At 43.6% G+C, this 143448-nt stretch overlaps 2 protein-coding genes and 2 long non-coding RNA genes across 5 annotated transcripts; 3 read left to right on the forward strand and 1 right to left on the reverse strand.

Annotated features, from left to right (window-relative positions):
• The first annotated feature begins 1226 nt into the window (after positions 1-1226).
• PPP1CB (protein phosphatase 1 catalytic subunit beta) lies at positions 1227-30432 on the forward strand. Its single transcript, XM_083832102.1, has 8 exons — positions 1227-1582; positions 13646-13777; positions 17157-17387; positions 17741-17845; positions 22823-22894; positions 26264-26415; positions 27936-28070; positions 28700-30432. The coding sequence occupies exons 1-8, from the start codon at positions 1531-1533 to the stop codon at positions 28802-28804; spliced, it is 984 nt and encodes a 327-aa protein (XP_083688228.1). The 5' UTR covers positions 1227-1530; the 3' UTR covers positions 28805-30432.
• LOC310897937 lies at positions 28691-77381 on the reverse strand. The gene is made up of 2 exons (XR_014582810.1): positions 76974-77381; positions 28691-75868 (listed from the first exon to the last, which is right to left on the reverse strand). It is a non-coding gene; the product is annotated as an uncharacterized lncRNA (long non-coding RNA).
• Positions 77382-77411: 30 nt separating this feature from the next.
• LOC310897933 lies at positions 77412-89768 on the forward strand. The gene is made up of 2 exons (XR_014582807.1): positions 77412-78335; positions 82331-89768. It is a non-coding gene; the product is annotated as an uncharacterized lncRNA (long non-coding RNA).
• Positions 89769-98479: 8711 nt separating this feature from the next.
• On the forward strand, positions 98480-111246 carry CALM2 (calmodulin 2). Of its 2 annotated transcripts, XM_083832107.1 has the most exons (7): positions 98558-98663; positions 102839-102869; positions 103507-103591; positions 107803-107946; positions 108039-108145; positions 108988-109123; positions 110362-111246. In XM_083832107.1, the coding sequence occupies exons 4-7, from the start codon at positions 107877-107879 to the stop codon at positions 110388-110390; spliced, it is 342 nt and encodes a 113-aa protein (XP_083688233.1). In that variant the 5' UTR covers positions 98558-98663; positions 102839-102869; positions 103507-103591; positions 107803-107876; the 3' UTR covers positions 110391-111246. The 2 variants fall into 2 exon arrangements, with proteins under 2 accessions (XP_083688232.1, XP_083688233.1); XM_083832106.1 differs by lacking the exon at positions 103507-103591 and having other exon boundaries at positions 98480-98663.
• The last annotated feature ends 32202 nt before the right edge of the window (positions 111247-143448 follow it).

Here is a 143448-nt window from a genome sequence, read left to right on the forward strand (position 1 = left end):
GCTTAAAATAACCTTCACAGCACTTCAGTAGTGTGAAATGAAACTGGGACGATTCCTAAAAGCTCAGGAGAGTGTATCTATTAGTTTTGGCAGGAATGAAGTAGTTAGGATAAGGAAGATCCTTTTAAGAGCTGAATAATTGCTTTTCCTAGTTTAACAAAAAAAAGGAAAGACAAAGCTTTGATGTGCTATTGAGATTTTCACCACTGTCAGAAATTGGAAAATAAGGATATGTGTATGATATGTGTATGCTTTCAGCAGACGAGTCGGAATTGCATTTCCATGTACGCTGCCAACAAAAGGAGATACAAAATAAATTTTCTTCTCTGGAGTTTCTTCCTCTTCCTTCAGTGAATCCAAGTGAAACTTTATTATCATTGCCTACGTATTTCAAAAGAGTGCTCTTTTACCTGGCTGTCTGGACACCTACCAGTGTCTGACGCCTAATCACTGCCCCGCCTTGTCCTAATTGCTTTTGTTTTTCTCATCCTCATTTTCTCCTAATCAAAAGATAAAAACTAGGTTTTGAAACTACTACAGGTGACAGGATTTTGCTGACTTGTACAGATGGATGAAGAAAATCACATTTGAGCTCACCGAGATAAGTTTCTACATCGACACCTGTATTTAGACATATAAATAAGTGGCCTGTTTTTTTCTAGAACGTCTGCAGGTTGTTTGGTGTGAGGGATGAGCCAGTCACCGTATGTATTTTGTCAGTATGTATGTAGTTGCGTGCTGTCCTGCTTCGCTACAAGTTCTCACCTACATTTTAAAACATTTTTCTGTCCACGCAAGGCAAGCAATGGTTGACACAAGTATGTAAATTAACGTGCTTTTAGAGCATTCATCTTAAATGTATACATATATGTATACATGAAATCACCAAAAAAGTACGTTAGCAGGTCTGTCCACAGTGAAACAAACACATTAGTTATGAGGTTCTTGACAACTGCGTTAAAGGCAGGGCTACGAAGAGCACAGTTCCAGTTCTGAGAGATTATAATTATTTTTAATAAATATTTTTAATAATTTAAATTTCAATTATTTTTAATAAACTGGGCTTCCACGGGCGGTCCCAGCAGCGGAGCGGAACACCCTCACGGCCCGGCCGGGGGCCGATATCAGACCCCACAGGGGAGCGGCGGCGGCGCTGTGCGCATGCGCCTTGCAGCCCGCCAGCCCGCTCCGGAGCCTGCGCGGCGAGCGGTCGGGCGGAGGAGGGGGGTGCGCGGTGCGCATGCGCGGTGGCGGCGGCTGCTGAGGCGGGGGCTGGCGGGGCGGGCAGGAGGGGCGGCCGCTTCCCCCCGCTACGGCCGTGAGGGACCGGCGGCAGCGGCGGCGCTTGGGGCTGCCAGCGGAGGCGGCCGGCCCGAGGGGACCGGTGGTGGTGGTGGCCGCGGGGGGTGGGGGGAGCCGTCCGTGCTGCGGGCGCCGCTCCCCGCTCCTCCTCCTCCTCCTCCTCCTCCTCCGTGAGGCGCCCTCCAGCCCGCCCTCTCCCCGCCCGGGACCGAGCGCGGCGGCCACAAAATGGCGGACGGGGAGCTGAACGTGGACAGCCTCATCACACGGCTGCTGGAAGGTGAGCGGCCGCCGGGACGGAGGGTGTCCGGGCACCGACAGCCCGCCGGGGGATGGGGGAGCCTGCGGGGAGCCGGGGGGGGGGAGGCGGCGGGGAGCCGGTCCTCGCCCGGGGCACGGGGAGCCCGCCCGGCCCTGGGCGAAGTGCCTGTGCTCCTCTGAAAAATAAAAGAATAACGATAAAAGGGCCTTGGAGGAGACCTGCGGCTGGATAAGCCCCGTGTGGTGGGAGCATGGAGGGAGCCTGCCTGCCTGCCTGCGGGGCAGCCGCCCGGGCTCTCCTGGGGCCGTGAAGGGGCTTGGGGGGTTCCTGTGAAACGAGGAGACTGCCAGACCCCCTGCTGCTGGGGAGCCCAGGGCTTCCCTCTTCGCTTTTATTGAAGTCATGTCCTGAATATTTGGTTTTCCTAGGCCTGTGCTGGCATTAATCTCCCTCTCCACATTCAACAAATACCTGGTGCGCCGGGGATGCGAGTGCGCGCACAGACAGATGTGCTGGTCGCCTGCTTGCTTGCCACAAATGGAGATACCAACCTCACGCATTTGGGTCACTCTGCAGAGGGCTTATAGAAAGAAATTTACCTACAGTTTTGGAGGAGAAACATGTTTTATAAGTCTGAAAGTTTTATGTAGCTGAGTTATCGCAGAGCAGAATTTTTAAGGCGTTGAGGGTCTCTTTGTAATTGCTGTTCTTTTTAGAAGTGGAACTGTAATTTATAAACAGTAAAATCAATACTTTAAAATCCACAAAGGCTTTGGCAGCTGCGGTCATGTTTGTGTTTCAAGATACGTGCTGTAGTGTAGTATGGAAAGAACCATCGGGGATCGTCAGTCAAAGTTTATCTCTGATCACTATTACAGATAAACTTCCCATTTTCTGGATGTTGAAATCCAGATTAGTAGGTCAGTTTCAGACAAGCAAAACAGAACCTAGTAAATATTGACTTTTATTGCATGTATTTTTGGGGACTTCACAATGAATAAGTATGGTGTCATGGGGTTTTTTGGTTGTTTTTTTTGATTGTCTTTTTTTTTTTTTGTAGAGACACCTCAGTTGTCAAGAGGTACTGTTCCTCCTTGCTCTTCTGGTAGTTGCTTAAATATAGAATGGTTTAAGAGGAGGTGATGAAGACTTTTAAAATACTTCATACCTTTTGCACACACCATTAATACTTGTGTTGCAGCTCTCTAGTTTTTTGGGTTATGGTTGGTTGCACTGAGACTGAGCAACCTGATCTGTGCTTTCTATTTTTTCTTGTATTTTTGCAGCCGTTTCTCAGTCTTTCCTGCTCTGAGCAGATTAGGAAGACTCTTTAGGAAAACAGGGTGACTTTTTTTTCTGCTTTTTCTGCTTGTCGCCTACAAACAGTTGTAGGAGTGCCTTGTACAACATCTTGTATCTGAAAGGGAATAGATTCTTCCAAGGTGTATTTGGAGAAAAATAAACATAAAGTGTATTGTGTCTGGATTATTTTTGCTTCCATTTAACATCTTTTAGTTGTTTTACTGCTAATGTACAGTATTTTAAGCTGTGGTTGAATAGTAGTGTTCCACAATGAAACCTTTTTGTACAGTTGGCAGCTCATAAGCTGGAGCTTATGCTGTTGCTTAGCTGACCTGTTCTGGTAAAGTGAGTATGGATCCCTCCCCATGCTGCTTGCGCAGAAAAATTCCTATAGACTTTTATCTCTGGAGCAATTAATTAGTTAAAAGTATGTTGGCTCCATTATTCTCACTTCAGTTTGGACTAAAACAATGAGGAAATGTGGCTTTTGAGTGGTAAACAATGCACATTAAAAAAATCAAACGTAATTTTTATGAAATGTTAGCAGGCAGTTTGTGTATAGTCCTTTTGGTCACTTTAAGTGAAATGGATAGCTTTCAGTTTGAACAGCGATTGTCTCAGTGGCTGCTGCACATAAATTTTAAAGGTAGCAAATATGCAACAAAGCTGCAACAAGAAACTTTCCAGTTGTCATTGGGCTGCTGGTTCGTGACCCTGTTTCTGTGCTGTGGTACTAGCTCTCGTGTCTTCTTGCTCTTACTTAATTGGGTTGTTCTCGACTGTTTTTACTGTGTTTGCTCGAGACCACTTGCCTTTTGATTGGAGTTACCTACATAGATCATCTTACCCTCCATGTGGTTCTTTTTTTGAGACGTCAATATGAAGTGGCTTATAGCCAGGCTGCTTGGGAGAATTAATTGAGAACGCCCTACTAACCCTCAACAGATGTGCATGCGTGCTTATCCTGAACATATATTTATTTTAGAGATCTTTTGAGTGCTGGAAGCCAGACCGATTAGCTCTCGAGTTAAACTAGGGACAGTTTTTGGAGAGGCTTAGCTGAGCCTAATACGTGATGATAGTGTCCTAAGACTCTAGTTTTTTCATTTCCATGTTCTTGCAATTAGTGAGTTCTTTCCTAAATTCATACTGATTTAATGAATAAAAAGGTATGCTAAGAGCTTGTTATGCATTGACTTTCTTGTACAATATGTCTGGTGTTTGGTTACTAGTTAGTGGCACTGTATAAATAACTTTTATTTGGAAGAAAATAAAGCCGAAGTGTATAATGTATGCTTAAAGACTGAAGGTAGCAATGTCCTCTCTTTTTTTCTTCTATCTTCAGACTTCCCATTCCTGCTTATTTACTGGAAGAATGAGGGAGGTGCTGGTGCTTCTAGATGTGCGCCTGATCATGGAGATACTTTGGGCTTGTAATAAGATTTAGTTTGATAGAGAAATCATGTATAAATGGATCTGCAACCATTTACAGGTCATGTAACCACAAAATTCTGTAGCTTAGTGAAAACATTTAGGCTATGTGACCACAAAAGTGAATTAACTGAATTAGCCCTAGGACTGTTTTTCTTGTGCAAGTATTAAGAATTGGAGTCATGGGTTAGGCTTAGTTAAGCTACGGTATACAAAAAGATGATCGCCTCTTTTTAGCTTTAGTATGTTGTTTTGTTGTGTGTGTGTGTGTGTGTTTTTTCTTCCTACCTTCCCAGCTATGCCATCTGGTGGATGGATCTTCAGGTCATGCACAGGAGCACACACACGAGCGTCAGCAGCACAAAAGACGCGCAGCGTGCTGCATTGTGCCCCATCCAGGCACACCGTGTATCCCTTGGTGGGAAATGCCCTAATATTTGGAGAAATGCTGAGCTAAACTGGCACACCAGGCTTACGTTTAAGCCAGGCTCTAAGGTAGCTTAAGCTTTGGGTATGCGTGGAAAAGTTCCCTCTGTAGCAAAGCAAGAGTGCTGGAGTAGCTGTGCTGCCTCTTGTAAGGAGTGCTGTGGGTGGTGGTGAAGTTACACTGCTGTGTTCCTGTCTGGGTGCTGGGCTTCCTGTTTGTGCAATGAATGTCTCTTAAATACCTCCAGGTGGACCGGACTTTCTGTTCTTTCAGATATATAGGTATCTGTCTCGGTAAACACTAAGGAGGTTATCATGTGGAAGGGAGGACTTGGGGAAACACAGAGACACAGTAGCCTTAAAAACAAGCTGGATTTCTGTGAAGAAGGCTTATTTATATTGCTGTACAAGCTAATTTACCTTGGCTAGACAAAGCTAGACTCTAAGTCTGTCTAACCTATTAAATAATGATCTGAATTCAGTTAGTGGAACGTAATGTGGATTTGCTCTAAAACAAAATTATTTTTTGGTGAGGCTGGCAGGGCTGCTAGTTCTGATAGTACCGAACCCACCACGAAGGCTGGGAGATGCTCATCCAGTAAGAGGCTTGTCAAACTTGCGGCAGACGTGGAGAATGGATGTTGCTGCAGCGTTCAGCTAAAAGCGCGATTTTTGCAGCTGCCGTAATAAAGGCCGGTTGTGTAGTGCTCTTACTGTGTCATGTGATGTCTTTTAAGAAGGCTACAGCCCTTGGTTTCTTCTGAATGCAGAGGTCTTGCAGACAGTGACGAAGACTGAAATTTGAATATGACTCAGTTTTTCAGATGAAAGGTGAACTTTAAATGCTTATGAAATAATTGAGTTTTAAATGCTACAGAGCTGTTGGGCTCATGCATGATGGTCAGTAATATTTCAGATTCTGTTACTGCCGTAACAAATGAACGTGCCCAGCCAGCGTGATGGTCTGGTGTAATAGCGTAGTGGTGCTCGTGGTTCTGCAGGGTTCGTAACTGATCCTGACAGAGAGGCAGCTGCAGAGAAGAGTAGTCCATGTGGGCTAGCCCTGGCTGGCGGCTCAGCACCGCCCCGCTGCTTGCTCAGTCTCCCTGGGTGGGGTGGGGAGAGACCCATAAAGGTGAAGGTGTGAGAGACAACTCCTGGGCTGAGATAAAGACAGCTTACTGGGCAAAGCAAAAGAAACAGGCAGTCCATTTGCCACTTCCCATTGGCAGGCAGGTGTTCAGTCCCGTCCAGGACAGCAGTGCTCAGCACACGTCATGGTTTCTTGGGAAGACAACGCCATCGCTCCAAACGCCTCCCCTTTCCTCCTTCTTTCCCCCAGGTTTTATCGCTGAGTACAACTCCACGTGGTGTGGGACATCCCTTTGGTCAGTTGGGGCCAGCTGTCCCGGCTGTGTCCCCTCCCAGCTCTGGGTGCACCCCCAGCCTGCCGGCTGGCAGGGCAGCACGAGGAGCAGAGACATCCTTGGCTCTGTGCAGGCACCGCTCTACAACAGCTAAAACATCGGTGTGGTATCACCACTGTTCTCATCAAAAATCCAAAACACAGCATCATGTGAACCTCTGTGAGGAAAATTAACTCCATCCCAGCCAAAGCCGTGACAGTGATCCACTGCAGAATAACATGAACACACTATGGAGATGAGTGTTGAAAAACCACAATACTATAAAATAAAATACTATAAAATAAAAATACTACCTTGATATGGTGCGAAGTCATTCGATAACCCTTGTATTAGGAAAACAAACACGAACAACTCAACAAGGAGTTTTTAGCGAAGGAAAGATTTTCTTGAAATAGTCTCTTTGGAGAGAGAAGGAAAACTGTTGTTTTTAGCTGTCTGTTCCCTGGAGGGTATGTGCTGTATTAAACAGGGAGAAGGAGCAGAAGGAAGAATGGTGTTTGTTGCTGGGCTTGTACATCAGTGCAGATACAAGCCCGTTCATCCTTGGCTTTATAAGTGCAGGACGAACGGGAGAGCTAGCTTCAAAAATTATGCTGAAGGCCAAGAAGAGCCTGGTGTCAGAAAATGTCCACTGGTGTTCCTTTATTCTGTCCGCTTACTGTGCTGCTCTAGGCCTGCATGGTTCAGTTACTGTTTCACTCAAATATTCTGCAACAGTTTTGACTTGTCTCGGAGTCTTGCTTGGAGTACAGCAAAATCGCAGCGTAAAAGAAAAAACAACGCTGCTTTATTTAATGTAAATAGAAGGAGGATTTTTTACCCTTGATAGTTAAATGCTCGTGAGTGATCACTACAAAAGTAGGTACGTAACAATAAAAAAAAAAAAGGCAGTATGTGGTTTAGCAGGGTGAAGCCAAGCATACTATATTTGGCTGTAGCTCAGTGAGGTCAGATGCTGTACTCGGGAAGGGCTCTGCGCGTAGGGAAGGCTGCTGCGAGCTACAGCCCGAGGTGCTTCTCATGCTGTCTGTATCTGCCTCATCATTTTAGCATAGAAACGACCCTGTTTGCTGCCTTCTCATAGTGTTGGCATACAGTTTGTCTTACAGCATAGGCTACCTTGTCTTAGTTCTGCAGCACCATCTTCTGTGGTTTTGGGCAATTTAATATCAATCTCGATAGAAAGCCTTTATCTGTATATCTTACATAACCATATTTAGTACCTGAGGAGTTGGAGATGCCAATGTCATGTTAAACCCTGGCTTTTTTGTTACAACTTAAGCAATTTTCCTCCTTGCTATTTCTCATGAGTTACAAAGTAACTTTGTAATCAGCCCCCACCTTTCTCTAGTTTTAGGAATTTTTGTTACTGATGCTTTAGAGGAAAATTCAAGTCAAACTTTGAGAAAGAAGTTGAAATTCTGTGTTGTGTGAGACTTTAATGATAGGTTAACCTTGCAAGGGGACTGGAAAAGAATTTGCTACCACTTCGTACAGTACAGCGTAGTAAGAGGCTTCTACCTCATGCTTTGCTAGTTGCATGGATTTTTGGTTCAAGTGTAATTAACCAAACACAGTAAGTGCAGGCCAATAACAAGCATTAGGATGAAGTGTTTCACTTACAGAATGGAGTAACTGCTGTGATCTTGTCCTTCAGCCCTGGATCCAGCGTTTCTTGGGATGGTGTGTAGTTCAGGAGGTCTGGGACCATAAGCTGGTGCATGGAATCTCTCTCTGTGCAAGTAAGCAGCAGGCGGCCCATGAAAAGCAAATGCAGTGGGTGAAGCTTGACGTAGGTGCATTTGGTGTTGTTGTGGGCTGATTTGGGTTTCTTCTGAAGCAACTTGAGGTAGCTGCTGCTGCTTCTCCCTGAGCATTAGTTCTACTGGTAGTATGAATTTTAAGAATATAAATCCAACTTTTGGGGGAAGAGGAACACTTCTTTGTTTGGTTATTTCCCTGGTTAGAAATTAAAGGCTTGGGCAGTCTCTTATTCTGCGGTCATTTTGTTTAATGTTAAATAAGTCCTGTTAAAGTGAGCTTACAGCAATCGTGTTGTTCAGCAAAATACTTTATCTCAAGGGCATCCAGTAAAGACAAATTTATTAGTGTTTTTAGACCACTTAGATGGAAAAGTGCAGTCCTTCAGGAAAAAAGCTCCCAAGAAAGTTAATTCTTTGGGTTTTAGTGTGGAGTTCAGATGATGTACCCTACAAAAGGCACAGGGCTTTGCATGCATGTACAGACTGGCTGTGTGTTCAGCAGTATGCTGTGTACTGAATGGAGCAAAGTGTGGCAGGGCTTGAGTTACCTTACTGTTGTCCACAGGCTGCTGTGGGAATGAAAGCCACGTTAACCTTAGTTTTGTTGCAGCAATTCAGAAACTTTGTAAACTTGTATTGTTGGCATAGCTCTTGTCATTTTGGTGCAAAATACTTCTGGGTGACAGCTGTACAATTTAAATAACAAAATATTTTGAGGGAATAGAAGCTTTGCTTTTGAAAATGGAAGACGTTTTAAATCCAATCCAGGATACTTAACTTTAAAAACCATGGAAACCTATAACTTAGATTTTAAAAATTGAGCAGATAACTTGAGAATGTGTTTCCAAAACTGTCAGAACTGTTTTTTTTTTTTTCTCCCAAGTAGTGGGTAGTATCGCCTTTGGCTTCCAAATCCGTTCTACTCCTAGAGAGGCTGCTCCTGGAGAGGCTGTTCAGGATTCGTCAAATATTCCCAAATGCTTTGAGGTACAAGAGACAGCCAGCTAAATGCTGTAGCTGTTAGTTGCCAATCATCAAACATTCCAGAGAATGTTATGGGAGAATATCAACTTGGGGGATGTTGGTGGAATCGACTGCTTGCTTGCAGTCTTGTGGTGTGGTGTGGTTTTGTTTGCTTTTTGTTCAAGATATGCTCTGGCAAATAGAAATGAGAAATAGAATGAACATAGAATGTGAAAGCCACAATTCCAGAAATGCCTTGGCCGGGGATGCTGCCGAAAGAAGCAGAACCAGCTGCTTATTCCTTCACTAGACCTAGCCCAAGTTCACAGTGGATGTCTCCTCCAGCCTGGGGAGCTATCTAGATTAAGCCTCTTTGTTGCGTCTTTCTGCTAGACAGAAAAGATGAGCTCCCTGATGTGTTTTACTGTGCAGCCATACAAATGCGTCTGCCCACAAAGTAAGAGCTCAGAGGAAGAGGGAGCAATGCTGGCCTCGTTTTTTTGATCCTTAGAAGGGTATACAGGATCTAATGTTCTGCTAAAAGCATGAGCGTTGTCCAGAAAACAGGACGCACATGCTGTTGGAGAGCATGATGTAAATGCTTAGGACAGCTGAGTGCCCCACAGCTGATTTAGTAATTGAAGAAACTTCTATTAGTGATGCCACAAAATGAGGAGCTTAGTTACTTGAAGTGAGAGGCGCCCCAGAAACGGGATGACAGACTAGGTTAGTGGATTTCCTCCATTTCATGGAGGAGAATGGCAAAAGAAGCGATGCCCGTACAACTTGCAACAACCAGTTCTCAAACCGCGCTCCTGGGTGTCGTTTCCTTCCTGGCCACTATTGCCTTGTAGCCATACATAACGTTCTAGTCTCTGGAATGAGTTTGGAGGAATAAAAACAAACAAAAGTAAAGCAAACAAACACCTTGCAGAAGTTTTTCTTTCCTGGCACTGTGCAACCGTTCTCAAATGACCAGTTCCTATTGCTAGGCTTACTAAGGTTGCTTATCAAAGGTTGTGTAGATGCTGAGAACGCTGTAATAGTGATTAGAACATCTCTTGGATTGCTACAGGAAATAGTGTGCTAAAATAATAGCTTGACAGTACAATGCATGGAGTTGCTTTTAATTCTTTGTTCTCTACTGTATCACCATGGTTTAAGCTTCTTGCAGCACAGGCTTCTTCTGGCACAGCACTGCACACATGGGATTGTGAATTACAAGAGGAGTTGCTGTCCCTTCTGAAGGTATTCACATAAATCAAAGCTTGTTTGCGGTTTCTGCATCTTAGAGGACTAATTTATATCTAATGTCGAGGTGCTGTGCCTGCTCTGGGTCAATGGCAGCCATTGGCAATGGGTGGCTTTCCCGGTGCTGCTAGAGCCTTTTATGAGCTGCAAACCTCCCAGTGCGTGCAGCTCTGACTAGCGAGTTTTAGTAATGGCTGCCTGTAGCCATTTGCAAAGAAGTCTGAAAAACACCGCTTACACTCTAGATCTGATTCTCCTAACTTCCTCTTAAATCTGTTTTGAGGACTTGGCTTTTGCAAAACTAAATATGGTGAGAGATGCTCCTATTTACAATCCGAGCAGTGCCCAGCTGAGTCGAGGAGTCACAAACAAAACTCTAGCTGTAGTGTAAGTCAGTAAAAGATGTGCTTGGCCCTGCTTGTGTGCGTGTGGCCCAGCCCTTTCAGATGACTAGCTGGCTGACCTTTCAACACCTCCCAGTGTGAATCCAGCGACGTGCTGAGGCTTCCCGGGTCCCAGCACCTTCTCATGTTTCCATACATAAGTTGTTTATGGACGATCGGGGACCGTGGGAGAACTTCTTTGCTCTTTAGCATGTTATTGGTGGTTATTCTTCTTGAAATCCCAGACTCTGTGCTGAGCAGACCTGTTTGCGGGGAGCTGCTGCCTGCTGGCATGGGGAGGGCTTCATCATGGTGTGGTGCCCCAGGTTTCTTCCCGGGGCAGAAAGTAACTGTGATCATTGGGCGTGCTTTATCTCCTGTTCAAGAGTGATGTGCTTGATGTAGTTCTAGCAACTTGCTTACCTGGAGAATCCGACCATGGTGGCGGGTTGCCAGACTTTGCATTGGTTTGTCTGTTAGGGGCTGCAGTGTACAAGGCTCTACTGCAAAAAGTCAAGAGCTAACAGCATGGCGCTGGATGTACTGACTGTGGCAGGTAGCTAGATGTGAAGTCGGGCTGCGTGGTCTAGTGTAAAAATCCAGCAGCATTAAAAGCTCAGTCCTATAAAGCAATTGATGCAAGTTTAAACCTCCCGTCAAGTTTCAAAGGGAGTTAAAGCAAAAGTCTGGCGTCTTAAGAACTGCTGATTGGATCAGAGCTATTTGAAGTAGTACGAGTGCTCTTCTTGAACTGCACTCTCAGTTTGGGACTCTGGTTTGGGGCTACTGGTGGTAACATTAGGGGGTGTATATGGTGGGGTTTCCTGGGCTCAAGGTCCAAGACTAGATAGGATGTAAATTGCACAGTTAAGTTGCTTCTTGGTTTTAATTTGGTGTTGCAAAATGTTATGAAAGTAGTTAAACACAGAAGAAAACTTGATTGCTTATCAAAAGAGGTTAAAAGAATACATAGTTTGCGGAAGAAAAATGTGGCTGACAAGCAGTTAGTTGGGCTGCATGCTTCTTTGGCATGATCTTGTGTTATAAGCATCAGACAGCCAAGGGGTTAAAATGGAGCAGAATCGTTTCAATAAATGATAGCCATTGGAATGGTTGTTAGGACTGTGCTCTGTCAGGTGGGAGCTTTCTGTGTAGTGCTGGCTTATTGCATCTAGGCAGCGAGCTTCAGATCTGTGGAAGGAACCTGTTTAAGCTACCCAAACAAAGCACTAGAAAAGCGTGGAGATTGTTGGAGCGTTCTGGTACCCTCAAATCGAATAGTCAAGTCCTGCACAAAGCTGTCAAGGCCTGTTTTTTCTTTTGCCAATAATCTCTTCGGGGCTGAAGGGCTATCCATAAGTGCATCATCTAGTAGACATTTGAGATGTGGTGAAACTGAAGCCTGTACGCTTTTGCTCTCCCATCACGTTGACTGTTTGCCCTTGTATTCTCTTAATATGTTACCCCACATCTTAATGCGTGAGCAACATTCTACAACAAAAAAAGTTACTAAAAAGCTGTTTGCTGCCTCTAACATAGTTGTTAGCTAAAAGCATGTGACTTACCATATGGCAGGTGTCGCGTGGTACTGATGCGGAGCTTCCCTGAAAGGAGTCCTGAGCGCCACTTGTACCGGCCCTGTCCTGGTGGCATTCTGATGAGCAAGGCGTTTCCAAGGGAGCCCTGCTGCGGGTAAAGTGGCCCTCCAGCTGGCTGTCCCAAGATCTGCTTTCACATCTTCCATGCTTGAGATAATTCTTCACTTCTGCCTCCTCATCTCTTCCTGTGACTGCTTCCTAACCTCAGCTGAACAAGACATCTGGTGCTTATTAAAAAAAAAACAAAAATAAAAATCATAGCACAGTGTTGGGTTGGTCAGATGTGCATGTGATGAAAATCGGAGCAGAGCTTTTTGAGGTTAACAGTTCGGACTGCGGTACTGGCTGTCTTTAGAACAGGTTGTTTCTCCTTGTATCTTTTTTTTCCCCATTATAGAATGTAGATAATGATATTGATCTCCTTTGGAAAGTAAAAGGTGCAAGCTTAATATTGTTTTGAATATAGGGAAAACGGGCAACTGAGGAATTGATCTTAGCTGCGAAGAACTAGTTTTTGCACTTCTGTTAGCAAAATCCCATATTTGACTTCCTGAAGATTCAACTAATGTTTTCACCGAGCAATGTCTTAATATGTTTGAGTTTGAAAACATTTGGATTTGAACTGCTATGGGTTCGTTCCACCTTCTCTTGTAGCTACCCCTGTTGTTTAGTGCTGAATGTTGCTCTGTCTGAAGCAGATGGCAGAACAGGATGTTGACCTGTTGTAGACACTGGTATATGCTGGTTTATTAGTTTGGATCTGAAGCTTGGGTTGTGCTGAGATGCAAAACTGAACTGGATGGGCCAAAGTGCAGATATTTGTGGAAAGAAGCAGCTGCAGGTAGGCTTGTCAGAGGATGGTGGTTGAAGTGTAATGTGAATGCTCTTGAAAACTGAGCACTAAATATAGATCTGAAGACCTGACTTAGGAGTATAGGAATTCAATTTCATGCTAATTGGAATGTCTGTGTTTAGATGCAGAGGTTCCAGTAACTCAAGATCCTTTATATAGGAATAAAGATTCCATCAACACCAATGTAGTTTAGTTTGATATTCCTAATGTGACAATTTCAGCCACTGAAAGCTCAAACTGTTGTCTTTTCTTTGTATTTAGCTAACTGTTGAACTCAATGGTCCTAAATAAGTTCATTTTGTGTTAATGTGAGAGCGTTTTCAGAATTTCCATTTTTAGGATTTTTTTGCCTATTGTGAATACTCTAGCGTAAACCGATCGTTTATTTAAACACTTCAAGTTGCTATTTATCCACACAGAGGTGAAAGCAAAGCTTAAGTTGTTCTCTTCTGGGAACCTGACTTGCAGGCATGCACAGAGACCTTTAAGTGCTGGCTGTTACCACAGTATCAGAGTTTGGTTTCTAGAATTTTTTGGAATACATAATTCCAACACATTTGGTAGATACGGTGATGTGTGCTGACTTTTTTGTCAGATACAGACTTCAAGTGCAGGTCATCTGCACTTAGCTGTTGCTGTACTTTGGTGTACTAGCTGTCTTAATTGTTAAACATCTCATTTCAGTACGAGGATGTCGTCCTGGGAAGATCGTTCAGATGACCGAAGCAGAAGTTCGGGGCTTGTGCATAAAATCACGGGAAATATTTCTTAGCCAGCCTATTCTTCTGGAACTAGAGGCACCTCTGAAAATTTGTGGTATGTAAACTTCATATATCTGTATTCTATGTAAGTGTACACACCTACATAGGTTTAATATGCTAGTTGGAATGGAAAGAAAATCCAACGAAAAAGATACTGGGATAGGCAAATGACCTTGACTTGGGCAGTACGAATTAGTGACTGAGGTCTTTACAATCTTAAATGCCATTTTCAATGTAGATTGGATTAAGTCAAGAAAAGGCAGTTAACAGTTGTTCCTGGTACTGTTCAGGAGCAAGTTCTCTAGCCGATAAGAGCTGCCTGTGCTCTCTTCTGGTGCTAATTTTGCAACCTGTCACTTGTACTTCCCTAAGGACTGCTTGCGTGGAGCTGCTGCTACTCCTTAGATCGTTATTTCAAAAAGCAGGTAGTTCTTTAAAAACAGAGCAAATCTTTGCTGTTGTACTTGTTCCCTTCAAAGCATAAGCAAAACAAAGATCTTTATATGATATGAAATGGAATGCTTTCCTAGTCCTTGTTCAAAAATAGTGTTGAAGAAAGTGTCGATCTAAAAAAAAGATTCGTAAATTAATTTGTTAACATGTAAAAATCCCTTGAGCTTTATAGCAAGTATTATCAAACAACATTGTCATCAAATATGGGTGAAACTGTGCTTTACATCTCTAAGCTCTTATAATATGCTAGACATCTTCAGAAGTACACTGTTGTTAATAGGTATGCAGGCTTGTTTAAAACTGTTACTAAAGTATTGTAAATACAGACTTGTAATCATCCTTCAAGTTATTCACAGCAGACACAACCTTAGAAAGCAGTAAATTTCTAGAATTAGGCTGCTTAAAGTGTCAGAGTTAAAATTGAAACGGTCTTTGAGTTTGTTACTAACATGCCCAAAGATGGATTGTCCTCTTCCTAGGCTTCCTCCTGGCAGGCCTAATGTAGCAATCTTCCTTACATTAAGAGAGGATATTACTAATTATTAAAACATAAAAATAAAAGAATAGAAAAGTACTAAAGACAAAGTCACTTTTAAATGACTAATTGCTTGGTAGGGTGGGGAGACAAAAACCAGACCAGCTTGTTTAATAACACAAAATTGAAGGAAAAATCCAGCTTTAGCACATTGTCTTCATGCTAGGCTGAGGAAAAGACTACAGTAGTCTCTACATATTCTTAGATAAAGGAAAGGTGAAAACTCAAATATTGTGCATAAGTCAAAGTCTGCAAAGTATAATTAGCCTCCTTCAAAGTTAATTTCTCACTTCTTAAAATCTAGACGGCTGAAAGGACTCTTAGATGCACAATAAGGTAGCAAATGCACAGTTAGATAAGGCATTTGTTATTTTTAAATTAGATTGTAAACAAAGTGATAGCACATGGAAGCGTCAGGTGCATCTACATTTAGTATTAGAGCAATTGTCAAAGATGTATGTACTTCAAAGTGAAAGAGTGATGATGTCTTTCACCAAAGCAAATTAGGCAGCTGTACTACTTTGAACTACCATATAGTGTATTCAGGCAACGCTTGAGGGATCATTATAGGACTGTCTTTTCTTGTAATCAAGTCAGTTCAGAATAAGCTTTTACATCTTGAATGACTGCGTTCTAACGTAAGATGAAAGATAGTCTTATGTAAATGTCCATTTTAAAATAGTTGCAGCTTTTATCGGAAGGCTTCATATCTGATGGACTTCAACTTGTGCCCATATGAACCTGTATTTTAAATTATCAACTGCCTTCAATGGAACAGTGTTAAATGCTGTGGTCCCTTTACAAAATAGTTTCTACAAAATGTAGAAACTTTACCCTATAAGTCCTTTGGTCCTTCTGGCTCATGTGCATGACTGAAAGTAGTTCGAGACAATAAGCGTAATATTTATTTACTTGGTAGTTAATTCTGATGGTGAAGAAGTCTGGTGAGTACTAATAAAACAGTTTCAGAGCACTAGACTCAACATCATGGTGACTTGTTGACAAGTCTTCTATGTTTCCTTCTGATGACAACCTGGAGATTTCCAATATCAAGTAGACTAGAATTGTTCTTGTTGCAGCGCATGTGAAAATGATTTTAGCTGGTGGAACTACAGAGCACGTGCAATTGGGGAATGCATAATATTTATCATTATTAAAAGAAAATTAGGATATAATTCCCCTCCTGGAGTAAGGAATAGCTTTTTAAAAAAAAGATAGTGCCTGAAGAAGGAAGTATTGAATTTATTATGGAAAAAATAAAGAACAGAGCATCAACTAGTAGCTGGAGTACATAGTTATAAGACTTGAACTGGTGAGCATACAGGTCTGGGAATGCCTTTTCAAGATTATGGAAAAAGTTGTAGGTGTGGGGGTGTTGCTGCTTTTTTAGTTTTATGGTATGGTCATGGAAGCAAATTCTCTACTGGAGAATAACTGTGCTTAATAAAAACAGGTATTTTGTCACAGAACAAGTGACAAAAGTGAAAATACATTTGTGGCGTGCTTAGTGTAAAGGACCAGGAGGTAGTCAGTATTATCGGCATATAGCCTGTAATGAACATTTCTTAGGTGGATTTTTTGCATTCAGTCACTCCAGTAATGAATTCTACAGTCAGCTGGAATACATCACATGCATTGTATGAGTTCCTGTAGAGTGGCTTTGGTATTATCTTTGACCTTAGGGGCAGCTCAGATGGTTACTTTTGGCTAGTCTGATATGACATGGTGTTTTAATTTCTGCACAGAGCTATTTCATGGAAAGCCTGCTTAATTTTGAAGGTGGCAGTGTGATGAGTAAGTTATTTTTCCTAAAATACTTCTGCAGGGTTGAATATCTTACAAAGGTTGTCAGTCTTTGAGTCTCTGTACTGTTTTTGTATAAATAATTGCATCAAAGGAGTTACCCTGAATGCCAGGGAATGGGGATCTTAGTACAACAGTGTTATAGGAGGACAGGCAGTTGACCTTTGAAGTAAGTGCTCACTGCCAGCACAATGTTTGGTTTCTCTCCAGTCAATCTAGATCCTTTAGTGATCTGTTATTGCAATAAATAATGTGACTTGACTTTCTCTTAGTACATTGGCTTCCTGGCCAGGTAACTGTTCAATTAGACATTCTTTCAGACTTCGTTTTAATTTGAATAAATTAGAGCATGATTAGAAAGCTTAAGCTTAATTGTGAAGACTCCGTGTGTGGCTTTTGTTTTTCAGGTTTTCATAATTAGCATTTCCACGCAGATTGTAAGTTACTTGCTTTTAGTAAATACTTAAATTTGTAATGTTAGCATGGTTCTCACCTTTCTGATGCGTATTGCCAGTTTTTTTTTTTTTAAGGAAAGTATTTCTTTTAAGATCGGTTAATAAAAAGTGATTGGCTTACTTAAGTTCTTGATATGTCTGCTCTTTACACTGTTGCACTAATTCTTGGTAAATATTTTCTTATTCAGGTGATATTCATGGTCAGTATACAGACTTGCTTCGACTATTTGAATATGGAGGATTCCCGCCAGAAGCTAATTATCTTTTCCTTGGAGATTATGTAGACAGAGGCAAACAGTCTTTGGAAACAATTTGCCTACTCCTGGCATATAAAATCAAGTACCCAGAGAACTTCTTTCTCTTAAGAGGAAATCATGAGTGTGCTAGCATCAATCGGATCTATGGATTCTATGATGAATGTAAGCAAAGCCTGTTCCTTCTGAAAGCCTGTTATGTACTGTGTGTTTTGGAAGCATTTCTAGTAGTGACTCTTAAACTGCAAGGGTTTCATTATAATGTGAACCTTCTTTGAAATATTCTGTGAACCTTCTTTGAAACTTTCTGAAAGTACCTACCAAGATAAGGTTAAACTCAAATATTTCTTCTTCTGCTGTCCTTGAAATACTATTGCAGGAGATTGAAACCTAAATACTCTGGAATAGATCTCTGTAAAGATGCTTTGGTAATGTCCATGGTCAGGTTGTGATATGTATTGTAGGTTGGCTTGAAGAAAACAGCTGTCTCTTCCTAATGTCATGCACTGTTCTTGTAGGCAAGCGGAGGTTTAACATTAAGCTCTGGAAGACCTTCACAGACTGCTTTAACTGTCTGCCTATTGCAGCTATTGTGGATGAGAAGATCTTCTGCTGTCACGGAGGTAAGTTGGTGACTGCTTTTAAAGGCCGTGTCTAACCTGATCTTTGGGTTAATATTATATCAAATGGAGCATGCATTTGCATACCTGATATTTAGATGGAGAGGCTTATCTTTATATTGTCTGTAAAGGTCATCATTATGTCTTGTGCTTTTCTGTGCACCTGGCAGTGGGCAGGTGTTATCCTAACCAGATACACGTGGCTGCCTTTGCCAAAGGGGTGTGTCTAAGTATTTACATCAATATGTCCCTCTTTGAAGGACACTGAATACTAGAACTCATGCCTAATTTGCTTCATTTGCTGTAGCTAGGACTGCACGGACTGATAGCAAACACTGGGAGCTGTAGCAGTAAATTGAAAGAACAAGTTTCATGAGTAACCCCAGCTCTGTAGTCTTGGCCTCTTTAGCTGGTTTTGTAAGATGGTGGAAGAGAACTTTTTGCTCACATAATTAAACCTCTTGCTTGAAGTAAGACTAACATTAGATCAGGTCAACCATGGCTTGCCCTGACTCCATAGAACCTTCCCTGTTGGAAAACCTACATTCTGCCGCCTGTTCCAGTGCTGCCCGGTTCCGGTAGTGAACAAAGCGTTTGTTGTTGGTCTGCAAGAGGCTTGTGACTTCTGCCCACATCGGAACTTATTCAGGTGCTTTTCTTTGTAGAAGGAGACTCTGTATTTTTCTGGGCAGTGATGCTTCCAGGTCTTTGGGACCTGGCAGAGTCCTGTCACAATTCAAACAATTGACAACACTTTCCAAATACTGTTGTAGTAGAAAGAGCCGTCCCACCTTCTTGCAACTTGCAACTGCCTCCATTATTAAGCAGCTTGCTGCCTTGTATCAAGTGATCCAGAAATGACCTGGTAGGTGTCACAACGGCATTGTCAGTGAGGTGATTAGAGATTAGTGGAAGTAAGAGCCTTGCAGAAACTTCTAGTTTGACTGAACAGCTCTGTTGGGACGTAGACATAGCGTGCACACGAAATTCCTGAAGAGATTTCTTGAGACTGAGGTTGTATTGATGACTGCTACTCTGCCTTTATTCTTCATGAGTATCTTTACAAGGGCTCTGTCTGTATGGAATGTGCAATAAAAATGATCCTGCCTTCTCTTGCATCTTGTATTGGAAGCTTCAGCGTACAGTGCCTGCTAGTCTAAGCTTATCAGTTTTAAGCATAATATGCTCTGAGGTATTATCTTGTTTCTAAATGCAGAATTAATACAGACAGTTGTGTCTGTGCTGGTCTCCAGGTAGCACTGGCATGTTAGAGAAATGGTTGTTTTATCATAGGAGCATTTCTTGTTCTCATTCTCATCGTTGTGGTGTGGTGTCTATTTTTTTTTTAAGGGCCTGTTACCTGTATTATGAGCTAGATCTCAAAATTTTAAGAATGTAAGATACAAAATAACATGCACAGAGGAAGTCATCAGCAATGGCTAAAAAAAGTCATAACTTTCAGAAAAAGCTGGTAAAAGAAGTGTTCCTTTGCTATTCTTATACCACTTTGTATTTTGTTTTATTTGGGAAACAGAATGAATGTTGACAAAATACAGGGGCGTTCCAGGTAAATAATTAAGCTTAGGTGGTGGAAGGTCATCAAGGATGCTTAGCAGGTAGAGTAGAATGCTTCATTCTATGAAAAAAACAAATACCTTAATGTTTATGTGCACTTCAGACCTGAGTTACAAGCAAGAAGCCTAGAAAGTTATTTTCAAGAAAAATATGAAGCTTTGTTAACTTATTGGGGGGGAGGGAGGAGAGGGTTTAACCTCTTCAAGGAAGGAAGAAAACTTCTGTTATGCATAGTACACTTAGAGGATCCTCTTGTGAAGAAAAAAAAAAAAGCAGAACAGTATTTACTGTTTTATTGGTTATTCATTGTCCCTTAAACTTGTACAGGTTTCATCTGTAACTGAAATTACTGTCACTCACAAGCTGTAAAATAAAGTGAAACGCTTACTAAATGTGCTGTGTGCTCCTGCTAAATGAAAATGGCCCTTCAGCACTTAAGCTCTGCCCTTTTTCCACTCTTCTCCAATCCTGTCCAAAACTGCATTCCAGATCCCCTGAAGTCATGGATTGTCAACGCCTTTTCATGATGTTACTACTATAATAAACACTGAGGCAGCAGCACTAACCATACAACTCTGCTGGAGGTTGAAGCTAGCAGGTAGATATAAGGTAGGTGCCTTTTTTACTATATTGCGCATTTTTGCATAGTTTATTTTAAAAATATTGTCCTATGGGATATATAATAAAACTTTGCAAAACCGCATAACATAGTAAACAAAAGGCACCTAACTTACCCCAGTAGGCTACCTACAACAGCTTAAAATCCCAAATCAGCTTTTTTTTTTTTACTCAGACTTCGGCGTTCTGAATATCACAGTATTAGTCAAACCTCTCTTGCCATCCCTTTCTCCAAATGTTCGCTCTGCCAAAGGATCTTTCATTGTAGTCTTCTCGCTTGCCTCCTCCCCTCCTTATTAAATCTCTTCCCTGTCTTTCCATGCTGCGCATAGAAGTCATATTCTGGCTTTTTTCTCAAAGCTGTCCTCTCAGATAACTTCTTTGTTCTTTATCTCACTTCATTGAAGCTTATTCCATAACCATTCCCAGCTCTGCTTTGTATTCTGTATGTATTGTCGTCTTTGTGATGCCATGTGCTAGTTCTAATCTTTAGAGACTTTTTGTGATAACTTCCGAATTTCTACAAATTAAGCCCATGCTGTAGCATCATGTTGATGAAGCACATTGGTCTGACCACATTAAATCTAATCTCAGAAATGAGAACTGTGTTAGTTTAGTAGAATGCTAGAAAAACAGAATCCCAGAGCTTGAAAATCTTCTATCTTGTGACATTCCTGACATGGAATGTATGTTGAAGCTGGGGAGTCTTCTTGATATTCCTATGTCGTATCCCGAGAGATCATAGGAGCTTTCTGGATTACACTCTAAAAATATGTAACAATCACTTTACCAGCTCTGCATGATGAGAGTGGTTTCAAATCTAGTGCCTGGACTTGATGAGTCTGCCAGGAGTAATGACAATTCATTTTCAGTTTTCCATTAGGGAAGGTGTGCTCTTACGCTTCAAGAAGATAATGTGCTGAATGGTACTTTTTTGTGCTCGGCTGTCATTATGTGACAAGACAGCTTAATTCAATGGTGTACTTTTCAGTTTATTTTCAATACATGGGTTGCAGCAATCACTGTAGCGGGAGCAGCCTGACCGAGTTTTAGCAGCCTGTTTGCCTTAGCTCTTTGATTTGATGCTGATCGTGCATGGTTCTTGTCTGTAGATCCGAATTTCAGACGTTAGCTATTTCTGTTTGTGCAAGGGAAATTATGATACTTGGGGAAAGATGGCCTCTTGAATCATTACAGAGGTCTACAAACATGCAGGTAGTTTTGTGGGCGTTTGGTATTTTACAGCAGTGTAAAATAAAATTAATAGCTACAGCACTGAGACATGGTGTGTAATAACAGTTTTCTTTTAAAATACTTCATATTTTGGGTGTAACCCGAAATGTTGAGAGCTGTAAGCCCGCAGAAAGTCACAAACTGGTTGTGCTAACATCAGTGAGACTGCCCATTACTGTGTCAGGGTGTGGTGCTCCCTGGAACCTACACACCTTTGTGCTAATGTACTCTGCATGCAAATGGGTCAGGTTTGGGGAGGGAGAAGTGATAGGGTTGGTCGAAGCTTAAAAGCTGGTTATCTGTTTGAATTTATGTTACTCTCCCTGTATTGTTGTGCAAGTAGAACTGGCTTAAACTTCTTTGTTACAGTATTCATCAAAAGATTCACCTTTCACAACTCCAGGGTATTGTCATGAAGATACCTTCAACAAGCTGATGAGGACAGAAGGCTTTTATCATGAAACCACTCTAAGATTTCAGCTTTTTCTGTTAATACTTTTAGGAAAGTTCTTCAGGTCCTTCTTTACATCAAATGTGTTGGAGTCATTGTTGATCCAACATGTACGTTGCCACTGTCCAAACCTGGACGTTAGCTGAAGTTCCTTTATGTGGTGACTCCTCTCCAGTGACAGATTTCCTGTTACATTCAAAGTTCTGGACTGTGTAAAATGGATATGGCTTGCTAACACACAACATTTGATCACATTAGAACTACAGGCTCTCGTTCTTTATTTGGTGAACTTGTCGTAGGTCACTTAAGTATTCAGCTCACTTTCATACCTTTAGTTAAGGTCATGTTAAGATCCCAGAGCATCTAGTAGGCTTTTGTCATGCCTGTATGCCAAGTAAAACAGTTCTGGAGTGCATACCTAAGCACTTCAGAGTAGCTTTGGAACCCCATCCTTCGGCTGTAAGTACATGTTAATATGACAAAACTATGCAAAAAGAGGTGTGTTCTGTGTGATAAATGACTTGACTCATCAAGGTACTGTGGTTTTATAAATGACTAAGCAGCTGAGCTGTAGTAGATGACTTCTTGACTGACTACCTTTGTGCTCCTGATCTATTGCAGTTGCAAAGTCTAGTATTTGTTGACAGCATCCAGTGACTGCAGCTCAACTGATGGGTGGTAGCACATTGAAACTTGCTTACAATTTTAGTCATACCTGCAGGCTGCTTTGGCTTGTGGTCTTTTAAAGCTGGTAGGGTATTTTCCTGTAGCTTTTAGAAAGTAAGTTGCTTGCAAAGAAGGTAATCTGCATCCATTTTAATTGTACTGGCTTTCTCTCTAGTGCACTGTTAAAGAGAGCATACTTAACTGTAGAGTTCTGGGCTGTGTGGCTCGGTAGGAAAACAGTTAAAACTTCTTAGTAGTTTCAGTTATGTTATTCTGTGTCCTGTTCAGGAGCTTAATGGTCTTGCAGAAAACTGTTTTGTTTATATTACAGTGGAAACAATGGGTGCTGTATGACTTTGAACCTTTGTTTGTTCTCTGGAACCCTTTTTAACAGGTAAAATGTGTTTATAAAGCGCTTGGGTTTTTTGTACTTACAGGACTGTCTCCAGATCTTCAGTCAATGGAGCAGATCCGGAGAATTATGAGGCCTACAGATGTTCCTGACACAGGTGAGTGACATGGAATTTACTGTAAATTGGTGTTAGTGATGAAACAGGTTTAATCAGTTTCTGTACAGGCGATAGTGCAATGACTGAATTCATTAACTCAGTACAGTATTCGCTGACTTCCTTGCAGGACATGCGTCTTGTTCCTCATGATGGCTCATTTATCTGGTACTGCTAGAGGTTATTGCCCACATCATTATTGCTTGTTATAACAGACGAAGACATCCTATCCAAGCCTTCCTTAAACTCAGAAATCTAATGGAAGATCAAATGAAACTCAACAGCTTGTTATTTTTCTTGCTTTGACTAGGCTAGGCACACCCAAACATTATAGTCTGTCGAAGAAGATAACTGTTTAAAGGTTGCTGAGTATTGAAGTATTTGGGCTTCTCTTTATCTGGGGCCAGTAGTAATGTCTCCTTCCTCTTCAGATTTGTATAGTCACTTCAGAGTGATTGGAATTTCATTGCTTATATCAATATACCAGTCATGAAGTTTTCTTCTGCTAATTAGTTATACTTTGTGTACACGTATTGTGCGGAAAGCACTGGAAATTTGCATTCAATAATCTTTTGAATGGTATTAATTACCTTCTGTAGTGGCCTATTTATTCTAAACTTTGTTACTAGTGGATTGAAAAGACTGTCAGGCAGTACAATAGTATATTTTTTTTTAAGACTACCGTTGAAACTAATATTTTAAGTTAACTTTCAGAGGGCTTATCACATTTAAAGCTTTTGGAAACACAAATTATTACAATTAACCCTTGGAACAGAAGAATTTTACTTCCTGTAATGTGTTCAGTGTTAATGCTTAGGAGTAATTCAGGGTCTGATTTTAATATCCATCGTCCCTTAACTATACTTCAGTACAAGCTGGTATATGCACACTTGAAACTGAGATGCGTTACTAGATGAAGTAGTCATTTATAATACAGAAATACTCAAGTTCTTCCTCATGCTATTTATAATTCACTCCATATCAACATAAATGTCAGTACAAATGAGTCAAACTTTAAATTTATCAGATCTTTCAGAAAAGGTAGTTTTATTCAACAGGCTAATACTACTGCTTGGGCCACCCCCACTTCAGGAATGCCCTTGCAGAATGTAATTCCAGTTTCCATGGACACTCCACTGAAATCATGCATTCCTAGTACCTCCTAAAAATAAGCACAGATTTTTTTTAAAAAAGCTTTTGATCTACTGAGTGGATCAAAATTTGCTGTCTTCATTTTGCTTTCAGAAGCAATAGCCAGATGTTTACCAGCAGAGGTAAAAGTGACAGTGACATTGAAGGACTTTGGTTTTTTGGGCCTACTTAAGGCAACTGATATTATTGAATGGAAGTAAATATTGTGGAAAATAAACTGAAGCAGTCTTGCTGCTGTGAAAGTTATGAATTCTTAAAAGCTATCCATTCCTAGAGGGACGCTACTTCATGAACACTTGTGTTGATGTAGAAATTACTAGTAGATGTTCTTGTGGCTTGTGCTGGTAAGATTAGATCAATTAGACCATTACGATAGCTTCTTGTAGTCTGATGGAAAAAGCCTTTGCAACGTCAATTGCAGTTTCAAGACCTCTTATTTTGATGGCTTTTTCATGGGGTTTGGAAGCTGTTTGCTCAAATCTAAGTCTGTATTCCAACTTAAATCACTTGCTTTAGTAACACTTGTAGTTGCATTTTGTGCGGCCAAGGTATTCTGGTTGACATTGCTGACCATTCACTTATTAGGAAACTTTAGCTCCTTTTGTGCAATCTTGAATATCTCAAAGCTGTGTTCTGGTGTTCTTCCAGCCAGCCTAACCTATTGTCATGGTGGGTGTTTTATGTTAAAATAAACCTATTGGGGTGGCAAGGTTTAGTTTTAGTTGTGTAGATGGGACAAGCTTGTTGCAGGGTTCTGTTATACAACTGTTAAAAGATGATAGGACAAATTAGCTTACAACCATGTATGACCCGAAACATTATTTGATCTCTGGCAGAGAAGTACTTCCTAAGCAGTTGAGACAAGCAGCTTCTGCCACTAGTTGGAAATTCCTGCTAAGAAACCACTAGGGATTGCAGTGAAACTATTGTTTTGAAAAATGTTATATTCAGTATAGAACTGAATTTCAGTAAGTTTTCATCAAATGTCATCTGTATTCAGTAATTTATTTCTGGATAGATATTTAAAATGGAGTTCTACTTGCTCTGTTACATCTTTCAAAAGCAAATCAAATAAAGGCAAGCTTCTACAGAGGAACTGTAACTGTTGCCAAAAAACATTTGATAGCTGTGTATAAAGACAAAATACTCCAGTTGCACAACGAGTTTCTGACATTGATTTTGCTTGAATATAACTTGCAGGATCTTTTATTTTTAAAAGTGTCTTCATTATCTTGTGTAGCTAATAACGGCTTAACTGGAAATCAAACTTTGAGTGCCTATTGTGTCTCCTCTTGGTTGTGAAACAAAGTTCTTAAGTAGTTTAATACCTAAGGGTTAGTCATCATAGGTGAAGAAAGTACTGTTCAATACAAACTGAGATACAGTTTGAATGCTCTTTGGCTTGTTTGTATTGCAGCTGTATTGGCCTTAGGCATTGCAGTTGAACAAAAGGATCCTCTTCAGTACACAGTTTTAACTCAGTGTTAGCTGACCTTTCATTGGCAGCAGACAGTGCTGCCAACAGATCTGGATTTGATCTGTGCTTTACCAGTGCTAAAAATTACAAAGATTTTTTATTACTTGAATTTAGGTTCCAAACTGATTGGCATGAAGCTTTTTGAAAAGTCAGGGGTAGTCCAACCAAGCTGAAAGTGCTACTTGAAACCATTTACCAGAATTTTGTTAAATTTTGATTTAGTCACGGTTATTAAGGTATTGTAAGAAAGCTGTGACATTCAGAAGCTCGTGGTACAAATTTGTTTGTGGTATTTCTGACCGGTCCTGTGCAGGATTCTACAATTCGCTGTGACTTTCAGACTAAGCTTGCTTGGTGAGCTGTGAAATTGATGGTTGTCTTTTAAAGTGCACTCACTGCAGCATTTTTGAACTCCTCAAATGCTCACTGTAAATATGCTGAATATTGCAACTAAGTATTATTTCAGGGAGATGTTTGGCTCTACTTTGTTTCATCTGAAGGTACTGTCCTTTGTAAAGGGAAAAATCCTGCCGATTACTCAAGGATTTTGCAGACATCTTTTGTCTCAGACAAAATTCAAATATTGCTATATTTGTTACAAAGGTGGTTTTTGTTTGGTTGTGTGGTTTTGTGTTTTTTTTTTTTCCCCTAGGAGATCTGCTCTGGTAGTTATGGTAAAACTGGTTTACTTGTAGAACAATACTGCCTAAGACTAACATCTTCACTTGCATTATCTTTCAAAGGCTTGCTCTGTGACCTGCTGTGGTCTGACCCAGACAAAGATGTGCAAGGTTGGGGTGAAAATGATCGTGGGGTCTCTTTCACTTTTGGTGCTGATGTGGTCAGTAAATTTCTGAATCGTCATGATCTGGATTTGATCTGTCGAGCTCACCAGGTATGAATTATGCTGTTGTTGCTTAAAACTTTCCCTTCTACAATTTATGCATTTTTGATGTTGGTTATCCGTAGGATATATTTAAACTTAGTTGGTGTTGCTTTACTTTCAGAAAAAGAAAAATGTCCATAATAAAGGAAATATAAGGCTGCATCCTACTGTTGTCTCATATTGAACTGAGTTTCTGATATCAATGAAGTGAAATATTAACACTAGATTTCTCCAGTGATCGATCTCGTTTGTCTGTCAGACTATTTTATGTGAATATTAGAGATGAAATGTCTAGGCTTAAAGTGGCAAAGTAAACTCAGGAACCACACTGAAGTTGCAGAGTTGTTCCACTTCAATATTAGGTAGTTCTCAAGTAATTGCAGCTTAAATGGTCTCTACTTGACTTCATGGAAGTATTCAGTACATTTTTGAATGTTTCTCCAAACCTGTACATAAAATCTTGCACTGCTGCCTTTTAGTTCAGTAACCTAGAGTACTTTGGCGTAGGTTTGTTTGACTTGCTGAAATGTGGAGAAAGCAGGGTTATTTTTGGCGCTGTCTTTAAGTACACATTTTTGTTTGTAATTTTTATCAAGTTATTTTAAGCAAGTGTCCTGCGTAGATGGACATCAGGTTTCAGTTTCTTGTGTAACATTTCAGTTTCATTATTTAGTTGACTTAAAAAGCTCTGGCATGCTGTGAAGGAAAAGTAGATTTTTAATTGTGATATGGCTAAGACTGGGTACCCTATCAGAACACTTAAATACTTCTTACAATTTTATTGCAAAAATACTGATATGCAGGATAGATGTTAAGATTTCTCAACTGCAGATTAAGATTCCTTTCTGTGTTCATGTAGTTGCTTCAGCTCTATTAAAAGTGTAACATCTTTCAAAAGACCACAGCAATTGGACTAAACTGAGCAGTATTCTGATGTGCACTGATCTGTGTGTTATAATGCGAAGCTTCTGTTTTGGGGAAGGGGGAATATCCTTAGTTGATATGTTGTACTGCTTGTTCTATCTTAAAGGTGAATTGTGCTCTTAGAGGAAGCACAGCAGAACCACCTTGCTCTTAGATGTCAAAATTGACAAAAGCCTACACTTAAGATTTGTGCAGTCAACACTGGACTAAGTAAAACTTCATGGTTCAATTGCAACGAAGGTAGTATCGAGACCTTTTGTGCTCTGAACTAACAGGTCAAACGCATCCAAATTCAGTGTATAGCCAATAATATGCTGGGAATCTGTAAAGTGACAGTGCATAATCAGACTTACAAGTATAAAAATGCTAAACAGGGAAGCTGATGCATAGTTAACGTTGGAGTTGTCAGACAGTTGAAGCTATGTGATTTGGCATTCACTGTCCATATAGACAAAAATGACTGAACCTGTCCTGTTTGAAAGCTGAGACAAAATACTTTTTCGGTGAATTCTGTTCATAAAAGTCCTGTTTGCCTCAAGATTGGCCTTTTTCTTCAACATGTATCTTTTTGTTTGAGAGCTGAATAATTTCTCTGGTGTTGACAGGTGGTTGAAGATGGATATGAATTCTTTGCTAAACGACAGTTGGTCACCCTATTCTCAGCTCCAAATTATTGTGGAGAGTTTGACAATGCAGGGGGCATGATGAGTGTGGATGAAACTCTGATGTGTTCCTTTCAGGTATGATATATTTGTACACTAAGTATTCCTGTAAGTGTTGGACTGTATAGACTGAATTGATCTGCTTGTTGACACGCTTATGGTTAGACTGGGTTGATACATTTGAGGTACAGAAATGGTGTCACAGCAGGCTCATGTCTGTGGGCAGAGAAGTAGAATTGTAAAGCAACTATTCCCCAGACAACTGCGTGAGATTTGTTTTCCAAACTCCTAAGTATTAGTTACTACCTCTGTTTAGATCCTCATTTTAGTGTTACTTGGGTGATTCTTTAGTCATACCTAATGATCAGAGTACATAATTGTGCAGACTAATGGCACCCTTTCAGTGCGGTTATTCTGTTCAGGTTTTATTCTGTATTTCTCCTTGGATGTGATGTCTTCAGCTCCTTTTCTCTCCACTGTCTCCCCACCCCAGCGTAATGGCAAAACTAGAGGGATTTAGAAGTAGTAGAAGTAGATTTAGTTTTACATATTGCTGTTGTACATAGGATTCAGAAACTTGTAGGATCATGCTGTGATTTCCAGCTCCCCACCCTGTTCCTGCTGATTGAGATTTCATGTTGGCTTAATGGCATTTGAAATGTTCTCAGCTGTCAGTGACTCAAAAGAACTTCTTTATTTTCTCTAAGATATTGAAACCATCTGAAAAGAAAGCCAAGTACCAGTATGGCGGACTGAATTCTGGACGTCCGGTCACTCCACCTCGCACAGCTAATCCACCGAAGAAGAGGTGAAGAAAGGAATATTGTAGAAACACCATCAGATCTGTCAAGGACAAAACTCCATATTACAGTATATAATAAGTGTGCACTGTAAAACCATCCAGCCATTTGACACCCTTTATGATGTCACACGTTTAACTTAAAGAGACGGGTAAAGGATCTTTATTAATTTTTCTAGTAGAAAGATGTGCGACACTGTATTGTAACAAGTATAGCTCCAAGTTCTAATATCCAGCATAGTTTAAAAAAAAGTATTAAAAAAAACTATTGCAACTACATATTCACACTTACCACGGTTTTTAAAGTTGACCAACATCCCAGTTAAAACTTGATGTAATAGTTAAACCAGATGAGAGCATGATGTTCCATTTGTGTAATGTGGTCTTATTGTTGCTTGATTGCTTTTACTTTGGTTATTTTGTAGCTAGAATGATGCAAATATGGTATCTAGTCATACTCCTTGGCTCTCTTTGAATTTGAAATAAGAAAGGGGCTTTTTAGAACAGCCATTGATCTTTTATCCTCCCCCTAACTTCATGTTACTCATAATAATGCCGCGCAAATATGTGCCCCGTTATAATGCAAAGTTTATAGTACGGTAGTGATTAAAAGGCAAACTAATTCCAACATGCCTAGACTGGATAGCTTGACAGCCAACGTAAATTGGAACAGAAAACCCTGTCTTGACTTTTTAACTTAAACTGCCACACAATGAATTTGTGCACTACACTATTTTAAATTATTGACATTACACTGTGCTATGGCACTTCATTTAACTTACGACAAAAATGGTATTGCCTATGAGTTGGTAACTTGATTATGTGGTACCTTGGCTTTAGTTTTATTAGCATGAAACACCTTTTGGCATGCTTAGCTTCCAGGTAACTCCCTACCTGCATCAGAATTCATCTTGCATAGTTCCACAGAACATGAAGATCCTTATTTGCTAAGCCTTTGACAGCTGACATTCTTTTTCATAAGAGGGTGTATTTAAATGGATGTTCATCAGTGGACAGTGGGTTGGCTGACTAGTGGTGAGCTAAAACTGCTAAATGAATGTCCGACGATTATAAGGCTTATGTCACTAAAGATTATATCCTTTGGATTTTCATGATCAAATTTCATATACTATTGTATAGACTTCTGCTTTGTAGTGTACTATAGTAGCAATAATTTCTGTACATGATCAAGAGTTATGCAGTATTTCTTTTCAGTTCTCTCCTTTCTCAAAAGGTAAAGATTGGCAAGAGGGTGAGATACAGAGAAGTTTATAGTAGGATACATGAAAGGCACAGATTTGTGATGCTTTAGGATGCAATACAAAAGCTTTTACTGAATATTGTTGAATTTGTAAGATTATTTGGGGGAAGGCTGCAGATTTATACCATTCTAAATGTGCATCAGTAGATGTAAAACTCTTGACTTCAGTATCGTCTTTGAAAATGTTAAATTGAAGATTCTGATAACTTACATTTTATGAACTGGCACATTATATAATGCGAGAGTTATATTGATTTCTGACACAGTGAGCAAGTTCTTCAAAATGGATTTAAGTCTCTTTTCTAATTCCATTTTTGTTTTAAATGCATATTTTAAATGTAGTTTTTTTCATTTAGTAAAAGTTGTCTAATTCATTTGAATGAAGTCTGACTGGTTACTTTTTACTGCTGTTTACTGTTAGTCAACAAGTGTGGGCTTTTTTTTTTTAAAGTAGCATATATGTTAATATGTTACTGATTTATATTGGATTGGTCTGTGGTTTTGAACAGTGGTTTAATTTACCCCATCGTGAAGCAAGTTGACTCCATAGCATCAAATGTAGAGGTAGTTTTCATCTGGTACTGCTCAAAGATGCTTGTTCTTGCAAGTCAGTGATGACAGCAGTGTGAGTGAGAGTATTGTTGGTTCTTCACAAGGTTATTGATGAAATCTGTTACGTAGACCTTGATGAGGTAACTTCGTGCTCTTCAGTCATTGCTTACTTGAGGTTTGGTTTTACGAGTTTTGAAAATGATGTTTTTTTGCCAAGTGCCAGCCTCTGTTATAAGGAATGTTACCGAACAGCTGGATTAATGCTTTCTTATTTTTTCTTTAGTTTCTGGAACAGTGTCTTCTGTATGAAATGTCCAGGTGTAAAGCTGTGTTTGTGAGTACCTAATGTGCTCACTTTTACTACAGAAGCTGCTGCAAGGGGGAGAATCTTAAGGCATTCTTAAGTGTCCTAAAGAAATAGGATATTCTTGGTTTAATTTTATTACGCTATGAAGCCAGATGTAGTGGTGGTATCCTGAAGAAATTGCTGTTTTTGTATAGCAGCAATCACTGGCAAAGAGTGATTGCTTTTTTACCACTGGGTGACTGGGATGCCTGCCAACATCCTTCATCATCCCATACTAGGTTAAAAATACAGGGTTTAATAATCTTAACCTCTACAGATGTTTCTGGTATGGAATATCAAAACTAAGTCAGGAAGACAAAACTTACTGTACCAATTCAGCTTACATTTACAATGTTAATGTGGATCTATTGCCCAATCTGGAAAAAGGTAGAAATGAGAACCTGAGACTAATTATGCTCTGATAAAATTAATTCTTGTAAAGTAATTGAGATGGTCCAGAAATCAGTAGCTTTTTATAACTTTCATTTAATCATCTGTGAAGTCAACAACCGCAAGCAGCGTATGCAGTTCTTACTGGAGCGTTAAATATTTGAAAGATCTGATGGAAAAGTTTGGCTTCAAATACTATGCTTTGAGGTGTAGCAACAGACCTTGTGAGACAGTAGCTACGTTGGTTTCTGATCTTTTAAACTGTCAAAGGTTTGGGGGCTAGAGTTTCAAGCATAACATAGGGTAGGCTTTTTTTTATCTCATAGAGATACAGACATGGAAAAGACAGCATGGATTTTAATCACTTTTCAAGCTTAAATCTCTTTGAAAGTCCCCAAAAGTTGGAAAAAGTGATGAATGCCTTATTGATTCTACAAAACATTGACATGCTAATAGTGTAATTCTCCTTGTTTCAGGCAAGACTGCATAATGGAAAACATCTATGCTATGACAGTGTTAGTATGAATGACTAGCTGGGGGGGAGCAGGACAAGACTAAGGAGAAGAAAGGAAATGACCCTGCTGCCTGTAGTTTTTGGTTACTTCAGTCAATGTCCAGGAAATTCAGACTGGCCTAACAATGTGGGCTCAAAGTTTTCCATGGAAATTGCTGATGGACTGATTGTTGACAACTTTTTTTTCATGTAAGCATCTTGTCTGTACAAGGTTAAAATGCTGCCAAGTAGCACAGTGTTAGTGAACTGGGAAGTAACAGTATTCTGGAATGAGCTGTTAAGAGACGAAAAATATTACACCAGCTGAGGAGTATTTCTGCTTGTTCTCCCACACCCCTTTTTTATCTGACAGTAATATCCATTCTTGGTTTCATAGTAGAGTGCAACATGGCACACAACATCTTGTCCTTTTCCTTGTTGGTTGACAGGCTTTTTGTGATACCCAAGAGTTAGAGAAAAATCTGCTTTAATCTAATTTGAGGTGTTTCTGTAGGGAAGTTCTTCTTTGGTCTTCCACATTGATTGATCGTTGATCTGAGACTTTTTTTGTCAGAGTTACTCTGAATGCTTCTTAACGATGTTTTCTACGCATGGAATATTCATAATTGTTAGCTACTTTAAAGGAGGAAGAAATACACATTTAAATATAGTTGTGATCATTATGTTGCTCTAACACTGAGCACTGTCTCCGCATGGGTAGGCTTGTTTGTGCTGATCTGATCTATTTCCAGAAAATGTTGTAGGAAATAGACTCACTGAAAACATTCTAACTGGTCTTATATTAGTGGGCTGTATTGTTTGCCACATCTAGACACACAGAAGTACTTCTAGACACAAGTTTGAGATGGTCTCATTCATTGTTTCTGACTTTTTTTTTTTGCAGTGTGATTCTAACTAATTTGCAGCGTGACTACGCAAATGTTCTGTTCGGTGTCAACAAGCTTCATGTTCCTATTAGGAAGACAGTTTGTACCATCTTATCCATAAGAGGACTTAATAGCTATGTATGCTACTGCTTGTAGTATCCTGGTGCAGTGCATTGCTTTGTTCTTACTTTCCTGGGAAACTGTGGCTGGAAAGTCTTCAGACCTGTGGAAGGCCTTTTGTTATTTTTATTTCCTTTTTGTGGAAGGATTTTGTTGTTAGTATGCTACATCCCTATTTTAAGGTTCTTTTGAAGATAAATATCCTGCTTGCTTTTGTAGCTGTCTCCAAGAACTCCTAGGGCCTGTGCAGTCTTCTGCTGCGTTTCTGTCAAAAGATTATAGAAACAGGAGTTGATGAGCAGTAAGATATTCTTCATATGAAGAAGAGATCCCATCTGTGGCTTATCTTTCAAGTCCAAGAGGATATTGCTATCGTACTGTGGAAGCTGACAGCTGAAATTACTGCAGCAGTAGGTGGTTAGTTTAGGATGGATAAACACATTTTTCTCTCTCTAGTAATGGAAATATGACAGACATTGCTGCTACCAAATATGGTTTGAATTGAAAGTGACCCGAGTGGCTCGGTTTTGGGTAGCTGGAATTTTAAGATTATGTAGATTACAAACATGAGCATCCCAGGCTTGCCCTTTGTTGTAAAGCTCAAAAGGTTAACAAAAAAAAAAAAACCACGGTACCCTCTTTGTGGAGGCTTGCATAGCTAATAGTTGTGAAAACCTAGCTTTTAATCTGGTGTTTCATTTCTTCCTGGCAAACTGTCAGGGTCGTTTCCGTGGCTGGTGTATCTGGAACTTCCCTTGCTGTCAGGTTTGTGAGAGAGGAATGCATTTTACACAAACCCGACAGTTAGCATTACAGCTTAGCAAAGCACAGAAGCAAAGTGATACTGTCGATATTGTATTGCTCTTGAACTTGTTTGAATTGTAACATGGTTTATGATTGACACATCTTCTTTGTAATGTACATGAAGCTAAATGTGAATATTTGGCTTCAAATAGACTGGTGAAAACATCAAGAGCAAGAGAATGTCTCCTTACGTTGGAGCAGAGGTGACTACAGCACAACATGTTTTGGATGTCTGTCTCAGTCAACGTGGGCTAATCATGTGCATTAGAGAATAGTGTAATTTTTATGCAAAACAGAACTGAGCTGAAGTTCATGTTTCGGAGCATATTTACAATACCAGTTCTTTGTGCATCTGAAGAGGCCTGACTGTTAGAAGAACTCCATACTATGCATGTAGTCCTGCTTATCAATAGCAAAAAGCAATTCAGTGAATCAATGCCAGGCATGAAATATTTGGGCATAGCCCTGGATGGTTTTTTCTCTTCTGTAATCTGCTTGCGTCTGCTAATTAGCAGTAGCATTTTTCAAGGGCACACTTGGTGCATCTGTATGCTTCTTCAGAAACTGATTTTGCTTGCTTTATTCCAAAGGTTGACCAGGGTTTTGATGGCAGCATCTAACCAGGTGGCTGCACACAACTCATGGGCTTATAACCAAACATTCTTCTTACTGCTTTTATCAGATGATCAAAGCTGAAGGAACCTCAAACCGTGTTGGAGTGAACACTCGAAAACCACATGACAGTAAGTCAGTGTTGGGACAATAAATGAGTTACCAAGATAAGCTGCAAATCTGGTACTGTGTGTTGTTACAGGCCTGCCAGGTTCTCATCTTCCGGGGATTTCTAGAACTGGGACTGCCTTGAAGATCCCTCAAGTTGTTAAGAAACACTCAAAATTATCCAGTTATTTGTTCTGTATGTTCCTTGTTAAAATAATCTCAACGTGTTCATTGGTAATAAGGACAAAATTTCATTCTGTTCTCCACTGTTCTGTTTTAACTCCAGTTAATCCCTATACCTGTACGTTCAAAGACATGAGAATGAAAAAACAAAAGAAGCTTTCCACCCAACCGTTGCCAATATGTGGTTATAGTAATCTCTTCCAAGGAGAACTAGTTACTGTCTTGAAGCAGCCTGAACAGCTGGAGCTTTAGTCTGTGTGCACTAGATGAGGCCTGGCCCAGCCCCTTTCCTGGGTTCTGCTGCCTTGTTTAACTGTATCTGCAGATGAAGCTTCATGTTTAGCGTACTGCAAACTCAAATCTTTGGAGCAACCTTATCAGAAAGCAGGTGCTAACTAGATCCAGCTGCTAATAAAGATCAGAAAAGGCTATTCTGTATCTTCAGGTGGAGATAAAAGTTATATGGTAAGGTAAGATGAGAATAGCATAGTATTCCCTGGCAGAGCTCTACAAACAAGCAGCACACGAATGTCCTGTTGAAATATGATAGGCATGCCCAAATGGTAAGTTTCAGTGTTTGAACTTATTCTGAGTTCCTGTTGAATGCAGGAAGCAAAGCAAATAGGCAGGATTACAGTTTTCTAGTCTCTTACAGATAAATCATTTGAAAATACTGAATTACATTTGCAGAGAGCAGAATAACTTAGTGAAGTTTTTTCCCACCTTTGATAGAAAGTTCTGCCTGCTCATGTTGTTCTAAAGGGTTGAATCTTTAGGATGTGAGAGAATATTTTGGATGCATCTAATTATGTAAAAGGCTTAGCTAGGGGGGAAAAAAAGTATCTTGTGGACAAACTGTTGTAGCTTAACATGATGCAGAGGAACACACAATGTCGAGTTTTAAAAAAAGTGCAAAGGACGTTAGCCTTGGTGAGTAAATATTTTCCAGTGTAATGATTTTCCCCATTTTGCTTTGAAGTCCCAACCTACATATGGTGTAGTAGGTACAACTGTTTCACATTGCTGCCTCTGGATACTTTCTAGCAGCATTTCTGTGATTTTATTCATGTTGAATATCAGGGCTTATATAAATCAGCAATTTTCCTTTAGCTACCCCCTGAATATTTTATATTTACTTTTTGGGTTGCTATTCCTGAGCAGGTTTTTGCACCTTCCTCAAAGATAATGTGCAATTTCTGTGAAATGCTGGGAGAGGGAACATGTTACAAGAATTACATTTTAATGGGTATCTTAATTACATCTTTACCACATCTCTTGGAAACTAGATCTTATTAAGAGTGTGGGCTGTAAGGCTGAAGGCCCCAATCTGTTGAAGGATTGATAGTAAACACCTTTTCTTTTCTACTTAGGGCTCTTACCTAGAGGTACAACAACAAGCGACCAATATACTCGTCTTGTGGAGGCTTTTGTCTTGCCTTTACCACCTAGGATAAGAAGATGCATTCTGTTCCTTGAATCTCTTGTTTGTACTAATTCTATTTAAAGGCAGTTATGAAAAGTTCCTCATCCCGTTGTCGTTTTCTTCATAATTGCTCTAGCACGCAGATGCCATCTAGTGGTTGAATCTCAGCGGATTAAAAGCTATTGCTGCAGAACTGGCATTTTACTGCATGTTTATCCAGCACTCGTCTGATAGGTAGACCTTCTCTCTTGATCAGCACTGGAATATTTCCACAGTGCTTGGCTTCATAATAGCTCAGAGCTTGCTGCATTGAAACTAGGCTTCCCTTGGTAAGAAGTACAGATTTAATTTCTGTAAGTCTGATAGACCTCCAAGTCTGTTAAAATTATCTGTGGATTCTTAAGGGGAAAAAAAATCAAAGCTGCCATGGAAATCATAGAAAAGAATTACCTCCTGGGCTTTGTCATACTATATGAAGGATTCTATACGCAATCCTGACTGGTCCTCTGGTCTTCCTCAAAACTGTGTGTGTGATTCTTGCCCCTGTGGTTAGGCCACAGTGGTAAGTTGAGGTTTTAGCCCTTTGTGGGCCATGTTGAACTGCTAGAAGTTTGTATTGGCCCACTCATTCCTATCTTTATTCTCGCCCTAAAGTATTAGGCCCTGTTGGCTCCCCTAGGGGCCTGTCTCTGCTCATCCATGTATGGGCTGTGGGCCACTTCACAGGAAATAGTTCTGTTCGGACAGTTGCTGAGCCATTCCAGTTCAGGTGTTGTGATCACTCAGCATGTGGGGCTTCACTTGAAATTACATGGCCTCCCGACTTGTGCTTTTCTATGGTACAGACAATAAGGCATGTGTAAAGCTGGAAGGGTGTGATAACTCTGAAAAAGGTGTTTCAGCGAAGTCTAGGTTCAGAACAAGTAGATCCTTTCGGCCTTCTGCTGAAATAAACACCTGTAAGCATCTGCATGTCATGAGTAGTATGCATCTGTTTCAGTTGTAAAATGCGTTCAGCTTCTGTAGCTGTATCTGGTAGTTGCGATCAAATAATGGCTTGTCCCATTATCCCATTGTCCTCATTGTCAGGAGGAAATGAAGTTATGAGGCTCGTGGCCAGCTTGGGGAGACAGGATTGAGCGTACCTTGTTGGGCACTGCTGGGAATCATGCAGTCACTTGTCTGCCACATACTTATGCCTGTCAGGTGTGAGTATGTCCCCATGCAGGGCTGCATATTCTTTTTTTTAGCTGGGAATAGAGAAATTCTAACATAAGGATTAAAGTATTTAATCACGTAGATGAACTGCTCTCTCTAAGAAATATGCTCGCTCATTCAGTACCTGATACAGAAGTTTGTCTGAGGTATCAAAACGGCCAGGAGGTGGCATTTGTGTACCACAAATAAGAAAAGCAGTAGCACATCAGGCAGTACCACTGCAAGTAGGCAGGTTTGCTGTCAGCGCTTTTTCAGTGCTTGCTTAGTCACCCGTGTCTGTACAAGTAAGCTTCATTAGGTGAAGTGCAGTATTTTTATATTACTGGTCTAAATCAAGAGCTAATTATTTGCGAGAAGTGATGGTGAGATTTTTTTAAGGTGATTGGACACTTTATTTTCATACACAGTTATTCCAACTGTATTTGTGTGGTTATGATTTATGCACACAAGTTTTTTATAGGTCATTTACCTCCCTAGTCATTGTTTGACTAGTGTCCTTTTCTTCTAAAAAGAAAACTTGAGTGGCTGCAACTGATGATAGTAATGCTTTATGACTAAATGTTTGTTCTGTGCTGCAAATATAATATACTCCTACCCCCCTTTGCACATAGAAGTAGTCTGTAAGCGGCATTTACTTGAGCAGTAAGTAAAATCACAATCTTTTATGGTAAATAAGTGTCATGGTAGAAAACAAAAATAGCAAGGGACTTTGACAAAGTGCTTGTGAGGATTTGAGTGAACATGCAAATTTCCTGACTCAGGCCTGAAGTCAGGGTTAGTTGCCTACTTGATGTGTATTGTATACAATATGGACAGCAATGGCCAGCACTTCCTAATAAAGCTTTTTTTTTTTTGACTGAAACTCGTCCAAATCTTGGTTCTTGCTCAGTCTTTATCTGGTTTCTTTATTTCTTCCTTCATGTTAACCTTTTCAAAGAATGAGCAATAATAAATACGCTTTCTCTGCCAATATCACAGACGCTGCTTTGTTCTTGTGTGTTTGCTGACCCGTGGATATCACTCGGAAGCAGAAAACGTGCAGTCCCTCCTTCACAACAGTGTTGTCTCATTGACAGTAGCACTGACCTACTGCAGGGTTAATGTACAGTGTCCTAATTGACCTAGATTAGCTGCTCATCTTCCTACACTAACAGCTACTGGACATTAACCTCTTCTGTTTCTACTTGTAACTGATGCCTTCAATCCTTAGAGTCAGTTCAACAGAGAACAGTACTGTTGTGAGACAAGAAGAGCATGGTCCTTGCTCGGCTTTGTTACTAGCACCAGGGGATGACCTGTGCTATGCTAGGGTGTTTGTTTGGCATGCTGTAGTGATCTTGCACATAGCTGATAGATTATGAAGGCTGGGGATGAACACGCTGATGTGCATTCTTCTCGCTGGAGTCGCTTGATAATGTCCTGGTGCTCCTAGCAGCTGTGGAAGATCCCATGTCAACATGCCTGTGAGGTATGAGTTGGACTTCTGAAACTTCATGAGATGCTTTTTGCTATTCCTGTCAACAAACTTCACATGACTGTAATTCTCTGAAACCTAATTTTCCATTTGTTATGTGTATGTCCCCGTTCCTTAGAAAAGCAGCATACCTTTGATGTCAGTAACCCATGTTATGGGGTTATTGTACATCTTTCCATGTAGGAGATGGCACATAATGAGATGTCACATAATGCCTTGTGCAACTTAGGGGGAAAAAAAAAAAGGAGAGTGGAGAACATGGGAATGATACGTGTGTATTTTTGAAGCAGGCATCTCAGCCTACTGGAAAGTAGGCGTCTCATAGTTTTTACTCGAAAACACTCAAAACTCTTATTTTAAATAATATTTGAAAGTATTTTCATAAGTTTCCCTGTAGGGAAAGACAAAAGTGTTGTGATGCAGTTGGTGCTTACCTCTTGTTTGAGTAAGGCTGAATTTTTTTTCCTTGCAGAAAAATGACGTGTGACTTCAACCAGCTTTAGTATGTCTGTTTTGGGAGTGCTAAGTTTTGTAGGCCTGGTGGGAAATGAGCTGCTTGTGTAGTTCCTTACCCACTTAAAGCCTTGGTCTTTATTTTTATGAACACACTTCATCCTGAAAAGTTGCATTTATATTTCTATTATCTCTGCTCTGTATTTATTCATTTGTGGCTTCTGGTGACATCCTCCCTTTACATGCAGGTGTGAGTGTAGTTTGTCTGTGTGTGTACAGATACGGTTTCAGAATACGTATTCTGAATCTTTCCTTGGAGTGGAAATGAGGGTGGCAAGTCTGAGAACCAGTCACCCCGACACCCACTAGACACCCAAGCTTATTAAAAACAGATTTGTCATATACAGTCTAATTGCAGTAACATATGGCAAAGGTAACTTACCCTGACGTGATGTTTGCATGTTCTGTGGTGTGTTAGCAAGTGTTTTACTGGTATCCAGGCTACCTATTTTACAACTGTTCAATTAGAGGTGGTTATGATTGGTAGTATTGTTCTATAAACAATACAACAGCGTGAACAATGCCAAGAACATATGCGTCTGAAATGTGTGATGCCATGCATCCTGGCCAAAAAAGTAGATGGTGACCTTTAATATGAAGAGTTAAAAGGATATGCCTTAGCTTGTTTAAATTTGAGCTGCAGTAATTTAGGAAAATAGCATACAGAAACTTCTAGTGCTCCTTAAGGGGAAATATTTGCTTGAGCTCTGTAATCTGTACCAAAGATGTATTGCTACCTGAAACCATTTATATCAGGTCTCTTTTTTCCCTGCGTTCTCCACCACCAAAGACTTGTTCTGGCAAAATGGTGATATCTTCTATTAGCACTTAGTATTTCCCAGGAATTCAGTGTCCATCAGAAAGAGTCACTTGCATTGAAAACAAAACCACCTCTGGAAACCGGAAAAAAAACAGGGCTGTTTTCAGTGCCAGGTGGCTTGTGTACCAGGCACTCTTCATCACTGTCGGGTGATGTTCCTAAGAACTGCAGAGATGCTGTTAGTTAGAAAAAGAAGTTTAAACAAGTCTAAACACCTGAATAGTTCAGTCCGTGTACCCTGGTAGTAGCACTTTTCCAAACTTCCTTCACTTCCTCTTCCAAAGACTGTAGCTCTAATTTAAGATGTTATCTTCTCATGCTTCTGTTGTGACAGTGTGCACCCTATTTCTGATAAGGGTTAAGCAAGGTTTATTTTAGGAATATTAAGTGTAGACATGTACCATCTACCGTTGCTTCCTGGGCACACGAGCATGTTCTGTTTATCCTGTGTCAATATCTCATCTGTGGTGATAAATTTAACCATTAGTTGACAAGTATGAGTATCAATTTTTAAGCAAGTGATATCTTGCATTAGGTGATTGTCCTGTATCACATACTACTCTAATTCAAGCCATTTGCTTAACAGGTGTTTCAGAACAGGAATCTGGTAGCTTGTTGGGCATATTAAATGTTTGTCGACCTCAGTATAATGAAAAACTTTCATGTAGACACCAGACTATTCATTCTGGATACAGCTCTTTTTCTGTAGTTGTTAACTCTTTTGAAATACTATTTCACTAATAAATAACAAATGTTATTCCATAAAAAAGCAAGGGGCTTCTGTTGATTCCTGTAATTCTTAAGCAGATGAAACATACGTGCCCAGGTTTCATTTCAGAAACCCCATGCACAGCAATTTTGCATCTATGAGGAGGAGTCAGCCTCATTTCCATGCAGGTAATGGTAGTAAAGATTAAATTGTGAGCTCTTACTTCTTGATCCCTACCATGCAACATGTGTTGAATGGACATGGAAAGCCTTCAGGTAGTTAAGTAGATGCACAAAGTGTCCTGGGCACTGGAAAAATGTTCATTTTCAATGCTACCTATTCCAAGCCGTGAAGCTTTCAGTGCTGTGATGGTCACACTTTGAGGCAGGCCAGGCGACTGAGTCAGCATTCTGGCTGGAATACCCCATGGATCATTAACATAGTGGTATCCAAAAAAAACAGGAGGACAAAGCCATCTATTTGGCTCAGAGTTTATCCACAACTGCATGGAATCAACCTTTTATTGAACATAAAAGTCTCATTTAAAGCTTGTCTGATTAGTATCTGCGAACTCTTATTGGATCCCAACAAAAAGCATGTCAGAGTGTGTATTCATTGAAGCATGCCAAACAACTTTTTTCATGGATGATGGCAAAAGAGCAGCAAGTAAAAGGGCTATAGTTGCTCATTTGGAACAAAGCTAAAAGATAGGATCTGGATTTCTTTCTTTTGGCTTGTACTTTATCCTTGGGATTTCTGAAAGCAGCTGGAACTTCCGCTAAAGAGAAATAGGGTCTGCCTGACTTCGGCTGAGATGTGTGCTGTGCTGCCTGTGCCAGCTGAGCCCTCTTTCCCAGAGGAAGAGCCCACCCTGTGGGAGGTCAGTCAGCAGTAGCGATGCCTCCTGTCCTCGTTCTGCGCTCTGCCAGAGCAAAGCCCAGCTCTCCATGGGAGTCCAGGAGCCCTGGCAGGAGGTGGTGCCCAGAACCTTTGCACCCCTAACTGGCCCTGCCAACAGCATCTTCCTTCCTGAGCTGCTCCTCTGCCACAGGTACTGTTGCATACCCCACTGCTGCCTCTGTGCTCTGACACCTTTCTGTCTAGGTTTCCACTGGTGTAAACCAGGAGGAGGTTAGGCATAATCTTACTAGGGAAAGGTGAGTGTCTTCTCCTAGCTAAAAATCAATGGGATGCGTAAGAAGAACTGACACGTACTACGTGACGCTTCCTACGTAACCATGAAATGAGAAACTAACCTTAGTAGTTGATTGGTGTAATAGATATCCCTAGTTAATAGGTCTGTTAGCATCAAGCCCACACCTCAATCTGTTTCTGTTGTCCTAGGTGTTCTGTTGGTATTCACAAAAGTCTGCAGCAAGATGAATGAATTGCAGACAGCAGAAATCCTCTGCCTTCTCACTCTTGGCGTAACTTCTTGTGCACAGCAAGATCTCTTTTGTAGTATGGAAAAGATGCGTATAGACGTCTGGTAAATGGCTTTTTGACACAGGTGGAAGATGGTGTCAAAGTAAAAATCATATATCAAAGGCTAAAAATCAAATCTCACAGCAGCTGTATGGTAATGCTTGGCTCTGTTCTCTATCCATCTTGAGTTTACTTATGTGGACATGGCTGGGAATCCTGAAAGACTAGTAAATGCTTTCAGAAGGAGGCTGCTTAATGTGACCTATGCAACTTGCATAGTTATAAATTGCCCTTAAAGTTGCAACTTCTAGTCAAGCTCTTGACCAACAGCTCCTCACATTGTAGTCATTCTGTTCTGCATCTGATAGCTGTATGAGCTGAATTCTAGGAATGTTGCCCCAAAGTCTAATGCTATATTTAAGAAAGAAAGATGAGCTGGAAACCTCAGCAACCTGAAGATAAACCTAGGTTTATCTTGAGATGGTTACAAGGAAAGAGAACTGTCCTACAAGAGGCTGCCTCCTCCTGAAAGGCAGGGATTTCCTTTGAAGGGAAAGTGTCTTTTGGCAGGTGACATCCAGTAGAGCTGACCTGAGGTAGCAGAAGTAGGAACTGCATTTAGAGATCGTGCGTAGGGTATTTTGTAAACGTCCGCTGACATGGGAAGAGCAGTCTCTGCCTCCTCACCCCTCAGTAAAATGGCTTGGAAGCATCGGTGACGAGCTTTTCATGCTCCCAGGGACTGTATTTGTTGGAACCTCTGTAAGGTATATGAGGAAGGTTATGCCTGCGAGGGGCTAGTCCCAACACAACCTTGAGAAGTTAGAATTCTTACTCAAGCAGGCAGCTGGCTGTTCTCCTGTGAGACTATTCTATAAGGAAGGGGAAAAAACTGCAAGGTAAACCTGATTATCTTCAAGTTGCTGCATGCGCTGTCCCAGAAAGACACTCTCATTTCCTCTCTGAAGTGGAAATAAGATGATACTGCTCCCTTCCTCTCTATGATACTTCCAGTAGTGAGCAGAATCTGCTTCATCAGCCTTTCACCCATCACTATTTGGGGACTTTATAATTGTTGGTAAAATATTGTGGCCTTTTCCACATATGGACTTGGCTTTTGTAGAGTCCCCAGACAGTAGCAGCTATCAGTCTCAAAGAAGAATTTGTTTCAACAGTCAGACTGGCTTGTGAAAGGGAGGGGAAGATTACCTTCTGCTTAGGTAATCAACCTCTCTGACATCATTTGTGTGCTAATGGGATATAATTTAAGATCGGAGATGTTTTGCTGTATGTGTATTTTTTTTCTAGAGGGTAAAATCGTACAAAAGAGGAGGCTTTGTGCAGATGGGAGAACCAACTGGAGATGAAAGTGAAACCAGAAACGTTGTTTTGTGTGATGCTATCATCCTCTAATTTCAGTACTGCTTTTAAAGCCAATAGCTGTTAGTCGAGGTGGGGTTCGGACTGGTGTTGCATTAGCTTTTGATAGTTCTGCATTATTTAAAAGTGGTGTAGAAACAGCTGTATAAATCAGCCTTCCAGATCAATTTATTAGATTACATTCTTCAGGTAGTTAAGGTAGAAGGAAGCTTTTAAATGGATTAGCAGTCCTTAATCCTTTCAAACACTGATTCAGTGGAGCACCAAAATGTGTACTGAATTTTAAGCTCAGAAGTAGTTCCCTTTCAATCATTAGGACTATTTGCATACTGAATTTTAAGAAATTGTCCAAGCACTTACCCAAATCAGGATCATAAGTAGGGATTCTTTGATGTGTCAGCACAGTGCATGTATGCTGGTCCTAATCTTTACTGTTTCTCATCTTTATTCTTTTGTGCATGCTTTCTCTAGACGGTAACTTGAGCCCTTGCCTGTCTGATACTTTCTTGAAAAGCTGTTGGTCCCTTAGGGCTTAGCAAAGCAGTGTTTTGTCACACATTCCACCCATGCCTGTCTTTAAAATAAACTTTTTTTTTCTCCATTGTCCTTTGACCTCAGCAAAATTACATGGCTGCATCTGGAAGCAGCACTTGCATTTTGGCCTATTATTTCATCCCCCAAATTTGCCGTTGGTTTTAAGATCAGCTACATGCATATACACTTGGATGTAGCCATGGAAGGCTCTTCCATCATGTGCACCACTATTTAAGAGTAAATATCAAAGAAGAATCAGATGCTCTTCAAACGTTATGACTTCTGTGACTTCTGGGGACAAGTGTCCCCAGCCCTTTCCAATATATTCTTTATATTATTGATCTTACTAACACTTGTACAGTTGCCTGCAGACTCAGTTCTGCAGCCTGTTCTCAGGATTTCCCATAACTCAAATGCCTGATTAGCTATTGTTTGTCCTTTAAATGCAGCATTTAAAAAGAAGCATAAGCTTCAAACCATTGGAGAGTTGTAGTTGTCTTTTTCTGAAGGTGTAGCAGCTCACATGGGAAACGCGATCCCCAATTCAGGGAGGGTGATAGGCAAGGAATCTTGTTAGCCAGGTGTTAGGATGCAGATATGTGCAGGTGGGGATTTATCTTTGGGTCATCCCTTGGCTATGCAGTATCCATGTGTTGCAGCCTTGGCCATAGAATTCTTCTACTCCTTAAATACAGCTGCTTGTGGAAGTATTGGAAAGACTTGAGGAGTGAAATTACAAACGAGTAAAATGCTGGCATCCCGAACTTCACAGAGGACTTTCAAATCTGCTGAAATGTTTTGAGTGCCCAATTCCTCTTGTTCTAATGGTAAGTACTCATCTAATATATCCAAATGGCATTGAGAATCTCAGCCTCTGTGTATATTTACGTATTGTCTCTGTACGTGCGACTTATACGCGCGTTCTTTCACACATGCATGTTTCTAAGCTAAAATTTCCATGTTTTGGTAGTGCTCTCATCACTGTGATGTCTGTTTTATTTCAGGGAGGAAAAAAAAAATCAAGTAGCTGCATCTTGTTTATTACCACTAAATATAACTTCTCTTCTACAGCAAGTGATTTTGTTAGCATGAACCGTGAGCCAAGGGAAAAAACCACAATATATCTTAGCCAGCTTCGGCAATCTAGTCTTGGTAGTGTTTAAGTAGTAAAGGGAAAGAGCACAGAAGAAAATGGATGGAAGTAAATATTGTTTGAGTTTTGCTATATGAGTCTGTAACTCTAAAAATCTCCTTAAGTTACCAAGCTTTAAAGGAACACGAAATACTGGAAAAAAAGAGCAGAAAGAAATTGCTTATATAGGGGTGAACTTGCAAATAGACATCATTATTGCATCGTAACCAGCATCCGTCCTTATCTATAACCGAAGTAATATTGCTGTCGTATTTTAAGTAGTGAATTCTACTGTTAAGTTCTTGCGGCCAGGGTTTTTTCTTTTTATGTGTATAAACCACTTTACGTGAAGTTTTGTCTGGACAACGTAACTGCTGTGGAAGTATGGTATGGTTTTGGTGCTGTGGTGCACTTCACTGGTGCGCTTTGCTAGGGAGACTTGCTGGTAATTTGTTAGTCTGGGTCAACGTCTATTAAGTTGTTAAAGCAGAAGAAAACGTACGAAAGATGGAACAGTCAAGGCTGTGATGGTCTGTCCAACAGAACTGCAAACCATGGGTGTATGATAATCCAAAATACATAGCCTCAAAAGCAAAAATGTAGCAAGGGATCAGCGTATGGTCAGTTTTCTGTGTATGTACAAAATGTGTGCGGACTTCAAGAGTTAGAAGGAGAAGCAAGAAATCTAAGCCTACTGTTTCTAGCTGTCTTGTTCCAACTTAGACCAGTTTATGACATAGTCTGAATCTAATATGTAGTGTGCGTGTTAGTCCTATCTTGCTTGATACTTCCTTCTCAGAAGTTCTATAAACGTGTTACAGCAGAGGGCAGTAGGAACCTTCCTCTGCTTGGAGTTGTTTTGTATCACAAGCGTGTTAGTACGTGTTTTTCCCCTCCGCTCCTTGTCCCTGCTATGATGATATTCAAAGGCTAGATAAAGCTGATAGAGGGGAGCTGCCACGGACCTAGAGAGTGCAAGGTCTGTGCTTGTGGATTCATTTCTAGTCATCAAACTGATTTTGTAGATTTAAGGTATGCTCTGAGGGATTCGGGCCCAGGCTGATGGCTGTAACTGGGTAATTTCTACCTCCGTTCAGAATCCTGTAGCAGCAGAAGGGAAATGATGTGCCAAACTACACAGCTTATCCTGAAGCGTGTTTTCCTGCTAGTTGCTGAAGTCTCTCAATCCTCTGCTGAAATACTTGCTTCTAATTTCCCTGCATAATATCTAGGGTCAAAAACCAGGCTTCAAAAGCACATGCATTCAGAGAAGAAAAAGCCAATGCTGCAAGGCATCTTCAGCTGGGAACCGCTCAGATCCATACATCATGGTGATGTCAGCAGTGCCAGGATTACCTCCGCTCTGTGCATCTCCTCTCTTTATTCTCCGCTCACTCTCAGCGTCTTCTGTCAGTGCTCAGGAGCCACCGCAGTTCACTTGGGTTTGGCTGTCATTGCCTCCCGTCAGTTCAAATTAGTGTTCCAGTACTGCAAGCCATCTCAGTAGGTTTGGGGTTTCCCTCCTGTCCTGTTTTTATTTCCTGGTGGGGGATATGCACGTACGCCCTCTTCTCTGGCTCCGTGGGCTCGTATCTCGGCAGCGCACGCGTGCATGGCCGCCTCTGAGCATAGCGCCAGTTCACAGCTGAGATCAGCAGCGGCTTTAGAACTTGCTCCCTCTCCTTTGATTGGAAGTAGCCTGGGTCTGCTGAGCTTCCAGAGAACATTGCACAGCTCAGCTTTCCCCCGCCCCCGGCTCCTCCAGGCGTGCGAGAGTGTGCGCGTGGGAAGGAGGGAGTTGTCATTGTGAAGAATTGTTCAGAAGTGGGGGATTTACTCACTTCCTAGTTTGCTGGTGAGGATCTGTCTTATGCTTTGCTACACCTAGGTTGTATTTTTTCAACTTCTGTTTCTGATAACTGTAGTATGTGTACAGATGGACTTACTGAAAGATACTACCACTTGCACGGACCTCATAGGGGTGCTATGGACATGTCTGTCTATAGATATTCCTAGTGCTTGCAGTTACTCACGTTTGTTAAACTGAGATGCTACTGGGTAGGCTGGTTTCTTTTTTGTCCTTTTCCTTCGTTTGTGTTATACTTGTAAAAGAATCTTTGAATCTGGGACCCACATACCAGAATGATCCACAAAGCGGGTTGCTTCTGAGGCCAGACCCAGTCCCATCTGCAAAAGGATAAAGGCAGGCTGCTCTCTGTATGGTTGCTCAGAGCTATTCAAGGGTGGAAAATGTGAGAAGTAAGAAGTGAGCTGCAGCTTTAAAAAAAAAAAAAAAAAAAATCCAGCCAACGTTATATTTTGTTCTGGTGTTCTTCTTTCCCTGTTACTGAGATTAGGCACACACCAGATGAAGTCCCATTTTGGGTAGATGACTGTCTTGTGGGAAGAGCACCAAGAGGGGAGTCAGGGAAATAAATTTTTCAAGGCTTTTGGTTTGATAATGCCTGTAGCTTGTCATGTTGTAGCATTGTCCTAAGTCCAGCACTGCATAATTGCCACTCTATGTTCAGCGGACCCCTTTATGCCACGCTATTGTGCCACAGAGGCACCAGGGCATACTTGAAGGCCTGTCTGCCTGCTTCTCTGAGAGTTGTGCCAAGGACACCCTGATACAGGAACTACCCACTAGGGACTGTGCATGGAATATGCATCTCCCTAGTCTGTTTTCAAAGCTAAACATCCCTACAAAATTCCTTTTAGAAACCAGTTTCACTGTGCATAGCTATAAAGATTGATTTAACCAAACTATGCTAAAAAAGCCCCCAAATTGATTACTTGACCAACTAGTGACATGATTGCAAAATAGGAAGTAAGTGATTGTTCCCTTAAAACATAAAAATGTGGACAGACAAGTGTGTACTGAAGATATATTTAAGCCCAGATTTCATACTTGGACCTGAGGGAACAGCAAATGGCATAAAACAGACATGTACAATTTTAAGAATTCCTTAAAAATGCTTTGTTTGGTATGTTATCACAGTTTCACCATGAAACGTGAAGAATGCAAGTTGAAACGAACCTCTGTTCTCAGCCCAACCTGTTGGGCAGATGGGTATCAAAAAGCTGTTTTCTTCTTAGGGGCATCAGAAAACTGAATGATTCATCCTGTAAAACATACTGGGGCTGTGAAGACAAAAAGCACAGCTGATTAAAGGGAATTTTTGCATTTAAATCTGAACTTGCTGCTTTGTCAATGTAGGTTTTTTTGTGTGAATATTTGCACTGGCTCTGTTCCACTTTTTAAGGGGAGACAAGAATCACTAAGGCTGTGGGGGAGAAGCTAAACCACATTACTCTCATCTAATTCAGAGCACTGCACATGCTGTGTGGTACCCAGTAAGGTAATTCTTCTCTTATGAAGTCATGGTGCAGTGGTACCTTGCTTACCATGTTTAAGTAAGTGCCACTTACTAGCAGAAAATAGTAAAAATAATCAGCTGCTCAAAAGGCGAGAGCAAAATTACTAAATAAAGAACTGAAATTCTTTTAGGCACACAGGCTTGGTGCTGTAAATTGCTGATTGAGTGAAATGGAAGCATTTCATGTGAGCAGACACATTTTGTTTAAAACTTAAAGGAAAGCTTTTGAAGCTTTTTTTTAATTTGACAAGCCAAAAGCATTTCATTCCAATTATAACTGAACATGTTTTCATACAATGTAAGTCTTATCAAAGCACTTTGAAAGGTAATACCAGTATTTTGTTTTCTTTTTTTGTGTGTTTTTAGTTATAAAGCAAATTTGAACATTTTCTTCTAGAGAGGGCTGAAAGTCTATTTTGAAGTGAGTACCACTTGAAGTTGGTCAATATCTTATGCAGATGCAAGGTTAGCACCCTGCGTAGTTTGATGGAGGAATTAGATTGCAGGAGCAAGGAAAATACAGAAAAAACAATATTCACCCTGAGGTGTCACCCTGCACAGCCTGTCTAGTCTAACCTTGCTCAGATGTTTAACAGATAGGTGCTTTACTGTGCTTACCTGTAGCTGATTCGGAACCAGAAGCTTGTTAGAAATGTTGAAAATCCTAGCGTTGGGTCTTGGGACTCCATCATCGTTGGAATTCCCCACGTTATGGAAGTCTTGACTTTTGATAAGTTGTTATTGATACAGAAATTTGAGGAAAGAATCAACAAGGATTCAGGAAAGATGGGATTGATCCAAACGCGGGGAAAAACATAACAGTAGAGCACCTCACTGTTGAGGAACAGATAATATGATGATGTTAGCTTCATTATACATGCTTAGAATACAGTAACCTAGAGAAAATGATCCTATCCTTACAAAAGGAGAGAGGTGCTACATTACCTGGTAGTCTTCTGGTTTCCAGTGTCTGAGATCCATAGTCAGCCCTCTTCAGGCTGGTAGATGATGAAATAGGATGGGAAAAGCTGGAGCATTTACCTGTTTTTTCGTATTGGGTGGGGAATTAAGAGGAATTTGGGTTCTCTATCTGTCAGAGTCATTATTCACGGACTAAACTGCTAAGAAGTAAACTGTCTGTCCTAGTTCACTCTCTGGTCTGCTCTTGGCAGGGTGCTGAAATGTCACTGTAATGTTACTAGCAGGATTTGTGACAGCGTGATGGTAGCAGTGCCCACAAGAATAAGCATTCAGGCAGTATTTTGTCACACAGGTCACTTGAATGTCCCTAATAAGAAGCTTGTAGTACGTGATTAAGAAAGAAGAAAGTAGCAGTACACTTGTTTCTTTATATTCAACAGATGTTTCCCAAATTAAGTAGTAAACTCCGAAGATCCACACTGTGAACTATGTTCCCTGGAGTAACACCCTCTATCTCAGAATAGTTACGATTATTACTACTGTATAAATACCTGGGCACTCTGGGGATCGAGGGCTCATTGTTTCAGGGTGTGCAGAATATCGTACAAGAGGGAGCACCTGATGTGAAGAGATTCAAGCTTAGTGGAAAAGAGAGATGAAGGGAGCATTGCAATATGCTTAAGTGATGTATTATCTCACTGGACTTTGCTTAACAGGCCTTATTCTGAAACACAGCTTTCACTTTGCCCCGCTTTCAAATTCTTTAAAAAATCCTTTTAGAAGAAATTAGGCAGAGGTTAATAGTAGCTTTACTTTGAAATCTGCTTATGCTTTACATAACATAAAAGCCTGCCTGTCTAGGTTAGATGTCTGCTTAGTTCTGTGCCACCTTGTGTGAACATAGCAAGTAAGATTCGGTCTAAAACAACAGCAGGTCAACTGAATTCCAGTTAATCCGTGTCTTTCAATACACAAGAAGAAGGAAAAATAATCAGTGCAGAATAAGAATGATGCTCAAATGATCAACTTCTCATGTAATTTCACAGAGTTCAGACACACAGGTGAGCCTAGCCTGCTCACGTGGTGTGCACTTTGGGACGGAGTACAGATTTCCCCTATTCCAACTGAGAGTTCACCTCACTGGGGATGCTGCTCTAGCTAGCAGCCAGTGTTTGGGACGTCATCTAGCAGCTACAAGGAATGCTAGCTTTTCAAGTCAGTGCAGCCAGCCATTACAGGCTGTATAGATAGATGGTTCCAAGGTGATTTATTTATTTTTTTTTCAAGAGCTGGGAAAGGAAAGCATTCTTGGGTTTGAGACCTGCCTCTAGCTGGGAATTAGTCAGGGCTCTGCCGGCAGGCAGCTCTGCTGGCCCTGCTGGCGCGCTGCTGTTATGCTCCCTGCTGCTGAGCTCTGCATCCTCCCCCTCAGAGAGCGAGGGGGGTGCCCAGCCAGCATGGCCACAAGTTTTGGTCACACACATACCTCATTCAGAGCTGGCCTGGGTGTCGTGGCACAGCACCACATCGTGTGTGTGTGTGTTTGCAGTCAAAAATACATTATCTTGCTGAGCTGCATGGCGTATTCATGCCTAGCTAGCTCCCTGCTTTCACTTCTAGAATTTTCTACTACTTCTGTTGTTGTTGCTTTTCAGGTTTGCCTCTGGTCTTACAGGGATATCTGTGGTTTCATTTATTTCCTGCAGAAAAAAAAATGCTAGCTTGCATTCTCACTCAGGGAAAATCTAAAATATCACTGAGTCCAGGGTTTTTTGCCCTTCAATTGCCCAATTCAGTAGCTTTTGGGTGAGGTCCTAAACCTGCTTGTGCTGTATTTTCCTTCTGCTTTAACCGCACTTATTATATTTCTTCCCTTGTAATAATTCTCAGCCCTTGGTAGCGCTTGAGAAAAGATCCAGTTTAATACTGTACGTGGCTGCTGTTAATGTGCCAATTACTGTCTTCCATATCACTGAGGATGCTGAGAAAGAGATATCTGGAGACCTTCCCCTTTTTTCATATTTCAAATTCATATTTATTCTGACTCTGCAGTGTTTAGAGAGATCTTAGTTTGCATGACCTGGCTCATATCTGAGAAAATTTGAATCAATTTGAGAAGAAGCTGTGTGTAAATGATCTTCTATCATCTAACCCTATATCTGATGCTTCCTTTTAGTCTGGTGGTGGTATGTCTAAAATGAAACAAACAGCAGCAATATCAGCAACTGAAATTAACCAAAGATTTGTGCTTCAGAGACCCAAGCAACAGATTATTCTTACTTCACTTATTCTCTGTATGCCTATAGATTTTCCCCCCCCCCCCTCAGAATTTGTTCCTTTTCATTTTATTGGCAATAGATGCTGTCATTACTGTCACATAGCAGAACTCAGCAATTTTTCAAGGACGCTTTGCTATATTGTGTTTTCTGTCCCACGATGGAAGTCAAATGTGTTGGCAGAAACATAGCAGAGCCCAGGAGATACTTCCTCAAGAAATAAGATGCAGCCGGATGGGCTTGCAGAGCTGTTCTGGCTGAGTTCAGTGCTCAGTGGGCACCAGGAGCTGCTGTCTTTCATTGAGGTTTCCACGTGTGCTGTAGCTCCTGGTTCCCTGCACATGATTCACCGTTTGTCCACACGGTTTGGTGTCTAAGTGTGGTGGGATGGCCCCAGCTGGCATCCGAAATCCCAGCCAGCCGCTTGCTCACTCCCCACCGCTTCAGCAGGCCAGGGGAGAAAATAAGAAAAACAGGAGTGAGAAAGGTCGTGGGTTGAGATGAAGACAGAGATCAGTTGCCATTGTGGATGGAACAGACTCAACTTGGGGAAAGCAAAGTTGATAGACTGCCAATTAATACTATATATATTTAATCACAGATTTGGGTGTTGGGAAGCAAAAAGAAACACTAAAACATTGGGTAAAACACCTTTCTTCACGCCCCTTCCCCAGGCTTGGCTTTATTCCATCCCTTCCCTCACTGCCTGCCTTGTTTTCACCAGAGGTTGTGCTCAGTCCCTTCCACGGGGAGCGGGCTCACGGTCCCAGCATGGCAGTGCCTCTCTCCCGCTCCTATCCTGTCAGGCTTCTGCTCTGGTGCAGGCCCTCCGCGGCCTGCTGTGAATCTCTCTTTCCCAAACCATTAATTAAGACAGGATTCAGTACTCCGAGCACTGGTGGCCACCCCGGTGCCTGTTCCTGGGCCAGGTCCCCCACAAGTTGTGGAGCACCGGGAGCAGGCCCGTGAATGCCGGTGTCTGGGGAGCCTGCTCCAGCCGTCACCTCACTGGGCCTCCATGGTTGGAAGTGGAGGTGCTCAGCACTTTCCAGGATTAGGCTATCAATAGTAAACCATTTTAAATGTCTCAAAAGCAGTGCCGTGATGACAAGCCAAGTAATTAATTGCATTACTTTTAATAGACCCTTCAAATACTGCCAAGTCAGTGACATCTGCCACAGTGTGGTAATACCTTCAGGCAAGAACATTTTTAACGCAGCAATACCTCAAAAGGCAGTCTGCAGATAGGCTGGAAATGGCTGTGCAGGGGATAAAATGTTTTAACAGACTGTTAAGCTCTCCTGCTTATTGCACAATCAAAATAAAAAAAAAGTCCATCCATCCACTTACTGGTGGAAGATTTAATTAGGAGCTACTTCTAAAAATGCAAAACCTGTCTGTCTAGGCTGCACTCTGCATTTCTTGGAGAGGAGGGCCAAGTTTTCCTGCACCTTATTTGTGTTTGGTATCACTATTGCTCGTTTTAGCATAGTTATCTTTGATACCCAATGGTGAATCAAATCCAGGCGAGGCCTCATCCTCGGCTGATGCAGCCAGGCTTGCCCCAGAGCAATTAAGCACACTGATTAGCCGCATCACAGTAAGTGGAGCTGGAGTTTTCATACAAGCACATATTTACTTGCTGCTCTTGTTCTCTTGGGGAAAAAAAATCAGATGATGTTACTAAAATAGTTTGTTTATTGACCTTTTCTAATTTCTGTGTTCATAAAATAGTCTTGTTTATTAACAAGTCATCTTTAGCTGAGATGTACTGTGTTCCCTGAAACACTTTGTGCAGAATTCGTGAATTGAAGCTGGACAAACAGAGTATCAGGGAATTCATTTCAGAGGATATGATCTCATTACCACACTTACTATTCATCTCTTGAGATGGATAGATTTTGGCTGGCAGCTGCAACCTCAGAGATAAGTACATCTATATATTTGAAGGAAATGGAACCTTTTAAAAACGGTATTTACTATTTCATTTTCATGCTTGTGTCAAGCCTCAGGGTTTAGATTAAAGGCCAGGTTTTATTCCTGTGTTAGTCCTTGTGCCTGGCCCACTCCAATTCAGTAGAGTTAATGTGGAAATAAAGTGACCTAACTTGCAATCCTGCTCCAGTATATCTCAGGAGGGCAGGCAGAAATGCAGCTTTCTACAGTCTCTCTTCAGGTCTTCGTGACTCTCCTGCTCTAAGAACTGTGTGCCGCAGTGGCAGTGCAGAGATGGGGGAGTTGGCTTTACATCTCAGAGGAGTGCCTAGGTTATTTTTTGGAGCTGCTCTGCATCCCTGTTGAGCGCTGTGCATGTGGCAATGGCAAATCACAGATCCTGTGGTGCTTCAGAAATGGAAAGGAGGAGAGGGACAGAGTGCCATGCCAGATGGAATTTTCTTATTTAAAAATGTCAACACTTTGAAAATAGTGGAAAAGATGCCTACAACCAGTGTGGAAGATGGGAGGGTTGTTCAGTGGGTCTTTGGCATCTTAGTGGCATGGAAATAGCTGGTGATAGTGCTTCAGTGACTGGAAATCCCCATGGTCATTTCCAAGAGTCATTGATAGCTTACATGGAAATTGGGCAAGTAATTTTACAAAGGAGCACTTCCCAGTTGATTCCTCCTCTCTGTATGCTATTTTCTCAGTAAACGACTGTTTTGTTGCCAAAACTTACTTATTTGACTGCATTGTTTGTACAATCTTCCTTTGCACATGATGTGCCCACACTTCAGAGACTTCCAGAGGACTCATGATTTCCCCTGACATTAGCTAACCCTTCTGGAGTTCAGTATCTGAAAAAGAAGGCTTGCTATGTTCCTTTGAAGCAGCAAGTGAAAAACCCAGCCTCCAGAGTTCAAAATCCAGAGCCAAAGCTAGGTCACAGCAACTCTGATGCAGTGAAGCATTTAGGTGGGTGAGTAGGCAATGTCAGTAACTCAGTTCCTTGGGGCTGTTCTGTATCAAGTTAAAAACGTCTGTCTGTTTTGCTGAGCTCCAGTTCGTGCCCCAGAAGCTCAGGTGAAATGAGAGATTGATGCCGAGGGGCCAAATCGCCCTGTGCACAGATCTGCATTCAGTCACGTCATAGGGTGAGTCTGACCCTTCAGGGTATGGGGATTGAACCTACTGTAGTATTTACTTTAGATGAGGGGAGCCAACAAACTCACATGAGAAGGGGAGTGGGCTTGCTAGGAGATACAGGACATCCATACAAATTAGGAGATCTGGCAGCAAGTGCTCTGTTAAGGAGGCAAGGCCATTTTGTAAAAGGACCCCAAAGCAGAAGCTCTGGGAAGAGGCTTTGGGCTCAGCTTGAAGTCAGGGGTGGTGAGCCTGCTGCTTTCGAAGCTGGCTCCTGGGGGCTGTGTAATGCTGCCTCCAAAGAATCCGAGGCTGTTTTTCTTGCCAGGAGGGAGCAAAAAGGGATCAAGGAGGGAAAATTAGGTTAGTGACATCTTTTTTTTTTTTTCTTTTGCTTGGATTTTGGTTCTGGAAGCTGTAGACCTACAGTTAAGTCACGTTAGTTGGGTCATGACCTTATTGTAAAAGGATGTGGTAAGAATAAATCTGAATAATCCTCTGCTCGAGGAAAACTTATCTCTATTTGGTGTAGTAGTAGTAGGTTATGTGTTACCAACTCCAGCAGGTGTAGTCCCCTCACTCTGTGCTCGCTGCTATGTGATATATCCAAAGTTATGGTAAGATCAGTAGGCACAAAAGTGCTTTTATGATGTAATGTGTAAGTTGCTTTGAAAAACAAGAAGTGACTTACCTTGAAATGCTGATCCTCTGCTGAGGTATTTTGTATGTTGCAAATAGCAACTTGATTTTGAGGGAGAAGGAAGAGCAGTGCCGTAAGAACATTCACAAGCAGGGCTGTGCAGGAGCTGGATGTTAGTGGTCTCATCTCACAGGCACACAATGAGATTACAGGATTAAATTCCATATGTTTTAAAGAAAAAAAGAGCCTCTTCCAGGAGCTTTCATCTGATACAAACCTCACGTGAACCTCATACTTCTGGAACATAGCTGAAATGCTGTGATTGTCCTTAGAACAGATTAACAGGTGAATAAGAACAAACTTGAGCCATCACTTAACTCTGGAGGGCTGTTGGTGCATCTGTCAGAGGTTAGCAAGGACCAGAGCCTACAACAGCCTGTGCTACAAGGAGTAGACTGGTAGGACTGTCTTCTCCTTTGCCTCCTGACTGGCCACCCACCAGGTTAGTTGAATGTCTTAAAGACTTTTGGTGGTGGTCACTAGTTTGCTGAAGCTGGCAAACACTTTCCCATCCCGGTTGTAGAAGACGGGATGAAATAGAGCTCTCATGTGAGATGCGTGTGTGATATCAATAAATGTTTCCATTTATTTTCACTGTGGCAGCTGTGGGCCTACGGGTTGCTCTGTAACCTAGATAGTAGATCTGAATATTAAAACCTTTCCTCAAAAAGATCTCCGAATATAAAGTACAGATTTTAGTAAAACTACACAAGTTGGTTTTTGTAAGGGCTTATTTCAATGCCTGTTGGAATCCATAGAATTGTTTCAACTGACTTCGGTGACTAGTGATGAGATGAAGTGTGCTATTTCATCAAAAAGCCAGAGGAGAATAGTGATGTTGCTATATAAAGACTATGAACAAAAGCCATTACTCTCACTAGCATCAGTAAATGGGGGGAAAGATTTTTTTCGTAGTCTTTCTTAAAGAGAGAGAATATAAAGGTTAGGAAGAAAGAAAAGCCCTAGAGCAAAAAAGAAATATGAGAATGAGTCAGAGCTTTCAGCAGGACCTGACTCTGGCTGGGGTTTTCATCTTTGAGCACAAAATGAATACAGAATACTGAACAACCAGTGAAATCAAGACTTACATGCAAAGTAACTGAAGTGGATGAGTTTGGTATGCATGATGGCTTTAAATCTGCAGAATAAAATGTGACAAACTTGCAAAAAAAAATTCAGTCATCTTTGTTTCAGAACTAAGCACTCTGTGGGAGTTGCGGCACTGATTAACTTATAGCCTGTGGATTTCAAGGGCCCTTTTTTGAGAGTGACAATGAGAGCGGTTGATAATGAGGTTAAACTTCACATGGAAACCAGGTGATTCAAGAAAGCTGAACTATGGTGCTGCTTTCTGCACTATGATCTGCCCTGCTCAAGGTCAATGGGAACAGGTAGACCTGAGAGAAGAGCAGCAAGTGAAAGCCTGTTTTTCCTTGCCCTGATAGGGAGCAGGAAAGCAAACTTTGCCCTGTGCATTTCAGTTTTTCTGCACTGGCATTGCTTAGGCAAGGAAGGCACATAGAAATCTGTTGTTTATTGGTAGCCTGCAAACTTTTATTGATGTGTTTTGCTGATGTGGCCCCTGTGTGCAGTGAGCTCCACATCTCTGCAGAGCCTCAGTGAAGTCAGGAAGTTCTGCACAAGTGTGGAAGTGCCCTGTGCAGAGATCTGTCATTGTAGGGTCTTAGATACTGCATGAAGTAAGGATTATTTGCTGCATAACAAGCAATTTTGTGTTTGAACATGTTTTGGCGATACGACAAAGCCTCAAAAAAAAAATTTTGCTCCCAACTGAAAGAGGTAATTGCTAAGAAGAAAAGAATGGGGCTACTGACTTTCTTGTATGTGTTACCTACTTACTTGGCACATATCCAAAATCAGCTGATATAGAGACAAATCTGCATTTTTGGAGAAAGCCGCAGGTAATCCAAATCATATACTTAGCTGTGCACTCCCACTCTGCTCTCAAATTCCTTTCTGAAGCGATGAGGATACAAGGAACTTGAATACACTGTGGAGGAATAAATGCTGCAATAATTTAAAAGGGGGAAGAAAACCCACAAAGCATGCTGAGCTGCTGTTTTCCAACTTTAGATTTATTTATTTTTTCTGAAGCTGTTGCGTTGGTTTCCTCTGTTCCCTTCCATTCCTTTCTTTGCCAGTTGAAGGACAGAATGAGCCCTGGTGAAGAGAGAAGTCTATGGCTTAAAGCCTACTTTATGGATTGAAGTGGATCTTTATTTCTGCTTAGACTTTGTGCCAACCCTCTCCCAAGTTAATTTCATTCATTGAAAAAATACAGCTTCATTTCTCAGTTTGACACTTAAGTTTGGTTAATGTTCACTCCCCACTACTGTTTAGCTCAATGAAGAAAAGTTTAGTTTTTCATTAACAGTCATTAACTGATTGTTTTCATTAACAATCAGTGTTTGGATATATCATCTTTCATTTCCCCTTCAGCTTCGTTTTAGCCCACCTGTATTAGATGTATGATTTTGCCACTTTCCTTGCTAAGTTCTTGTAATTTTTCTACCAAGCGCAGTGGTGTGTACATGTGACACAGCAGCATGGAGTTGCCAGGCATAGTATCAGGGGCCAAAAAAAATATCCAATTCCCTGCCTTTCTCTTAACCAGTATGGTGCCTTTTAGGCAGACTTTTAAGTATTTCTTCTAATTCTTTCCTTAAGTAACTTTGACAAGCAGTGAAGAAAGTCCTTGTTCCTAGCAAGGCAGCAAGCTTTTAATAGAAGCAGAAAATCCCCCATGGGCACTGGGGGCTTTCTTTTATCAGTGGGGCTAGGACCTTCTCCTCAAAAGCACACAGCACACGCATACTCAAATACTGAGCTTCTTCCTTATTGTCTAGTCCAGACACTACTTCCTGGCAGCTCAAGGTCAAAAACTGGAATGCAGTTTGTAGCCAAGATCCAAACTGAGAAAAACCAAAGGGTCTTTTGTGCAGGAAATGTGAAGTGCTGCGTGTTTCCTTCCCAAAGTATAAATAATTATTTCTGTGACCCCAGTTGCATGATCTTTAAGTGCTACAAATAATAGTTTTCAGCGCAAGGAGATACTAACTTTGTGGGGAGGGTAGCTAGGCAGGCCTCTAAGACTGGCAGGAGGGGCACTTGAGTAAGGCTGGTAAAAGTTACCCTTCAAAGCTCACGGTAGCAGCCTTTTCACCTGCAGAAGCTCGTGTTTTTCCAAAGCAAGTCTGGAAACATGTTATTACAGTAAATACAGGGCTCTGATAGTGGTGCCGAGCTGATAATCCTGGAAGCGAACGCTCTCGGCCTACCCCAAAAGCCTAGCACTGCCCGTGGCAGAAGTGCTCGCGTCCCTGCCCTGGCCCCCTCGCCGTGCGGGAAGGCAGCGCGAGGTTTCCCTGCTCCCAGCGGTGCCCGCGGCCGAGCTGCCAGGAGCGGGGTATTGACGGGCTGCCACTCGGAATAGCTGGCATACTGATGCTGCCCAGAACCCGGCGTGTATTGCCTCCGCGCTAACTGAAGCGGAGCTTTCAGCAACCCCTACAAACGTGCGCAACTGTCGTGCGAAAGCATTTGTTTCCAGCCGGGATCCTGGTAAGCAGTGAGGCTTGGGAGCGGGGCCTGACCTTCGATCATCGGCTCTCGGCTTGGCCTGCTGCCTCGCCGGGGGGAGGAAGGGAAAGTTCTTCCTCGTGAGCGCCAACTTCGTGTCAGTGCCTTCTGTTAACATTTAGTTTGTTTAGCTAAAAACACGCAGCTTCGAAGCTCCCTTTGGCTCCGTTCCCCAATGACACTCATAGCTCAGAAGGTCCGATTTAGCCCGCATCCAATCTGCACGTGGCTTCCATTCCGATGGATAACGCGGCTGCCGCGGTTCTGAGATTGCCCGACTCCTCGCTTTCCCCTCGTTCCACCTCAGGACTGCCTTGGGATTTCCCTCAAGACTGCCCAAGTCAAATTCTCCTCTTCGGATCTTCCTCGGCTCCCCTGTTTAGGGATAAATCTCTTCTGGGATGCTGCCCGAGTGCCCCGGCTGTGCTCCCCAGGGGCTGGAGAGGTAAGAGCGAGCGGCCCCGCTCCTTGCTGCATCCTTCTGCGCTCTGTGGGCAGCCAGCAGTGCCACGGCCCTCGCGCTTGCAGCTCGTCCCAGACACGTTCCAGTCCATCCTCCCCGGGTGCTGCTTCTGATCACTTTTCGTGGCAGGAGGGTCAACTGACACCTGTTCAAATCTGGGTTTTAGATTGCTGTCTGCTATATGACCTGGTTCCTCTGGTGACTTTGGAGTAACTCATGCAACCTGAGCTGGACTATATGCTTTCCCCTGAAATTTCTCTGATTATCTGAAGCCCCTTCAGCCCGTGTTATGGTAAGGAGTTCATTATTACTGGGAACAATAGCAGATAAGTATCTTTGGCTTCCACCACACCCCAAAACAAAACAGAAACTTCACTAACACTTGGTAAGGCAAGGTTAAAAAAGGAAATTCAGAAAGAAGAGCAAAGAGGTCACAGAGTTTAAAGGAAATAGATGTAAACTCAACACAAAAAATGAACGCATCTGAGGAGGAAACCTAAATCCACGGTTGCAGCTGCCCACTTTGAACTGCATTTTTTCATGGTGTGCTGCACCATTACACAGTAGGTTAAATATCCACAATATAAGGACAATGGCCCATTCAGGCGTGTGCTAATTTCACACTATTCCATTGTTAATAGCCAAGATTTAATGGAAATAACACTTGCTGGTATCTAGTCCCTTAAACAGTTTTTTAGATCACTTTGATCTGCGTTGTTAGATGATCTATTGATTCTGGTGACTTTCTTGTTGGAAAATTAGTCTCATCTTTATATACTATGAGTTGCATGCTGCTGTTTCTGAAACTGAAGCAGAGGAGGAGAACACCAACATTTTCTGGTGTTTGACAAGGTCCATGCAAGTAGATGTGCAAAAAGGGGGGAAGAAATAAATCTGTGTGGGGGTTGAACTCAGTTCTGGGATGAGTTTAAAAATGTAAATGTCTTGCTTTTTTTTTGTTGTTGTCACTCTTAATGCTCTGCATTGAATCTGCTTTGTTGTAACAGGTCAAGAGTCACCATGTGTTTTGCCTGAGCTATGGCTTCTTTGGAACCCCATACTGGTGTTTTCAGTTCATGTATCACTGCTATATGGCTTCCTAGAGAAGGTCAAAAAGAAGCACTGCTGCTTGTTTTTTTTTTGTTTTGTTTTTGAGTATACCTAAAGGATAATTTGTATTGTAGGTGCGAGTAGAAACTTGTAAAGGACACCTGCCTGGGAATCTCACTGCCTTTGTGGTCCTCTGGATTTCACAACTTGCCTTGTTTGGGAGTGTTCCCAATAACAATCAACATGAATATGCTCTAGGAAACATTAGGACAAGCACCTTTGCCACACACCCATTGCTAGCTCTGGAGATTTGGTGTGCCACAGCAACTACGCCGTGAGGGTAGGAAATCCTGATACTGAAAAGAAGAAAATTGAAGGAGGACATTCAAACTCTGGATTTAGAAACATGTAAGTAGTAGGCCAGTGTACCTGTTGGTATCTGAGTGACAGATTTCTGTACTCTGATGAATTCACATTTCAAATCTGAGCTCACATTGATATTGCTCAGTAGCCTGTGAGGTTTCTTTATGGGGCCAAATCTCAGCCATATGCCACCCTTGCTTAAGTGGAGTTTCTGATTGGAGGCTGGGGTCTGGCCTGGGTTTTGATGGCTTACATTATGGTGAGGTTCTGGACTGAGAACCTCTTCTTTTTCAGCAGTAAAGTATATTAATATATTAATATACTGATATTAATATCAGCAATATTAATAGTATTATTAAATATATTAATATATAATTATATATTAAATATTGTTAATATTAATATTAATATATTAATATATTAAGTATATTTTGAAGGCCTCCAGCAAGCATTTAACAAGCCTCTTCTAGAATGAGCACCAACAGATTGTAAACTGCAAAATGCAAGGTAATTGAATCTGGTCTCTGGCTTTTACCCAGTATAGTAATTGGAAATTGCCTCTCTTTTAACTATATGCCATTCCTAGGATGGTTCCTTCTTGAAACTCTGATCTGATTGTTTTAACAACAGAATAACGTGAGGTAAGAAGTGGTTTACAGTCCCCTTGGTACTGGTGGAGAACAGCAAAGTGGAGGCTCTGGTATACTTCCTGCTGTGTCATTGGTATTACACTAAGTCCTGGACAGTAATTAACAGCTTAGCAAACATGAACTCAGTCCTTTGAATAGCCACGGCCTGAAGCCCAAATATCAGTGCTCTGTTCCAGGTCAAAACAGATGACCTACGGAAGGGCTGGGTGGAAGCGGTCCCAGTTTGCTCTTGGCAGCGGGACGCAGAGTGCTGCCACAGCCACCCCTCCAGCCAGGTCGACGCTGGCCTGGCTGTACTCCCTGCGCTGCTTCGCTCACGGACGTAGACTGAGCGCTGTCCCGTGAAGTGGCTGAGCAGTCCTGTGTACAGTGCGAGGGGTCTAAAAGCTTTGTTCAGCCTCAGAAATGCTATTTCCCTAATTTTTCATTCAAACGATGCTAGGAGGTACGGTTTGAACTTAAGGAAACAAGTCTAGACCTGAATGCTGTCTTTCGTTATGTTGCAGACTTGCTGATTTGGGCACGCACTTTTTTCCTCCTATCTTCCTTTTCTATTTCAATTTCTTTTTTTTTTTTTTTTTGTACTTACTGTGTTGAATGTTTATGCCTGAGACATTAGTTGCCTAGGTATTACTAAGGATTGTGTAGACAGCCACAAACAAATTTGAGTCCTGGAATCTGCTGGAGTGGCTTAGAGCTCTGCCTATTTAGTCTCATCAGGAAGACCAAGAGTTGATTTGCTTAATATACAGTACTTTCATGGTAATACTGTATTGGTCGCACACATACACAAAATTAAATTGAATGGCATAAGAGAATGTGTGGCAAAGTGGTGAACAGCTCAGCCATCTGGAAATTGAGGCTAAGCCAAGCTCAAATGAGAAACTTTGCTTATGCTTTGAAATGGTTGTATATTGGAAAAGAAAAACCTCCTAAGGAATGACTCTTCATATACTCTTCCTTAAGACAAGACTGAATAACTTTTCAAAAGATGCATTATAGCCAACTATTTCGTTAAATAGGTAGTTATTTAGCTCTGTGCAGGATTCCTAAGTGAAATTAACAGGTTAGTGATAGGTAGGAGATTAGAACAAGTGATTGTAATACTCCTTGCTTGTCTTAAACTCTGTGAATCTATAACAGGCCAATGTATCACCTGCATGTGCCAGATGAGAGGATACTCAAAACTGTGTCTAGGTCTAGGCCAACAGTCATAAAAACTCCTAGGAACCCGCCATCATATCCTGTGGACCTCCTTCCACATGCACCTATATGCTTCCCATAGTGGAAAGAAACATTCCCAGTACTCTTAGGTGATGATGCCTAGTATAGAAGTTGATTATCACCTTCTCCTTAAAACGGCTGTTTTGTTGTCGCCCTTCTTGATGAGAAGAGGACATAGCACCACTTCTCTTGTTGTTGTGTATAGTGAGTGGTAGGAAACATCCTGATGATCAGATGCTTTGGAGGATCATCATGGAAGAAGCTGACTAGCACCTCCTGTTCCAAAGGCTGAGTCTCTTTTGTAGTTTCTGAGTAGTTCAAAACTGCCATCCACCTGTTCTGTCTGCCAGTCAAGATGGTCATGTTCTCAACTTTCTGTTTTATGGTCAGGGAAGTACATGAGAATTTGGACTGTGAAGAAAATTAGTACCTGCAACTGCATGGCACCAAGATGTGGTTACAAGTTGGGTTTCAGTTTCATATTTCTTATTCTGCGTAACTATTTGGACTTGCTATGGCATTTTGGTCAGTGTTTTTCCTTCATGAAATCCATATGCTGATATCTTCTTACCTAAAAAATGTATCTTGATGTAAGTTCCCCAAATATCCAGTGCTTCCCTCACTCCCAACTTTTAAAGGAAATACAGCTCGAGTATGTATGTGGGCTGAGCAGTGGTGTTTGGAAGACTGGGAATCATGGGGAAATGAAATGGGATTATGTGCATATTGCCCATTGCTTTCATTATTTCAGCTGAAGTTTGCTGTGCAGTATCTCTAACAGTTGGGTGACTTCATTGAGGCACCTGAAACTAGAAACCACATTTAAATTGAATCCTTAATAAACACCAGATAAATAACATTAGTATGAGGGATTAAAGGAAGAGTATTGTAGGAATTTAAGGTCATGAGGTTGATGGCTCTTCTTACAATGTTCTTTTGAACATGTGACTAAATCCCACTGTTTACCCTGCAGTATTACTTACTCTGCCGTGCCAAGGCAGTTGTCAGTTTTGGAAGAGGTAGCAGTTTCACATATGTACCATATTTTAAGTATGATTGATTGGTTTAAAGTAATAAGAGTTTTAGATACAGCTACGTAATTCTGTTAACTAATAAATATACCTAGCACTAACCTCATTGTGGCTGCTTGGGAATATCTGCAGACACAGTGTGAAGGATTCCCCAGGATTTTTACTTTTTTTTTTTCCATGCTAAATGTTAATGCTGGGGTCCTTCTTCCTCTGGTGAAGGTAGAAGTGGTATTGTTCCTCTGTTTCTAGGGCATCAATGTGATGTCTGTACATTTCTACCCCAAAATTCACACCCCGGCTTCACCCAGTGGATACTGAAATAAATTATTGAGACTTATTTTTGAAAGTTCCCTCTGGCCATATAAAGTAGGTTCAATTGGAAAGTGTTTTCCTTGATCAAATTTTTCTACTAGCATTTAATTCATAATTTTTGTGCTGATTGCACTTGGATAGGACATATCCTTCCAAGTATTTTTTTGTGTTAAGACCTTTAAAACGTATCTGTTTAACAAATGTCCAATGAACATGTTCTTTGCTGCTCCTGTGGCAGAGCAACATTGTGATGTTTCTACAGAAAGGCAGACTGCAAGCAATTTGGACCTGAGAAGCGGTTAGCAATGTGTGGCACACAAGCCAGGGGCTCTGCTGTGAATTCCTCTACAAATCTGTTATGTGATCCTGAGGAAGTCACATTGCCTGTCCATGCCTGCCTCTTCCCCATGTCTCATCTGCTGACAGTACTCTACTTAACGTGTTTCCTTTGAAACGTAGTAAATATAGCATTTTAGAGTCCAAGACTGTAAATCTTTCGAGTCAGTTTACAGATACACCATTCTAGTTGGATTGGATAAAACACACAAAGAAGAATTTGGTCTTCACCGGTTGGTGCAATACATCCTGAGCTAAACTTTCACAGGTATTGCCTTCTGCGCAAACAAGCTACAGACATATAACCCTATGAGGGTATTTGCTCAACAATGTGCAAAAAATCCTGCTCCCTGTTTACAGGAATGGAGTTAAGCATGTCTTGTTCAAGAGTAGCAAGCACATTTAAACTGACAGTTGCAGATTAGCAATATAAAATGTTGCATCTTACAGGAAAAAAAAAAAACAAACATCAAAACACAAAACTCCCACATTCGATGGTGATACCACACACCAAAATATTTCTTAGCAGGTTACTGACCAATTCCGCTTAGCAAGTCAATTTAAAAGTACTGTTTGTTTATACCTTCCATTTGTCTGCATGGTAGGAGGCAATAACAGTTTCATTTTGACTGACTACACCATATACTTTGTGCTGCAAAGAAGCAATTGTTCAAGTTGATAAATTTCTCTCTCAAAAAAAAAACAAAACAAAACAAAAAAAACTGCTACTGAGTGCTACTTCAAAAATGCAGAACATTGCTTTTCCTCAAGTTTAGTTATAGACACTGTTTATCTGCTTAGATCTCCCCAAAGCCAATCTTTCCTAATAATATATAAAAATTCTGCTCAGTACGCATGTCCTACACTTACATCTGTAAACGTGAATGGAAAGACCCGTCTTCCTTGTGTAAGCTGACATGAAACGTGGTCACCAGCATACCTATATGACAGCAGTCTGTGCAACGGAGGCAAAGGAGTGATAGCTGTCTTGCTTCCCTTGTAAATCCTCAGCTGAGGTGGCATGCACTATGTAAATCTTTATCTAGATCATATATGCAGACTCTACCAGAGAGAGCACAAAGAGCTACATCTACAAAATGTATCTTACAGGGATTTCAGTGGGGAAGGAAAGACATGAATAGTTTAGTAGGTCTGTAATCAAATATATGGCAATTCGGATGTTTTTCAAGCGGTGCTGTAGTATTTGCTTCCTTTTAAAAACATAGCTGGATCGTGTCCATGCCCATCTTTCGGACACAGCACTGTCCTGTTGAGCATCACAGACTGTCCTAACAAGGTCTCAATGCACAGCTCCTGTTTCACTAGGCTCTGCCATGCCATAACAGGTGATGGACTCTTCTGGCTGTGATATCTTCTGTCTTCTAATCAGTGCTGTACCACTAAAAGAAATACAAAAAGAAATACAATTTTCTTAGGGAGGAAGAGAGTGAGCGAGGAGCTCTCTCTATATCTCAATGATGCTAGCATGCATGCAGGAATGCAGACACCTGGATTTGGTCCACACTCTCCTTTTTGTGGTATCCCATATACTACAACTGGCCCAATAGCTAACAGAGAAGAGGGAATCTCTTTGCAGATATCAGATCCCACTTTTAGAAATTAGCATCAAGTCTTATTTCTGCGCCAAGCAGCTCCTGAATAGGAGAAGCAGTTATCTCGCCACTCCCAGCTGTAGATCTCATATTCTGAAACTAAGTACAGATTTCTTTAATGGTCTCTTTAAATGCAAAAGCCAACTGCTGGATCTCCTGCAAAGTTTTTGATAGGTCAAATTTAATTTTCCAGGTGGGATTTGGCCAAGACGTGTAAACTACTGTCTACAAAGCATTGAAAGCTTTAAGACTTTAAAACGCCCTTTAAATAGTATCTATAAAGCTCTATTTTTGTCTCAGATAAATATCTGTGCATGGTGTCGCTACCATTTAGCAGCAGTGGTTAAGTACTGTCTCGGAAATTTTACTGTTGCATCATCTCAACTCAGCTGCAACATCAGGTTAAACGAGGAGGAAAGCAAAGCTTCCTGTACATTTTCTGCAGCTAATATTTTATTAGCATTACAGGGATGAAATAAACAGGGGTGGGGGGTGGGTGTCAGCTGTAAGCCTGTTTTCTGTGTGCATTTTTATAGAGATCACCCACCACGCTGTAGCCTGCGTATGGCTTAGTAATAGCCTCTTCTGTGCTGTGCTGGCCACGGCTCATCACTTGCTGCACACTTGGTGTTAAAGGCTGGGCCCTGCTTCATTACAGAGTGTCTTAACCTTGCTTTGCCCTTCTATCCAACAACAGCTGCTTTGTTTCCTTTTGCTAGCAGTCAAACATCACAAATTCCTTCTCTGTAAAGCCATTAAAAGAGAACCAACACCACCCCAAGTGGTTTCAGAACTAACTGATTTAGATGCTGGAGTCTGTTGCAAGGCCAAAAATAACTCCCCATTTCTTTCTCCTTCATTGGTGAAAGGAGGAGAGAAAGTGGCCAATGACAGAGACACAAATTCCCCGTAGGCATCAGAGACAAATCTATTTCATAGCAGGAGGAAAAAAAAAATAATAATGCTCTTGAAAAATGTTTCTTTGCTCGGGCCAATAGATACAGAACTGCTGCATGTAATTTTGCTGAACTGATGGTATCACTTGAATGGCTCACGGACTACACAAAATGCATTACATAATTGTATTTTTAAACACTGTCCCCAGCTGTGCTGATGCACATAAAAGCTGTGTTTACAAAGGACTCTGCACATGTAATTATTTTGTGGCACTAGCTCCGTGCATTTCCTTGATGGATGCTCCATGGTGCATAAAATTGTAGCTTTTATCAAAGATTCTTGAATACATTCTTCGGCTGTTTCAGCTTTAAACACCCCGTTGTCCTTGCTTGGGTGCACAGGACTGATGCCTGGGAGGGCTAAATTACAGCACCTGAGGGAACACCTTCCTGTCCTCCGGGAGCAGCCGGGGGGAGCGCGGTGAGTGTTGGAGGTAGGGCACCTGGGTCGCTGGGAGCGCGCCCTGCAGCAGAGCTGGCTGCTCCTCCTGGGGATGGAGCACCAGCTCCACTCCGATTCGGCCTGCACCTCTTCATCCTGGCCTCATTAATGCTGCACCCACCCAGCCACTTTGCAGCACGGGGAGGCTAGGCTGCAGGTGCAAAGTCAAACAGTGTGTGGCCCAGGATATCAGGCGGCTCAAAGCAGCTTTGATTTGTAGTCCGTCCTGTCTCTATACAGCGAGCTCCCAGCATTTCACTTTGAGAGCTCCCTCAACTGTTCTCCACCCAATTGTGGAAGACTGAGCATTTCTTCATCCATACAACGCAGTAGCTGATGTGTAGGACCCAGCAAAGAGGACAGGGGGACATTTATCTTAGGTCTGTTCCAGTATTCTTGAGTATTAATATCACTGTGAAAACCTAGATGCTGGAAGGATGGGTACACATCACGGTCCAAGAGATTTGCCTGCCAAGCAGTAATGCTTGGAAATAAATAAAGACAAAAAGTAATACCACATCCTGAGCATCAGTTTCAAAGTGATGGAATAGTAGCGTGGCTGGTAGCTACCTTTTTATTACTATTACTGCAAAGAACTGGCGGATTTTTCTTGTCAATAAGCAAATTGGTTTGGCACCGTACCTCTCATCCCTGGCTAGCCTTAGATACGAGACTCCACAAAGGAAATGCTGATTTTGTTGTGAGCCAGCTCTAATGGCAGGTGCTTGGTTGGAATTCAGGTCTGCTTGCTGGTAGCAGGTAGTTTGAATTCCTCTGCCCCCATTCCTTGCCCTTTTCAGTTCTGCGTGGGCTTGTGGGAGCTGGATGCCCGTGCTTTCCAAAGGACAGTTGCACAACATAAAGCAGTCATTGCTCACTGCCAGTGGCGAATGAATTATTCCACAGCAAATGGCCAGACTGCTGGTAAACCAAATTTTCCACCCTCACATGAATGTGGTCTTTTCCCGTCATGGAAACTGTTCAGCTACGGATGTCCTCAGCATTCCCTCTGTCTGGCATGTGAAGTTTACATACCAGCTTCAAAGCTGCTGTTGCATTTTGCACCAAAGGGTCAGGCAATGGGAGAAGAATCTCTGGAGTGGAAAAAATGTGGAACTGCAAAAGTTTATTGTATGTTCATTTGCATAGTCTGCCTTCGCGATAAATCACATCTCTAAGTACACTGGTACTTAAAAAAGAGTCCTCGGATAACCTGCTCGGAGTCTGAGCCACCAGAGGTGCTACTTCTTTTGAAAGCAGGCAAAGCTACCAGGAACAGTGCAAGGGAAACACTTCTGGAGTAAGCACCCCTTTGTATTGTTTGTATGTCTGCACATCCTGCTTCTGGATCGCAAGTTTTTATTTTATTAGAGGATAAAATGTCTTGTACATATGACAACAGGGTGCATTTTTCACCAGGTAAGGCATATTTCTTACTAAAGCATGAGAGTATTATTTTCTAAAAGGGCTTATTTCCTTCTACTCCCTTTATCTTCCTCTAGAGAGCCTCGCTGAGAGTCTATCAGCCATCTAGGTCAAATATGTTTTTCAAATATGTGATCATCTAATACAAATCAGCATAATTCCATTTGCCTTCACAGAGCTATGACTTAAGCCAGTGGAGGATCTAACTCCTTGGTACTTTATGTAACATAGATAAACCCCAAAATTTGTGATCAGAGAAGAAACATTTCTAGGTATAACATGCTTATATCGTTACTCCGCCACACTAGCTGCAGTTCCTTGCTGCAGAGACTTGTGCAAGACGCCTGGGTTTATCTTCAGGGTATTTGGAGATAATAGTTGCCTGTCTTTTGCAAAATGTTATTGCTACATCCAGGCAAGAGTAAGAATCCCCACTGAAGTTAACACGAGTTTCACGGTTTAGCAGGAAGAAAACAGACGTCTTTAGACTGCTGTTTGAACCCTGACCATTGCCCTTTTGTAGCTCTGAGTCACCAGAGGCTTCTGTTTCCAAAAGCAAGATAATGTTTTGAGAAGTCAAAGTTCAGTGTAAATGATGTCAGGGCTATAGGGGCTGAGGTCTCATCTTTGCTGCAGCGAGGCCCTCTAGGAAATGTCCGATAAAGCCAAGAAGGAAATGGGACTTACTTTACAGATTTCTGGAGCGCTGTAATTCGATTCCAGCTATCCTGCTAACTGAGAGAGGCATTTTCTTTTTTAATTTCACAAAGCTCTATCACTATATTATCTGAGCAGCTAAGTACTCAGATTATGTAAGTCGAACATAATGGGATGTCTGCAAAACTTTGCTGCTTACAGCCTTGGAAATTTCTGCATTGCTATTTAACAGTGACTCAGCTGCAGATCTCCCATATGATCTGGGAGAACGCGTGCTGGGGTGGGATTTCCATCCTCCGAAGGAGCGTAGCGTGGTCCTCAGAGATGACCACGGCTGTGGCCCTGGTCTCCTCCTGTGCTCTGTGAAATCTCTGACCGCTGATCAGCGGATGCTCGCTATCACGCATTTCGGTTCTGGCCTTCTAGGAATGTTTACCTTGTGTTTTCAGAGCAATCCACCTCCTGATTTACACAGCAGGAGAATTTGCCTGTTGCACCAGATAGCAACCTCAACATGTATTTCCAAAGTCTTCTGGAGGATATTTTTGGCCCCATAGGTGGCACTTTAAGAAAAAATTTGACTAAGTGCTATTTTATGACGTGTAGGTTCATAGTGCACTGCTAACCATATGCCCAAGCATAGTACATGCAGCTACATGGCAAGGTTTTCTGCCCAGTGGGAGTGAAAAACATGCATTTTGAATAGATGTGCATTGGAGAAAAAAAGTGTTAACTTCAAAGGCACAAGCTTGGGACCTTTAGTTGTTTTCTTTGTTCTCTGTTGGTCTTGAATAAGGTTCATCACGATATCCAGTGGACTTTAATTGTGATAACCTGGGCTCAGAAGAGCTGCCTGCACTTTGCTGTGTAGATGGCAGCGAGGAGATAAAATGCAGAGGAGCTGGTTTGGCCTGGCCACCGCAGGCTGCATCGCAGAGCGACTGGCAGGTCTCTGAGAAGTGTTACTGATAGTCAGATTTTATCTTGGTATTGGCAAGAGCTTGAGAAACTGGATGGCTCAAGGAATGACTGACGAGGGCTTTATGGTGAAACTTTTGCCTAAACCATGTCAGCTGTGACTGAAAATTATAATTGAGGGGTTATTTGAGAGTCTAGGGTGAGTGAGCAGGTGCCCCGAGTCCAGCTTGTTGTAGAGATGTCTTCAATGTAAAATCCACTGACTCAGTTTGCAGCATTTAATGTCGGTGCGGAAAACCACAAACAGTGATGTGGCACGGTGATGAACTACGCTCTTACCCCTTAAGTGGCTCCCCCGATTTAGAGCTCGGGCATTTAATGAGGCAGATGATATTGCCGTTACTTTGTGTTTTTCTCCTCTGTAGATAAATCATTCCAGTTAGATGTATACACACAGCTGTGTTTTGTGTGCTCACGCAGAAACGCAAACTCCAGTTCTCTCAGAAGCAATCCCAGCGGCTCAACTGGGACTGCATTATTAACAGAGGCCTAATAATATTTAGGTGGGCCTCCCATGCAAATGTCATGAGGATTCCCCCTACGTGATTCTCATTTATGACTACCAAAATATCCTCCTTACGCTGCTTGGTTCCTGTCCCTGGGATTTATGATGCTTCGGGGGTGTCTTTGCTTTTCTTGTGACACCGGTAGCACCTGTACAATCCCAAATCATTGGTTACTCACTTAAGTCAATGCGGAGGTTTCTCCTACTGCACTGACTCAGTAGCACTCCATGAAATTTACCTACTGCCTTATTCTGCCAATGGTCACGTCCTATTTTTTGTAAAGCAATGTCCGATTTCCCCATCTCTGCCACAAAATGATTTCCCATGAAAAAGAAGAAGCTCCACCTTTAGGGCAGGGTTGCAAATGCAGCAGGATGTACTCGGGGGTAGGAAGGGGACATTTGCCAGCTTTGTTCTAGGGAGTCAGGAGCCAAGATGGGGACTGGGGCAGTCAGAGTTTCAGCCTTGGCTCTGGTAACGATTTTCTGCATGGCCTCTTGTAAGCTCTTTCGTGTCTCCACCTCGTTTTGCCCAAGCCTAAAATGGAGCTCAAAATCGTCACTTTTCTAACACCTCCCCCTCCCCACACACACAGAGTTGTGAGCAGGTTTAATGTTTATCTCAGAGGCTTTGAACAGCATCATCCATCCAGGGAATGCATGCAGGCATTCAGACCCCAGAATGAGCTTTATAAAATCATCAGGAAATAAAATGGCATCTATATTAATCATAAATCTGGGATTGGAACAGAATACTTGGTTAACAAACCTGCAAAACAAGCTTTGTTTCATTGGCTTGAGCTGCTTTACAGCTCTGTTTGTGTATGTGGAAGTGATGTTCAGTCTTTTTAAATGAGTCACAGGACTGGAAGAACAAAAATATTGGATGGTAACATATAGCAGCAAAACAATTACTCTTTTCCTTCTGACAAGCACAATAACCAGAATAGCTAGTTAGAGCTAAAGGTCTAGGCAGATAGTTTCTTTCAGTGTACCAGGGATTTTAGATCTGCTCGCAAGACAGGGAAACAGAACTGAAATGTTATAACAATAAAAGACAACGTTAGATCAAACAACAAAAACAAGCATGCCCATTAGGATACAGGTATTTACAGGTAGGAAGGCTCTCCTGGTCAGTGGCTCCATGCAGTATGCTCACACAGCACAGCCTCGTCTAGCAGCTTTCTGTACCTTTATCTGGAGGAGAGTCCTTTCCACCCTGCTTGCTGCATTGCACCACTGATTTAGTGAAGACATCATCCTCATAAGGATGCTCTTCTAACTCACCTCTGAAATCCGCTTGCTTTTCTCCTCTGACAATTAGGTTTAAATGTGCTGCAGCAAAGTACTCATCCTTAGCAGTCGTATAGCTTTTTAAGTGATAAACTGCATTAGCAAATTCCTTATTAGATGATCTATCAAATGAGGTCATACATAATTTTAGCAGTCTCATCTTGATTTATAACATGATCGCAGCAGATTACGCATACACAAACCAGCACGCTGGCTGTCAAAGCCAGGTATTGTCACCCTGCTAAAAAAAGCAGTTTCCAGGCCAGCCCAGTGGCCTACTGGTAGCACTCCCTATTGCCAGGGTGAGACCCAGTTTGCCTTACAGCCCTCGAGCTCACCCCCAGCTCTCGTTTGGACTGACGGGAGTCAGAGGCAGGAGCCTAAAGCCTTGCTTTGCACCTCGGTGCACCAATCCTTCCTGGTGTTTCTTCTGATGGCTTTTCCATGCTCCCCTTAGCAGGGGCATGGGCACTCCGAAGAGCAAGCTTCTGTATGGGCCTGTGGGGTGCTGACATGCTCCCTGCACCCCTTCTGTTTCTTCAAGGGAATAAAAGGTTGGCAGGAGCATCAGGCAGTGCTGTGCATGGAGGTATCGAAGGCTGTGCCCTGGTGCAGGCTGCTTGCACTGCTGAAGGCTTGGTCAAGGAGGCAGTGCTCCAGCTGTGGCGCAAAGCCGTGCCACCAGTCTCATGAGAGGCCCAAGGTACGAAATTTGGGGAAATTAGAGGGTGTTTCGGGCACAAATGCTGTTTCTGAATGGCACTTTGCTGCTGCTGTAGTGCCTCTGTCACTGCAATTAAATTGCTCCTGGGATCAGGAAGGGACGTGATCCCTATCCCCCCAGCTTCAAACTTCTTCTGCAAACATTATTTCATCCCCGGAGATTTATCTGTAACTGCCATAGGGGGGAGCTGCAATAAATTATCTGGTCTTGCCTTTCCCTTCACCTGCTCTCACCTCACATTGGTATTTCTAGGGTCTGAGCGGCGCGAAGTGTCGAGAGTGCATGTCATCTGTGTGTCTCTGAATAACTTATGTCTCTCCCACTGTTCTTATGGCCAAACCCTGCCCAGGAAGGACAAAGCAGGATGGAACAAGATTTATTCCTCGACATTGTAGGTATCTACCCTTAAGCTGTAAAATAAAAGCTGAATGAGAAACCACATAAACATTTCCTCGGGAGATATGAAATAGTAGAGGCCTAATTATCACTGCAAGGGAACTTCTTGCAGCTCCTAATAGGGAGACCTCTACGTTGTTTATGCAAGAATATTCCTGGAGTGAGAGGCTGGAAGGAATCAAAGTAGTTCATCAAAATGAGTAAGCAAGGGGAATGCTCGCAGTGGATGGCACTGCTGTTTTGCACACCCTAAGGTAATTTTACCTAATCCTACTGAATGAGTTTTTCATGCATATGTATATAGGAATGTTTATATGTATGCATATCTGTCACGAGTAAAATCTGTTCCATCGTCAGTTGTCACGCTGCGTGTGGCAGATTGCAGCAGGGCTTGGGGAGAGAAATTAAAGACCCAGATGAAGACCAGAACATTGGACATCCCTCCGGAGCCCCTGAGCCAAAGCTGCAGCTCCTCCCCATGCCGGTGCAAACGCGGGGCAGCAAGGACCTGTTCCTGAGCAGCACTGACCAACACCAGAGCTGCAAGGTCCCCATCGGCATGGTGGGCACTGGGCAGTCTGGGGGGGGGAAGGACCCGTTTCCCTGCCACGCTCCCTGGCAGGCGAGGGGGGGACACCTCCCCGTCTCCCTGCGTGGCTGCCGCGTGCTCCCCAGGCTCTGGGCAGCGATGGGGGCCCCCCAGCAGCGAGCAGCCCCGGGTTGGATGCTCCATCAGAAGACCTGCCTCTGCAGAGGTGCTCGCAGCCATTGGCACGGGCGCTGCGGAGCCGGTTGCCTGGCAGCACGCGCGTCCTCTTCCCCATGACGAGCAGAGCATCGTCTCCACCGACCCAGACCACTTCCCCGACTTCACAGCTCTGCCCAGGCTGGAGAGACACCGCTGCCGAGCATGGTTCACCAAAACGGACTGAGCTGGCCCCGCGGAGACCCCCGCACCGAGGCACTGCCCCGCAGGTGAATTCATCCCGAATGCCGCTGTGCTCGGCGGGGATCAGCGCTAAGAGAAGGAGCTGTCTCAAAGAAACACATGCTAATCAGCGTGCATGAATATGTAGATCTCTGCAAAACTATCAGAGCAAAAGTAGCTGTGAAGCTAAGCCCAAGGTCTGCCTTCTTGTGCCTGGGTCTTCGGTTCCTGTTGAACACCAGCTAAAGATGTTTGTCGTGCCAAAAGAAGGCAAATCGCTGTATCAGAGAGCACAGAGCTGCTCTGGATCTCTGTGGCTTAAAAACCGTGTGCAATGTGTTTATCTGCTCCCAGCTTGGCACTCGGCCTCTGAGGATGCCACGAATACGATTTGTGTGCTGTAGTAACTCAGATGCTGAACATGACTATCACAGGATTATGAACATCAGAGCCATAAAAATTATGACCTTCAGAAACATCCATCTTTCTTAAAAGAAAGCAAGCCCGTATGAGTCAGACTTGTTACCCCCTGGCAGCAGATGAGAGCTGTCTTTTTGGGAGACGTGGAGGACAGGAGGAACAAGGAAGGAGCCTGATACACGTCACTCCGCTGGGGTGCAGCAGGGCTGGGCGCGCAGGCTGGGAAGGGCAAGGGGGGACCTGCAGCCCCACACAGCTGTGGTGGGCACGCCGTGGTGCTCGTGCTGTACAGGGAGCACTCAGGAGGAGCTAGCTGGCTGCCCGGGGGCTGGGGAGTATGGCAGGGATGTTGATTTGTTTTACATGGGCTCTGGGAGATGCTGGGCTGCAGCAGAATAGCAGGATGGCTGAAGTGGGAAGGGCCCTCTGGAGGCCACCCCGTCCAACCCCTGCTCAAGCAGGGCCACCTACGGCAGGTTGCTCAGGACCACGTCCAAGCAGCTTTGGAAGATCTCCCAGGGGGGTGATTTCGCAACCTCTCTGGGCTCAGCCACCTGCACAGCAAAGTTGTAGAGGTGCGTCTGCACGGTGAAGAAGCAGCCCCCCTGTTGAAGGTGCAAATGCACCCAGCTGGGGTGAGCTCTGGTGAGCTCCTCACCACCAGAGCTGACCATTGCACTGCAAGGTAGGGTGGGTATCTCCACGCCAGGGTGCAGTTTTTTGTAGAGATATAACATTGTGAGATCCCCTCTTCACGTGTGCAGGAAGGATAAAAACAGTGTGGCCACATAATTGCTTTCTCAATCTTCTCTGAAACAGATTTGTCCCAAGAAGGCTCAGGCTACATGAAAGGAGGCAGGAGCAGCTCTCTTCTGACTGTGACCACTTGCCATGATGTGGGAATGGGCATCGTTTCACCAGGACCTACATCTTCAGCTTCATCCTCATCCTCTGCAGCATCCCCACCTCAGGTATAGAATCACAGAATCACAGAGTCATAGGATATCCTGAGTTGGAAGGGACACACAGGGGTCATCAAGTTCAACTCCTGGCTCCACACAGAACCACCCAAAAATGAAGCCACATGTCTGAGAGCACTGTCCAAAGGCTTCTTGAACTCCAGCAGGCTGGGTGCCATGCCCACTTGGGAGCATGCCCCCATGCCCCCTGGGGAGCCTGTCCCAGTGCCCGACCCCCCTCTGGGTGCAGAACCTTTCCCTAACCCCCAGCCTGACCCTCCCCTGTCCCAGCTCCATGCCGTTCCCTCGGGTCCTGTCGCTGTCCCCAGAGAGCAGAGCTCAGCGCCTGCCCCTCCGCTCCCCTCGTGAGGGAGCTGCAGGCCGCCATGAGGCCTCCCCTCAGCCTGCTCTGCTCTGGGCTGAACAAACAATGTGGCCTCAGCTGCTCCTCACACGTCTTCCCCTCCAGACCCTTCACCTTTGAAGGCCTACAAAGTGGATAGTGGCAATGGCCCAAGTGAGACAAAGATGGGGCAAACCAAGAGGGTCAGGGACCATTTGCAGGGTATGGCGAGGCAGCAGGGAGGTGCACAGAGGGAGCACTGTGGCTCATCCATCTTCAGGTGAAGAGGGAAACGTTCCTCTGGTGGGAAGGGCACGAGAGGAGCTGTGGCACAGTGGCAATGGGTACTGCTGCTGAGGCTGGAGGAGGATGAGGAGGAAGGGCTGCTACTGCATTGCCAGCCCCAGCTCTATCACCAAACACGAGCACGAGCTGTCACTGGTGTGGAATGCAGCAGATGGCCAAATTGTTAGATTCTCCCTTGCGAGAGCAAAATGATATACTGTTTTTTAGCATCCTTGCCTGGAGCTGAGTGCTAGCTTCAGATACTACGAAGATATACTGTACAAAGGCACTTTGTGCCAGAAATGTGCTCTAGTGATAATCAGGAGAAAACTGTGCTTCAAGTGACATTTAAAAAAATAATTATTATGGCCTGTTGCTGTTACTCACACATCCCCAAAGCCGATCTGGTAATAGAGCTTTCCAAAGTGTTTTTGCCTGACATGTCATCTGGAGATAATGGATTCATGCTGTTGCTGGATCTCACCTTGCAATCACCAGGTCTATGTAGGCACACCATTTTTTCCCCTCTTTTGGGGGGAAAGAAATTCTTTTCTCCTTTCAATGTTTCTCATGCCATTTTGGCTGGTTTTGTGCTGATTCTTGGCTCATCCATTTGCTGGAGAAAACAGGCCTGACTGTCACAGAGCTGGCTATGAAGGTGGTGGGATCATGATCCCACCTCTCCTTGCATGAAGCCTCAGCACCTGGAGCAGCTGAGTGCTCTGCGAAACCCAAGCCTGCCTGCAGATGCTGCAGAGCTCACCCACATTGTGCTAACTTCAGGTGCTTGAAACTTTATATTGAAGGTGCCGGGTTGTTAGCAGTGAGTCATTAGGGCAGGTGTGCTTTGCCAGCTCCAGCTCTGAGCTGATGATAAGTGGGAGGCTTTCAGAGAGAGCTTTGGTAATGACCCGAGCAGGAGAGAAAACTCAAAGTGACTTGAAAGTCTGCTTACTATTCCTTATCAATACATGCAAAACCCAGGGCAAGGATCAGTGTGGTCTGCAATCAAGTGAATGCTCTGCTTGTAGAAAAGGGCCGTTTTCTTGTTGATATCTTTTGCAGTTCACTGGATATGTTTTTTAAGGACTTCTGGCTGCTGAGTATATGGCGTGCTCTCTTCCTGTTAATCCTTTAAAATTGGTTGTGGTTTCTTATTGTTTTATGAAAGGGCTTTCATGGATTATCTGTAAGCTTTGTCTCCTAAGGTATTAGGATGTGTTAAATCTTCTTTAAAATCCACCTTTCCCTTACTATCCATCTTCAGAAGACTCCTCCCGTGCCACACCTGCTCATGCTGCAGCAGCCCGTCCTCCCTCTCCTCCTCATGCTTTCTTCCACCCGGTTTGCTCAGAAGTCTCCTGCTAAACACCCCACAGCTGTGATGCACCATCCCATCTCTCATATCCCAACCATGTCACATCTCCCTCAGCCTCCAGTGAAACTTCCCTGTCTTCCCCCCCAAGGCCCTCAGCAACTTTATCTTTGATCTCGCTCCTCCCGCTCCTTTTCCTGTCTGTTTTTCAGTCATCCCTCCTTCCTACTTATTTTGTCTTGCTCTTAGATAGTTCCATGTTGCTTTCGTTTTCGTGCTCCACTGACACCTGGGTCTCCATTTTCCTCTAGCCAAACATTCTCTCCCTCACTCTTTTGAATCTGACTTGAATCCCTGTCTTTGTCTCCCCGACTAGCAGTAACACCCTGCATGCACTCGCGCAGAGGTGCCTGAGCTGCCATCCCACGTGATGTTTCTGGGGTGCACGTTCTTCAGCCCAGGGATTTGTGGTTCTCCAGTGGTGCACGCCCCACAGACACAAATGGGTCTGTTGAAGAGCAGCAGCTGCTGGTAAGTGACCATGTGTTATTAATCCTGTTGCTTATGTGACACAACAAAAACTCTAAACTTTCTCCAGCCAGGTAACAAGAGGAATCTTTTCTACATTGATGTGAAGGCACACTTTGGCTAGGTAGAGACATTAAAACATGCGTTATTTATAGAGACTTAAAGTTCCTATAGCCACCAAAGCTGTTTGAGGAATATAAATAAGCAGCAGGCTATTGGAATAGGGTTTGGGCCTCACTTTCCTCTTCTGTCTTGCACTGTCATGTCACCCCTGGTTGCATTCAAGTTGCCTTTAGCATCTCTACATTCCTGCATATGATAAACAATAGGGAATAGCTCCCATACAGCAGAGGGAATATAGCAGCAAGTGTCTCACATCCATTTTTCAACTGTCATCGAATAGCTTTTATTCATGGCATAGCACAAGTGTCAGCCAACTGGCAAAGGCAGCCTATATTAAAAATGCTGGGGATTATTCGTGTCAACAGGCACAAGGGAGCTTTTCTCAGTCAGTGGATCTGCAGTAGCAGTGGTATGAAAATGCAGCAGGTCCTCCAGAGTAATCTCAAATCTGAATAACTTCATAAGGAAGCCAACAGCTGATGATCACTTCCAAGCACAATTAAAAAATATATATATTGAGCACAATTAGATCAGAGCTTGGATAGGTGAGAGGTTTAACTGTGTGGATAGACAGAAAGAAAAGCTTATACTGTAAGCATGTTATGTAGGAAGATGAAGGTGGTATTTTTATAACAATGCTCAAATTGAAGATGGACTGAAGGCTGTGAGCTGGTGGTGGCTTCTGAAGTTTGCTTCTGATTGCATAATTATCAGGTACATAGGATCTTGGCTGGTTTGATTACAGGCCTTGACTGCACTACTGGGAATGTGATCTCCATTGGCCATGTGATTTGTCTTTTATGGACAAGGTATAATTTAGAAATGGAAAATTCTTTCTCCTTTTAAAAGATTAAAAAAAAATGTTTCTCTGAAAATATCTGTTATTAAATTTATGAGAATATTACTAGAAAAAAAAAAAAGATGGACACAAGAAATAAAACTACTCACCCTAAAAACATCAGGTAAAGTTGGAAAATTATGGAGATTTTAGATGTCTCAGGCTAGCCCTTAAGGGCAATTCCAGCCATTGATTGATTATTCCAGGCCCACTGTATTTGCAGAAGTTCAGAAGTGCAGAAGTTTGCATATGGCCTGCTTCTTTTCCCCCTCCATTATTTTAGATTCATTTAATTCTCTGAACTTGGTGATGTTATGTGGGTATGAAATCGGGAGCAGTATAAGTGGAAAATAAAAAGTAAGGCCCATGCAAGTTACCATGAATGAGGTGACCTGATCTGATCTGACACAGATCTGTGTCCCACTTATGCTCTGGGAAATGCTGGATACTGTATTTCAGTAAAAACGTCATTTCTGTACAAATGTGTGATGCAGAAGAAACCCAACCAGCGAAACCTGGCGATGTATCCCATGGCATCTCCATGACAACATATAGATGCACATGCCACATACATCCTTATCGGGAGGCAAACTGCTTTTGCTTTCCCTGCTCTAGAGCTAAAAGGCAGGCCGAGGGGTAGCTGGCTGCAGTGAATGGTGCTGGGATTTAAACGTGGAAACCACAGCTCGCGATTTGTACAGGGTAAAGCGGAGGCAGACCAAGGAGCCCCGTCAGAGAGACGAGCCTTGTGCTCCTGTGGAGGCCGCTTGGTCAAACCAAGGCCTGGGTGCTGGCGGGTGTCCAGCGAGGCCAAGAAGCCACACGGAGGGACCTTTGCTGGGCTCTCAAAGTCTTCCTGCAGGGCTGTTGGTGCGACTCGCCGGCAGAGCTAGATAAGAACGGGTGGTAATTTGGGTTAATGAGTTATTCCGAGAGGTCGTTCCCTCTCTACACATGCAGAACAGAAGGGCTGAGCGATCCCACGGAGGGCCCAGTGGCAGCAGCCACCATCGCCACTCCTTGGGGGTGCGAGGGATGCCAGGGCCTGGTCCGGCAGGCAGAGCGGGCAGCACCCGCAGCCCTCGCACCATGAGGCTTCTCCTGAATGGATTCCGTGCCCTCGGAGGCAAAGGGTCGGGCTGACACCACAAACAGGAGCCCGCCCCTGGCTCAGCATGCTCATTTAATGGCTCCGTGAGCTGTGTTCAACCAAACCGAAAGGGCGTGGCGTCATGTGCCTGCTTCCCAGAGCAGCTGGGAGCAGGGCAGTGTGCAGGGAGCTATCGTGCTGGGTCCATCTCCTTTCGGTGCCCCCACGCACCCCGCAGGCCGGCCGGTGCCATGCTGCCTCCTGCCCTGCATTGCAGGCCCATGGGCACAGGATGGGTGTACCAGCCAGTGTTGCCGAACAGCAGTGCACTCAGTAAATGCCCTCTCCCTGCTGCCTTCCCAACCTGGCCCTTCCTCCGCCTCCCTGCCCACCGGTGTGGCTCGTATCCCCTCCTGGAAGCAGCGGCGGTGCTGTAATTTCACACCCAGCTGGCCATGCGCCGGCTCCTCCACGCGCCGTGCTCCCAGCGTGGCTCTGGCCCTGGCTGCCGCAGGCACCTTTAGCGCAGCTGGTGGGGCTGAATTAGTGTTTGCAGTGCTCAGGAAATGTTCCTGCTATAAACAGGGTGCCCGTAAAGCAAGGCTGGCCTTTCCATCATTGTTTCTGATTTCTGGGCCGGAACATGGGCAGTATTCTGCACTTCTAAGCAAAGCACCTTAAGCAAGTTTACCTCTGCTGCTCAGTTTTCCTTTCTGAGAAATGGAGGTAATGATATTTGTAGAGCACTTTCTCACCTTTTTTTTTTTTTTTTTTTTGAGATGTGTCACATAAAAGCAGGTTGTTAGCTTTTGTTGGGCTGTAAAAAGTTCTCAGCCTAACAATGGGGCACGGTGTGTTATCAGCAATAATAAAAAGTTACACTGATCTTTAGCATTTAGGGCTAGACCTTTGTTCTGCTTGGTTACTTATAATCTTTACAGTGGTGTGGCTTAGGCTTTTACTTTTACTTTTTTTTTTTTTTTTTCCACGCTCTGTATGTGTATGTATAGTGTACATATGGTTGACTTTTGCTTGTATTAGGGTCAAAGGTCACTTGTTTTAGCCTACCATACAAATGTCATTTGGCGTCCTTGGAGTGATCAGCCTGTAATCTGTGATTCAGCACATTTCCTCTGAAATAGAAGGAAAATTAGCTTGCCAACAGACATGAAACTGAATAAGAAACCACTGAACCAAAAAGGACAAAAAGAAGGATTATGATCCCTAAGAAATGATCTGCCTGTGCTTCAGCATGTACTCTATGAACATTTTATGCTGACTGACAGTGCTTGTCCATATTTTGTAGATAACTTTTCATTTTTTTAACCATAAAAAATGATTATTTCCCTCTACACAGCCTCTAAAGAAGAAAATAAATTCCATGTTAGTCCATGGGGCAATGAAAAGCTTTGTGCCTCCCAGCTTGGACAGCACAGTACAAGGATGGCAGTGTTCAGGCATGGACAAGTTCAGGGCAGGTGGCATCTGGGCACAATGTGGCCCAGGGCTGAGGAGCCTTAGGTAGGTTCCTGTTTAACAGCTTTTCCAATCTTATGTCTAGTTATGCACACCAGGAAGCCGTAGACAGAGAAAAAGCCATCACAGATGACATTAGTTCATAGCAGAGATAACAGCATAAGCAGCAAAGTCAATCCCTAGATAGGTCCTCATGGCCTAACAGTCTGAAAAGCAGCATCTGGATACGACAGCAGGGTGTACAAGCTGTGGGGGAGCCCCTGGTGCTGGGTGAACCCATACCCCAGCCCCAGCTTTCAGGCAACCACCTCGGGAAGCAGCAGTAGTGGTGGAGCAGCAATTGAAATGGTGATGACTGAGTTCGAGGGGGTTCAGAAAGTATTCAGCGTATCCTGTGGGCTGGGGCTGGTGTTCCTGATGGATGCCGACCTTTGATGAGAAGAGAATAATTAACCTTTCTTTTGTTTACAGATAACTGAAACAATTAGCACTACACAGGCTCCCCCAAGGCCCTTCAGGAATCTGAATCAAGCAGCAGGATTGTTTGGCTAGCAGCTAGGGTACCAATTAAGGTAGAGATCAACCTGAATGTGGCAATTTTCTTGTGGTGGTATAGAAGAGGGACAGAAACAGGACAGGTAGCCAGGAAGGCTCAGACCTAGCTGGAGGAGCCCCCAGCAGTGTGACCCCAAACAAAAGCTGAGAGAGGGATTTTTGGGTACAGCGCTTTCAAGCAAAAGACTTCAAAAGGCAAGCAAAACTCCCAATTCTTTTTTGACCTTTGTTTTAAACGTTCAAGGAAAAAGGGCTCTGTGCATTCTTTGTTAATCAAGAACATTGATTTAAAGAATTACCTGGCTCCATCACCATTCTCACATGAATGGGACCAGCCCCAAATAACTCCAGCCCCAAACTGATCTGGGCAGTGTAACTGATACGGGTGGAAAAGAATAATATTCTACGTATTTCTGAGGAAAAAGTTCTTACTTTATAGACTTCTGTAATAAATATATGCAGGAGTTCAAAGCAGCAAAGAATTGGATAGGTTATTATTCTCCAATCAATTTAATTTTTAAGTCTTAAAGAATGCTAATTTTAAATGAGATATTCTTCTGATAAATTCTACAATTGAGGGGATGTAAATGCACATTTGTAATGAATGCTATTTTTTCATATTTGATTGCAGTAATCCAAATGATCCTATTTAATATCAAGGACAGAGCTGGTATCTATTTTTTGATAACTGCTTTGCATAGCATACTCCGTACAGTTAAAATTTCTGGAGAACTGTCTTAGAGGACAGGACTCTGGTAGTACAGTCCTGGTGGTGGCTGAACAGGCACCTCCTGCAGACAGGGCCACAGGGTGGAAAGTCTCAACATTCGAGTTCTTTGCCAGCAAAGTATTTTGCTCTAATAATCCTTTGCTGCATTGTTCTAATATCAAGCATCACCTGTTCAATTTTCAAAGACTGAGATGTGCTTATTTTACCTGTCTCTCTTTTTTGTTTTCATCCTGTTGTCAGAGCTGGAAGGTCTTGCTCTAGTTGCCAGTCTTCCTGTCCAGTTGTCCCTTCTCCAGCCTGAAAACAATCTTCTTCAGCCTTTCAAGGTATATTTGACTGGCTTTCCATCCTCAAGGTGATGCATTTAAAAAATGCAGTCTTTGGAAAGTGAAAAGCTTTGTTTCTCAGGACTGTGCCTGTGAAATTCCTGGTAAAATAGTATTAGAAGGTTTTGGACTAATGCAACTCTGTGTGATAAAAATCCTTTTAACAAGTTAGCTTTCTATGGTTATTATATGCACTGTAGGTCAATGAGAACGTACAAGAAACATTATTTATATGCATAATATGAATAGTCATCATTATCAACATTGCAGAATAGGGAAGAAGATAAAAAGCAGATACTGTAGACATGGTGGTAATGGGCTGTTCATAACAGGAATATTTTTATTTAATTCTTTGTGGTGATATGCTACTATTTAAGTTTAGCAGAGTTCCATGTCATATATGGTTTTCTTAAGATTTATAAAAAGATCAAGAACCAGACTTGCAGAAAAGCAGCCAAGCTCAGTGTAGTGCAGATGAGAAACAACATGGTCCTCAGTGACGTTTTCAGGCATCATGAGCTAAAATTCACAGCCAGCCAGAAGTCACTTGGAATTACAGGGCATCTGTATACTTGCTATCTTCATCCACTGCAACGCTTTATTATTAAGCATTATTATTCAGGTACTATGCTGTCTGCAGTTCATAGATACTGAAAGAATTTTAAGGCAGGCATAGTCAAATTTTCAGAGAATAAGAGACTGGGAGCCCAAAATTTCAACTCCTACAGAGACTTGCTTCATGGCTTTGGACAAAATATCCACTCTCCTTTCACTGTCTCTGTAAAAGAGGGCTAATATTTGTGTCTCATGGGATGTTGTGAGATTAATAGTTTTTGGATGCATAAATTGCGTTGAAGATGGAGAGATCCGAGTCTTATTTCACAATAGCCTTGCAATTGCAGCACAAGCAGAGCAGACCCAGCCTCCCCTCAGCTAGGGACAAACAGCTTGGAACTCGGCAAGTACTCTATCCAGCTAGAACAAATACAATTTTGCAGTCCATTGATTTCCATTTACAATGCCAAGTTTTATTTGATTTATTTTTTGAATATCTGTGTGCAACAACACCAACTTCCTCTTTTTATTTTTCCCTCTTTAAATGAAGTGCCACTGGCATGTGATCCTCATTAGCCTAGCAGTATTTTGGTTAAGGTAAAGGATCAGTTGACAAACAAAATGGGATCATTTAAGACAGTTTTGATAATGCAGTCTAAAATTCACTTCTCTTCATTTAACTCTAAGACATATGAGAAGGAATGGAGGATTTCTGAGCATATCGGGTGACTACATACCTGCATGGACTATGTAAAGGTGCCTTGTGTATGCAGATAGGTCCAGATTAAACAACTGTACCCTAGGTGTTATTTAATGACTTAACGAATAGTGATAGCAAATACATGAATGTCATTTGGGACAAACTCTACCCTCCAGTGTGACTGCCTGCATTTCCCTAGCGCTGCACAGTGACCACAGGAGCATTGTGCAGCATCAAGCTGGACTCCTCCTGGTGTTGGCATGCATGGCGTGGATCCTGGCATGGGAGCCTCTCCTGGAAGCCTGGTTTGGGGCCATCCCACCACTTGCACAAGCAGCCTTCAGATTCCCCCTGCCAGCCTCCCTTCACCCAACAAGTGGGTCTCTGTCCCTGACAGCAAAGCTCAGCACCCGCCGCTGAGCAGACGCGCTTGATACTACTGAATGAGGACAGGTATGGGTGTTGTTATCTCACCTACAGGAACTGGGTTATTGCTGCCACCACGGGGACTAGGAGCAGTGGGGAGGGAGGAGGAAGAGGGAGAGAGCAGCTACTGTTGATACAAGCCATGCACTGATATCCTCCAAACTCTTGGACGCAAAGTAGTTGCTGATAATATAAAGTACGCACAATACCTAGGGGGTGCAAAGATAATCTGACCTGTCAGTGGTGAACTATGGTGAAACTTGCATTGTCATGGCTCACGCCGGTCAGCGCATATGGGTGGATGGGAGGTTGGGCTGTCAGCTTCTGTGAGCCCCCCGCTCCTCGGTGAAAGGGAGCTGGCCACTTTCCCACCAACGGCCCCAGCTCTTTCGGTTACAGTCAGTCAAGTCCAATGACATCAAATATTAATCTGGCACACAACTTGGGCTGTCCGAGTGCATTTTGTAACCAACAGCGTATCCAATCCTTGGGACCTGATGACAATCACTCCTTTGTTGTCACATTGTTCAGTCACTCTAACCCAGATTCTCAGTCAATTCAGAGGAAAGAATGGTGCTTCAGAGGACTGATTATGGCAAAAGTGCTTCAAAAAATGAACAGAGGGAAGGCAGGGCTGCGACTCATCACAAAAGATCCTACCATAAAACCTAGAGAATGAACAAGAAGCCTTAGTTGATCTCACAGCGAGAGGCTCTTGTTATTTTGCACACAGCTTCTCTGCAGGGCAGCCTTTAGAGCATCCTGAATCTGGTGTTTGGGCTCACAGTTCGCTCAGAGTTCTCTGTACAAGATTAGAGCCAGTGAGAGAAAATGATGAACTGCCCCTAAATTATTCAAAGAAAGCAAAGAAATAAAATATAGGCGAAAAAAGAATTCTTCCTAATAATTTGAGCCAAAAGCCAAAGCATATTAGCATATGAGGACTGGAAGATTCAGAGAAATAGCTTGAAGGAAATTGCATGTCTATAGTCTGGGAGGAAAATGTGTGAAATCACTTAATTTAGTAATATACCTGGCATCCTTAACGAAAGGGGAAGTCTCTACACTGTATTGGCACCGCCACTGACTTTATCGTGTGTGGAACAGGTGGCTCAAGGAACAGGTAAGAAATAAAAAGAGTTTTTTAGGTGTTCAGAGGGGTTCTGTCATGGAGGTTTTTTCACAAGGTGTTTCTGAGTGGGGTGGAGTGGGAGAAAGGGTCAGCAGCCTAGCGTGATGGCTTGTGGAGTCCCTGTTAAATGATGCTGAGAGGCAGGAGCTACCTCGGCTATGGAAAACAGCCTACTTGGGGGTGATTTCTCTAAGAGACCAGCATGAATGCTTTTGGGTGGCTCCCCGTTCCTGGGTAGCTGGTAAGAGCCTTTGATATTCCCAATGTTGGGGACAGGCCTTGGAGTCCGAGCTGTTTATTTTTAAGAACAAACATTTGGCAAATAAAGAAAAAATAGACCCGGACATGTGGGTAAGTGTGTGTGATGACACACGGAAAGCTACTTCTGTGGCACTGGAGTGCAAAATCCAAACGCGCTGCATTTGGAAAGTAATTACTGCCTGGAAGGCTTGGTAATCTTGTGTCTGCTCCCGCCAGTGTTCAGACATGCACACACACGGGCCATCTTAGCAGCTGATCCCCTTGGGGAGGACAAGGAGAAAAAACAGGCACAGGGACGGGCAGGCCACCTCTGAATCCTCGGTATTTTGATCCCAGAGGTTTGCGGTGTAGTAGTCTATGCAGCAGTTATTCTGCAAATGGCGAGCTCTGGTCTAGTGCTGTCAGTCTCACGCCCACGGCTTACGAACACCTACATTCCCTTTAAAAATAAAATCGTAACAGCTCTGAATACAAATGTGCGAAAGCTTTACTATTTAAAGGGATCTTCTGTAAAAACTATGTCAAACGTAGCTCTTTCTAGAATGGCACCCAAGATGACTCTTTCTGCAGATGCTGATTTCTGCGGATGGACTACTCTTTAGGCAAAAAGCAGCTCCGAAAAACAGGAAAGGACTGGAAACTGCGCAAGTTTCCAGCTGGAAACCTCAGCAGTTGTCTTGGATGATTGCAGCCTGATGCCTTGAGAGGCCTCTGTGGGCAGCTGAGGCGCGGGGATGGGGATGGCGCGGGCCTACAGCACAGGCAATACGCTGGGTCTGCTGTGCCCCCTCAGAGGCTCAGATGTGCCCTTGACATTTCCTCTCGTGGGTGTGTATTGGCCAGTTTTGGTTGGTATGTGCATGGCTCTCGGCCTCCTGAAGACGTTCGATGCCTTCCACTAAGGAATAATTGTGTTTCATTGGCATGGGCTGCCCAGAGAGGCTGGGGAGGCTCCACTTGGGAAGCCTCCTGGGCAACCTGCTCTGGGTGGCCCTGCTTGAGCACGGGTTGGACCCGTTAACCTCCAGAGGTCCCTTCCCACCTCAGCCATCCTGCGATTCCGTATTAAAGGGGGAAAGCAGGACGTTGGAACAGGAGTGAATGCCTCAACACCTGATATCCCCTTTGCCAGGTAAGCTGATAGTACAAATGCGATATTCACCCTGTCGTAAGGCATTAAATATTTCTGCTCTGACTTGCGCCTGTTCCCAGCTATTGTCAGCACAACCATTAGCTGCTTGCATCAAGACATTAAGCCAAATCCTGGCTCCAGTGAGGTCAGTCATAAAACTCAAATTGATTTCAGTGGCACTAGAAATTAGTCTCCCAGACAGTGGTCAGGAGGGAGGCGTTGGAGGGCAGTTTGCTGTCACCTAATGGGATGAGTTTAAGTTAAAGTCACTCATTTGGGGTGGTACACTGAACTTCTGTGTGCGAGTGTGCGCACAGCACAGAGGCATGGCAGTTACGCCACTAAGAGACCCGGTGTTGATAGCTACTAAAAGCGATTTCCAAACTTTCTCATAAATACAGATGACTGTTTCAGGACTGAGGGATGTGGACATCCTGGCTTCCGGCTGTATATGGCTGGTGGTGCCTCATGTATCTCATACCGTTTAGTGCTGATACACTGTTTGTTTAATTACTCAACCAGAAAGAAGTATTAAATGGTGTTTCATAATTCCTTATTGCAATACATGCCTTCCAGTAATTACCTCACGCATTCTCTGATAGTGTAAGAAAAGCCCTCCCCTCCTTATCTCCTGCATGTACGACTACACACCTCTTTAGAACTGGATTTTGTTCTTTATCCTTTTTTTTTCCTTCCAGTTGCATTTAGCCTGATCTCAGGAAGAATGTGCAAATCTCTGTGAATGCCCTTTGATGCGCATTTACATTTCCCCCTCGCTTTTACAAAAAAAAGCACACGGACTACATTGTTTTGATTTCCTATTTGCTTTTCATTTCTCTGTAATATCCAGTTGTGACCACTTTTTTAATATATTATTTTCAGACTCCTTCCATCCTGCACACATATGAGATGAGATGTACTTTCTTCCATCCTGGACCTAAATTTTAAATTAATCATTAACCTGAACTTTTTCCTCTGAGGTTGCACAGGAAAATCTACAGTTCAGTCATGTCTGCTCTCCTGTGGTAAGACAAGGCTTAGATTTGTTATAATCACTAGCAGTAAATACTGTATCCATTTTTAGAGAATTATCCAATCTGCTCGTATTTCCTGATCTTTCTTCTCATTCCTTTGTTATGATATGCATTCTGCCTCTTAATTGTTTCCATGTGAAATGGCCTCAGTCCGAGCAGTTGCAACGAATAGCGTCCACTTCAAAATGTCAGCTTTTTGGTTTCAGCAGATAACCACGGTCTGGTTCCTCTCTGCATGCAGTAGTGCTCTTTAAGGACACGTAACGTCTTCTGCAGTCTTGTTAAGTGAAAAACAGTAAAGAACAAACATCACAGACAAAAGGCAGCTTAGTAAATGTCATTTCTACCCATTGCCAGTAATCTTGATCCCATTTTTGATTTGTGCACAGCTGTAACATTTTCCTTGCCTTTCAGTATAGCTAAATAGTATTAGGAACTAACTTGGCATCCCTCACATGGATTGTGTTAAAATGTCCTTTGTTAGATAAGCGGGGTGTCCCTTTTATGTTTGCAGTGTTGAGGCTGCTTTGCTGAAAGCCCCTTCATCGCTGTGGAAAGCTCTGCTGGTTTTGCTGCATTTCCCCTGCTCGGTACAGGGCTGGATGCACTGAACTGCGAGGTGTGAAGGAGCATCCTGGAAGAGAAGGAAGCTAAATATATTCTGCTACAAGATTTCTTCCATTCCTCTCGCCACCCCCAGATCCCAGAGACTACAATGGCTTATGCAGGGCTTTACATATGCAGCAAATGGTGGGGGAGGAAAATTCCCACAGATGAAGAGCTGTAGCCCAGTACCACCACCTCCACCTACAGCACACAGCCTGCAGTGGTGCTGGGGTGGGGTTTGAGGGAAAGCACTCCAATCCTTGCTTCCAAAGAGAGGTCCTACGCAACTGTATTTAGGAAAGGATGCCTGGCTACAGGGAGACCCTTCCCTATGGCTTTGACATAGCCACCTGGACGAGGTGGGGAGGAGGGGATTTCCTCTTCGACCCCCGTCTTTAGTGCTTCCTTTTCCTTAGCTCTAAGGGACTTGCCAGCCTGTGGGGGTTATTTTCTTTCCAACCATTCTCTGGCCACCTACCTATAAGCAGTCTGTAAGCTATCCATATGCTTACAGGAGCTGAGTGCTGTGTGTGTTCCCTGGGAGGCCAGGAGCCTGACAACTGCTCTCCATCTCTTATGAGAGTATTGCCTTATTAGTGTTTAAGGAGCACAACTCCATGTCAGCGCAAAAGAGCAAACAAGAGTTTCCTCTCATTTGCCCCTGACTTTATGCTTACATAATTCCACTAATTTCATTTGCATGAGAACAGAAACAGATCCATAGTCTCTTGGTGGAGGTGATTTTGCAGAGCTGTGATCCAAGCCAGAAGGCCGAGCAGGAGTCCACTTGCCATGCACAAACCTCCACGCCAGAAGTGGTGTGTGCGGAATGGCTCCTATCTGCCCACCCGAGGCTTTTAAGGACATTTATGGGCCTTGTATGCAGCGGGGTGGAGGCAGAGGAGAGTGACCAAGCTGCCCTCCCTCCTCTCCAAGTGGAAGCGGCCTCGCAGGCTTTTTTATCTCCAGGTACACAAAAGGAAATTAAACAATTAGAACGGATAGCTCAGAGCAGTATACTCCGAGGGGAAGAAATTACTATTGGTTTGACAGGTCTGTAAGTGAACTACTTATTTATGTAGCTCAATAGATTTAATATTAATCACAGATGAAAGACGCAAGTTAAACACGCTTTGCAAACATGCGCGTTGACTCCTTATTTACCCGCGAGTGGCTCAGGCTAGCCTTGCTGCCAGTACTGCCACAGACAGGCAAGGCCAGGATAGCGCAAGTGAGAAATGAATGACAGCAAAAGAAATGCTCTTAAAAGTTTCAAATGTTGGAATTGCTCTAAAAGATAACACAAAAGAGGGATATAAAAACCACGGTTGGATGTCAATGTTTGCAAGCAATCGTACATCTGAGCTTCAGCAGCTTTGTGCTAGTCTGGGGCATCAGACAAGCGAAACACGGTGACCTCCCAACCCTCTGAGTTTCCTATTCCTGTCCAAAGCTGGCATGGGTAAAAGCAATCGGCGCCTTCTCATTACTCACCTAACACTTTGCCTTGATACCACTGAAAAAGTCTCTAGAATGTATAGGGGGAGTCAACTGAATTTTTTTTTAAGCATCATGCACACAATGTACATCAGGTGGAAAAATGCTCTTGGAATCTGCTATCCCATGGCTGAAACAGCTGAGGAGAAGAAAGCTCCTGTTAAAGGAAACCAAAAGAAAAGAGCTCTGGAGCAAATTTTAGGCATAGTAAACTCTCTCTGAAAAGTGTCTGTGCAGTCATCTTCTTAAAGAACCTTGAAAATTGTATGTTTTTCATGCTTTATATCTTTAAAATATCCCACTCTTTTTTTTTTTTTTTTTTCCAGGCCTAGTCAATGTTGCCATCTAGGCAGCCAGAGGGTCTTTTCTAAGCAATGTGAAGAAAATGCGCTTGTAAAACTGTGCAAATACCTATTAAAAAAAAAAAAGATAAAACTGCTGTGGTTACGAATGCTGCATTTTGAGCCAGAACTAAATGCTTATTTACATGAGAGAGCATGGTAGTTCTGGTCTACTGATAAATAATGTGCATTAAAGCCTACACAGCTTACAGTCCACTGAATAAAAAGTGGATTTCATTTGAAAAAGAGATCAGTGGTGTAGTGAACTACTACTGGTTTTACGCAAAATAACTCGTTTGAGGCTTACTGAAAAAGTAGCTATTTTGGTAGTAATTTCTTTCTTTTGATTTTAAAACTCATTTAGGACTTCTCCTGAAGAACACAGTGAACTAATACTCAAAGAAGAGTGCGGGTGAGCGCTCACGGCACCCTACAGCAAAGCGGCAGCCCAGATGCAGATGGCCAGACCCTTCCCTTGCTCTTTGTGCTGTTCAGCTGGCAGACAGAGGCTCCAGCAGGGTTTTTTGGTGGCCCTTTTTGTCTCCAGCAGGGCATTTTGGTGGCCCTTTGGCTCCAAGGATGCCCACGGAGGCCAGCAAAGGCATCAGGGTGAGCGGTCAGAGGAACGGGGACACAGCCGGCGCAGGATGGGGTTGTGATACTTGACTGCTTGAGCAGCTAGCACTAATTTGAGCGGCCCAAAGGTCACAACTATTTATGCAGATAAAAGGTCAGTGGCAAGCTGGCATGTGGCTACGGGCTATCTTGGTACGCGCTGCGCCCTGGGTGCTGATGTCTGCTTCTGGTTCACAGTTTGTCTTTACGCGCAGACTTTCAGGCCAAGCTCTGGCTGAAATAAAACGTGTCGGGGAAAGAAGTCTCCGCGTGAGTTGATGCCGCTAGGAACCAGCTGCAGTTTTTGTGGCTCGGGTTCGTCTGTAGCTAAATCAAACCTTTGAATCATTATTTATAAAAGACAGCCAAATTCTGAACTGTTTGCTCAGTGTTTAGTCAGCTCTCGCACGGATAAACTCCTGTGAAAGCATGCCTGATGGCAGATAGGGGAAAAACTGAATAAGATGCTAGGGATGCGACCCAGTGAAAGGCAGCCTGCGGCAGGCCTGGGGTCTCTGGCAGCGGTGGGCTTCTGCCAACACCAGTGTCTGGGCAGAAACCGCGTTGAAACTGCACGACCTTACAACACGAGGCTAGGAGACATGGTTTGAATTGCCAGAGCAGGTTCAGGTTAGGTGAAACACCACCTATGTGGATGAAAAAGGGAAGTAGATATACCGTGTTTAGTCTAGTCAAGTTCTATACTATATTTGAAACTTTTACAGTCAGTAAGTACTAGTGCCACATTCTTTGCTGTCATTAGAAAACAAAAACATTTCCAACCTTTGGTTCCAGCAGTTGCCTGCCCGCCTGCACCAATTTTAAACAAAATCCCTTAATGTTCTGTTGTAAATCAGTCCTGTACAGCCTGGTCTCCAATACAACGTGTGCAAAACATTTTGTGACATTTCATTCCCTAAACAAAAGGTAATGGGAAAGCATCATTATATTGATTTGTTTTTCATCACAAACATATTTGGCAGCATGCCCTAATTAAGGTTGTAGCAATAATTTTATTATAAGCACTGCTTTGACTCCCCCGGTAATTTTTTAATAGGAGTTAGCTATTATTCTGGTTTTGTTTGCTAGTAAAAAATAAAATAAAAAAGTATGTTGGAATGAAAAACTCCCATGTAGAAAGCAACCCAAGCTGGCTATCTTCAGACCTGGAAAAGCATGTCTTTCTCTGGCCATCTCTTCCCATCAGAATGGACAATTTCCAAGTTCTTTCTTGACTGCCCCACACCCAGGGAAGTTTAAGCAATGGCTTGAGCACCACTTGCTAGGATGCATTTTTGTCAAGCTTGTTATTTTCATTACATCCCTTCTTCACTCCATGTTGTGTGGGGTCAGCTGTAGGCAAACTGAAACAGACCTGTAACAGTGGTGTAGTCTGATTGCTGAAAATGCATTTTTTGTATGTGTTTTCCCACTGCAAATGACAAAATTCCAACCACTGCGTCTTTGCAAGTACTTTGTCAGTTATGTTCATCAAACCAAAGAATCTCCCCGGGAGATGAAAGTTCAGCTTGGTGTCCATAGACACCCTGCATGCAACGTAAGTGGCTTACAACTGGCACAGTGCAGCAGTACACTTGGTGGCTGTGCAGGGCTTCCCACAGATGAAGTCCTCTGGCCCACCAGTGGGAGTGCAGGTGACTCCTGAAGACTTTCTCTCTCGCTCAGATCTCTTCAAAGGAAAGAAAAATAAGCCTTTGTAGAAACTGGAGAAATTGGAATGCATTCTGCCACTTCCTGGATTTTATGCTACGTCTTGTGTTATTATTTTCAGTCCCTGAAAAACAGAACTGTCCTGTAGGTAATGACTGGGATTTCTAATTAGCACATTTCTGTTACCTTGGAGCAAATACATTTTCTGTGCTTCTCCTCGTATTACGGTATTTTAGAAAATGAAACAGAAAAAGCAAGATCTATCTCATAATGAGTGCTGAGGGCCATCAGTTCCTGTATTTCAAGAACATGGTCTAGAAAGGGGATTGTCTACTGCCTCTGCCCAGACTACCTTCCCACATTCTGCATCTCCAAGGAGAGACTGCGTTCCAGAAGTTTTCCTCATGGGAGTCCAGAACATACTGTAGGCTTATGGGCAGTGTTCCACCAGAAATCCTCATAAAATGGAAGCAGCTGTTTATCTGTTTCAAAGAGAGAGAAAGAGAGAGACTGTGAGTCCCACCAGCTTTCTACCCTTACTTCTAGCCTAAAGCCTATGACTAGATCTCACGTCGTCCTCCAGCATCCTTCAGTTTTGTGTGAGTGCACCTACGTACATTTTTGGACTCTCCTGTCTTGTTTCCTTTCGGTGCTTGGTTACAGTCCAGTTAAAGACTCGGCTGTAGGTCACCTAAATCAGCTTTACAATGACATCCAGCCTCGAGTTGGGAGCCATGTATTTCCAACAGTACAGCTCTGTATCCACTAACTGCAAAACTGAATGGCTTCTCAAGGGGCTCTGATGGTTCATGTTAAGCACCACACTGCTAGAGCTGCCTTGCTATCTATATCCGAGTCGCTTAAACGCTAATTCGGATATGTCTGCATTGCCTTCAGCATTGACACTGCTATACAACATAATATTCTGAATGCATTTGACACATTCCCTTCTATTTGGGACTCAGAGCATCTGGAGATTAAATGTAGTGCTCTAATCTATGCTCTTCCTACTGAAACCGAGGTGTTGGGAGGCATCCCCCGCCCTGTTCCCCTATAACATGTTTGTATCAGAGGCGGTGGCTTCCATTTAATGCTGTCAACAGACCTGTATTTTTTCCTAACAGCTACTACCATCCAGGTGAGGCACGGTTAGCTGGATAAGCAGGCGCCCCAGTTCCTGCAAATTCTCTGCACTCTGGGTTGTTTGATCAATATTTGCTGTCAGGGTACCGTGAAGAAGGACTTCTCATTCAACACCTTGAAATTTTGAACACAGCACGGAAGTTCTTCCTTGCTGAGGGCTGGACGGGCCTTCCAAGTACATCTGAGTGGCTAAATATTGATTTGCTCCTTAGTTTCATCCCTGCGGTGTTGGCTGTGTGATTTAAAGTTGGGACTGGAGATGAGGCCCTTTCTCAGGGTGGCAGGCTCTCTGCTACAAACAAAACTGAAATAAAACTAGACCCGCTACACAAAATCAGCCATAAGCTATTTTCCTTCTATATGTAGCAGGTAGATAAATGCTAAGCTTAAGTACCCGCTACCAGTGGAGAACCTTTTTCTTCTTACCTGAGAAATTCACTTAAAAAAATTGCAATTAATTTCTAATTAGGTTGTTCAACTTATTACTATGATCTACATAGAAATGACATAGCAAAATTTGAGGAGGCAGCTCTAGCGTTTTATACCATTGCACAGTGCTCTGTATGCATCAATCCACAGAGTCCATTAAAGCATTATTAAAACTAGAGAATAAATTGAGTTTACGCAATATTAAATATGCTATATAAAGTACCCGTGAACGTTGCTGGCACATACGGCTCACCTAGTCTCCTACCTCAAATTGCTTTTGTAATTTGTTGCTCCAGCCCTGGAACTGGACTTACATAAGGCTGTATTTCTGCGTGGAAAAAAAAAAATAATGCAGAGCACACACAAACATTGACAAATCTATTAGATTACATACCAGAGAGAGAAATTATCATACTAACAAGTCCCACTACACCGGGCCATTGCGACAGCCGGCTCCGTGGCTGCTGTGCCGGAGGTGTCCATCCGGCAGCCTGCAGCTGTACCCAGCCTGCTGCTGCATTTCCGAGCCTCCTGTGGCACACGCGGACCCACGGGGTGCCAGCCCGGCTGCTGTGCAGCAGCTCTGCCTCGCCTGGCTGCGAGGAAGGGCACCGGCTCCGGGAGCTGGGAAGCTGCAGCTTTACCTGCCCGTGGCTGCTGCTCGGCAGAGGGGTGACCTCTCCTCTCTGCCACTCCTGGCAGCGGGGCGTTCGCTTTAACGCACGGTGGCTGTTGGCGAAATTCCCTGCGAGTGTAATTGCAAGTTAACTTCATCGCTGATCTCTGCAACAGATGGAGTCGGGGTGGGGGTGGCAATGAAACCCACAGGAAATGGGTGCTGCTGAGGGAAAATGCAGATGGAAAACAGGAGACACAGAAGAACAGGGAAAGGGGAGAGAAATAGATCGGGGAACCAGAGGGCACGGGAAACATACGGCAGAAAGAGGATTATCTTCATGACTTCCTCAACCTTTAAAGGAAACTGAATATAACTGAATACTATGAATAATTTAATACATTACAGATACCCAATAGTTTAAAGGACACATACAGAAAAAAAATGCTATGGTGGCCAGGTTCTCCGGGACATGAAACACTTGCATTCAAGTCCTGGCTCCACTGCAGACCCTCGGGCTGCAATTAAAGAGCCTACATTTTGTTTAAGCCCTGGGCCTAAGGTTTCCTATAGCCTCAGTGCTCTTGAGATGGCCAGCAGCAGACTGCAGGAGCGGGACCCGGACAAGACAATGTCTCAAACAGCCCTTCCACAGCCATTTGGGCAATTCTCTTGGGGTCTATTGCACAGAAATACCTAATTTCAGTCAATTCCTTGAGTTACTGAAGTAACCTGCCTGTGAAGCCGGGTGTAGAACGGTTCGTCTCTCCAAAACATGGTGGAGATCAAGGCATAAAAAACCGTGATGTGGTTCACACAAAGCGTGCGAGCATCACCGTGGGTTGGACTGTGCTGGCACCTCAGCCACTACCACGGGGCCGAGGACAGGTGCCAAGGCAGGGCTTAATCCATCTGGCATGGCACGGCGCAGACATGGCCTTTTCCTTCCCAGGACCCACGCTAGTGTCTCCACAGAAGACTGTTTTGCTCCACATCGGTGTACCAGCCCATGTGGCGTACCAGCGCTAGCGAACACGCTGCTCCAGATTTGGTCGTGCGACATGCATGCACCCGGAGTGCTGCTATGCCGCTTTTATCCCAAAGCTGGAGTGGGTGATGATTTTTTGGTCAAGAACTTGCCTGCAGTGATTCACGCCTCTGGGACTGCAAAGAAGTTGGGAACGTCAGAGCAATCCTTCAAGCTGAACCAGAGGGGCATGGGGAGGAGGAAAACTGCTGTAAGCCATCTTTATGCCTCGTCTGCCTGCACGGAGCCCGGGCTGGCCACAGGTGAGGACTGACTGCTGTTTTGTGTTGCAGAGGTGCAAGGAGGCGTGCATAGCAATGACTTTGGCATTTATTGCTTTCTCTGAAAAGTATTTTCTTCACCTAGGCATATGTTACACATTTAAAAAACCGTTACCAGAGTTGGAAAAGACAATGGTCTAGATGTGCTTGATTTTTGGACTATGAACACATTTAAGTGGAACGGAGGCCTGAAAAGCTAAGGGATCACAAAACAGCAACTTCAGGTTTCAAGGCTTGAGGCCAAATCGAAGTATAACATTGTTTTCTATGTTTTCAATGACCATAACGTAAGGAGGAGAGGATGAGAGGTACTGGGCTTGAAGGAGGAGTCTCCGCACGCTTTCAGAAACAAGGACTTGTCCTGTTTTTCCCCTTTGTTCCCAAATTCAGCGGGCACCAGGTTAGCTCTGCAGAGAGCCGGCCCGAGAATTGCGGTTCACATTCAGAGGGAAAAAAATCACGGAATTTCACCCAAGAGTTCGTTCACGTCAGCTCCCCCTCACGTGCAGCCTGTTTATATGGCCTGCCAGCCCAACAGGCTGCAAATGGCAGAGATGAGTGAAATATCTGTTATGTGTGACGTGAGAGCTGCCGCCCTGTCTGTGGAATAAAGGTAACGGCCGGGTAGGTTTGTAAGCACTGTGTAAATGTCAACTCGACGATGTTTGCAACAGGCATTGAATGGAAGTGGACCACTTTCATTGCACGGAGATGGGGAATTTGTTTTCAAACTTGGGTCAGAAAAGTCAGGCTTGGGACCCCGAGGTTTAATGGCGTATTGCGGTCCCCAAACAAGCGCTGCGATTTTCAGAGATGCCGGGTGGCCTTGCTTCGACCGTGTTCAGCAGAAGCTCCGTCTGTTTGCTGAGTTATCTGTCACTGTATGTGTTTGAGAACGGATTTGTGAGGGTGAGAACCGGGCTGAATTCGCCCCGACGCGCCTCCGCGCTGAGACCGGCCATTTTGCCTCGGGGGCGGCCGCCCCCTGCCCTCCTCAGGCACACGGGCAGGGCGCGGGGACCTCCTCCAGGCCGCCCTGGGCTCGTTTGGCCGGGCCGGGCCGGGTTGTGCTGTCGTGGCCAGGACCGTCCCGTCCCGTCCCGTCCCGGCCGCCCCCTGCAGGCGCGGGCAGCGGGCGGGCGGCGGCGGCGCCCCTCAGGCCGAGCCGGGCCGGGCCGGGCCGTGCCCCGCGCACTGCGGGCGGGGGGAGGGGAGGCGGCGGCTGGCCCAGGCTGCGCGTGTCCCAGTGACGCATTGCAGGTACGAACCCGCCAATCAGCGCCCGCCGAGCGGGGTGCCTGCGCGCCGCGGCGTTTTTTCTAGAATCCTCCTCCGCCGGGAAAAGTAGTCCCGCACCCCCCCCCCCCCCCCCCTCACCGCCCGGCGTGCGGCCAGCGGGGCGCCCCCCGGCCCCTCCTCGCCTTCCCTCTCGCCTCCCCGAGGCGCACCCCGGGGGTGCGGGGGGCGGCGGGGGGCGGCGGGGGGGGGGGTGCGGGAGGGCCCGCATGGGCAGCGCGGGGGGCCGGGACTCGTTTCGCGGCGCCGTTTCCCCGGCCGAGAGGGAGCGGCGCGGAGCGATCCGCGCGGGCTGTGAGGCGGTTTATGAGGCACGGCCGGCGGGCGGGCAGGGCTCAGTGTGAGGCGAGCCATCGAGCGGGCAGCTTGCTCGTGCGCCCCGTGCAGCTCTCCGCGTCCTCCGCACCCCGCAGCCGGGCCGAGACACCATGGTGAGTCCGTGGGGGCTGAGGGGGGGGCGCCGGGGTGCTGCGGGGTCCTGCGGGGTGCTGCGGGGTGCTGCTCCGGCCGCGTGTGGGGCCGGGGGGGGCGGGTAGCGGGTGTGGGGGGGTCGGGGTGAGGGGGATCCGGGGTGAGGGGGGTCGGCGGCCCCGGGGCGGGCGGATTGGGGTGCAGGGTGCCGTGAGGGGGGGAAGGAGGAGGAGGTGGAGGAGGAGGGAGCGGTGGTGGCCGCCGCATCCCGCCCCGCGTCCCCTTCCCGCCCCGGGGCGTTGGTGCGGATTCAAAATTCAAACGGCTCAACGGCCGCTCGGCTCGGGCGCCATGGCTGCGGGTGGGGGGTGGGGGGCAACGGCAGCTAACGGTCCCTCCGGGGAGGGGACCCGGGGGGACGGAGCCTGCCACGGCGGCACCGGCCCCGCGCCCTCACCGCTTCCTTCCCCCTGGCTCCTAACATGTCGGGTGGCTGCCGAGGGAGGGCTGCCGCGCCCGGTCATAATGCGGCGCGGAGCCCTGCGGCTGCCCGGCGGCGTGCTGCTGAGGGGAGGCTGCCTCGCTGTGCCAGCTCCCCCCGCTAGAGCTGCTGTCGACCTCCCCAGCCGGTCTCGTGCTGCTCTTGAACGAGGGATGCTTGTTTTTTTTAATTTTTTTAAAAACGGTTTTGGTTTCCCGTTTTGGGCATTGCGTTTTCATGGTCAAGCACGGTTTAATTTTCCTAGCAGAACGTGTGTTTAGGATTCTAATGTTCTCTGTCGAGTTAGAACACGGTGGAATTCGAGAATTGTTTCTAATTGTGTGTAAAGGATACAGGCTTAGTTTTTTTATTAAAAGAATTGGATATTGAAACATGTAAGGAGAAGAACGGTTCTATCACAAAAGCAATGCCAATGACCACTTGGTGCTATTTCTGCATTAAGAGGAGATGCAGTGTAGTGGAATCGACATATTTTCATTCATTACATGCTTTTAAGGAATCGGATCGTTATGGACTTGCTGCGTAACATGAGAGATGGGCCCTTAATGCATTTTTGAACTGCTTAAATTAAATAAATTAGGTGAACAGAAGCCTGAATTTGTTCCTTCACTTCAGTTGTGAATGCAAGCAGCAAACCTATAAAGGAAGGAGTGGTGAATCTAGCAGCAAAGGGCTGTACTGGCTTTAGTCATCAGTAGAGAACCAAAAATGGAGTATCTTCAAGTAAGGTCTATCTAGAAATGGGTGTGTCCAGGAGGCGCAGTGGCACTCTGGATGTGGTTGCATTGGTCTTGACAGACCAGACTGGCTAAACCTGTGGACACGTTGTCCAATGCTGCACATGCTAGATAAAGCAAAATACTTTGCTCCCAGAGTTAAGCTCAAGTGTTATAATTTCAGCTCTTATCTGCTAGCCTTTCTAGTTCGTGTTCTTCAGTTAATGCTGGAACAAAGCTGTCCATTCAGGCTTAACACCTGCTAAGTATACCAAAAATGCCCAGTTTTTGGCAGAGATCTGTTGTGTGGTTAGCTACAAGCTCTGTTGGGCGGTGTTGGTGAGACTTGAAGCTGCTGAGGGTCACCCGAAGTGGTTGCTGCGTGGCAGTTAGGACTGCGATGAAGCACTACCTCTGGAGGCTGCACACGCTGGAGCTGCTGCACCCGTGGCAGCTCCCCATCTTCCCTAGGCAGCTCAGGCTCTTTGTCAGGCCTTGGGCGGAATAGGAGGTGGGAGGTACTGCAGGCAAAATGGAGCTGCTGCAGTGCAGATCGGAGGAGGCGATGCGAAAGCTGTGACGGCTTCCCCCACTTCCTCAGAGGAGGAGGCGGCTTGCAGGTGGATCTCGGCCCTGGGAATGATCGCGTTAAGAACCTGAGCCCCGTGGCAGCCGCCCCGTCACAGCGCCGAGGCCGGGCCGGGCCACCGCAGGTGCCCCGCGTACGGGGCGAGAGCCGGGCCGGGAGCCGGGCACCCTCCAGCGGGGGCGCGGCGCCCTGTGCGGGGCCGGGGCTGCAGCCGGGCGGTGTGCGGGGAGGGCCGGGGCCGCGCTGCCGGCCCCGCCTCTCGCTGCTGTTGCGCAGTGCTCCCTGCAGAGCCTGGCGCTGCGGAGCACAGATGGTGTTTGTTCAGCCTCGCCCCACCTCCCAGCTTATCTTGCAACTGCCGGCTACCTGTGGCTTCCAGTAAGCCTGGTGCTCTTCGCGACCGCTGTACCTGCTGCAGGTAGTGACAAAGCTTATCCAAATTCATGGTTAGTGGCTGTAGGAAGTTCTAAGTCTCTGGAAGGCTTGGGAAGAGTTTGGAACACTTAACAGCTTAAACACTGCTTAATGTCATGTCTTTATATAACTGTTTATATGAAACAGTATGTGACTCAACTTGGTAACCCATAAGTATTGACCTAAATAAACTAGGTTCTTGCTACTTAAATCTAATCTACAGCTTTCTGTGGATAAAAATATCCTACAGAAATGTAGCGCATAATTCTCTGCACTTGAGCAATAAAAATGTAAATACCACACAAAGGAATGAGTCTGTCTGTGTTAATGATACACTCCAGCCAGGCACCAATCTGTTAGGCTTCTGTTAAGTGACCAGCAGAAGGCATGCGTCTTGGAGCCTAATGATGAACTGATGGCTTTCTCACCAGCCTCACTGCTGTTCTTGACTATCTCATTTTACAATAAAATGTACAAATTGAGTACTTCCTACAGCTGCTGAAATAGGAACAAGTGGAGTCCATAGCCAAAATGCATCTGGACTGCTCTTTCAGAAGTCGCTCATGAGCGTGATCTTGATTCTTGGAGTAGATGAGTCACAGGCAGTCTGAGAAACTACTTATCGCTGCCTTTATCTTGGGCTGTTGTTGCATTGTATGCATATTTTTTTGTAAGCATTTTAGCTTGTGTGGTTGCTCAAGCAGCTAGTTGCACTTCATAGGAAGAATAACAGAAGCTAGTACCTTCCAGTTTTCTATTTATGTAGAAATGTACATCAAAGTTCATAAAAATTGACAGTGCGTATGTCTTGGTATTTCATTAGCAGAAGGATAATGTGTAGAGCAGCCTTTGTAGGCAAAGGTAGTGATCGAAAACAATGCTGTTGATATTGTAGTAATTGTAAGATGTTGTTGATAAAGTGGTCACAATAGGAACAAACCCGGTGTTGAATTGAGGCATTGAATTTATTTTTCTCATGTTTTGAAGTGTTGACTCTTCAGTGGAGTTCTGTGTGGTGAAGAGCTCAAGAGAGCTTCCTTGAAGAAACATGTTGCCTTGTTACTGCAACTCAAATGAAGCAATGCTGACCTTGTTTGAGAAATCAGCTGACTTGAAAACCTAAGGAAGGTGTTTGTACTGCTCTCAAACACCTTTGTGTTCTATCAGGAGTGAAATTCTTCTGGATTTGTTCTTGCAGACAGATTTTTTTTAACTGTCCACTTCAATGCATGTAAAGCTGTTCCCAGATGGAACAAAAAGCATGAACAGGTACTTACCCAACTACTGATGCAAAAATTTTAAGCCTTATAGCACTGAACCTTTTTCTAGTGATTCTGTAAACTATCTTACATTACTATAATCTGTAGGTAAGCTTGGAAAAAAGTCGGGACATCAAACTGCAATTGCATTGAAACTGCCAGATTGGGCAGAAGCTGTTGGTACCAATTATGTAGACTCGGGTCTTGCTGTGTTGTCTTGGACTACCTGAAGCTTGGTGCTAATTGAGGGGTTACTTTCTTCTAGAGAAGAGCTTCTCTAGTTATAGGATTGTCTCTACTGAGAAGAGACTAGAACCTACCTTAAGTTTGGGATTTGGGGGGCTACTGCTGCAAGATACAGATGTAAAGTGTTTAGTGAAAGTATTACTACTGATAGTCTGGTTGTTAGTGAGTTCTTTAATCTGGTTTGAAGGGATCTGCGGGCCTTGAGTTTGCCAGAGTTGCTTGGGTAACTGTTTAATATAGATGGAAATCCATTATTTGGGTGCATCAGATATTTACAGGGTCAGGAAATGAGGACAGGCTGCCAGTTCTTGGCAAGAAATCCTGATGATTTTTGAGCTGTTCGTTAGAACTATTTCAGAATGTTGAAGGTAAATCCTGAAGCAAAGCTACCAGATTCAGAGGCCTCTACAAGTTGTATCTTTGCACTGAAATTTTGCAACAACTGTAATGATGTTCTCTTTTCTTGCAGGCTGATCAACTGACAGAAGAGCAGATTGCAGGTGAGGTTTTTGCATGCTGTGTTGGTACTCCTACTTGACCTGACACATCCTTTAATCCAGTGACAGTCCATGTTATGCAAGATATTTAGCTTTCTTAGATACTGAGGAAGTATTGTGGAATGATTTGTTGCCTAGATCTTAGTCTTCTGTTCTGTAAAACAACCATGGATACAATGAATTTGAAATTTTGCCCTCTAAAATAAATAATCCTTACAACTTCAATTGCAGACTCAGGACTCTGTTTTTTCCTTTGACTACAGAACTGTTGAAGTACAAACAAAGTGGGGGGGGGAAAATGTGGTGAAGACTGGGAATCTGAAGTATTTGTTTTAGCAGAAGGCAAAACTAATTTAGTTTGCAGTCTCCTGTCAGTGGAGGTGTCTCAGACTGGCTGTTGAGATGACAGCAGACACTGGCTTCCTGATGACAACCGTTGATATTCCCTATTTGGAACTGCCTTGTGTGCCTGGACATAAATGTTCTTTTCACTGTTCTGAAGGCCTGGCACTTGCTCTGAAATGCCCAAGCAAATATGCAACTCGTCAGTTTTGGTCCTGGCCCTTCACAGTGGTTTCTGTGCACAGAACTATCTACTAGTGGCTAAAATGTCTGGTTATCATGTCTCCTTCTCATGCAGGCTGCACAAACTAGCATCTGTCACTGCCTTCTGAAGATTGATTTCCACCTGAATAATTGATATGGCTTAAAGCTGCAATATATTGGTAATGCAGGATTTGGCCTTGCCATGAACACTTTACAGCTTCAGGGTTTTCTGATCTAATGAGCATATAGTGTTAATGTTAGGAAGTCTGCGTGCCTAGCTGTCATGTGAAGTGATTTTAGAGGGTGTTAGGATTCAGCTGATCTAATGGCAGCAAATCAAGCATACAAATAACAGCCTGTAAGAGCTGTTGCTATTTAACTAGGGTGTAGCTCTTGAAGATGCTAAACACAAGTGTTGTAATGAGCAGTTTGTTTTTACCGCAATTGCCAAATTTGAAGTGTAAGACCATTCTTCTGTAGCTCTTAAACATCAGAAGCTTGCTTTAACTCCTAAGGGACTAGTGGTGGCTTTGTGGAAAGTCCTTAGTCTATTTGTGTTGCCATGGTACTGTCTTGTAAGCAGAAGCCAAATCTAATTCAGCTGGAGATTTTTTTTGTTAGTGGCCTGCATATCTTAAGGGTTTTGTGATCAGTTGGGGCCAGCTTTATCAATTGTCACTGCTGCCTTTTCAATAATGGGTCATTGTTTCAGTCCAACTGTTGAGGCTGTATTAGTTGATCTAGCTGATTATGGAATATAAACAGGAGGCTTACTCCTAATGCTACCTCAGGATTAGTGCAAATGTTAGCTATTCAGTGATGATAGGAGAGTAGTGCTCAGAGCCAAAAGGGAGTATTAATAAGCTTGTCATAGTGGAGTAGAGTATTTTTTCCTTTCTGGAAAGAATACTGGCCTGGCACTTCCAGTTCAGCTGTGGTATTTCATGAAGCAAATGTCTGCAAGCAAGCCATAACCTTCTGATGTGAGCCCACTGCTGCTCTGTGAAGGAACTATCCCTAGTAGTGGTTAGGAAGAGTTGCAGCTGTCCAACAGCAAAATTAAGCAGACTGCTTAAAGGCCAGTGCCTTGCATGGGAAGATTGAAAAGGTACAGGTTGGATGTTTGACAAGAATTGTAGCTGAGTGATAGTCTTGAGCCCCTGCTAATCCATTCCAGTTTATCTGAAGCATCTTGCTTTTGATTTGAAGATGGACTTAGGGAATTGGTACTAAAGGTAGAGACAAAGTAATTAAAGCAGACGCTTGTCCTAGGTTTTAATACTTACCTACTCTGACATACCAGAATGCAATTAAAGATGCAAGATGTCTTTTTACTTCCTGCTGTGAAAACTTTGGAAATCCTTGGTCATACAGGGCTGAAAAGGGGTAAAAAAAACTTGTTGGACTCATTTTCATGTGAAAGACTGACTGCAAGTTGAGTAGGTGCAGAATGTGAGTGGTAGTTGTAATTTAATTCAGGAAGAACTTCAATGGCTGTGTGAATGGGTATCCCTTTGGCTAAGATTGCATGAAACAAGGTAAATAGGTCAGAACTACTTGGTGTTGGTGGTCAGGAAAGCCTAAAGATGTCTTTGTCCCAGAGCAACTGGTGTAGTGAGCTGTACTTGTTTCCACCAGACCTCAGAGGTCTTGAAATAGATTCTGAACAAGCAGGCCTATGTGGGGTGTTCTGGTATGCCTTGTTCCTTAGTGTGCTTTGGTTCTCTGCTGGGGATCTGACCACAACAGCTATTTAGAACTTATTTCACAGTAAAAATAGTCATGTTTAAGTCATGAGCTGCTGGTGGATGTGAAGGGAACAATTGATGTTCTCCTATAAAAGCCCAGGCATAGCTGTCTAAGTTGTTGGAGTGTGGGAGTAGAGATTGCAGTTCACTGAAGCTGTTGTTGGAGAGAACAGCTTGAGCTAGTGCTGTGGACTTGAGGCTGTGGGATTAGCCTTTCTTTAGTAGGGTATGGAAGTAGTCTTCCCCTTTTCGGAAGGGGAAGGTTCAGAACATGCAGGTGGCCCGAAGGTGCCGGGAGAACCACTCATCATCCTCAGGCTTTGGATAGATTAGCCATACCTATGGTACAGGAGAATTCTCCTTCAGTTTGATCTGAAGCAGTGTTGAATAGGAGGATTTGCCTTACTGCATGGGATCAAGGTGGGATTTCCGAAGTGTTACATGTTGCAGGAGCAAAGAGTTGAATCAGTCAAGAAACTTAAATATTTTGTAGGTGCTTTCACTAGTCATAGCCACAAACCCTCTGCTAAGGTTTTCTTGTTCCACTGCAAACTGTCTGCTGTTTGATACCAATTCTAATTGTAACCAGTTCTAATTATTGGAGGTGGTTCCTAGAAGTCATTAGACTTAATTATATCCCTAACTTGTTGCAGCATCTCAAACAGGAATATGCTGCTGATCTTTGATTAGCTTTCTTTGTGTGTGATTTATAACTGATTTTCTCAGCCTTTTTCATCTTTGAGTAAAAGAAAGGTAAAATTGTCCTTTGAGTGGGACTTACATTCAGAATATACTGCTCTATGGCCTTTGTTTTAGAAATCAAGTATTTTTGTATGAACTTAAATACTGCATTTTTAAGCAGTCACTGTAGTACTTTGCAGCCTGCTTCATGTTTGGGTTACAGTGTTAGTTAACCCATGCTAAGGATGAAGTTACAACTAATTATTTCAAGTACCTGACTCTCATTGAAGACACTTCATCTTTTGAGGTTCTTTGAATGTCGACAGCCTCTGGTTATTTCCACTGGGCTTGACCCCAAAGCCTTTTCTGCTCTGGTATAAAACTTAAGTCCCAACAGAGTCACTTGTTACTTCTAAGCGAACTGGAACTAGCCTTGAAGACTATTTACAGGTTCCTGTGCATACAGGTTGTAGCTGCTTGTTCGGAAAAGTCTTTTCTGCCTTGTGATTATAAAATACTGGCTTAGAACTGCTTCATCTGGTCCTGAGGTACCCTGACTCTGATTTGTCTGTGTTAAACAGCAGGGGTAGGCTTTAGGAACACTTAAAACTGTTAAATGTAGATGAATTTTTCTTACCTGGGTGGGACTCAACTGTGGCTCTGGTGTTAGAGCTGCATTTGAGCTGTAAAAACCATACTTCTATAGCTGCATTTTCAACACGTTCCAGTTTGTACCTTACCTGCAGTGGTTCAGAGCATGAAATGGATAAAATACGACTTCATGCTGCACTTCGTGGTGACTAGCTCTGGTCTGAGAAACCTACCATCTGGAAAGCTGGCTGCTTGGCAGTGTTGAAGAACTAATTCTTGGGTGTATTTCTAATGCTCTTTAGCTAACAAATTCAAAAGCATGATCTGGTGTCCTGAATGCTGTAAAAGGCTCTGAACTGCACAAGGGAATAGATGAGGGTTTTTCATGCTTAACTGTAATTTTTGTATGAACTTCAGTCTAGTGAACTAGTTTAAGGTCATAGCTAAAGACAAACAGATGGCATGGATTAAAACCAGCTCCATTTTTGGACTGGACAATTAAACATGTTATGCTTGTATTAATATTGTTGGCAACAATACAACTATTGTAGGGGACTGAGAGGTAAAACAGTTGAGCAGTGTTGCAACTGTTCTTGACTAGTTCTAATGAAGGCTGTTCCAAGATATGGTAGGGCTTGAAGCAATTTTCTGAGCAATTTTTTTGAAGTTAGTTTGAGCAGTGACTCTTCCCCTCAAGCAAGTGGTTATGAGAGCTGTTGTGTGTATAGTCACAGACTGAAGAGCTGCAGAAGTCAAATGGGGAGATGCAGAAGCTCCTTTTTAGCCAAGTATGGCCAGGTATTGAAACTGGTTCTAGGTACTGTCTCATTGAGTAGAGTACACAGTTCAGAGTTGCATGTCCAGCAGAAGTGAGTTATAATGAAACTGGTTTTCATTTGGTCTGACTAGTCTTCTGTTGACTACTCTGTTAATAGCAGTAAGTGCTATTAAGCTGTAGTATTTGCATTTTGAGTACCACTTTCAAGCTTCAAATGTAATCTCTACGACTTTTTCTTAAGAAACCCATCCTGCTAGGGATGTGGGTCATCCTGGTTTGATAGGTATTCCTTTCAGCTCTGTATTAGGGATTCTGGTTCAAGACAGATGGAGCAAATATCTGAGGACTCCTGAAATGGATGATACTCCATCTCTGTATAGGTCAGAATGTGGGGATTAGTGGACTGGTGGGTTGTCCAGGTGCTGATGATTCCATGTTGATGTTAGCTCTAGCAGATTGAGATCAATACTGAAGTTTTTTAATATGTATGGAGTAAGTTTAGCTTAGAACAATAAGCACCAATGGCTCTTGCATGATTAAGTGAACTTTGTTTGAAAGCTGGAAGGACTGACTTCTTTTTGTTGTTGTACAGAATTCAAAGAAGCTTTTTCACTATTTGACAAGGATGGTGATGGTACTATAACTACAAAGGAGTTGGGGACTGTGATGAGATCACTTGGTCAAAACCCCACAGAAGCAGAGTTACAGGATATGATCAATGAAGTAGATGCTGATGGTAAGATTTTACTAATAAGCAATTACTCAGTGAAGTACTGAAAAACCTGTTTTTCTAACTTTTTTTGTCTTTATCAAACAATTATCTTGCAGGCAATGGCACAATTGACTTTCCAGAGTTTCTGACAATGATGGCAAGAAAAATGAAAGATACAGATAGTGAAGAAGAAATTAGAGAAGCATTCCGTGTGTTTGACAAGGTACTGAATGTTTTCCGTAACAAATCTTTGTTAGAAAAGCTCAGACTGACTTCTAATGAGCTTCCTCTGAACCAGGAACATTTGTAGTCCTGCTATCTATGACTTAGAGGTGAACTAGTCATGCTCAATTTCACTGTACTGTGGCACTGTGCCTGAAAGCCAAATGTGTCATGGTGGGTGATTGTAGTGAGCTGCTACATTATCTTACTTCCTCTAGTACTAAAATACTTGCACAAGGCTGGCAGGGGAATTGCTTAAACTTTTAAAAGTGATAATCCTTTAAATCTTTCACGTAGTCTTTACTAAGTAAATCACTGTGTCTACAGTTATTGAGCTCCTTAAGCAAGATGCATTTTTAATCAGAAAAAGTGTCTTGCAATGTGGGGAAGAGCAAAGCAGTCTTGAGTCCATATCCACTATTTTGATAGCCAGTGTTGCAAGTAGGATGGAATATGTTAACGTGACCTCTGAAGGCCTTGTGGTTTTATGCTGAGCTTCCACGGAGCAGGTGAAGAACAGCTTCTGTTCTAAGAAATAGATGACTGAGCCAAATTGTCCCATGATTGAGTTGGTTGGTATGTCACCTGAAGGTAGCTGCTCTGTCAGGTAAGGGTCTGTCTCAGGGTAGGGCAGCTGAGGTAGACCGTGTTGGATGAGTGGTTTCTAAAACGTCTCTAAGATCCTGGACAATACTGAAGATCTGCTTGCAGCTCTTGCTTGCCTTGTGCAAATGTGGTTAAAACTGTGCTAACTTCTAATGATAAACTTGCTTAGAAATATTTTATTCAAGTTACTGGGCCTTAGGGAGACTGGAATAGACTTGTATATTTTTCCTTTGCCAGGATGGTAATGGTTACATTAGTGCTGCAGAACTTCGCCATGTGATGACAAATCTTGGAGAGAAGCTAACAGATGAAGAAGTTGATGAAATGATTAGGGAAGCAGACATTGATGGTGATGGTCAAGTAAACTATGAAGGTAAGGAGCTGTTAACAGATTGTTACTGTGTAGCACCTCACATGCTGGTGACTGTAGTGTTGCTGATAGTTAATGCCAAGCTTAAACAGGGCAGTGCTCACACGGGAGATCCTCTCAGCAGTTAAGTTAGCTCTCTTTAAGCTAACATCTTTCAGTATGTACATTGTGTACCTCTACTGAAGTTTGAGTTATTGCTAGCTTTTGTGCCTAAGGTAACTGAACTGTGCAGTGTAAGAAACAACTTCCTAAACCTAATAATGTTATTAACCATTAGAATAAGGAAGCTAGCGAGTGGTTCACATTGTTCTGTTCATTAATGAATGTTGATCTGAAAACAAATCAGGGAGGTGTATGAACTGACCTGTAGCAAGTCACTCATTTTCATTAATGCTTTAAAAATGAATAATGAGAATTGCCTCTAAAATACCCATGAAGTTCAAGACCTTCAGAAAACCTTAAAATGAAGAATTTTACACAAATCGGCTGCAGCACTATGTTACTTCATTGTGTTGAAACAAATGAAGTCATGCAGGCAGAATGAGTTCTGTTAGACAGTTTGCTTGGTGCTCAGAAGAACTAAGCTTGCTTTCCTTTTAGCTTTCCAAACAGCTTCAGAAACATTAGCTGAGGTATTTTCAGGTAATCCCTTTACTGTTCCCGAGGTGTAGGTGTAGCTTCTCCTGAAGATTTTTTGTTGTGGTACCTGAAAACTAAATCCATGGTTCAGCAAGAAAAGTGAAGTTATACTTTGTATTAACTAACTCCCCATGTGCTGTGAGTAAGTAATGGTTTGGCTGCTTTAAGCTGGTCAGGTAAATTAGCAAGACTTAAAAGCTATTCTGCCTTGAAATCCAAGCTGATGTCATGTCTTGCCTGAATTAGCTGACTGTGACTTAGGCAGAATGTACTGATCTCCTAGGGACAAGGCACCTAATAGTGACTGTCTGTGGGCTGTTGGGAGATGACCCTGAAGTCTCTCATTTTGAAGTCTGTTTGCCAGTTCAATGATGGACTGACTTCTTTTGATAAAAGCAGATGCCTTTTTAACTGTTAATTTTTTAATTAAAAGGAGGTTCTTAGGCATGACTGGTAGAAAAGTGAAATGTCTTCGAGATGCTTTTTGAATATGACTGGAAACAGTTTTCAGAGCGTTCAGTGCACTAGTGAGGCAGGTTACTTTTCAGATCTTGCAATTCAGATTTCTCTGAATAACTCTTATGAACTCTTTCCTTTTACAGAGTTTGTACAAATGATGACAGCGAAGTGAAGACGTTGTACAGAATGTGTTAAATTTCTTGTACAAAATTGTTTATTTGCCTTTTCTCTGTTTGTAACTTATCTGTAAAAGGTTTTTCCCTTACTGTCAAAAGAATATGCATGTATAGTAATTAGAAGGCCATTCCTCCATGTTTTTCTCCTTTATCTTACTGTCATTGTTCTGATTTTTGGAAAATTGATCTAAGTAACAAATGTTGCATGTGGCTTACTCTGGATATTTAAGCCCTTCTGCACATCTAAGGTTAGATGGAGTTGGTTAAATGAGGGAACATCTGGATTGTTTAAAGAAGTAGCTTTCTTTAGAAGACTTAGGTATGACTGATGTAACAAGTTACATAAAGTAAGTTAGGGTTTACCATGCATTAGCAATTTCTGAGTTAAAGCAAGATGCTGGCTCTAGTTCTCCAGTAAGTAAAGGAGTTGATTCTGCTTTTGATGACTGAGGGTGAAGACTCGTGCAGGCCAAAACTATGTGAATAGCATGTATGTGGCTAATGCACTGTAAAAACCATTCTCCTAACTTGCTTCATAGTAACTTGTTTGTGGCCATACCAGTAACACGTTGTTGAAATGTGGAGTCTTAACTGTTGTGGACGATTGACAGTCAACAATATGAAACTTTAAAGTTGCACTAATGCAAAACGGGTGTATTATCCAGGTACTCGTACACAATTTTTTTGTACTGCTGGTCCTGTACCAGAAAACATTTTCTCCTCTTGTTACTATGCTTTTTAAACTTTGTTTAGCCACTTATTTTCAAAAAAAAATCTGCTTCTGGCACGATTTGCCTCAAATCCATTCCAAGTTGTATATTTGTTTTCCAATAAAAAATTACAATTTACCCATACTGTTTCAATGTATCCTTGAATTATTTACAGGATTTGTTCAATACAGTTGCTGCTCTGTTTCAGTATGTAGCAGTTCGATTTGCTTATGCAATGGATTGGCTGTCTTAAAATAGCTTGGAAGGTGAAAACTTAGACCGTAAACTCTGGCCCTTTATTAGTATTGTTGACTTTAAGAAGCTTTCTTACTAGTAGTTTAAAATGTATTTTACAGTCTTGTGTGGAGCTTGGTGCTTCAATATACTTACCGTAGTGACTGGCTATGCCCACTATCTGTAGACATTGTGAACTGGATGTTGACCTAGTTCAATAGTTGACCTAAAATTAAAATTCCTTGTTCAGACAACTAAACCTGTTTGCTTTCTTTTAATTATTTTGGAGTTTATTCCCTATCAGCTGCTACTTTGGGGTAACTTAGTCTCACACCTGGACTTTCTGAAACTGCTGTGTCCAAGTCTGTTGCCTTTCAGGATGCAGTCAGCTCAAAGCTTGTAAGGAAAACCTTCTCTTACTGACCTGCTAATGAGCATGATTGTGCTTGTAGCCCTAGTTTTTTTTTGACAGCTTAAAAATAAAGGAAGTTTTAACATGGAAAACAAATGTGTTTTTTAACTAAGGACAAAACAAGACCTCAAAAGCATGCCAGAGGCTGTGTGCTATTTTGCCTCTGTACTCTGGATGAAAAATTATTCTATATGTGCTATGTGATTATCTTAGCTGGGGATTCTGGCTGTTTTTAAACAAAGCCTTGGCCCTTGCATCTGGTTACTCTCACTGGTCCCTGCAAAGCAGTTACCTAATGTTTAAAACTTTTAATCATGTTTGAGGTATTTATACGTACAGTGAAAATACAGATTTAGGGTAGCTGATGAACCTGGTTGTAGCAATACTCAATCAAATGTTCATGGTTACTGGTTGGAAGAAGCCCTGATTCCAAGGACTATAAGCACCTCTGGTTTTCCAAAGGAGGCTTGTCAAGTGTTCTGCCGGCATCACAATTCCTTAGAATTGTTGCTTGTGTGTTGACAACTGGATTCACAAAGGTCATGGAGTTTGAATATCATGGCAGTTTGGGTTTGCCTTCTGCAAAATGAGTGACTGAAAAAACACCAGTGTCTGTCCTGTGGCCTAGCAGCCTGGACACTGGCACAGAGTTAGTTTGGCAGGGTACTAGAACTACCAGCTGAGATTCTGTATTGCAGGACTATTGGAAGCCCCTCTTCCAGAGGTAAGGAATGCCAAGAAGGATCCAACAAGTTGTATTTGCTGGTCCGGTGTCTTGACTTCAGCAGTCTGGGAACTGTTTTGAACCACAGTCTTCTATTGCAGCTCAGCATGCATTAGAAATCTCCTAGAGTAAAAAGAGAGGAAGTCCTCTCCTTGGGAGAATGCCTTGGCCAAGGTGACTGCCTTTCATATGATGAATAGGTGAGGAATGCTCAAAGGCAACCTTTATGTGCTGAGCTGCTTGGTATTTAGTGTTTTGTCATTGTCTTTCTGATACCTAAATGAAATGCCTGGTTTGTAGGTCAATATTGTAAGTCTTACAGTTCTGTTTACATCATAGTTAAGCTGCAGAATGGGGGTTGTAGTGCTTCTCAGTACTTCCTGCAGAATGGGGGAGCATGTCTTCAGAGGTACAGACAGAAAATAAGTGGTGGAAACTAACTTGTACAGCACTGCAGTAAAGCACCTGGTGCAGCTGTTTTTGTTTGAAACTGGGAGGGGGAGATCTGTGCCTGAAGACAGCTCCCTTAATGTATGGTGTGATATATGCTAACCCAACATCTGGAGCACTGTTTCATGGCTCCCCAGTACAGGAAAGACAGGGAGTTAATGGAGTGAGACGAGTACAGGGCCACAAAGGCAATGAGGCTGGAGACCTCAATGTGAGGAGAGTGAGAGCTGGTGCTCTGCAACCTGGGTGAGGAGGGAAGGGTTGGTGGGCCATCTTAATGTGGGTAAGTGCCTGTTGGAGGGAGTGAAGCTGGGGACAAGATTGCTTTCACTAGTTCCTACTGGCAGGGTAAGAGGTGATCAGCACAAATTTAGAAAGGAAATTCCATCTAAATGGAATGGAGTTCCTTTTTTTTTTACTGTGAGGGTGGTCAAACACTTGTATGGGTTGTCCAGAGAGGTGGTAAAGTCTCTGCAGGACCAGAATGCAACTGAAGGTGCTGGACAAGTGGCTGCAGCTGACCTTGCTGGAGTGGGGTGTTGGCCTAAGTGATCCGAAGAGGTCAGCTGCAGTCTAAATGGCTCTGGAGTCACAGTGCTTCTGGTGTTGTAGGAAGGTCACTGTGTGCTATCTTTGCTGGGAGAGGACGCCACATGAAGGAAGAAGCGCAATTGCTGCTACAGCCTGGTAATTGTTAGATTGCATCTCTAACCTATTTTGGTGGCAATCCGAGTCACCAAGCAGGCTAGTGAAGGAGGGTGGAAGCACTGAGAACTCATCAGTGTGCTGTGTACTTCCAGCCCCTGAGAGGCTGGGAGCTGTCCTGGAAATACTTTCCTGATAATCTGGCTCTGGGTTTTTGGTGGAGGGGGAATGCCTCAGTGGATGAGGACTAGTAGCTAGTGAGTTTGCAGTCTGTTAAGATAGAGCTGATAAATCAAGGACACCTAATAGGTAAGGGAGAAAGTAAGTGAAGCCTGCTAATAAGGTAAATGAAGCTATTTGAGGGAGAGTATAGCTTAGTAAGTTGAAGATTATGATGCAGAAGCACAGCTGATGGATCCATGGAGGTAATGCAAACTGGGTATTTAGTCTTACAAATGCAGCCACTGGTCTCCAGAGGCTTGGCTCTGCAGGAGTAAGACAGCTGAATCTGTGCTGTGCTGCTGTGGTTCCTTCCAGAGGCTGCTTGGTAACAACCTGCACAAAATAAGTAGTAAGGTGACTGCTTATTTTTATGTATATCACTTCTGCAACACATCTGATTTGTTTCTTGGACAGTAGCTCAGTCCTATTGAGAGAATCTGTTAAACTGAATTGCCAACAGCTTGTTAAGTAAGGGGAGCTTCGATAGGTTGGGATTAATTACCATTGCTAATATGGTTTGAAAAAACACAATTAGACTTCAAAAATTTCTTAGATTCTGCATTTAAAAATGTTTTTTTCCATCAAAGTCCGTCTTAATAGATACTTAATTTTATTCTAATCCAGTCTCACATGATAAGATTTTTCAATTAAAAAATGTTCAGATTACCCAAGAACTTCTGTGAAGTGAGTTTGAGGAATAGAACATTCTTTTTCAGGTGAGAAAAGTAGATATTTAAGATGTCAATGTGTATGAATACATTGAGATGTGCTAGGTCAAACTGTTAAATTTAGTCAGAAGGGGTGATGGCAAAATAATGCGGGTACTGCATAATAAATGTGTGCTTAATAGACTTTGAAAATCATGGAGAATCATCTCTGGGATCAAGAGAGGGAACCAGGAGAGAGCTTGTGGAGGGTTTGTGTAAGTATGTATGTGACTGCATTTCCCCATCTTTCACTTATACCTAGTATTTCATCTTTTGTGTAGATTTGACTGGAGTGAGAACAATACTGCATCTACTCCAGATCTGATTTTGAAAAAAGGTTCTACAAGGATAGCTGCAGTGTGTCAGGTTGCTTGTTTCCTCTGTTTTTGAAGTTTTTGAAGAATGGAGATTGTTGCTTTCTCAATATGAACTATAGAGAAGAGAATATTTTGGTGACTTAAACTTGAGAGTCCTGAGATACAGTTCAGGAAGCTGCACAAAGATTTAATTCAAATACAGTATCTTAATCTTCTGATTAAGACTCTGAAGACCTAGAAGACTTGGTAAACCCAACTCTAGCAGTAATAACCTAAATGAGACTTATTCTGTGCAAAACCGTTTGGAGATTATCTGATGCAGTAACTATTAATAATCATTATTTATAGTTTCAGTAGGCTAAGCAAGAATGGGTCATGCAGTGTCATGTAGCAACAGTGTATTGCTTGTGGGCCTTTTTTTAGGAGGAACTGGGCTGAAAATGAGAGTAAAAGGGGATGGGGAACAGAGGATAAAAATATATTAGGAGAACATGGGGGAAATAAGCTTGCAAACATCTACTAGTACAAGTGTTGTCACTGTTGTCTGAGTGATACCAAGACCCTGGAGCTGGAGTCCCTTGCCTGCTCCCACAAGTTATTGTCAAGCTGGAAGGGTGGTGGTTAAGCTCGTTAACACTTTCCTAGTGGCCCACGCAGTTGGAACTGAGTGTTTAGATTGTTCCAATTGCACAACCCTTATCTTGCAGGTCAGATCTAGGTAGGTGTGCACTTGCTCAGAAGTTAAATAAACTTTCCTGTTAGTAAACTAGTACTATCAGTGATGGACACCTTGACCAGCAAACAGTATCAGCCCTCCATCCAACACTGCTCCTTTAGGCATGAACTGAGCTATCATCTTGTGCTGATTCCTTTCATGAGAGGCAGCCTTGCAGTGATCATTCAGAAAGGTGTTCTCCTTCCTTGCCTGACAAGCCCTGAGTTTGCATTACTCATATTACTCATATTACTCATCTATTGTACCCTTACAGCAACGTGTGCCCAGTGCTGTGGTACCTTTTTGGAAGGCACTTGCTTTTTTTGGCAGTCAGAAATATGCAGCTAGCAGCACTTGGAATGAATTTCTGCTAGCTTTCTATATCGGCAGGATTCTAGAAGAGAAGTCATTTGTTTCTGAAATGTGATATGTTGGGGTTTTGATTTTTACTAAATCTTTCTTCACACTCAGTTACAGCACACTGCTATAGAAATAAGGCAACAAAAATGTTCAACAACCTCTGCAATATCTTATTAACTTTGAAGCATTGGATGATAGACCGAGGAAGGCTGTGTGGGGTTTTTCAGTTCTCGTGTATTTCTGAGTAGTCTAAGCTTCCAACTGCAATAAGTATTTATTCCTCTTCAAAATGACCAGGTTTTCTGATATTAACTAAACTTGGAGGCTTTGCAAGGTGCCTTGGAAACTCTCTGTATTCAAAGTGGAAAGGCAGAGTATTATTACTGCTAATTGTTCCAATGATTAGGAATAGAGAAATCATGATGTAGATGTTCGTTCAAGGTCTACTCTAAAGTTCTGTGGTCAGTGTACTCTTTCCTTTGATTTGCAAGGCCTTCTGGAACATGCTTGAAAATAAACCTTAGTGGATTATGATGTATGAAAACTTCCAATAATTTGGAATTGATTCATAAAGTAGGGTAATATATTGCTAGAAGTATTTAAGATAGCATAATTGAGACAGACTGCATAATTTATTTGCTTTTTCAGCTCTAAGAATTCTAGGCATCTTCCTTCAGTTAATATCTATACATTTATTTATATGCTACATTTTCAGAGGTTGCCAAAATAAAAACTATTGGAAGATTGTCTTCTGGTGACATTCACCGTGAGGGAGCCATCCCTACCACCCAGATTAACATGCCATTTTGCAGGATCATCTGAAAGAACAAACAGACTGTGATTCTTCCTGTTTTAATCAGTCATTATTCTACCAGCAGGACAAGTTTTCTCCACTTCGGCATCGTGGTCTGTTTCTAGAGCCAAACACGCAGGGAAGTTACATCTCTGTGCTAGCTGTTCCGTCCTTTTTGAAACCCTCGTGCTATAGCATCACAACTGCATTGATGCTGTGGGGGTCTCTGCAGACAGTACCCTCCTGTAAAACCTCTTAAAATCCTTTTTGTGGTTCTTTACTGGGAGTTGGGAGAGATGCCGCAGAAAATCTCCTTTTTCTTCTGGCAGCTTTTATTTTCCCTTGAGCTTGCCCATGTTCTATCCTTTGCTAAGGAAGCTTCAGCTAAGGAGAAGAAATGCTGAAGAAATCTCCACAAGATCAAGGCTGGAGGCCCCTCATGGAATAGCTCAAATTGCTGTGCTGAAGATTTAGGATTTATCTGGTGTAAATTACACATCAGGATAGCTTTTATTGTCAAGGTCCTAATAAGTTCTATCTGGCTACTGAGGAGAGGTATAAAGTGCTTTTGCTCTTTCACTCTTACAAAAGTAAATCTTACCACAAAGGCAATTAAATTGGGGAAAGTTACATGGTTTTCATGGTCCTTCCTTTCTTGACTGCTTCTGTTTGAAGATGTCTGCCATGTTAGCAGTTCTTGTTTATGTACATATATCAGTTGTTGGCTAATGAAGTAGATTGGAAAGATCATTTGAAAAGTACCTCCTTGTGATGTGTGAAATGTAGGTGAGCAGCTGTTGGGGTAACTTGCTGAGGACATCTGATGAAATTACATTTTATATCAGAAGCAAGGGGAAAATGCATTGAATCTTCAAATTTTTTTCTTAGCCCCAATCCAGCCTTCTCTTCTGCACCTACTCAAAGCAGGATATTTTCACTGAGAATGGCAAGAGCTGCCTGTTCGCTGTTGGCATGGTGGAATGAAAAGCCATATGAACAATATCCTCCACTTCATCTGCCTTTTGTTTCATCTGAGGGGAGATGCAGACCCTGCCTTGCCGGTTATGCTGAACAGCAAGATTTCAAAGCTGACCTGGTATGCTTCTGGGGAAGAGCCTTGAGTCTTTCTAGACAAGAGGCTTCTCTTAGTTTGTGAACACACCACCCTGTATCTCTTGATTAGCTGTTTCAGTTTTCATAAGAATCCCCTCTTCTCCATTTTTAATGATTTGAGTGATGAAACAATTAGGGTCTAATGTCAACTTGTGCTTTCATCACTCTTTGAGGAACATTTAATGAAAATAAAGACAAATTAAAATGATAGTTTACACTTCCAATATGTCTTCAGAGAATAAACTACACAAGGAACTCAACTTACCTGCTTAATTGGTCAGTGCTGTACCAGGTAGTTACGCAGTCTATGATTTTCTTCAAGAAGCCCGGCTCAAGCCTGTGGAAGCCACGTGCAATTTTATCAGGAGGCAGAAGGAGGGTACCCATCTGTGAACCGAAATCTTGTATCTTGCTGCCAAATGTTTCTGCATGCTTTCTTCCTACTTTGCTAGATTTGACAGGGAAAATGCTAGCAACAGACTTAAAACTCATGAAGTAGTAGTCCTGGCACCTTATGTTTAAAGGCTACGGAAGCATTCATATGTATGTAGAGATATGTATGAGAGAAACAGTAGCTGTAGCTCACTTTGAGAGTGTAAGTGGGTGAGGGCTCTAGGGATCACTATTCAGTAGACAATGTGGCCTGTACTGTCTACCTGTATTGTCTATTTCACCTGAGCTTTCAAGTGTTTTGGGGATTTTTGCTTTTGTTTTATTTTTTAAACCATTTTCATTTAAGTATTTTGTTTCCACAAAACTGCTCAAGCTTTGAGTGGTGTAGTGAAAGGTCCTCACTGCTGCCTACTTGCCCTACATAAAGAGAGAGGTTATCCCCATTTGGCATCCTGAAAAATGGGGCTTCTGCAGGCACATAGGCTGGGCAGGTATCACTGTGGTTACAGTACTTTCAGACCAGGACTGTCTAAAGTCCAGCTGCTTCGAAGGCAGAAAAAAAACACTCAGGCTTCTCTGTGCCCTGTCATGTACACGGGTCCTTCATGTTATGGTAGATTGTTATACTGCTTGATGGCGTTCGTAATGGAAAACAGTTATTTTGAGGCAAAAACTAACAAACCATTGCAAGAACTGGAACAGTAACAGTAGTGCCTCAACTGACCGTGATTTCTTCTTCAAAATCCAGACAGCTTGTTTCATTCTGCTGTCCAGAGGGCCTCAGAAACTTACTTCGCTCCAGTAAGTATTATGCAAATGAATATTTCCACTAATAAAATGCACATGGATATCTGAAATGCAAAACGTACATAAATTGCCATGCGTCAATGGGGGCCTGGGAGCTCTGTGTATGGTCTGAGCATATGCAAGTAATTCAAATCAGTTTAGCCTGCTAGATTGCCACCTCAGCTCCCTTCTTGGTTGTGGTTCTGCTTGGAGGCTGCCCCTTTCCACAGTGAAACCAGCTGAACAGAACATGTGCCTGCACCTCAGCTGCTAAATGTAAGCTAAACTAACGGCCTTCGCACCGAAGCCCTTGAGGCACTGACTGCGTTCTCTTCTTTGACTTCAGGGTGAGCATGGTAACCACAAATATGGGGTGGTAACTCCTTAGGTTATTGCTGAAAGACCAAAGCTCAGCAATTAATCCCTAACAATCACCAGTAACTTCATCTCATCTGGTGCCTGATATCCTGTTACCCTCGTAATCGTTTATTTCTATGCCTGTGGCCTTTGTAGTACGTGAGGGCATCAATCTTTTAAGCACAGCTTGTGGAGAACTGGACTGCATAAATTGCCTTTGTAATGGCCATGAGGTTACTGCTGGAAGCCAGCTGACACATGGGCTTTACAGGATTTTGGCCGAAGTGTCTTAGTGACACATGGGTTTACAGGATTTTGGCCAAAGTGTCTTAGGAAGGCTACGAAAACTCCTCAGCTTGTGACTTTTCAATCCTGAAGGCACTTGTGTGCATACTAAAAAGCAATATAGTTGTTGCTATTGTTAAACATCCTATAAAAATAGACAAGATAAACAATTTTTTCTTCCCTTGTAAGGGTTTAAAAGAACTCAGAGCATCTGCCAGATCCAGGAGGAGGTGTATTTTGGTGGTATGGCTAAGATGAGTTCAGATCAAAGATGAGCCAAAATATGACTCTCTTCAGCTGAAACAGGAGTGAGTGGATGGAGTGCATATTGTGACATATTGTGTCTGTGGCACAAAAATGATGCATAAAATTCCCTCCTTGCTTAAATTACACTTCCATATAATTTGAAAGGACTTCAAGCCCTTGCAGTGTTGAGGCTGAGCCCAACTGCTTCAGTATCAGCTCTCCTTCACGTGGCTTCTCTGGCTTCTGTAATACAATTCCTGATTTACTGCAAGAGATCAAAATCAAGGCTGCTGAAGCTCCGTGTTGGCACTTCACTCAAAACCTCCATGTTGTTTACTAAATTGTCAGCTGACCCTACAAAGGCAACACCAACCTGTGCAGCCGAGCTAGCTGTAGCTCACAGCTGTGGGTTCTGTGCAGTGCTGGGTAACTCTCCAGTCAAAAAAAAAAAAAAGGGCAAGGAAAAAAACCAACACATTGATGTATTTTCCCTGAAGAACGCAAGTTATTCTACCACTGGAGTGTTACATAAGATAACACAGCTGGTGTCTAAGTTTACCTGACTGAATTTACTGAGTTGGAAAGGAAAGTATTAATGCAGCCTCTTCCAGCAGAAATAAATGACGAGCCGTGCTGAGCAGCTGGAAGACAGCAAAGTCTCCAGTCAGTGCCATGCTTCACAAAATGAACACTTCTCCTGGCCCGAGTCAGGCACCGAAGGGAGCGTTTGCACGACCTCCTGCAGGAGGGCTCAGGCTCTCCCTGCCTGTAGCCCAGGCAGGTGCGAGCTGCGGGCCGGAGAGGAGCCGGGCAGCCGTGTCGGGGTGGCAGCGAGCCCCGGTTAATGCTGTCGGCCTCCCGGTGGGATTACGAGCTCAGGCTTGGCACCGTGCTGATGAGGATGGCGCTCCTGGCTCAGAGGGGCTCGTGTCCAGGACGCGCAGCTCAGCAGAGCCAGCCCGCACAATAGTCAGATGGCTGTGCTGCTGCCTGGCCTGAGCACCTCACTTCCCTTCCCCTGGCGTTTTGTAGGCTGTAAATCTGACTCTTGGGTGCTTAATTTGCCCCCTTCATTTCACAGGGATCATGGGCACCTAACTCAGCAGTGCGAACAAGGGCATTTCATTTCGCTTTCAGGTCTGACGTTGTCTGGCATTGCAATACCCAAGCCCCTTTTTGGAGATAGCACTGAATATCTGTGTTATTTTGCATCTTCCCTAAAGACCAGAATTTATTTATTTATTTTAAAAATCACATTTTATTAGGAAATATTTATTCAGGGGTCTATTAATCTCTCTGCAGCTGACACTCAAGCCTTTCTGTGCAGCAATTTGTTACGACACCACTAAACCTGGCACCTTAATTATGGGGTGCCAGCTCCTGGTTTTCTGTTGTGAAGTGAGCACAGTCATTGCTGCTTTCTATTTTTGCCTGAAAATGATTCACAACGTAGAATGTACTGTACTACAAAAGGGACGGAGGAAAATAGTTCCATGATACATGTGAGGAGACAGAAGCAAGGGCTTGCTCTGATTCACACATGTACTGCCCAGGCAGGCCAAAAATGGCTTTCTTTGCAATTAGCTACAAAAAAATCTGTAACCTATAAAAGGAAAGCCATTGGTCTAATGGCAAGTGATTCCGGCTGGCTGCTTGAGCTCAGGGAAGGTGATAATTCAAAGAGGGGTGAAACATCAAAACTTACTGGGCACCTGCTTGTGATTGACTTCATTGTCAGGCAGCCCGAGGTGCCGGTTTTTGCTCTTGAACAGCGCACACATGCTGTGCTTCAAAAATCAATGCGGTCCGAGGAGGACTGTTCCTTGCTGTTTGTTAATTTTGTTCGACTGTAGCATCGTTATCCTGTATGCAGCCCCTGGCTGAGCCCAGGGGCACGTAAAGGCTGGCTAAACTGCAGCCCTGCTGCTCTGCAGCTCCGGGGCTGCTGCCCACGTATTCCCCCTGGAACACGCTTGGCAGAAAGGAGGCAGTGAGTGGGCTGAGCCCTGGCAGATCGCTCTTCCCCCAGCACCACTAAGAAGAGAAAACAGCACTGCTGAGAGCGCTCAGCTGGATGTCATCTGAAATATGAAAATGTGGGTGGTGCTTCCCTCAGCACTTCTGCATTCCTGGGACCCCTCACGCGTGCCATAACCAGGTGCGTCTCAAGGACAGCGTGCTCCTTGCAAGGATCTTCCTGAGCTCCGAGGATCTGTCATCTTTGGCTAGGAGAAGTTTGCAGTAGCTGGAGAAGGGGTGAACTGCAGCTAGCGCTGATGACTCCCCTCTCATAAATCACAAGGAGAATATTTATTAACACATGCCTCCCAAGAGCCTTTGAGATGCTCTTGTGAATGACTCTGGGAAAAAATACATGCAAATATAAGTATAGGAGCTGCTACTGTAAAAGGCAATTTAATGCAGCTCCTAATTCAGTTTTTTTTTTTTTTAAACAGAATTAGCAACAATAACATTTGTGTACATTTTGTCCTTTGCTTGTCAGGAATTCATGCTTAATTCAGCCATGGTCTTGGCTGTAGTTGTCACAGTAGACAGGCCCTTTTCCCTGTTGGAGCTGAATCTATTTGCCAGTCAACAATCTCAAGGTATCGTTCATTTCTAGATATTGGGATGGAAATGAGAATAGGATTTTCATCCTGCAATGCAGATTATCTATGCTGTACCTGTCACATCTAGAGCTCTGGAAGGGATGGTATCTTTAAGGAATAAAATAAACATCAATAGATTTCCTCAGTGTTTATTTGAAACTATAGAAAAGAATTGTATTAATACAAATTATCACGGGGCAGTCTCAGTTAAATAAACGCTAAACTTTTATTTGAAAATCCTTAAGGATCTCATTAAAGCTCTGTGCCAGGTGGCTTGTTGTGGCAGGAGAGCCATTCTGAGAAAACAGCACCTCCTTAAATGCGTTACAGGTACTGCTGTTACACAACGATTTGCAACAAGTGATCTGTAGCACTCGTTAAAATTGCACTTCCAGCCTTGGAATTTCAGCCTGAATGTGGTACGCTTTGCTGACAGACGAGGTCTGTTTGGCTGCTGTTTTGGAGAACAGCTTCACGCTTTGTTTATTTTGCTGCGTGATTGTTCTGTGCCAGAAACCTTCTCAGCTGACCTCACGCTAGCGACTACTTACAAACGGCATCCATATGGAGGCTCCTGACTGTGTACCCGAAGTAATCTCGTAAGCAACTGCTCCCCTTCTAAATCTCATCATCTTCGTAATGGCACAAAGCGATGCGCTCGTGCAGCCCCCCTGCCTGGGGGGGGCAGCTTTTCAATTCCATAAATGCGTATCAACATCCTGTGGATGGCTTAAAATATAGCTACGGCCAGGAAAAGGATTTTGCAAAAGCAACGGCTCTCTGTTCTATATTCATTCTGAATTATAAACATAACAATATACACAAGTCCTACTTTCCGGTTGTTATTTTTTTTTTTATCCTGGTATTAGCTGTCAGAAGAAAGCTCTGTGCTATTAACAGTCTCATGTCTATTGCTGAATGTCAGCTTCTCCACATATAAGAATGCATTTCTTGCCACTTTCATATTTCCAACATTCATTCTATTAAAAAAAAAAATATTTTTCTTCTAACAGTCATGATCCCAACTGCTTGTGACTGTCAGGATTAAGGGCTCCTGTTTGTTTCTGGGGTCCTCAGACTTCCTGAGCATGCTAGGAAATGCCTTTGCCATTAATCATCTTTGCTTAATTAATCATCCCCAAGTCAAATTTGCTAATCTTACACACGAAGGGCCCAACCTTTTAGTAGCTGTTGCTCAAGGAAGTTGCAACACTTTTTGTTGTAGCTCAGCGAGAAGGCTCGCAGCCCCCGCCAGCAGCTCGGTTATACTTCTCCCCTTCCCTGCTGCTAATCGCCCGCCTGGCCTGGCCTCTGGAGCTGCGTTATAGCTGCGGGGAGGAGGAACTGGTACGGCCCCGGAGACACACGCTCTCCGTCACTGCAGCAGGCTAGAGGCTTCATCTGGCACTTAGCACCCCTTCCTTCTCCCAACCGGTTATGGTTGTCATAATTATGAGGCTCCTGTCTCGGGCACTCTCACCTACTGCAAAGCTCTGATGCTTGTTTTTCCTTGCCGTGCTCGGACACCAGTATTTGTTTTACCACTTCAGTAACACGCTGGCTTGGTTTGGGTTACATCCACAGCTGTCTCCCTGTAGTAGCTCAGCTGTTTGCACTCCCCAGCCAGCCAGAAGCTTGTGTTTTGCAGGTGTCCTGGTACGTCCCCAAGGGTCCCTGCTAGGGGTGCTGGAAAACCTTTTTACCCTTCCTCAGTTGTAAAAGCAGAAAGTAATTCTCACCCCACACGTCTCGACAATGCTTGTCTGGTTGGTCTTGTCTTCGACAGAAGGGGAAAACATATCAATATTTTCAGAACCATTCCCACGTGGCATAACGGCCTCCAGCCAAAAGGATTTGTTCGTAACTTCCTCTGACCGGGATATTCAGATCAGCCAGATGCACATAGCAATGTCTGCAAGCACACAAGAGCCATGGCAAACCTTTCTGCTTCTCCGGGACAAATCTGTTTCAATCAGTGGCTGTGGGGAGGGGTGTTCAGGTGTTTGTACCTCGCTTCTTTTGTCTCTTTCGAAGCACGCACAGTAGGTATTATTAATCACCTGCAATTGAAGCCTTGTCCTAGAAGAATAACAAGCCTCTCGATGAGGCAGCCGCAGAAGGAGAACGGCAGAATTGGTTATGACAGGGTGCGGCATGTGCTGGCTGGTTTGTAGGCTGGCACATCCTCTACCTACTACCGCAGCCATCTGAGGTCAAAATTCTTGAAGAGCTAAGAGAAATCTATTAATATCATTCTAAGTACTGTGGATACGATCTAGGTAAGAAGATCCTCAGGAAGGTATCTTTAGAGAAGCAAAATTATTTATTTCCTATCCGTACTATGAAAACTAATAAACTACCTTTGTGGATAGTCTTTGAATGGTCACAGGCTGGTATCAGCGTGGTTTATCTGCTGTGCACGCAGCAGGAACTGTGCGTACGTGAGATCTGCTGGAGCTGTTCTCTTTCGTAGGGCTGACTTTTCAGAACGCATTTCATTCATAAACTCACTGTCCTTTCTCATCTGCCACCTCTGCCATGCTTTTCCCATGCTGCTCTTTCATTTCGTCTCTTCTCTATCTTGTCCATAGTGCTGTACTTAGCTTGCCACTCATTTTTATTTCAAACATACCAACTCATCAATCTGATGATGATCTCTTAGTCTAAATCAATGGCATGAGAAAAACTGCAACGTGAAAGCTAGGGAAAATGCTGCTGAAGTTTAAGAGGTCCAGTAAGCTGCCTTCTTTTGTAATAATTTATTTTATATTTACTATTTGCCATAAGGTTTTTATGCAGTCTTTAGGAATACGGGCGTCTAAGCTTCCCATACTAGATGACAGGAATATTTGATGGCACATTCAGACATTCAAGATGAGGAAGGCTAATTCTTTGTTATACAGCAAAGGAAAGGCATCATACAATTTTTTGCAGTGCATCTTGTGACATTTTAGATTTAAATGGGGCTTATATGGTTCATGAATTGGCCTTAAATCATCTACATGCTGTCACTGAGCATTTTCTTAACAGCTGTTCTTTCCTTTAGTTAATTACTTATCAAATGTCGAAATGTGATGGCTGAGTGAAACGTCCTGTTATCTGAACAAACCCTAACTTCACAATCCCTTTCCATAGACAAACAAAATGAAGTGCTACATGAAAAATCATGAGATGTTCTGACTGCACAAAAGCTTCATTTTTATGCCTGACTAAACCTGACAATCAAAAATAAGGGAGAAGGAAGGTGAGAATTAATAAATATACATTACCCTGCCTAATGATTATGAACAGGCTTAGGCTGGACCACAGCTGTTAAAAGACGAAGGCTTTATTTCTGGAGACAAATTGGAGACTAATATGAAGTCCTTTTGTGGAAGGTTATATTTCAAAATTAACTAGTAGAAGTTGTTTTGTTGTTGTTGTTGTTGTTTTGGTTGTTTGTTTTGTTGGTTGGTTGGTTGTGTGTGGTTGTTTTTTTTTTTTTTTTGGTAGTTCGAAATCCACTTGGTTTGTACAGCAAAATGTATGTTTTCATTCAAGATGGGATTCATAACCTGCATCTTCTGGGGAAGCAGGCTCAGCTGTTATCTTTGATCAACATTACCCACATTTCCTATGTCTAGAAACCATTATTTGCTTTTGGTGTGGAGCAGAACTGAGCATTGAATAATCTGTTCAAAATCGTAGGCTCCCTCTCATTTCCCAGTAAAAAATCACGTCTATTAGAAAGAAACATAAAGACAAAGAAAATGCATGACATAATATGCCAGGGCTATTTTAATGTCTGTGTTTTTCCTCTCCACAGAGTTGCTATATATTTTTTTTTAATGGCTGAGTTCAACTTCCACATATAACCAGGAGTGCCTTTTCTGGATTGCCTTTGATTGCAAAAAGTCTCACGTTTGGGCTGAAAATGAAGTGGGGATGTGTAGAGGAAAACTTGAGTCATGGAGTACTTTACTGTGGCGTCCATGATTGCAGACAAGGGATATAGGTAGGACTTTGCTTTCATTTCAGGAGGAACTTTCCTAATTAGTGCTGCTATTAGTTCTCCTTTCACTCTGAAATAACAGGAGATCCTGAAATGACGTGTGAGAGTTTTATACTGGAGCATAACAAGTCTAATAAAATAAAGCCTTTAATGTGACATTGGCAAGGAAAAAAAAAGTGCCCAAATCTGCTATATATACAAAAGTATTTTATCCCAACAGTGTGAGCCTATACTTATTCTATATTTTGCATTAATTTGTGTGAATGGTGAGCAGGAATTGGAAAAGCTCAAGACTGAGATATCTGTTTGCACCTCTGCTCTGAAAGGTGTGTATCTCATTTGTGCAGCAAAAGTCTCCTGGTTAAAAAGCTACAAAGGAAGGAGCAGAAAAATCTTGCAGAGCCCCACGGCAGCTCTCTGCAGTCAGCGAACAAAGGCCGGAGGAGTACGTTCAAAAAGGGCAGGCAGGCAGTGCTCTGAGGACTGGGAGAGAGCGTGCCAGCATGCGTTTCCTTACTCTGGGACTCTGGTAACTCACAAAACATGAGGATGAATCCTGGGAGTGGGGTCAGAAGGCAAGTAATATCAAAAGGTCTGTAGCTCTGCCATTCACAACGCCAGGGCAAAGGTTTGTTGTACACAGTCCTGTGAGCAGTCGCGTTTTACTTTGATCTGATATAAAACCATGAAGTTATTTATCAGTCCTTTGTTATTCCTTTCCTCCAGCCAAACTTCTTTACTTGTTAGAAGGGAAGTATGGCCTGTCATGGGAGGCCAGGGAAGGTGCTTTGTTTTCCAGTATCCTGAGCAAGTGTTTAAACGGGTAACAAAGGAAATCTTACTCCTTCTTGTTGCTAATTATACCTGAGAAAAGAGTTGCATCTAGTGTTTATCAGTAGCAAGTTATTCTGTGCAATCTGAATGCAGCCTAAACAATGATGAAATATTTAGAAATGACTTGATAGCGATGCTCCGGCAGATAATGGAGTTCTCAGCTTCTTGTTTGCGTTGCAGCATCCATATGTAATGCTTGGTAATGTATTTATTTGCTGTGGCATTGGCATGATTATCTGCATCAGTTAAAATGAGTGTTAATTTATAATCAACTGTGATTGGAATACTGTTCCAAAGCATTGAATTATTCACAACAAGAAATGTGCCATTAATCAATCCAAGTGACTAAAGGACAGGGTTTTTAAAAAAAATAAATAAATATTTAGCTGCCTAGAGATGTTAATGATGTATTTAGGCTTTTTTTTTTTTTTAAATCACAGCATACTGTGAGCAACTACATTCCTTTAAAACCCCTGCTTATTCTGAAACTATTACTTAGAAGAAGATTCTTCTTTCTTTAGAAGTGCTTGCATCAATAAAATATGATAAGTAGTATGAAGTAGTATGGAGGGCTCAAAATTATTATTTTTTTTTTCCAGAGAGCTAATTGGAACTTAAAAAGACTAAGCATTATGAAGTAACTATCTCCCTTTAATTCTAAAAATAATAATTTGGCATATACACGCCAGAACATTTTTCCTGTGTTACATGCTCATTCTATTGGCTGCGCCAAGGAAGTGCTGGATGTGTAGCACACTGTAAAGCCAGGCTGCTGGAAGCTGAATGAGTTAAACAAAAAAAAACTACCTCTTGGTCAACATCAATGCTCATTGCTTGATTGGGGCCATCCTGTAGTTTCTAAGAGCTCTTAGGCATGCTCTTTGTTTAGAAACCCAACTAGCACCAAGCAGAGTTTCAGTGCACTAAGATGATTCACATCACAGCTACTGACGCTCAAAATACTGTGAGCTACCTATGTTTTACAACACATTTTAAGGGCATTTACCTAGCCTCCAATGGCTTTTGCTGTTGATGGGCTGCATAAGGTCCGTGAGTCACCCAGGACACTTAGTCACTGTGCCTAATAACAGGAGAAAACAGCTCCCCCCGGGAGCCATTGGGTAATGTTGGTTTTAATAAGCCCTTACCAAGCCCATCCTTTTCCAGGATGTGAGGGCTATGGCTGGTATCTCTGCCTCATGAATACCCAGGGTGATTTCACCATGAATGGAGTATGAGACATTGTGAAACCCCGGCTCCACCAAAGACAATGGTAAAACACCCATTGTGCTCAGCCAGGACAAGAGTTCACCTGCAAAGCCCAGCTCTGCCGGCTGGGAGATGAGAGGCACGGGGGTCACAACTTCTGTCTGGCCTCGCCAAGCGAACGGGGTGAAGCGTTGGCCAGCCAAGCTGGCATCGGTCTCCAACACAGAGGTTTTGGTCAACGTCTTTGAGTTTTGGGCGTTTTGTATCATCTTATGCATTCCGCCCAGCTTTTATACACCGTAGGCTGATTCCTGCTTTCAGCCAAGTGCTTCCACAAAGCCGTGGGAGCGCCGATCCCCGCGTCGGTTCGGGCAGGACGGGGTTAGGAGAGCAGAGCTCACAGCTGGCAGGCTGCTGCTCGGCGGTGTGCAGGAGTGCCAAGCTCTGCCTGTCAGACTTCTCCGTGTATAGTAAGGGCTGAGGCACCGGGGAGGGCTGGCGCTGATTTGGCAGAGCAGCCTTGTGCAGGATTGCTTGCAAGAGCAGCCTCGCAGTGCTGTGGCGCAGCTGGTTTTATTCACAGCAGAAATGTGCACGTCAGGGCAGCGAGGCAGGAGCCACAAGAGAAACTTGGAGTGCAACAGGCTGAGAAACATGAAGTTGCCGCAGCTTTTGGGCACATAAATCCCTAGATAAATTTAACTCAGATTTCACTCCTCGCTGGGGTTGTTCATCCCCTCTGCAAATGAAGCCACCTTATTCAGGTACCCAGACTGGTTGTAGAAGACTAATATGAGATCCCCGGGCTTGAAAACTTCGACCTCGGATTTTATTTAGGATGTCGGATTTTCATGCAAATCTCAGCACAGAGGGAAAAAATGTGACATCTGGTCTGTTTTTATGGCTTCCTCTCTAATCTAAGGTGGCAAATCCATTTAGCTAAGCTGTACAACATCATCACTTCTGCTTAATTATAAATCTGTTGCATATCATTTCCGTTTTCGAAAATGAATACGGATAAACAGACTTACCTCTAATCTATACTGATCTCTATCAAGAGATGAGCAGATGATAAACTTAAACCATCCAGTTCTATTCCAGTGCATTTCCCATCTGTACAGAAATGGAAAAATGTTTACTGTAATTAAGAACAAACACTTCAAGTAAATGATTATGGTAGTTAAAAAAAAAAAAAAAAAAAAAAGAAAAAAAAAGTAAAGAGCAAAATCAAATATGAGAAAATGTTGCTCCACATTGCCAGGGCCAGCTGACAGCAGAATACAGAGGGTGGGAAATACACTTGTCAGTTTGAGTAATGGGCTCTGGTCTTCTCTTGGCAAAACACATGAAGGTGAGCGTGTTGCTTAATATCTGTGTGCTTCAGTTTTGCCACCTCTTAAATGGGGATAATAGCTCTCTAAAATGGGTCTGAGAACATTTTAAAGGCAACTGGTTTGTTTTTATCCTGGCACTGTATTAGTCAGAAAAAACAAAGTCACTCATCACCCAGGTCTACCGCTAAATTGGGAATGACACACAGCTAGAGTGCTGGAGGAGTGATGAAAGTGGAGCACACAGCAAGCTCTTAGGAGAGACAACGTGGCAAACAGCACCTAGCATGAGCTGCAAAGGCCAGGAGTGCACCAGCCTTCGCTCCCCGGGGGAGGAACCTCCCTGGCACAGAGCTGTAAATATCACAACGTCTTGAAGTGGTACCTCGAAACCTCTGTCTGCCAGGCAAGCGCTGGGTGCAGCCAGGGGACCAAGAGCTCCCTGCCAGCTTCGCGGAATCTCGGCTGCAGAGCAGCGTGTGACTCGGTTGGCACTCGCGGTTCCTGTAATCTGTCACTCCCATCTGCCTAGGTTTGGAGAAAAAAAGATCTCTATTTCTTCTACTTCCTACTCAGCATCACTTGCCTGATGAAATTTATTTTCTACGTAAGGTATCTTAAATGCATAAAAAATGGTTAACACAAATCTATAAGGATATGCACACAACCAGAGATGACAAACCTTCACGACAATGGGATTGGGTCTACTTAGAGAACGGTGAAAAGGAAATATAAATGAGGAGGGAGGCTGTTTTCAGTCTAGCCAAGCATAAGCGTTATAAAGACTTCCTTATCAACTGTTACCTAAAGTCTCACAGGTGTCTGTATATTCAAGCTCGCTCTGGGGCCAACTGGCACATGTTGTACACTGCACATCTGAATATCCCTCCTGTTATTTAGAAACCCACAAAATGCAACGCAATGATTTTTTTCTCTGGAGACAGAAATGATCACAGTACATTTATTTCATCCTTGGAGAAGAAAATATATACACATTTTTATTTTCTTCTTAATTTCCGTAGCTGCAGAAGATGATTATCTCATTTCAGTGCCCAATTGCAATACCATTCTGTTTTACAATCCTATAAAATTCAAAATAACTTGAAAAATATTTATTTACCTATATAGATGTAGAAGTGTGATATGTAAGACTTTGCATGTTTAAAACCAAGCAGATTAAAAAGAAATCCAGCATTGCTTATTTGTGCTTGCTTACTTGCATTACTTTTCAGCTTGGATAATACCAATTAGATGGTTTATGATTATTTCAGATTGAATTTCACTCCAGGCTCCTTCTGCACTACCACAGCTCTTCAGTGGTTGAGTGGTTGCGAATCCTGTGGGGGAAAAGTTTATTTCTTTGTTGGAAGATGGAATTTCTTCTGGAATTTGTTTAAATCGCTGATGCCTGATGATGGATCCCAGTCTTTACCACGGACTCATTAGTGTGTAAGCCCTGCTATTGTACTAACTGCCTTGGCAACCCCCTGCTCTGGCTTGGAGGTCTTTCCAGTGCCAAAGAATTAAATCCTGGCCCCACTGAGAGCCAAGAGTGACGAACGCATGGAAGAAAAGTTACAAAATAGTAATTGATACGAGTCTGGCTTTAGTGAATTAACCAAGACGCTGAGGACCCCAAACTGGTGCATGGTTCCTTGCAAAGTGACCTCGAGCACACGGTGCTCCATGGTCTGGCCACTGTCTCTGCAGAGGAGATAACAGATGATTGCTCACTTTTTTAAAGCAGTATTCCCAAAGAAAGTGGGAAATAGCAATTATTTGTTGCCCTGATCTTTTTTTCTGCCAGGAACTATCAAATGAGACAGGGATACTAAAAACGGAGTCCAAATGGGGTTGGCTCAGCACTAGCTGTATCACAGAATTACAAAATACCAGTTTGTGACCTTTTTCTTTCAAAACAGCACTGCTCTGGCTGTGGGGCTGGATGTGAGAGGAGCCGGTCAGTGGGCGATGCAGCCCAGCTGGTATGGGGGGACGGGAACTCCCCAGGATCCATTGGTGCTGTGCGAGCATCACAGCCAAGGGGCACAGCAAGAATGCACTTTTAAGCAAATTTACATTTAGCTGCTATTGTAGAAAGAAGGTTGAGGACAGGGAGACCGCGAAAGAAAGAAGGAACCGCGTTGCGCCATGTACTCACCTTTCCTGTCCAAATCACCCAGGATGCTGCCAGTCTGCTCTGAGTAATCTGAAATATTATCTGAGCAATAGTGTCTCGGCAGCCTGAGGTTAGTCACCCGGGGTCAGCTCTGAAAGAAGTGATTGCAAAGACTCAGTTTGGAAAGCATTTGCTAAGACTCAGGAAGTTGAGACTTCGGCTGTAGAAAGAAAATGCTTTGGGGGAATGGTAGCTGGGAAGAAACACAGGGCTTCTGGCATGGGGTGCCTTGGGCATTGGCGCAAGCACCCCGGGCATCTGCCTAAACCCAGCTGCGGCTGGCACCACTCGGCGATGCTGGTCACGGCTGCCAGACCGGTCTCGAGCGGTAGGCTGGATGTGATGGTTGTGCTTGAGAGGTTGTTCCTATTTGCACAGGTGTGGGAAAGGGGTACGAGATAGATGGACAGACAGGAACTCAGCTTTCATTAAGGAAACTCAAATTCACTGTTCTTCAGGAAGGGGAGTCTGAGAAAAAACACAACAGCCCATGGGAGACAGTGAAAGGGAGCAGGTGCATGCAAATGTGTAGAGCAACCATGGCTCAATGCACTCTTTTATAACAAGACAGAAACCAGTGGGTCTTTCTGAACAAATGAAATTCTCGGACAGAATTTTCACCTTTCCTCCATTTCTCGTTTTGGGTTGACATGCGTGTAAGCAGCAGTGCTGTGTGTTCTCAGTAACATGCATGCAGCAGTCTATGAAATGCCTGCAATAACTGGGCAGCTGTGCAGTGACCAGGATGGCTGAGTGTTCTCTCAGTGCATGGCACAAAGTGGTTCCGCTCTTGTTTGGAGCTTTCCAGCGTTTTTGCAACCCCATTTGTAAAGGAAGCCCTGTTCTGGGCCCTAATCTGGGAGTTTTCTATTTGCTCCTCCCTCCTTTCCCTGGTATTTCTTGTTTTCCATTTGTGCAGGAAACACCAGGGCCTGGAAGCTATATGCCCACAGGGTGGTTTCCAAAGCAGCCACGAACTGCTGTTATCTTGGGTCTTGAGCACAGCACCTCCTTCAACATACAAATGATTGCAAGGAATACGAGGGGAAGGCAACATCCCCTCCCTCACCCCGCGGGACTTGCCGTTTACCTCCTCCCTGTCTGTCCTACCCAGCAGCATTGGAGGGTCCATGTGGCTGGGTGGGTGCTATCCCATGTGGGTAGGGGTCGGCAGCTGGTTTTGGGGGCTAGCCGGAGGGGACAGCCCTGGCCAGACCTCTGCAGTGTTTGCTCCGTGTGACACGATGAGCTGGAGGGATGTGGGGAACAGGACTGGAACAGGAGAAACCACAATTAGGTAAATGCTAACCAGAAAAGAAGGCTCTAGGAGTAAGGGAATGTCCTCATTGATAGCAATGAAAGAAGGCCCAAACTCTGGCAGTTTTGTTTTCTGGCCCCAGTTCAGGATTGTACTTAGGTCAGTGAATAATTTAAAGTATTGACTTCAGTGGGAATACTTGTGCTCTGAGGGCTGTGCATGAGTTAAATATCTTTGGAGTTGGGCTCTGGTGGGAGTGGTTAAGGTTGCTGAAGTGTTTTTCATTTTATGTTTGCTCCATCCCTGGCACTTACAGTTGCTTATAACTTTCTGAAACTTCATGCACTGAGCTGCGCTCTTCCAGATGGTTTCCTTTTGAAAACAGCTTCATGCATGTGGGTTTGAGGAAAACCAGTTCAGCCATTTTAAATGAGGAATGGCCTTTATTTCCATGTTCTGGCTTTAAAGTTTCACAAATGCTTTCACACTCATGCAGTTGGTCTCAATTAGAGGCCAGCCTTGCATGGTGTGAGGACCCTCTTTCCTGAGACCCTTAAGACTGAACGCTTCATAAGGATGCAGTTTAGTTGTTGTTGTGGTTTACTTGTCTGTTTGTAGTCATTTTCTTGAAGCAGTCTTAAAAATACATAATGAATTGTTCATGAAATGGTATCAGCATGCTGTGTTTCCAGAGTTTTATGTTTCTGCTCTGAAGAGTGAAATAAATAACTGGGCCTCAATACTACAAACAAAGTGCGACATATTCAAAGGAAATTGTGTAAAAATCTCCCTAAAATGAAATATATAAGCTTAGAGTGTATTAATTTCATCACTGTTGCTTTTGCTGAAATTTAAGAGTGTTACGTCCATGTAATTTCTACCATACCTCTGGAAGTGAAGGTGTTAAGGGAGTTTCTTTAAACTCAAAGGAATTTGAAGCCTACCAAAGTGTTGCTGGTCTGTGGCTTTGGCATGTCGGGTCTGGTTTGGGGTGTCTTGTGCTGCTTCCTGCTGCTGGTGGTGGAGTCAGGAGTAGAGAAAGGAGAAGGACGGAGAGAGAAGTGAGAGGAAAGGAGTCTGGGTGCTCGGCACTGTGTGCAGGTCTGGCCCCTCACAGGTGGAGGTGTGGTAGGAAAATAAGCGTCATACACGGGACATGTTTGGTGGCACCACGTTTCTGGGAGAAATACGTCAGGAACTGTAAAGCTTGCTGAGGCTGTTTGTAGAGACCTGAAACTTTTTAGTAAGATCAAGGGCAGCAATGTGCTTGTTTTAATTTTGTTCTTCTCTGAGCAAAGTCTTGGAAAAGTTTGCTTTGGTGGAGGAGGACTGGTAGGACAGAATGTGGTTCATCGTCTGCAAAGCCCTTCCTGGAGGTGTTTTATTCATAAAGCTCCCGGTGCTCCTCAAGCAAGAAAAGCTTTCCACTAACTTTTGTGTTTGAGACTCACTCAGGAAACACCGAACTACTTTTGCAAGGCAGTAAGAATCCTGTTCTTTATTTAACACTGGAATCTGTGCGGTGGCTTTGGTGTCCTGTGTGTGGCTGTGGTGTCTGCTGCCGGGCTGCAGTGATGCGCGTGCCCAGGACAATGCACTGCGCTAGTGAGAGGTCCAGGTGCTGAGAGAGAGGGGAGATTCCTTCTTGTCTTGGCTGCTGCTTTGCGTAACTCTTCAGTGGTACCATTTCCTTACAGTTGTGAGAAGGGAAAAGCTGGAAGAAAAGGAATTTGGAGGCTGTGGTGTCCCCTCAGAAAGAGCTGTCCCAATTCGCATCATCCCCTCAGAGTTTTCCCAGCTCCTTTTCCCCAAGAAGCTCCTCTTGTGATTTCCACCCAGCCAGGATAGCAGGCGGTTTCCCCCGGCACGCCCAAGAGAAAGCTGATGCTGTTGTGTCTTTGTGTTGTGGAAAGATGGGGCAGAAAGAGGGTGGAGAGGACGGGTGGGGCTGTAAAGGCAAATGGAGAAATGCAGGGGCGGGAAAGCCGCCCTGACCACGCTTGATAAATCTCCCTTTGACTGAGGCACATCAAAGCAGAAAGCAGTAATATCTTCTGGTATTTCCTACTTGGGACTATCACCACGGAGCTGGGTCAGCACAGAGCAGACTGGTGCCCCGTATCAGGTGGGACTGGTAAATGTTCCTCTCCCAGGGACGAGCATCTTCTCAGCCTGTGAGTTACCTGTAGCGGTGTTATCGGCTCTGGTAATCAGTAACCAGCTAAGGATGTGAGGAGTGGTTTACTGCCCTTAAGCACATTGGGAACCCTTTTAGATATTGGAAATAGTGTGGTCTATTTGTGTGTCAACCAACTTTGCCCGTGCCCTGCTTGCAATTTCTGCAGCACGATGTTGCTGAAGGGGTGAGGGAAGAGCCTTGCTGTTGGGGTTTGCATGCTTCCTGGCTTCCTGCAGTTCTGCGCAGATATTAAGGAAACACAACTTGTTATTTAGCCCCCGCTCTGTGCTGAGCCCTGTTGCTTATCCGTGGACAAACAGCACTCCCATTCTCTGTTGACGAGCCCAGGCATCTCCTACAAAGACCACAAACAACGGGAAAAAGCCCCCTGCAGTTTTACGGTGCCTAGCCAGGAGAGAACCCAGTCCTGGAGGAGACTTTGGACTTTCTTGAAGCTTGAATAGTTCTAAAGGTCGCTGTTCCTGTGGGGGCTGGGTGAAACTCGCACCCTAAGGTAGGGGAGAACTTAGGTGGTCTTCGCATCTGTCCTGTGAGCCCTTGGCTTTGTGCTCCACCAACAAGACGTAGTGGGACAAGACATATGCAGAAGAGTCTGTTTATAGCTATGTGTCTTTCTGGACTGACAGAGTATATGTAACTCCTTAGTTTTCGGATGCACAAAGGTTTTTTTGTCTTCCTTTACTGTACTATGTCAGATTTGCCAACTGAGTTGCTGGTAGGACAGGTCTGCCAGGAGACCATGTCTGTCCATGTCCCTCCAGCACCTGAAGGACCTGGGAGAGCGTTCAGGAGGCATTTGGAAATGTTGGTCGAGGAAAGGAATTCCCTCGAAATGCTGCAGCCAACCTCATCCTTTGCTTGCTCGCAGCAGTGTTAGCTACGTGTGGCTTCACTGCGGTCAGAGGTGTTCCCTCCACAGAGTGGAGAGGAGCCCCAAGCGTAATCTCCCTGCCTGCAGCTTGTTGGGCTGTCTGACAGCCTGCTAAGCTGCTCTCCTTCCTGCCAAGGGTCCTCGGGCATAATTTTATTTTCTAGGAAAGGTCCCAAGTAAGATCCTGAGCCTGCAGCCCTCCCACCACCCCACTTGCCCTGCTGTGGAGCAGGCTGCAGCTTATGTGCTTGTGCCTTAGCACGAACCCTTCAGCTACTGTCCACCGAAGACAGCTCTTGACTTGTGCCAGATTTCACACTTGTGCCTTTGCTCTCACATCACCTTTGTGGTGAATGGATCTGTAGTACCTAAGTTAATGAGGTGCTCTGAGAAAGGGTTACGTTGTCCCCTTCTTCCCAAACGGAAGGAAAGGACTGACCAATAACTCAAGGCAACAACTCGATCCATGGGGTAATTTTGCAACCAGTTATGCTTCTGCTGGTGTAACCCTGGGGCTTCCCTTTGACTGGGTGAGGTGGCTCAGCCCTGCCCTCATCTCCCCTTTGTAAACAAATCTCACGCTCTGTGATACTGATATCCCCACCTCGTAGTGAAAATGCCTCCTTTGATGGCTTTAAAATAAACAGGTATCTATATAAAGTAGTATTGCTCCATAAAAATCAATAGATCCCGGTGCTTGTGAACTCGGTGCCTTCGACCTCCTTGTGCTGCCGTGTGAATGAGGCTCCCGCTGTACCGACGTGTCTCTGCCTTTAAGGCAGCAGGGGACGCAGGGCTGAGTTTTCTTTATAGTTACTTTCAAGTACTTATCTGCACGAGGATGATGCGAGGGCTGTTTCCTCTTGTCGTCAGAGTTGCAGAAAGGATTTTATTCCCCTGTGCTCCTTGGGCTTGTTGAGCAGCAACAAAAGCAGCTTGCTCCTGCTGGTGCAAGACCATCACTCCTTCTTCCCCTCTGCCCTAAGCAGGGAGCTACACGGCCTGCCCAGACTGAGCAGCACACCAGGAAATATCTGCTTTTTGGAAATTCAGCTGAATCTGGTTTTCTAGGATGTTTCTTGCCAATGCAGCCATTAGTGCGAGCCTGTCTTAAAACAGCTTAGACCCTACTGCAGTTTCTGTTCTACATGCCCACAGCTTCCCAAGGGTCTCAAGTGGGTCATTTTAAACTTGGATGTCCTAAAGCTGCTGCAGGTCTTGTGTGCTGCTCAGTTTTAAGTTGGCTCTGAGATGCTACCGTTTACAACAGGGCTGCCCATGGGTGACTGCTTTAATGCGTTCTCTGCTCGTTACTGCACAGTGCATCACGTTTGCTCCAGTTTGAAGGGATTTTCATCCTTTGCTGTAGATCTGAGCAGGTTTTATTGCATCTCTGGAGGTACCCTGGACCCCAAGCAACACGCTGCACTGCAGCAGGAGCGCCAGTGTGCCTTGCCTTTGCTTTAATGATGGTGCTGCAGGCATGTGGTGACAATAGCAAGGGTCTTGTGGGGTTGCCTGCTGCCTCCTCATGCCCTCAGAGTGACAATGTATGCACTCACAACACTGTAAAACATAGCCCAGCAATCCCTGTGAAACCAGGGGGAGAGCTCAGTGCCCAACAACCTGCTTCAGCATCCTGGAAATTTCCTCTCTGCTTCTGAAACATGCACATGCAGCCGTAATGATGATGCAGAGGGGATGGGGCATGCACCATGCAGCGCCAAGTGCAGCCACGGGCAATGATAAGGTGGATTTCTTCTTGTCTTGTGAAAGAAGCCATGCAAAGGACAGGGCCCCTTAGCTCCTGTGAGTGCTCTGCAGGGCAGCCCTGGCTAAGCACTGCTGCCAGCCATGGGGATCAAGGGTGTGATGAGGTGAGAAGGGCCCAAGTGCTCACCGGTCTTTCCAGACCCAGTTATCATACAGATGTGTGTTACATTTACATTGTGGCTGATCGATAGTGGGAAATTACAGCCCGGTAGCTGGAAGGGAAAAATTCCCATGCAGCACAACTGAGAGGTATAACCTTGGACCATCAGATGCAATTGGGTTCAGGTACAATAATGGTGCTAAGCTTTGCCCTATTAACTGCTTGATAGAGCAGCTGGGTTGGTAGATCCTGCGATGATATCTGAAGTCCTGTTTAAGATAATGTGGGCTTTTTGTCCGACACAGGGCTCTTCCTCAGCCTGAGCACGCCCAGCGGTGTGTGAGGGAACACCCAGGGCCCGCTGCGCTCCACCTGGGAGGAGCAGTCGCAGCACCGCATCGTGCTGAGCCCTGCTGGGTGCTCGTCCGTCGGCAGCCTGCTTGGCATGCAAAGATACCTTTTCTGCAGTGAAAAGGGTTTGATTCACCCAGGTTGAGATCGCTTTTATTAGCATTGCTAAAACGCCAAGAGCATATACCGCTGATAACCTTCTGTTCAGTCGGATCATCTGCTACATATGTGATCCTAGCAGAGGTGATTTGGAGAGGTGTGTTTATTGCTTTGCACTTTAGCAGATACGGATGTTCCTGGCAGTTTCACAAACATGTCCTTGGTTAAAGTCTGTTGCTAGGCGATAGTTTCAGATAAGGAATACATACAAATCCCTGAATGCTCAATTTTTAGGGCTCTGGGCACTCAGAGGAGGGGTGCGTAGCAAGGTCCTGCTTTCGTCTGGAGCACCCAAAATGAATTTTAATATTTGTTGGCCTGGGAACACCATCAAATTGTAAGAATCTGCAGGATATCCCTCACCTGCATCCAGCCAGCTGCAGCGCGCTGCAGAATAGGCGGGTCGGGGGAGCAACCAGCCCCACTCCCCGCCTCAGGGAATAAGGTACAGAAAGGACAGTGCCTGCCTAGGACTGCTCACGGCAGAGTCTTGCACAGGGAGATGACAGGCAGGGATCACTTGCTACCCCTCTTTCTGATTCTGTGCGTGCGATCCATGCGGCCCCTGCAGCTAGAGGCCACCTCAGGAGGTCACCTCATGTCTGTCACCCACGTGCCTCGTGACCATCAGTCACTGACGCCCTTGGTAAGCCAAGGGGAACCCTCCCATGGCGGTTCTGTGTTGCTCAAATCTCACAGATCACATCTACAACTTGGGCGGATTTCATCTAAAACCAAACCTGCTTCTGTATTCCCCACCTGCCCCGTAGCTTTAGGTCACCCAGTTTTCACTCGTGCAGACCTGAGCAGTTTTCTCCACCTTACAGTCTGTCTTTGGGGCTGCCACGCGATGCTGCTGGGCAGGGGGCGAGCCGCACTGCTGCTTTCTGCAGCAGCCTCGCAGAAAACTGTCTGGTCTTCTCCTCTCCCAGTTTCTCCGCCGTGTGCGAGGCCGAAGCTACTAGCTGCGTGAGCTTGGCAGCAGCGCTGGCTTTGAGCTGACTTGACACATAGGAAGCAAATAGAGTCATAAAGTATATGCAGCAGCGTGATGCGCACTGAAGCGATTCGGGGGGTAATGTTTCCAGCGACTGTATTCTTAGTAACGGAGAGCAGCGACCTGCCCGCCTTCACTCCAGCAGGTTACGACGCCCGCCACGGAGCCTGACGGCGGGCCCAGTCCTGTCCCCACGGGGCCGGGGGCTGTGTGGGCAGTGCCCCGCGCCCCGACCCCTCAGGCCCCGCTCATGGGGGCCCCGCACTGCAGGCCGCGGGGCCAGCACACGCTGCCTCCTCTTCCCAATGCGCGGCGGCACGGAGGAAAGCATGCCCGAGAAGTGACTGTGCTCCCCCGGGAGTTAGGAGGGACCGGCCCGGCTAAACTGAGAGGAGAAAGTTTTATATCCGCGTAGCTACTAACTCTTTATTTGGAAAAACAGGCACTGTTTGTCTGGCGCTTCTTGGAGCGTTGGCTTAATATTAAAATGACCTCCGCACAAACCCCAGAGGAGAAGAGAGAAGCTGCAGTTTTCTTTCCATCAGCTCTCGCCTCAGAGCAGAGGCTTCAAAACTGGGCCGCAGCTGCCCTCGCTGGTGCGGCCCCAGAGGGAGCAGCCGCGTTTCCCTTCATGAGGCCGTAGCCCCGCGGCCTCCTGAGCCACCCTGCTCCAGCCCTTCCAACAGGGCCAGCGCGGGCAGGGTGCTCCGGGCATGGTCCCGTGGGGTTTTGGCTGTTTCCAAGCGTGTACCCACCCCCCCTCCCCCAGCCTCCTGGGGAAACCCGTTCCAGTGCCCGACCACCCTCTCTGAAAGAAGTTTGGTTTTACGTTTAAAGGGAATTTCTTGTGTTTCACTACCGCCACCAGCAGAGCCGGCATCTGAGCCACGCCAGGAGCCCTTCGATCATGGATCTGCCTGGGGAGGGCAGGGCTCCTTCCTTCTCGTGCTGTCCCTTGGATGCCGTGTTTGTCCCCACAACAGCTCGCTGCAGGCAGCAGGAAGTAGCGCTATCTGCTTGGCTCCCCGTAGGTTTAAATGTCTGCTCACATACTTATGGGCATGAGAGTTTATATATGCAAAACCTAATTTGAAGCGCGGGCCCATCTACTTAGCGAGTGTTTTACAGCCTTTGGTCACAGGGTTCAGTCCTACCTTTGCACTTTGCTGCCTATATCAAGATGCCCATGAAGGCACCTCGATCGTGCCCTGCCTCTTCTCTAAGTTACTTTTTAACCTGATAAGAATACAATTATCATATGGCCTCTAACGCCCAAGAACATAAATGCTTGGGCTGCAAGAGCTTTCCTGTGTGTTCTCCAGGAAGGCTTTGATCATGGAAGTTACTTTTGCTGTACCCAACACCACTAAATACATGCCCAATTTTCCTGTCCCTATATCAAACACTGCGTGTTAGGGAGCCTAGAATAGCAGCTGCTGCCACTCATGTTAACCGAGAGGAGCACAGGACGCTGAAGTGTCTAGTTTCTCATCACTTATGGGATGGATAAAAGTATCTCTTGTACTGACTAGTGCATCAAATATGAATGATGCAGATAGAGTGGCTGTTTACACACAGTGATCTATTTTAGTTAAATTGAAAACACACACAGGGGAGTGTTTCAGCTTTGTGGATAGAAAACAGTGGAAACCTTTTTTTGTTTTGTTTTGTCTTTTCTGCTTGCCAGTGACAATTGGTTCTCAGGGGTGCTCAGCCTGCAGCTGGGAAAGGATGAGCTCTCTTCTTTTAGGGCAAAAATCCAGGTATCGATCGCTATCCAGCCAGATCTCACGAAACCGAGGAAGGGGTGCTTGCCTCCCTTTATCATTCTAATTTTACCTTAATACTCAAATCTTTTGTACAGTGTTAACATAAGCATTTACAAAGCTGGTCCCTCTGGAGGATGACAGCAATTGTTTTGCTTAATGTTTAATGGCTTCCTCTCCCTCTGGACTCCGTGCCAGTGCAGCTTGTAATGAACAAGCTCTGGAAGGATATTATAGCCTCACTTCATCTATTAGGACACTTTACATAGAAATGTATTTTGCACCACCATGAATTATACAAGCACACAAATTAAAGATACATATGCAATAACTGCACACAGAGAGCATTGTCTGCAGCAAACTCATTAGCAGAATGAATTACTCGGCAGAAAATCACTTAACCTTTGTAGATTTCCTGGTACCATGTGTATTAATGCTGTTGCTTTGTTTTGAGGTAATGTCGCTCTGTTATCTAAAAACATGCTCCAGATTTGAAAATTAATGTTACAACATGAAGGTTTCCTCTGAACACACTAATTATATAGAAAGCAAGAAGTGAGTTCTTGTTTGCTTTCCCCTATCTCCTGTGTGCAAAGACTTCTGAAACCAGAACCAAATGATGCAGGGCTAAATTCGTTTTGAGGAGGAAAAGATAAAAAAATGAAATAAAGGGCTTTGGTTTCCATGGGTAAATGTTGATCACAAGTGGAAAGCTTCACTGAATAATCCTCATCAGGATTTGCCTGCAGGGCTCAGTGGCTAATGTTTTGCTGTGGAAAATATTTCTCTAGCAGCAAAATGAGATGGGGAAAATAGCAGAATAACTTCTATGGCAAAAGGCCTGCTTTGGTTAGAAAAACAATGTTCAACATGCACATGGCTCTGTCAGGAAGGCTGCTAGCAGGAATATGGCAACTCGAGTTATTTTGCAAGTAGTCAAAAACAGGATGCATCAGGAATAGCACACTCAGGGCCGAGTAACCCGCATGGAAACGCACTTCTGCAGGAAGCTCTGTGCGTGGTTGGACCTCAAAAGGTAGGTATTTTTGGTGGCAAAGCATCTCTGAAGCTTTGTGTGGGATTTTTTGTGAGAACGGCTGTGCAGCTGGCGATTTCAAGCGATGTTGGTGACCTGACTTCTGACTCATTCAGCAGTAAGGCGATGATGGCTGTCCTGTTCGGTGGGAGCAGAAACTGGGTTTTGTTGCAGAAATGGGGTTTTGTTGGCCCCAGAAACTGGGGAGAAGTGGCTGCAGGTGCCTGTCGGGGCTGGTGACCCACTTGGCAGCGTGCTTCTGGCTGCCTTGCATGGGCACCGCAAAACAAAAGCAATGGGGAAAAAAACAGGCTCAATAATAGGTGTTACATTTGCAGATTTATTTCAGGGCCATGCTAATGGAAATGAAAGTAGACGGCAATCCTGACAGGGACTAGAACAGATTGATGTTCCCTGAAGCCATTGCAATTAATGTTTCCTGAAGCCATTGCATATGGGATCTGTGGGGTCTGATGTTGCTTCTGTGGCACAGAGTTGATTCTACTTTTGTTGGCAAAACAACATTGTTGTTTCCGATTGGATGCTGTATCACCCTTCTATCTTATATAGCTGTAATTATAACCCTGCAGAGCACGTTAGTAGAGAGCGAAGGTTATTGATTCCCACTGATACATTCCAGGTGATATTGGTACAAATGGCATGAAACTTTGGCCTCGAGGGGAAAACTTCAGCAGAAGGCTACTTGGAATAATTAAACCAATCGTACGAGCTGTGTCATCCTGAAATGAACCAACGCGCAATATTAACCTGGCTGAAACTCCAGCCTCCTTACGGATCCAAAGCCCTGAGCTGCCTGAAAAGGCTGGCACCTGGGTGGCGTTGGTCCTGAATCCTGCTCTAGCTGTCAGCATCACTGAGCTTTGCAACTAGTTAGCTGTGGAGTAAGTAGGGAAAACTCAG

Source organism: Anser anser (assembly GCF_964211835.1).
Source record: "Anser anser genome assembly, chromosome: 3".
Classification (NCBI taxonomy): Eukaryota; Metazoa; Chordata; class Aves; order Anseriformes; family Anatidae; genus Anser; species Anser anser.

What these genes read in the sequence shown, in the direction of transcription:
- PPP1CB (XM_083832102.1), top strand. Translation starts at nt 1,531, where the DNA reads ATGGCGGACGGGGAGCTGAACGTGGACAGCCTCATCACACGGCTGCTG. An exon ending in GATCTTCTGCTGTCACGGAG is followed by an intron (nt 17,846 to 22,822) that starts GTAAGTTGGTGA and finishes TTGTACTTACAG; the next exon opens with GACTGTCTCCAGATCTTCAG. An exon ending in CTCTGATGTGTTCCTTTCAG is followed by an intron (nt 28,071 to 28,699) that starts GTATGATATATT and finishes ATTTTCTCTAAG; the next exon opens with ATATTGAAACCATCTGAAAA.
- CALM2 (XM_083832106.1), top strand. An exon ending in GACAGAAGAGCAGATTGCAG is followed by an intron (nt 102,870 to 107,802) that starts GTGAGGTTTTTG and finishes GTTGTTGTACAG; the next exon opens with AATTCAAAGAAGCTTTTTCA. An exon ending in CAATGAAGTAGATGCTGATG is followed by an intron (nt 107,947 to 108,038) that starts GTAAGATTTTAC and finishes ATTATCTTGCAG; the next exon opens with GCAATGGCACAATTGACTTT.